Source organism: Argopecten irradians, chromosome 16, assembly GCF_041381155.1.
Source record: "Argopecten irradians isolate NY chromosome 16, Ai_NY, whole genome shotgun sequence".
Classification (NCBI taxonomy): Eukaryota; Metazoa; Mollusca; class Bivalvia; order Pectinida; family Pectinidae; genus Argopecten; species Argopecten irradians.
Window position 1 is genome coordinate 9,458,213 of NC_091149.1, and position 144,179 is coordinate 9,602,391.

The 144,179-nt window shown below is 35.0% G+C and overlaps 7 protein-coding genes across 17 annotated transcripts in view; 4 read left to right on the forward strand and 3 right to left on the reverse strand.

Annotated features, from left to right (window-relative positions):
* Positions 1-3,210: 3,210 nt before the first annotated feature.
* LOC138311122 (uncharacterized) lies at positions 3,211-5,396 on the forward strand. The gene is made up of 2 exons (XM_069252568.1): positions 3,211-3,323; positions 4,347-5,396. The coding sequence occupies exon 2, from the start codon at positions 4,396-4,398 to the stop codon at positions 5,332-5,334; it is 939 nt and encodes a 312-aa protein (XP_069108669.1). The 5' UTR covers positions 3,211-3,323; positions 4,347-4,395; the 3' UTR covers positions 5,335-5,396.
* A 2,179-nt stretch (positions 5,397-7,575) lies between these two features.
* Positions 7,576-14,247, reverse strand: LOC138310949 (uncharacterized). The gene is made up of 2 exons (XM_069252315.1): positions 14,136-14,247; positions 7,576-8,687 (listed from the first exon to the last, which is right to left on the reverse strand). The coding sequence occupies exon 2, from the start codon at positions 8,678-8,680 to the stop codon at positions 7,619-7,621; it is 1,062 nt and encodes a 353-aa protein (XP_069108416.1). The 5' UTR covers positions 8,681-8,687; positions 14,136-14,247; the 3' UTR covers positions 7,576-7,618.
* Positions 14,248-20,860: 6,613 nt separating this feature from the next.
* LOC138310990 (tyrosine-protein phosphatase non-receptor type 23-like) lies at positions 20,861-59,875 on the forward strand. The gene is given in 30 exon segments (XM_069252404.1): positions 20,861-20,979; positions 22,247-22,321; positions 24,029-24,160; positions 25,063-25,185; positions 25,979-26,113; positions 27,016-27,177; positions 27,767-27,925; positions 32,594-32,652; positions 33,523-33,602; positions 34,291-34,405; positions 35,849-35,914; positions 37,435-37,574; positions 39,401-39,492; positions 39,945-40,149; positions 40,728-40,888; positions 42,025-42,176; positions 42,723-42,916; positions 43,713-45,133; positions 45,136-46,689; positions 46,953-47,025; positions 47,587-47,792; positions 48,373-48,870; positions 49,410-49,506; positions 50,147-50,211; positions 51,085-51,222; positions 52,134-52,262; positions 52,660-52,712; positions 53,114-53,218; positions 53,745-53,944; positions 54,498-59,875. Coding segments are annotated over 30 exon segments (7,389 nt in total). The 5' UTR covers positions 20,861-20,892; the 3' UTR covers positions 55,211-59,875.
* A 1,103-nt stretch (positions 59,876-60,978) lies between these two features.
* LOC138311005 (protein CNPPD1-like) lies at positions 60,979-66,640 on the reverse strand. Its single transcript, XM_069252431.1, has 5 exons — positions 66,494-66,640; positions 65,853-65,981; positions 64,422-64,483; positions 63,784-63,901; positions 60,979-63,158 (listed from the first exon to the last, which is right to left on the reverse strand). The coding sequence occupies exons 1-5, from the start codon at positions 66,602-66,604 to the stop codon at positions 62,466-62,468; spliced, it is 1,113 nt and encodes a 370-aa protein (XP_069108532.1). The 5' UTR covers positions 66,605-66,640; the 3' UTR covers positions 60,979-62,465.
* Positions 66,641-73,071: 6,431 nt separating this feature from the next.
* Positions 73,072-138,587, forward strand: LOC138311002 (disco-interacting protein 2 homolog C-like). Of its 11 annotated transcripts, none has more exons than XM_069252416.1 (42): positions 73,072-73,264; positions 92,205-92,288; positions 98,984-99,067; positions 102,625-102,747; positions 106,050-106,277; positions 106,931-107,074; positions 108,345-108,403; positions 108,811-108,868; positions 109,474-109,547; positions 110,163-110,286; positions 110,569-110,660; positions 110,979-111,089; positions 113,581-113,604; positions 116,049-116,172; positions 117,089-117,192; positions 117,617-117,719; positions 118,102-118,166; positions 118,899-118,992; positions 119,495-119,614; positions 120,100-120,214; positions 120,784-120,923; positions 121,383-121,600; positions 123,612-123,739; positions 124,544-124,628; positions 125,351-125,449; positions 125,773-125,905; positions 126,399-126,517; positions 127,012-127,092; positions 127,720-127,743; positions 130,043-130,166; positions 130,473-130,514; positions 130,676-130,815; positions 131,290-131,451; positions 131,753-131,883; positions 132,020-132,111; positions 132,340-132,416; positions 132,557-132,727; positions 132,921-133,040; positions 133,325-133,399; positions 134,087-134,261; positions 134,447-134,570; positions 134,760-138,587. In XM_069252416.1, exons 1-42 carry the CDS (start codon positions 73,180-73,182, stop codon positions 135,010-135,012), a joined length of 4,728 nt encoding a protein of 1,575 aa, XP_069108517.1. In that variant the 5' UTR covers positions 73,072-73,179; the 3' UTR covers positions 135,013-138,587. The 11 variants fall into 11 exon arrangements, with proteins under 11 accessions (XP_069108517.1, XP_069108518.1, XP_069108519.1 ...); XM_069252417.1 differs by lacking the exon at positions 127,720-127,743 and adding an exon at positions 128,502-128,522; XM_069252418.1 differs by having other exon boundaries at positions 126,399-126,511.
* A 2,536-nt stretch (positions 138,588-141,123) lies between these two features.
* Positions 141,124-142,437, reverse strand: LOC138310882 (uncharacterized). The gene has a single exon (XM_069252211.1). The coding sequence runs from the start codon at positions 142,435-142,437 to the stop codon at positions 141,124-141,126; it is 1,314 nt and encodes a 437-aa protein (XP_069108312.1).
* A 1,644-nt stretch (positions 142,438-144,081) lies between these two features.
* The window catches only part of LOC138310274 (equilibrative nucleobase transporter 1-like), an 11,844-nt gene continuing 11,746 nt past the window's right edge, over positions 144,082-144,179 (forward strand). Inside the window, exon 1 of the mRNA XM_069251406.1 lies at positions 144,082-144,179. This exon is cut by the window's right edge and continues 207 nt beyond it. Within this exon, the coding sequence (XP_069107507.1) occupies positions 144,082-144,179 (98 nt within the window).

The following is a 144,179-nucleotide window of genomic DNA, read 5'->3' on the forward strand; positions in this document are numbered from 1 at the left end:
ACAACTTGTTCAAATCTTTCACGTTCTGATAACTTAGGACATTGCAGGCTGCCCAAGTATCAAATTGAAAGTTTATTTCACAATCCTCCACGTTTATCGTTTGAGTCCATTCGGCGACGTCTGCGTGTTCGCGCTTGATCGAGTCTACATATAATTCATCTTCAGAACCGTCTTCTGACTTCTGAACATTAATCATGTTGATTTTTTTCTTCTTTGATGTATTTTTTTAGTGAAGTGATCCTTTAATTTGCATTTTTTTTGCAGGTTTGGCCAATTGCTGGACAGACTTTGTGTTTCTTGCTATATCCACATCTACCACATTCATCATCATTGTCAGTGATAGTTTTTTTCGGCTTCACGCTCACAGCAGATTTCTTCTTAAATTTAGATTTCGCAACCATGTTTACTTCTTCCAAATCAATCTTAGACATATCTCTGGCTTGAGCATGACTGAGTTCATAATTTCTAGCTGTGTCAAGTACCTTGGCTAGGGTCAAATCTGATCCAATATTTATCAGTTTTTCACGTACCTTGGGATTTTTAACTCCAAAGACAAGGCGGTCCCTAACCATCTCGTCGCTGTTGTCATAGTTAAATCTTTCACGAGCACCTGAAGTTCAGTAACAAATTGTTCAAATGTTTCGCCTTCACTTTGTTGTTGTTTACTAAGAAATCGATAGCGATTGTAGATTACGTTGGATCTTGGTTTCACATAGGACTTTCAGGAGCTTACCTTCATCTGCGGTCATCGTCCATGTTGAGTAAATGTTCCTGCCCTTTTCACCGACCAAAGCATGAAACATGAACATTTCATTACTTCATCTGTCTTTTTGAACGGTCCTGAGAACATTAACTCCACGTGTTTGTTTAAAAACTTTTCACGCGGTCACTAGATCGGTTTTACCCCAATCCATCTGAGGTGTATGTCCGGCTAAAATATCCATCGTGACTGCTCGTCGTGTTTAAGGACTATTCACATAGGATGTATAGCTCGATGGCTGCCGATTGCTGCAGAGTGCGTCAAAATTCTGACACCATGTTGTAAAACACGACTCATATCTCAGATCCGGTCCAACTAAAGTCATTTATTCAAGGTCTACTAGGCGCTTGTACATGGTATAAAAACAACATGGGCATATCAATAAACCGTTTCACTGATCTTGATCATGAGGTCATACTAAATAACCACTAGCCTTAGGATAGCTATAAATTAGCAAATACATAACAGACATGATCCCGCCAACTACAGGTGCATTTGAGCAGCACACAAAAAGTGCAACATATCAGGGAGTATGCAACCAAAGCGATCATGGAGTCCTGACAAATAGGGATGGGTCATTGAGGATGGTTGGAAGCCGAAGGACGATGGTACCGGTTTTCACGTAAGGCGTAAGGGTGAGGGTGTTAACTGTAATAAGAACTGAAGTATTATCACGGCGACATATTGTTAACTCGAATTAGGTCTTTTCCTGAATGTGAAATCTGCGAGTGGTCTTCAGAGTAAGTGAAGACTGGTATATTAACATTTAACTTATTATAGACTGACAGAAAATGTTTGCATTGTGGTATTTGGAAGCGTGATTGGTATTCTGCGGTCGTCTCTTCACCTTTCAAATTCCACAATGAATCGCATTTCTGTGACAGGAATGCTTACTCCAATAACAAAGCCAAACGCAAGTCCTTTCACGACTGGGTCGTTTCTCTTTGTGATGTCGAATTAAGTTGAATTAAGCCTTGAATGTGGAATATGCAACTGGTGAAGTCAGCTAAGTTTTTACAGACAGACTGGCAGTAAGTGCTTAAATTATTGTTTTGGATACTTACTTGGTGATCTGCTGTCGTCTTTTCCCCTTCATAAACCACAATGATTCCTTAAAATATTCTCTATGAATTATCTGCTAGAAATCCCTACAACAATCATGCATGTAAAATTATATCTGATATTTTTTCATCAAAAATTGAAACCAGGAGTTTCTTATGTAAAGTCAATGACCCTATCTAAGTGTCTGAGTCCACCCATTGTTTGAACTCGGCCATGATTCATATGGGTCCATTATATTTGACGGATATTCCAATCAAAAGTAAAGATATAATTCTTGTGAATATATTATACAATCGGTCTTTATCAATTCATAACTTGAAATGTAAATATGGTCCTATATTGCGTTTTGCTGACTCAGTATTTTGTTGTTTTGATGACAATAATGCAAATTAATACTTGATAACATATTTTCGGTGTAAACTAATACGTTATTCTACCATTGTTTGGTATTTTTAGTGAAAACGATAATAAAAAGGTTCATATATTTGAAGGAAATTGATAGTGTTTGTAGCAGCCATTTTGAAAAATGGCCGCCATATTTGTCTAAGAATTTTTTTCAAGTGGCTCCTTATCAGAAATCACTCAGAATATGTATCTTGACATACATGCCAATTTGCATGCTTGTAACCATAATGGCACAATTATGTCACCAATACGCCGGGCTAATTAGTCTTCAAAACTGTTAAAACTTAAATTCAAAAAGACGGAATCCACATTAGCGGTTTGGCTTCTGTTCACAATCAGTAGATGTACATATAATTGTAGACCTACATGTATCATCATACGATATTGAAGCTGCTTTATTCTATCATGAGGTAATATGAGGTTCACTATAAGTTGGTAGAAGACATATATAGATAAAATCAAACCAAACCATAGCGGCTATTAAACATTTGGTGGAAAACAAACGTACGTAAAACATATGTTAAACATACGTTTAACGCATGTTTTGTTCAAACGTACGTTTTACGCATGGTGGCCAAAACATACGTAAAACGCATGTTTTAAACATACGTTTTAACGCATGTTTTTTCAAACGTATGTAAAACATGCGTTGCACATTTTGCAGTGTACCACTATAAAAGTCTGACTGAAGCACTGCATAAAATATATCTTCAAACAGATGTACATAGTGTATGTAACCTCTATGTACATTTTTCTATTTCGTGTTAGTAGATAAATTCCATATCAAACAAAACCACTCGTTGTGTAACCTCTATTTCTACTGGAATAGAAAAAAAAATATCTAGTTACACAAATATTCTTTTCTATGACTTGATTTCTTATTCTCGTTTTAAACTGTATGAACTCATTTTTTTTTAATCTAAGCAGTGTCGAACTGATTATTACACATGTCCCTTTCTTATCAGCACTGTAGGGTATAAAACAAAGAAACCTTGATACAGCGCGACATTATTCTGCTCAAGCGGGATATACTTTGCAGCTTACTGGAGGTTCCGTGTCCACTACCATCACATCCTTCCAGCAGAATTTAGATACCGTAAGAATATTCTTCAATTTTCCAGATATCTATATCTAAGGGATATTTTCTAGCTCTACATATTACAGGATTAATGATGACTTTCTTTGGTATCTTTTTATTGATCGACCTTTGATAAATTACTTATTGCAAATGTTTTGTCCTTACAACCATAATAGTTTATTTTAGAAATATTTCATAAACGATTTTAATTATTAAACATCAGAGTTTGATTGTGCATCCGCCAAAATCAAAATACAAATGTAAGTTATTTTGTTGTATGATATTTATTGTATGTATAATTAACACAAAAATAATATAAAATAACTTGTATGCACAATCAGTACTTCATTCCATATGGGGCTTAGTATCACAGACCTTTGTTTGGGACACAATTGATTATTTTAAAGGCCCATTACCTTTCCGGAGCAAAATATAAAGGTTTCTTAAAAAACATTAATAACATCAGAAAATGCATACCGATGACCTAAAATAAGGTTACGACACCAAACGTATGCAAGATTTCATGCGTAAATATATGAAAACAGTGGAGAGTCAATTCGCTGTTTTGCCGTCTGGAGCAGTGATAGTCTTCTACCGCGCGGTATTTAGGACGAAGGCGGGAAACATAATACGACCCGCGTTATGAAAATAAACATTTTATTTATTTTAATCAAATCGTTCAGAAGGTGATGATGAATGTAGTATTAACGGTAAGTTAATAATTCTTAAGACTTTACAAGATTATCGATCTTGTTTTACATTCCCATTTTAAAAATTAAAAGCCGTTTCGGAAAGGTAGTGGGCCTTTAAATAGTTTTATTTTGAATTAGAATAAAAAGCTTTCAATGGTTGTAATGGTGCAAAGTAAGCAACTTTTGTAACTGAAGAGAAATACTAATTCGTCAGCTTCTGATTTTGATAGAGAAAAAAATACCATTCGTTAGCGGTGGAGCAAAATTAATTTATATCCCAACTCTTCCTACACAATAGATTGTCGTATTCAGGTATATGTTTTTATATTTGACCCAAAATTATTCTTAGGACTCGTAGGATTTGCTGACTGCCTGTGGTCTGCTAAGAGCCAGCCAAGATGACCAAGATGGCTGCCGTTAATGTGCTGGTATTTGGCCTCATCATGGCGATAGACTGTTGTTTTGGTGGCAACCCGGACGTCGACCAGAAATTCGAACGACTTGAACGTCTTCTGCTGGAGAAGGACCGTAGAATTGACCAGCTCGAAACTGCGTTCAAGAATTATGTCGCAAGCCATGATGATGAATTGGCGTCGACAAATCTTGCTCTTGCTGAAGTTGAACTGAACGTTAAACGAAAGGAACATATTATACAGGAACTCCGTGACAGGGTTGTAGAATTAGAGACGAAGGTTTCTAGGGAGGCGAAAACCTACTCGAATGACGACATCGCCTTACCGGTTTATGGCAGGGACCCCCACAGTAAGAGCATGGTAGACAATAACGGAAGCGAAGACAATGTGACGGTTTTTAAATCTCATGAAGCCACAAAGGAAATGCTGCCATCGAAGACTTTCAAACAAGATGAGATCCGAAGTGTTAGTCATCCCAATCTAGGACAAATTAGGGTGGGCGACGTAGATCCTTCCACTAACATCGTCTTCCATGCCGAGATGACAGGAACTAATGGAGCATATAAAACTGGGAATATATTGATATTTGACCACGAGATTCTAGACGAAGGAAACGGATACAATCCACTTCACGGCCTCTATCTTGTTCCCGTATCAGGAGTATATATATTTTCATGGACAACCACTACATACAACGCCTACATACAGACGGTTTTGAATGTGAACGGTGTAACCAGGGGTTCATCATTTACAGACTCACGCGGGGTTTCTGAATATCGTCAGTCCACCATGATTGTTCCTCTATTTCTGAATAAGGGTGATACGGTGTCCATACGTGTTGGGACGTTAGGCAATGGTGTTATACATATTACTGCACAAACCAGTCGATCCACGTTTTCAGGTTGGAAACTGGCAGAGTTGTAGACCATCAACACTGTAGTAACAATCGAAATGATAACTTCTCTTGATTTGGAGTTGTAACTGTATTCATGGTAATAAAATATCTATTGATGCTTAAATGTTTGTTTTTCTACGAAAAAGCGTGTTGTCATATTGACTATTATTCTACCTGCTTCTACAGACCTATTGCCAAAAACAAAATAACGCGTTTGGATGTAGGTTTGTTTTAGTTAGTGGCAAGTTAGGTGATGATGATTAAGCCATTAAAAATAACTTCACTCTACTTTTCAGACGTGCAGCAAGTCCAGTAATTCGTAATCTTAAGTTGAATGTTTCAAATCTGTATACTTGTTTGGCCTTCCCCAGTATACTCATCCTCGAAACAGCAGAGATTTCGGATGGTATTCGATCTCTACATCCCTGAACTATCTCATAGTAAAAGTGATCGGAACCTCTGGAGTATCGAAGATGCAATAGACTGTGCCATGTAGTATCATCGGCGAATCCATAAGAACTTGAACAGCAACACTTATTATGCTTGTTTACTGGGGTACTTATTGTGATGCTTATTCCGTGAAATACTTGTGTTTTTGCATCGGTTTACACTATTTAATTCTTCACAGTAGAGTTCTTCAATGAATGTAAATGTATGATAACTCAATGTCTATATCAATGGTAAAAGCGCTTTGGATAAGTTTATTAGAAACTACGTATACCTGAACGTTATTAGGTAGACCTTTTTCAATAATCCTTTCTTCTCACGTCCTAGCAACCAATGAAAGTACAGCGTCAAAATTAACGTAGTGTTGTAAACAGATATCATCGACCCGAAACTCTTTCCAATTTCGAAATCGAGGACCACACGGAAACATAGCTTTACGGCAGGGTACACACCAGCATCTGAAGTTAGTACAATTGTGTCGCCAAAAGCTTTGTAATGGTGAAATTTCTTTTGTTGTATAAACATTAAAAATATAACTAGGTTCCTTGATTGTCAGTCGTTTCTCTTTTACCCAAACTTTACCTCAAATTAAAAATGATCCGTGTTGACAATAAAACAGAAATATTTACTCTTTTAGCTTCTTCCCTCCCAGGTAAACGCGCATCTCCTGCACATCCTAGAATATATAAGTTGGTATCACGTGCCGATCTCGCATGTGTTTTCTCCTACTTTCGAAACTGGATTAATATTGACCCTTTCTGTATTCACCTAGCCTTCTTTCTCCCCCGATCCATGGTGTCTGCAAGATGCTTGAACACCTATTTACCGCCCATGAGTCAGTTCCGCTTCATATGAAGGGGTCATGTGCTTTCTTCTCTCCCTATCCATGGATTCTTCAAAGTGCATGAGCACCTTTTCATTTCTCCATGTACGTACATTGCTCTTGGCCCAGTGCCACGATGATGTGCTCAATGCATCCGGCCTTGTCACACTTCTGACTGTATGATCTCCCACCAGTTCCCATCTATACAGCCAGATTTGTTGGTGTTGTAAGTACACCATAGACTGCTCTCATGATGATCTGAAGCTGCCATGGTGTGTATTTCCAGATCTCTGTCCAGGACAGATTCCTTTCTACTTTTTCCCACCGAGCCCATGCTCCCTGACTCACCATCTCCACAGCTTTTCCTTTACTGACCTCTTCTTCTTGGACCCAGTTTTTCATTACTGACTTCTTCCTGTGCTCAGTTATTCAAAAGCTAATTAGGCTAATAACAGTTTAACGATAATTGTCAAGAGTTTCTGAGTTTAGTGGAGATATGATAACACATTTTGCAGCAAATGAGAAATGAAAATATCAGTAATCATGTGATTAAGCTAATCATGCTTTGAACAAGCAGGCCCCGGTGTCTTCTACAACTCGTTTTCTTCTCTCTCTCTAGTGTTGGCTTCTTTCCATTTAGTCTTTCACAAACTGCCTGATCTACCTTGTCGGTATTGTTGAGAGTCCTTCAAGAAAGTAGAACCCTCGCTTTAATGTTAGAAATACAGCAGGTTTAAAACATATACCTTTTAACATCATCCTCGGGACTCTTATATGTTTTATATCACATCCGAAATGTGATTTTTATTCAAAACGTGACGGAATTCATTTTCGTTAAGTGTTTTATCAAATCAACACTAGATGGTTTGGGTTTTTTTTCAAAATAACTTTATATTGTTCATGTAGTTAAAATCCAACAAACGCAAAAATCTTTTTATTCTTTTAATAAATAAAACATGAATAATTAAATGATAATAATTTAATGATAAGGCTTCAGTGATGTGGCTGAAAATTTCAAAGAAGAATAAATACATTTAAAGATCTCAGTTTGTCTTTCCCTGTAGATTAGCGTTATAGTCCAGTTTAATCCCTTCCCAGGTTTTCCCATCGTCTCTTTGTCGAAATAACAACTGCATCGGGAACAGAAAATTCAGAGCCCAGAAATCGCCAAAAACAGAACGAAAATTCCGATTAATACTGTTAAAATTCCGAACGGGAATAAACTTTGTCAGTTCATAGAGTGTCTTTCCTTTAGATATTATTGCAAGTTGAGAATTGAAATACACAAATCCGATAAAACCGAATATGAACTCTAGGTATACGTGAATTATCATTATGCAAACGTGTAAGGATAGCGCATCGACGGTCCCGAATATCCAACGGTAAAACGCCACGAAGGGAATGAAATCTGTCCATGAAGAGCTGTCTGGGTAATAAAATACTTGTAGATATTTAAACTGAAAGCATCCGCCTGTCAGTCCGATTAATGCCACATAAAAAGTTAGAACCACAAAATATCTCTGGTTTTTAAACCCGATACAATTCCCCACCATGTAGCAATGGTGGTCTCGCTTCAGAATACACACATTGCACATGTTACAATGGTGCGTTCTGGGAGGTTGGTGGATTTTGCAAATTTCACAAAATTTCCATTCAAATCCGGATTCGTCCACCTCATCAGAAAGGTGGATTGGAACAGCACTTCCGTTCTGGTTTAGAAGAGGCACAAAATGGTCGGGTGGATTTTGCCACCGGTCGGTTAGACTGGGCACATCCGGTCGGTCTTTTGTGTTGGTAATGCTTGTATCGTACATAACGGTACACAGGAAGTTCATCACAACCTGGATGGCGGTGTAGGTCACGAGCACTTTCAGATAGTATTGCGTCCAATCGTCGTAATCTTCAAACAGGTACGGGATTATATAGTAGTGGAACATGAAGAGTTGAGTCGGAGTCTGAAAGATCATCAGATATCGGATCCATCTCTGTGAGGAAAGTTTGATCCGCTTGTCCACATCTTTGTCGTTGTAACGCTCACGGAACTTCTCCATCAGTGTCCGGGGTTTCTCGGGCCCGCCGATGTTCACTACTGCCTGGTCGACCATTTTAGCCCTGAAATGAGAAGACAGTAAATATCGTTTATTTTCTATATATATATATATGTTCTGGTTTTGTACTATTCTGCTTGGCTAATACATGGTCACGTTGAGATCAATATACAACATATCAACCCAGTATTTCTATTTTTGGAAATGCAGAGTTACAGTAATAGGAACCGTGTAATACTATTGTAGGGTCACAATCGGGTTGATATCACGCTTGTGAACTACTACATTGTTAGCTGCGATGACGTAGCTCTGAACGACGGACGGAAGATTTCTGACAGATGGTCGTCGGGAACCAGAGTGGAGGCAGGGTATGAGTATTCGTTCTAATACATTGTAAGTAGTACTCGGCAGCCCAAAGGTTGAGTTCATCAGGGTGGTGTCCTATAGCCATCGTTTTTCGTGTAAGTAACATGTAAAACAAATAATCCTTTTGGCTTATTTTAAAGAAGAAAGTTTGAACTCCAATTCTATCACAGGGACCTGGCACGAAAATTTTTAACAAATAAATCATATATATTATGTATTACTATGATATATATATATGTATACTGTTAGTTAAAAAAATCGTGCCAGGTCCCTGTGTATTCTATGATATGGTGTTATATCGCCTTGGTAGATTATAACATAATGATCTTTGACCAATGTTTAATTCCACCAGGACGGTATAACACCATATTAACCTCAAATCACACCATATATTAACCTCAATACAGGTCTATAAATGATAAAGAAGCATGGAACGCCGATGAAAGTTCCTTAACAGGTTCTGAAGACATTATTTTATTTTGTTGTAGATTATTTCAGTTTCCTGGGGCATTAAACAAACTTCTGTAGATCGATACAATTGAATGAATCTGTAACATATTACCGAGCTGTTTAATATCATATGCTAATATCATCAAGATATCAAGACACCACGAACAGAATCCTATAAAGAGAACGTTGCTCAGGAATAAAGGTAATTTGAAAAGCAACACAAAATCTTAAAGTACACATTCGAAACGATATAACAAAATATAAAGGAGAAAAAGAACAGAAACGTGAAGAAGAAGTGAGTCAAAAACAAAAAGGGAAATCTGCATAATTCATTTACAGAGTAAGGGGCCGCTATGAGACAGAAGGATAATCTGTATAGCGAAACGGAAAAAATGGTCACGAAATTATTACACCAAAGATAGCTTAGATAATTAACAACTGCAATATAAATGGTATAACAATTTTTGACGATTTTCAACCCACAGAAAAGTCATTAAATTCATGGATTTGCTGTAAAACGTCTAAAAGTATGTTTTAGCTGATCAAATGGTAAAACAAATGTTTGATGATTTTTAACCAAAAACGTGAATCAACTCTAATAATATACTAGTTAATTATCGATATAGAAGCAACTCTGCCTGCATCCATAATAAACAATAACTTATGCATTTATGATCTCGAAGATTGCTAATGAATTATATACGCTAATGATGGAACATCATGTATACTCCAGGGGTTACTACCACTGACATCATATCCACCCCTGGACTATATCATAGTAAAACTGAAGGCAGTTCAAGAGAGAAAAAAACTGACCAATAAACAGGCATACAAGACGCTTCCTTTGAAAATTACAGAGAAAGCAATGACCGACTTCAAAACAACAAAGACAACCACAGTGTACCGTTACACAATACATTTGATGTATATCAAAGAATCAAATTACCCGTGTCTTCCGATGCCTTCAATTTTACAATGAGATAGTCCAGAGGTGGATATAACGTCAGTGATTGTAACTCTTGGAGTATCGAGGATGATGATGGAAGGGGCGTAACTCTGGTTGACGGATCTAGACTAAGTAGTAACCTTAGATTATATATAAAGTACTGCCGTATTGTCATCCTCGATACTCTTGGGAGGGTTACAATCACTGTCGCTATACCATCCTCGATCTTCCAGGGGTTACAATCACTATTGATATATCCACCTCTGGACCATCCTCGATAATCCAGGGGTTACTATCACTGTCGTTATATCCACCCGTGGACTATCCTCGATACTCCTGGATCGGTTACTATCACTGTAGTTAAATCCACCCCTGGACCACCCTCCATCTTCCATGACTTACTATCTCTGTCGTAATATCCACCCCTAGACAATCCTCGATCTTCCAGGGGTTACTATCACTATATCCACCCTTGGACCATCCTCGATCTTTCAGAAGTTCCTATCACTGTCGTTATATCCACCCTTGGACCATCCTCGATCTTCCTGGGGTTACTATCACTGTCGTTATATCCACCCTTGGACCATCCTCGATATTTCAGGAGTTCCTATCACTGTCGTTATATTCACCCCTGGTCCATCCTCGATAATCCAGGGGTTACTATCACTGTCGTAATATCCACCCCTGGACCATCCTCAATCTTCCAGGGGTTACTATCACTATATATCCATCCCTGGACAATCCTCGGTCTTTCAGGGGTTACTATCACTGTCGTTATATTCACCCCTGGTCCATCCTCGATAATTTCAGGGGTTACTATCACTGTCGTAATATCACACATTGGACCATCCTCGATCTTCAGGGGTTACTATCACTATATCCACCCCTAGACAATCCACGATCTTCCAGGGGTTACTATCACTATATCCACCCCTAGACAATCCAAGATCTTTCAGGGGTTACTATCACTATATCCACCCCTAGACAATCCACGATCGTCCAGGGGTTACTATCACTATATCCACCCCTAGACCAATCCACGATCGTCCAGGGGTTACTATCATTGTCGTTATATCCACCCCTGGACATCCTCGATCTTCCAGGTGTTCCTATCACTGTCGTAATATCCACCCCTGGACTATCCTCGATCTTCCAGGGGTTCCTATCACTGTCGTAATATCCACCCCTGGACTATCCTCGATCTTCCAGGGGTTCCTATCACTGTCATTATATCCACCCCTGGACCATCCTCGATCTTCCAGGGGTTACTATCACTGTCGTAATATCCACCCTTGGACCATCCTCGATCTTCCAGGAGTTCCTATCACTGTCATTATATCCACCCCTGGACCATCATCCATCTTTCAGGGGTTACTATCAATATTGATATATCCAACCATGGACCATCCTTGATCTTCCAGGTGTTACTATCGCTATTGATATATCCACCCCTGGACCATCCTTGATTTTTCAGGAGTTACTATCACTGTCATTATATCCACCCCTAAACCATCCTCGATCTTTCAGGGGTTACTATCACTGTCATTATATCCACCTCTGGACCAACCTCGATATTTCAGGAGTTCCTATCACTGTCGTTATATTCAACCCTGGTCCATCCTCGATAATCCAGGGGTTACTATCACTGTCGTAATATCCACCCCTGGACCATCCTCAATCTTCCAGGGGTTACTATCACTATATCCATCCCTAGACAATCCTCGGTCTCCCAGGGGTTACTATCACTGTCGTTATATTCACCCCTGGTCCATCCTCGATAATCCAGGGGTTACTATCACTGTCGTAATATCCACCATTGGACCATCCTCGATCTTCCAGGGGTTACTATCACTATATCCACCCCTAGACAATCCACGATCTTCCAGGGGTTACTATCACTATATCCACCCCTAGACAATCCACGATCTTCCAGGGGTTACTATCACTATATCCACCCCTAGACAATCCACGATCGTCCAGGGGCTACTATCATTGTCGTTATATCCACCCCTGGACTATCCTCGATCTTCCAGGTGTTCCTATCACTGTCGTTATATCCACCCCTGGACTATCCTCGATCTTCCAGGGGTTCCTATCACTGTCATTATATCCACCCCTGGACCATCCTCGATCTTCCAGGGGTTACTATCACTGTCGTAATATCCACCCTTGGACCATCCTCGATCTTCCAGGAGTTCCTATCACTGTCATTATATCCACCCCTGGACCATCATCCATCTTTCAGGGGTTACTATCAATATTGATATATCCAACCATGGACCATCCTTGATCTTCCAGGTGTTACTATCGCTATTGATATATCCACCCCTGGACCATCCTTGATTTTTCAGGAGTTACTATCACTGTCATTATATCCACCCTAAACCATCCTCGATCTTTCAGGGGTTACTATCACTGTCATTATATCCACCTCTGGACCATCCTCGATATTTCAGGGGTTACTATCACTGTAATTTTCGAAGGATGCTTTTTCTCTCTATTGAAATGCCTTTGGGATTGCTATGACATAGTCCAGGCCCCGATTTTATCGAAACAAACTGAAGTCAAAAACTGACTTAATCAACATTGTTTTACTTAATTAAGTTACTAATGGAGAAAAACTTAAGTCTGCACATTTGTTTCGAGAAATCGGAGCCTGGGGTCGATAAAACGACAGTGAAAGTAACCTAGGGATATTGAGGATAAGTAAACGTCTTTTAACAGATAATTATACTGACTTTATAAAACTCTCTTATAATTTAATATGTTATATATCGACTCTATACATGACTCTACTAATTGCACGTATAATACACATGGACATGTATTGTAAACCATCAGCTCCAGGTCAATGCAATATAATGATCAACTGTAAATTTTGTCCGTCTAATATTCTACAATAAGTTTGTATTTAACGAATTCTGAGAATTAATTCTGAGAATTGAGAAATAATTCTGAGAATTAATTCTGAGAATTAATTACAGTTCAAATATCATTTTGACCATAGACCATTTGTAGATGTGAAAAGTGTTAGATTGAAAATAGATGAAAACATACATGGTGTATAGTCCAAATTACATATGTCATCGTGTAAAGTTTTTTTTTTAATTGTTTAATTTGTATTAGATATTATCCACATGTACAGTGTGAAATCATGAATACATGTACATTGTATTTTGATTTTACTATAATATTAGGAGACGGCTTTTAAATTAAAATGAAATAAAATATGTTTACAGCCATATCAAGGATTTATAAGTCATTGGTCAAATTTAAAAGATATTATTAAACTGCAACTATTTCCCAGATCCCTGTGATTTTAACGTGTATTCAACAGTATAGCGCTGTGTCGTATACATCTACTGTAAGACATTGGCATTATCGCTAGTTGTATACTTGTCTGTAAAACAATCAAGAAATATATGTATAATATACAGACTAATTGGCAATCAAAACATTTACACATACCGACATAATGAATTTTTTTTCTGTTTCTACGAGTAGGTCGCTATATCATTCAAACGTGCAACCAATATCTAAACGCACGGGTACATGTGCTATACAGAATGTATGTACAATGTACGCGCGTACCCGTACATGTACATGTATATACACAATACCATGATCATTTGTGTACAAAATGTATATTCCCTGGCCATAGTTAGTGTTTAGATAAAATATATCTAAAATACAATAAACAGAAAGTTCGTGACATATTATAAAACTATCAATAATATACATATTTCTTACCGTGTGGAAGGGGAAATGGTTAGGCCTTGTTATGGTGTCACCTGGTCACCCGGCCGGCGTGGACACGATCTCGGACATTATAATTATATTACTGTATGTGTCCGGACTGGCCAGCGTCACGGGTCGATGCACTGGTCAGTAGTTCTCACGTTTGTGTTTACACGTCACCCCTGGTAACGAAAACCCGATTTCGCCTTTAAAATAAACAGGACGCATTAAGACAGAGATATCGTTCTCTGTTCTTTCATCCCTTCCTTTCTTTCTATAACCAATGGATTAGTACACTTATTTTTTATTCTTTCTTTCAACGTATTTTTTTAATAAACACCCTATCATTTGCTGAATAGCTAAATGTAAATGATTCGACACCTTTTTTTAAATTAATTATTTTCTTAAAACATATCAATAGGCGACAATGCAAAATATGATAAGCTACGGGAGACACAGACAGGGGAAAAAGAGGTCTACATTATATGCGGTTACATTCAATCGTATTTTCTACGTATAAAACTCATCAGGAGAATATAACGTAAATGATAGGAACATGTAAACAAATGTACATCAAAATCAACGCAAAGAATATCCAAATGGTAGAAACCAAGTCAAGTAGGAACCTCGAAAGGAAAAGAGGGATAGGGAAATTCAGGCAAAACGGTTTGGTGAGTCTTTTATTCTAAACCAATACAAGTGTAACAACAGGGTGCAGGATTTATAAATAAATAAATACATAATAAATGTATCACCTGCCAGGAATCGAACACGGGACCTCTGGATTTCTAGCCTGACGCTCAACCGATCGCACTAAACTGAAGTTCTCTCTAGCCAAGCGGTATATTGCGTATTGCGTACTTCGTAGCGCCCGTGTATGCTTGCATGCTCAAGCATGCAAAAAATTATCTGACTTACATTTTTGAACAGTCAGAAAGAACACAACATTTGAATACGCGTAACGCTGCAGAATATAAATTATGTTTGAATACATATGATATGCCAAACTGTATGCCTAACATAACTTTGTGCACATTTGAAAGACTTGAAGATTGGCCATTCTGGAAATTTATTAGAATAGTCTATATATTTCCGGTTACCAAGTTGTTAAATATGTTTGAATTTTGTCGAAGACAATATTAGACTTAAACTAAAGAAGAAGACTTCTTCACCAAAATCCTTCAAGCAATTAACATACGGAAACTTCCGCACGTTTTGTCAAGAAGTAAAGATGACGTAAGAGAATGTTGAATTTTAACTTTAGAATTTAATAACGATACGTTTGACTTGACGGAGGGCTATTCTGGAATGTCCAGAATGTACCCGATGTGTTCCGTACAAAGTCGGAGACCTAACTGCTTTACAAATAAAATATTTCATGCTTAAATAATGTACATACAATAAAATTACAGAATTATGATTGACAGATATCGCTCATTGGCAGATTAATCATCAGCCGTGGTCAGTGTCCTTTAGGCAATTAGGATGGCCGTGACATTAATCCGGTTACGTAATAGAATAGAACTTAATTGCCAGAGGATATACACAGTTATCACACATAAGGATTTTATCTCAAATGTCACAAACGTAAATATGATCAAGAATATAACGTTAGGAATGTCAAATTACACACAATAGTATTAACTGATAATTGATGTTAAAATTTAGCAACTATTAACGCAAAGCTCAAAGCACTTTAAAATTTATCACAAAATTCTTTGTGATAACTTCCTTCCGCTCCGGGAAAGACGCGTCCCGCGTCTTAATTAAACTGTCCTCTGCTTTGATGGAGTCTATTCGCTCGGTTTTCATAGGAAATGTGTGGTCGCTGGCGTCGTGAATTATTTTGTGGTTGGTTTCGTGGTCCGGGAAAAGTATTCAGTCTGGTAGTATTTGGAGCGCTGTAGTAACTAAGTTGTTTTTGGAGGCTTGTGATTATGTTTTGTTTCTGTTTTAATTCCTCGTCCTTCTCCGAAATTTTGAACTTTAAATTCGCAATCTGTCGTTGTGTCTGTTCTTTTTGTTTCGCGGTTGTTTGTAATGTACTGATTGTTTCGTCTTTGCTTTTCATAATTTTCTTTCTGTTGTCCAATGCTTTTTTCTAGTTCCTTAATTTGAGACACATAATTGGTTATATTCACATTTTTGACGCGCGCACATTCCTCTTCTAGAATTTCGTTTGATCTTTGTAATTTTGCACACTTTTCTGATATTTTGGAGATGGTAATTTTGGTACGAACAAGTTTTGACTGTAATGAAATTATGTGGTTGCTGTAGTTAGAGTCTTTCTGGAAATCGTTTTGAAGTTCACTATTTTCAATGTTACTGAATGGAAAAAATACACAATACCTTTTTGGTTTCTCGGAATTTCCTGAGACGTTCAGAATCTCGCCGCCGTTTGGATGTTGACTTGGCCTTTTTCTTTGGTGCTGTTCGAATCACGGACTTACTGTCCGAAGATTTTTTCGCGACAGGAACAGGATGGATAGGCAGTTTTGGACGCTGACTGGCCCAGGGGAAATATCCTGTTGTACCAACATTTGTTGCACAATATCCGGTTCGAATAAAACACGTCCTCGAAAAATGGCCAATGTTTCCACATCGGAAACAGTAACATCCGTTTGCTGGACAACACATCGGATGGTTTGGGGCGAAGTGGCCCCACATCTATAGCATGATGCCATCCTGAATGGTTACAGTCAAAACGTTACTTTGGTTTATTCCAAAGAATGGCGAACACAGTCTTGGTTGGGATCCAGTCCGTGTGATTCCGAATAGTAGAGTTGGTCCTTCTTTGGGTCACTCGCGGGAAAATACTTGCTTGGCAGTTGAGGTATCGGGAAAGCGTACCCAGCGTAGAAGTGGGTACTACCAGGATTATCTCCACCAATTAACATACGGAAACTTCCGCACGTTTTGTCAAGAAGTAAAGATGACGTAAGAGAATGTTGAATTTTAACTTTAGAATTTAATAACGATACGTTTGACTTGACGGAGGGCTATTCTGGAATGTCCAGAATGTACCCGATGTGTTCCGTACAAAGTCGGAGACCTAACTGCTTTACAAATAAAATATTTCATGCTTAAATAATGTACATACAATAAAAATTACAGAATTATGATTGACAGATATCGCTCATTGGCAGATTAATCAGCCGTGGTCAGTGTCCTTTAGGCAATTAGGATGGCCGTGACATTAATCCGGTTACGTAATAGAATAGAACTTAATTGCCAGAGGATATACACAGTTATCACACATAAGGATTTTATCTCAAATGTCACAAACGTAAATATGATCAAGAATATAACGTTAGGAATGTCAAATTACACACAATAGTATTAACTGATAATTGATGTTAAAATTTAGCAACTATTAACGCAAAGCTCAAAGCACTTTAAAATTTATCACAAAATTCTTTGTGATACAATTGTGGATTTTGAATCGGGAACCACTTACGAATACCAAAATAAACAACATCGCATGAAAAGTTAGAAATATTCTAAAAACAAATAATTATCTTAAAAATGATAGCAAAACACTTAAAGCAATTGCAACATGTTCTTGTCCTTAGTAACGAAAAAGTGAATTGATCAATTTTGGTTCATTTTCCGCCCCGTTAAAACGCGTGTTAATCCGTGATTTCCGGTGTCACGAAATAGTTGACTTTTATTTTTGTCGAATATGAACAGATTTTTGATTTAGAAAAGAATATTTGTTGTTGTAATTGTTAGAAATAGAACAGGATAAGTAGAAAAATAGGTCATTAATACAATATTTATTTTTTCTTATTGAGGTGGTCGAGGACTGGTCCCTTCTTACGCAATTTCCACCATTTTGACAGTGGTTTTTGACTCGCTGTCATAAACAAACCAACACGTAAACTTAATTTTAATTTTGTTAAAAAAAATCTCCATAAGTTTTTCATCAGTTAAAATAACACAAAATTCTCCCATTACTTACTAATTTAATATTTACAGCCAAAATCCGTGTTTTTTGTTCGAGCACTTGTCACGGGAGTCTAGTATGTATACAATGTATATAGTTTTGCATGGTTATCACCTAAATATCGTGACCTCCATTTAACAATTTGTATATACGTTAAAAGTCACCAAAGAAGTAAAATGGTTACTAAATTGTAACAATTTCCCGTCAGCTTCTGGGGGGCTTCGCCCCCCATACCCCCATACACCATATCCTGGACCCTGAGCAAGGAGCTTTCGCCCCCTGCAACCCCAGGCATGCAGGCCTATCCAGACCTAGCTATATTGCGTATTGCGTACTTCGTTTTGTCATAATTCAATTTATGTTACAAGTACATGTATGTTACAAGCATTTACCTCTTGCAACTAATATTAAAACGAACAAGTATTAAGCTTCCCAAAAAGCTAAGTGGGCTACATTTACGCGGAAGCATAACGATTTCGTTGGAAAGAATAAGGAAATTAAACAAAGATATGATAAATATTGCTTAGCAATGTTGAAAATGAAACCACGATCCGCGGAGGATTTTCCCCATTATGATACAAAACACGCGTTCTTTGTAGTACAACGTAGTAAATCAAGTCACGTGCTTATATATACCTCATTCATGCCATTGGCCGAAATATAGAATTGGGGAAATAGTGATCACATGATTGTGTGATTACTTCCAAATAGTATCACATGATTGTGTGATTACTTCCAAATAGTATATATAATTTGGCCTTTTGACAGAGATCTTCTTTCCTTTGTATTGAATTAATCTGTTCTGAAACCTAAAGCAGGTAATTATATATATAAATATAAATTTAGAATTCTACGAATTTAGCCGGGAGTAGCCGATCTTCGATGATCCTAGATTAGACGGTTAGATCGATTGAATTTGTCAATTCGCATGATATCATTTATAGATAAAACGTGGAAATGACAATATTATACCTCATTTCAGTCCATAATCTATAATAAAACAGTATATTTGTGCACGGCAAATGATATGCGTGCAATATATAATAACATTTTGGACTCTAAATATTTTCAAAAAAATCATTTTTTTTCGAAAAATGGCAAGCAAGCTATCACTATATTTGGAAGTAAGCATACATTCACGTGATCACTTGTTACCCATAATACATTTCTATATTTCGGCCAATGGCATGAATGAGGTATAAGCACGTGACTTGTCTTACTACGTTTATACATGTATAGTATGAAATTCAATTAGAATCCCAACTTAACGGTTATATCCACCTCTGGACCATCCCATATTACTGACAGTAAAACTGAAGTCTGTTCAGACGAAAAAAACCCGACCAATCATAGGCCTGTAGAGACTTCTTAATTTGAAGATTACTGTGAGAGAGAGGGAGAGAGAGAGAGAGAGAGAGAGAGAGAGAGAGAGAGAGAGAGAGAGAGAGAGAGAGAGAGAGAGAGATAGAGAGAGAGTCAGCGACGCCCAACTTCAAAGCCAGCCACACGGTCAACCACAGCGTACCATTATTCGATTCTTTTGATATACACTAAAGGATTAATTTCTCTGTGTTTTCTGCTGCTTTCAGTTTCAGTATATGTATGAAATGGTTAATGGATGGATATAACGTCAGTGATAGTAACCACTGGAGTACCGAGAATGTACAGCATAGACTCTGAATATTATGATAGCCATAAAAATCTTAAAAGGTAGGGACTAAATGAGTCCGAGATATTAATTACTCTAGTACAGTATATATATATATTGTATGTATCCAGTCCAGTTATAGTTTCACAGAATCTGAGAATTACTTACTGTGTATATCAATTTGAACCCACCATAGACCGTTTTCAGACGTTTGCGGGTATAGATCAAACATAGGTAAAATCATATTCTACGTATTGTACAAGATAAGAAATGAGGAGAATATGGCCCTTTTACAAGCAGATGTAGATCTATTATAGTATATCATCTTCAAAACTGATTAAACTGAATTTTGAAATTTACATTCAAACAAATACAAATCTAAAGTACAATTGTACATGCATGGTTCTCAATCTTTATATCATGCCCAAAATTTCATAAATAGAGCAAAATAACCAAGCATTTATGTTACTACTGTATGTAGCAGTTAATACATATTTAGAATATCCATGGCATATAAATTTATCTGAACACACACACACACACACACACACACACACACACACACACACAAACACACAATATCTACATAATGGAGAATCTACAAATTAAATCCTAAACAGGGCTGGACCGAGCATGCTTCAAAGTTCTCTAGAAATATGCACTGTTGACAAGTAAACACATATTTTGAAGTTAAAACTGGAGGGATCTTTTTGTGGAATGTCAAGAGAAAATCTGGATTCAAGCCCAAGCTAGAATTTTTTTACAATTATCTTCAAAATGTGTCACGTTATCCATATTCATGAGAGTAAACATTTACATGTAGGTCTGGTATATATTCCCTCTTCCTCGGTGATGGTTATTGCCAAATTTGCTAAAAAAAAACCTATTGAGAAGTTTAAAAGATAATTAAGAAGCGATAATGATTTTGATGTACAGTGTAGCAGAGATTTAGATAGTAATTAAATTATCTATATCTCTGAGCAGAGATTTAAATATAATAAATATAATATAGATACTATTTAAATCTCTGCTCTGAGTGTACATGTAGTTAGTCGATCGAACACCTCGGAATTTCCGGCAATCTCCGAAGATTGCCGGAAATTATGAACACGCCCCTCCATCAAGAGTTACTCCCCTTCGAAGAACTCTCATGAAATAAGAATCAACATTAAAAGATGGAGGCTCTGCCTCGAATGCCGATGTTGTCATTTGAGTTAAAACAAAGTCCAGAATATGTCGATTTTGGTCCAGTTTTAAAACAGGTGAGAGGAAGATAGAGTTTAGATCTGTGCCGACTAAACTTTTGTAATTATTTTCATCAAAATATCTGATTTCGCTAAAAACATCTTCGTCGTTTTGAGTGTTGACATCTTTCCTATTTTTGACAGACGTCAAAAGCTATCATTCAACGTTGTTCTTCAAACTGTAATAATTGGACCATCTTTGCCTTTGGTTGATTGTCAACATATATCTTTACACGGAAAATATTGATAGTTTGACCATTATTTTAGTCTTTTTGCATAACAGTGGCAGCTGTGTTAAATTGAAAATAAATTAAAATCAAATGACAATGACTCATGGTCATTCATAGTTGTTACAAAAGAAATGATGTTTCAGTGTTTTAATGATGTGTTATGGTCTTGTATGGAACACACTCAATGTTGTTATTAAATATTGATGATAAACCTTTAACGTTATCAACAAAAAATGTGTTGTGCTTAGTTGTTTACAGCGCCATGATGAGTATATGCGCACAATCACTTGCTATAAAATAAATGAAACAGTGCGACAATAGTAGTACCCTGCCACCAAGGTTCGAACTCGCAACCCTAAACCTAGTACTGGTCCACGCTCTATCAACTGAACAGTAAGGTAAATCCCTGTAACACGTACATCCGCAACTATACCGACTGAGCTAAAGAGAAATTCCCTCTAGCACATATGCATCCACAGCTCTAGATATAAAGAAATTGAGCTAATAGTAAAATTCTCTCTAATGCATCCACAACTATACCATCTGAGCTAAAGAGAAATTCCTTCTAGCATAAAACATAAAAGTCAACCTGCTATCATGATCACTATTTGTAATTAAAACCTGCTACAAATGCATGCATGTGTAACATATTTGAATGTAGCGATCAGACCGAGGTCTGCATCATCATGTGTATATCCTTGTGACTTTCTATACCAATAAAAATATAAAAAAATACTTTTACAATGATAGCAAAACAAGTTATACAACTTATGTCTGATGCAAATCACTCTTGGTGGCCCGGATGTAAGTGTGCCAGGGTCTTAGTGTGGGAGGAAACCGGAGCGCCGGGGAAAATTCGCGTCACATAATAGGGCAGATGATGACCCCTAACCTTTTCACGTCTGTGCCGGGGATCAAGCTAGGTGAAAGGTGATTGGCATAACCACTACACCAGCTGATCACAACATTTATGAATTATCAATTTTCCACAAACATAGATTAGATAACTAAGAACCAAACATGTCTCTTGATTATATTGAATTGTTTGATTTCAGTATATTCATGATAATTATGGAGAAGACCCAGCGCTCTATAACAAGGCCTGTAATGACTTGGAACAGCTGCGGCAGGTATATATATATTTGTCCTTTTTGTCCATATAAAGTGGAATCTTACATGGGCCTGTCAGGTGGACAGGGATATCTCAACCTGAGTGAAAGATTTTGGCTGGTCAACCCGAGGCTTGCCGAGGGTTGATGGTCTAAATCTTTCATGAGGGTTGAGATATCCCTGTCCACCTGACAGGCACATGTAAGATTCTTTTTCTCCCATACTTTAACGAGAAATGGTGAAAATTCAATTGATATGAACGTCAATGTGCGTAAAAATGGTCGCCGAATGTATGTATGACTGTCTAGCATGTGTGAGCTGTCTTTTCCCTACCCCGGTAAAAGTCAGAGTTATCTTTTCTTTAGCAACCGCGAGATAACCTTGTCAAGCATCTGAGAAGAACCTCATTTTCCCTATGACTGTCCTGTCTATAGCAATATCTAACTCCACCTGTTCAGAAAAGCAGCAAACTGTTCTAGTAATTTCAAGGAACTCACTTAAATTTAAAAGATGTTTTATTTATTCCATGATAACGAATATCGATTTCTATCATCTAAAATAATTTATCAAATGATGCAATGAAGAAGTCTAATTTTAAGAATATAAAGAAATATTTAAAATGATACTATGATGAAATCATATTTTTTGTGCTTCACCTGTGAATTTTTGAAATAGTTTTAATATGTATAACAATGACGAATTTTCAACTCTCTATATCTTTTCATAAGTGTCTTATAAGCCGATATTGGCTGGACATCTTCAAAAAATTGCTTGTACATATATTTTATCAAATATGGTTATAATTTTTTACGATGTGTGACACTAAAATAAAATATTGATTAATTGATTGTTATTTAAAAATCATGATGCTTTCTGACTGGTTTAGCTAACATTATACATGTATCAACAAATACAGCTATATTGAATAATTAGTTTTGGTAGGCCTGTCTGTATGACTACATTGTCTATATAGCTATTATATAATACCGTTTTCAACCCAATAAGCGCCCAGGGCATTTAAAAATTTGAAAAAATGAAAAGATGCTGATGAGACAAAATGATTGGAAATCTATACAGTTTTGTATAGTTTTGGTCGTTATTTATGCCTTGCCAATTGAAAATCAAAAATGACGGTGAGGGGGGGGCAGTATTGCATGTAAATTTATAAGGGACATGGCGCTTACTGGGGTCGATATGGTAGTTAGTACACTATATATTATATCAGTATAATGTTATATACAATATATATGTATATATCTTTTTTAGAAGAAAAATTGTCATTATATTGCACGTTATTTGCGCGGCTGTCGGCTTACATTAGCGCTTTGCACTTTATCGCCTTCAGATGCTCAACATACTGTAAGTTACATGGTAACGTGATTGTAGTGTCCTCATAACTCTACAACAAACAGGAAACAGGTCCATGCAATGACGAAACTTCCGAAAATCCCCACTTCGCTACACCCTCGTTTAAAGGCCTATTTTCTTCTATATTCCCATTTTTACGCAGCTACGAGAACAGACTCTTATTTTTTCTATATTATTACACCGGACAATGTGAAGATTATTTTTTTCTGTATATATTATATATTATGTAACCAGACACAAACCCTTGCTAACCCCTGACCTCCAATCTCTTTCTATTTATGTTTCTGGTTAAAGTACCAGACAACCCACACATATACATGGCCAGACCATCAGGTTTAAACTATGGTTATATATTTCAGAGTGCCGTTCACATTTCACATGATTTCATGGGATGCAGCACTCTAAAGAAGTACTATGCACAGTTACAGTTTTTACAAGGACGATTCCCTATGGGGGAGGCCGGAGAGGCGGCCATACCATTTACATGGCAAGTAGTGTACTCTTCTCTTGAACAGAATTGATATGAATGGGCTGGGATGAGGGGTATAATTTTACTTACCGTAATTTACCTTAATTTAAATTAGGGCCCAGGGCTCTTAAATAATTGTAACAAAGAGAGGGCTTATTAATGAACGAAAATGTAAGTTGTGGACGACCATACATGTTTCTTAAATCTTTCTGTACTCATGACACATTAATCTGTTACAGTAAACATGCATATGCCTTTTATCCTTTGAGATGCATTATTATATTGTGATTCCCATGTAGAAGACTCGCAATTTTATGTAATATGATATACAAATATAGATGCATCACATGTTGTAAAACATTGTTAAATCCTTTATACAACTTCAACCCTTTCTCCAGAAAAGAGGAAGGGCACTTATTGGTGAGGGGGGCTTATTACAGGAATACGGTACATGTATGTCTATTGAGTCAGACCTGATATCACACGGGAGTGAATAAAGTAACATTTGTATGCCTGTGTCACATACAATTCAAGTTTTATGGATTGAATGGATGTCAAATGACATATCTGTTGAACGCTAAAATGTAAAGGATGATGTTGACATCAATGAAGTCATAATCAGGAATGGGAAATAACTCTGCCTTGCCAACCTTCACTGATGGTGAAAAAATTCAATTGTTTTTTAATAAGTGTGACTACTACTTCATACTGTTTTCTAAAAATTATGATAACATCTAATTCAATTGAGTAAATATCTCCGCCATGCATATATAAGTGTGTTTGAGGATGGCGGGGGAGGGGGTTTCACATTTGTATGCTTGTGTCACAGACAATCCTAGTTTTAAGGACTTGGATACCATTTTATTTTGAGGTTCTCTGTCTAATATCCTGTATATGTGTTTTTTATTATATATTTACAGGGAGGATATACACCTTGGCCGAGAGATCACTATCGGTGACGCCAAGTTTGAACAAGCCTGCATCCTGTACAACATTGGAGCTCTCCATTCTATCCTGGGTACAATGGAAACAAGGCAGAGTGCAGATGTACATATCAGATTCATTAGTAGTTAATCAAAAAAATATTCTTGGTTACCATAGAAACCAAACAGAGTGCTGATATACATATAAAATTCATTAGTAATCAATCTTAAAAAAAACAGTGTTGGTTACCATGTTAACAGACAAGAGTGCTGATGTACATATCAAATTCATAAGTAATTAATCTAAAAAAAAACATTGTTGGTTACCATGGAAACCCTAACCCTAACCCTAACCCAGAGTGCTGTACATATCAAATTCATAAGTAGTTTAAAAATCTAATACAAAATACTGCCTTTAAACGTTTATACCACAGTTCCATCTTAATTTTGCTTTTTCATGCATAATAACATTTTAAGGCTATTTCAATTTTGTTGTTTAAGTCATGCTGTCCTACTGCACTTGTGTTTGAAACATTTTCTTGGTAATCGATTTTGGTGATTTCTAATTGCTTACAAAATATGCAACATTTAATTAATCAAACACAAAAGTAGACTTAGTAAAACATATTTGAAGAATTATTTTCTGTATAACATGATATTTTTGTATAGAAATCTTTGTTATGTTCAAGCTTGCTAATGAACCATGATTATTAAAGTAACAAAATTTATACATTGTTCAAAGCACTCTATCAACTACACGTAACTACAGATATTTCTACCCATCGAAAATAAAAGCTCTGAACCCTGAAAGAAAGTACATGTACATGCAAACAATTCATGTTATACAGTAAAAGATTTGGTTTGACTATATTGCTGGAGAAAATTTTTATACATACATACTTCATTTGTATTTCTAGGGAATGAAGGTGTCCTGCACACACTTTCAGTGTGCCTCGTGGGCGTTTGAATACTTACGGGACCACTTTGGCTGCTCTCTGATGAGTGCGGACATGTCACATGACCTGTTGACCTTCCAGATGAACCTTATGTTGGTATGTTGAATCTTTATTAGTGTTTAAATTAATATAAACCCATTTCTCTGCCTAAAATATTACCTCAAACCTACCACCTTTGGGTAACGAGTTTGAATCCCTTGTCATATGCATACTTTTATATGTTATAATATTCATAAATATTTTGAGAACATCAGTTCCATTTTAATGTATGATGGTCCAGATAATTGCAGAACTAACTCGAAAGTCCTGAATCTTGTCTTCACTTTTTTGGACATAACAAATTGCAGTATTGAAAATGCATGAAGTTTGGTAACTGTTAAAAACTTTACTCATTAATTATACCCTTTGTACGATGAACTCCTCCTAAACATGTAAATTCATCTCTTAGGCCAAAAAAAATTAATTGTTAGTTTCTCAGGCCACTTTTTTAAAAAGTCGGTGCGGGCGTCGGGAATAATTTTTATTTTTTATTTCTCTGAAAACAAATGCAACAGATAACATTTTATTTTTTTCTCACTTGAAGGACATGAAAATCAATGAAAACATGTGTAGAAAATGTAAATTCTTACTCAGTCTTTAAGAACAGCTTTTAGATATCTCAATCGTCACTATATCCAAAGAAAACCAGTTGAAAATACATAATCCTGGGAGGAAACATTCCGTTTTGAGCAAATGCTGACATCGGCAGCCATTTTTTACCGGAAATGAAAGGTGCATACTAAAATTGGAGCCAATTTCCGGGGTGCGTTTTCGAATGGAAATTTCGGGCGAGTTCGAATGGAAATTTGGGGTGCGTTCGATGCGGCGGTCTCGATTTTAATTTTTAGTTATGGCGCATAAAAAACGTTGGTGCGGGGGGTAAATGTCGATGCGGCGGGGCCTGAGAAACTAAGAATTAATTTTGTGTGGCCTTATTAAATATGTTTGTATTTCTATAGGCACAAGCTCAAGAGTGTATTCTGGAGAAATCGATGATTGACAGTCGGAAATGTTCCATTACGGCCAAAGTAGCGACACAAATCGTGGAATTCTATCGGACAGCGTACCGCAACCTGGAGGCTTGCTACAGTGATGGACTGATCAGTTCTAGGAAGAATAAGGTAGGATAGGAAAAGACATATTTCAAAATATTCAAAATTTGTTTTTGAACATAGCCAAAATTACTACTTTTACTTTTGAGTTTCAATCCAAAACTATGCTTGTACAGTACAATAAAACATCTTTAGCATGAACAGCAGGTGATCTAGTCAATAGATCAAGGAATATTCGAGTTATCAGAGGTCATCTACAGTCAAAAACCTATAATCTCAAGATATGACAAACAAGCATGTGATTGACATTTGAAGATTGAAAAATCTCAAGGACCAAACATCTGTCGCCGAATAGATGGATTTCACTCAATAGTCATTACTGCATCATAGATGGAAAGAGCAAAAATTTCAACATCACAAGTTATTGCACTTTTTCATATGTGATAACATATATACACAGTAAAACATGTTTATAACACACACACTTACAGTAAATGTTTACTTATAACATATCTATTTCCATTCCCCATCAAAAATAATGTTCCTATAAGTTGTCTGTGTACAACAAACTTATATAGAAGTGATTTGGTTGGTCCCCAAAGATTCGTTAAAAAAAATATGCTTTTCTGTACATATTTTCTCGTTATTCTGTTCACAGGAATGGAAGAAGCGTATGGACATTAAGATCTTGTTCTATCAGTGTATAACCCACTACTATATGGGGAGACAAGCTGAAGAACAGCAGAAGGCAGGAGAAACACTGGCCTACTATACAGCGTCGCGGGATAAACTCAATGAATGCAGCAAACTGGCAAAGGTAGGGATATATAAATGATATAACAGATACTATACTGCCTCGCAGGATAAACTCAACGAATGCAGCAAACTGGCAAAGGTAGAGATATATAAATGATATAATAGATACTATACAGCGTCACGGGATAAACTCAATGAATGTAGTAATCTGGCAAAGGTAGAGATATATAAATGATATAATAGATACTATACAGCGTCGCGGGATAAACTCAACGAATGTAGTAATCTGGCAAAGGTAGGGATATATAAATGATATAATAGATACTATACTGCGTCGCAGGATAAACTCAACGAATGTAGCAAACTGGCAAAGGTAGGGATATATAAATGATATAATAGATACTATACTGGTCGCAGGATAAACTCAACGAATGTCAGCAAACTGGCAAAGGTAGGGATATATAAATGATATAATAGATACTATACTGCGTCGCGGGATAAACTCAACGAATTCAGCAAACTGGCAAAGGTAGGGATATATAAATGATATAATAGATACTATACAGTGTCGCAGGATAAACTCAACGAATGTAGCAAACTGGCAAAGGTAGGGATATATAAATGATATAATAGATACTATACTGCGTCGCGGGATAAACTCAATGAATGTAGCAAACTGGCAAAGGTAGAGATATATAAATGATATAATAGATACTATACTGCCTCACAGGATAAACTCAACGAATTCAGCAAACTGGCAAAGGTAGGGATATATAAATGATATAATAGATACTATACTGCCTCACAGGATAAACTCAACGAATGCAGCAAACTGGCAAAGGTAGAGATATATTATAAGACTCTTTCATATGTGGATATGAAGGATAGGGATATTCTACCCGAGGGTCACAAAATGTAGTAAAACCCGAGGCTTGCCGAGGGTTTTGCAACATTTTGTGATCCCGAGGGTAGAATATCCCTATCCTTCATATCCACATATGAAAGAGTATTTTTCTTTTCATACTTCGACGTTTTATTCCAATTTTACAACTAATATACCCGCCATTTTGAAATAAATTCGAAGAAATCCACGACTGGAAATCAATTTTCCATACATGAAATTTTATGTGATATTTTCAACACAAATTTCATCGTGTGCATCTTTTATAGTAAAAACCAGTCATATTAGTGAAAAATGTGTTTAAATTTTACCGAAGAAAATAGAGATTTTGTTGACGCCGTGACGTCACGAGGCTTTATTGCATGGGTAGACATGCAATACAGCCGCAGGCGACATGAGTGTATTGCCCTGGACCAGCCAGTATTACACCTGTAGGTATGAAAGAAAAATGATATAATAGATACTATACTGCGTCGCAGGATAAACTCAACGAATGCAGCAAACTGGCAAAGGTAGAGATATATAAATGATATAATAGATACTATACTGCCCAGCAGGATAAACTCAATGAATGTAGCAAACTGGCAAAGGTAGAGATATATAAATGATATAATGATACTATACTGCCAGCAGGATAAACTCAATGAATGAGCAAATGGCAAAGGTAGGGATATATAAATGATATAATAGATACTATACTGCCTCGCAGGATAAACTCAACGAATGCAGCAAACTGGCAAAGGTAGGGATATATAAATGATATAATAGATACTATACTGCCTCGCAGGATAAACTCAACGAATGCAGCAAACTGGCAAAGGTAGGGATATATATAAATGATATAATAGATACTATACAGCCTCGCAGGATAAACTCAACGAATGCAGCAAACTGGCAAAGGTAGGGATATATAAATGATATAATAGATACTATACAGCGTCGCGGGATAAACTCAATGAATGCAGCAAACTGGCAAAGGTAGGGATATATAAATGATATAATAGATACTATACTGCCTCGCGGGATAAACTCAATGAATGCAGCAAACTGGCAAAGGTAGGGATATATAAATGATATAATAGATACTATACTGCCTCGCGGGATAAACTCAACGAATGCAGCAAACTGGCAAAGGTAGAGATATATAAATGATATAATAGATACTATACTGCGTCGTGGGATAAACTCAACGAATGCAGCAAACTGGCAAAGGTAGAGATATATAAATGATATAATAGATACTATACTGCCTCGCAGGATAAACTCAATGAATGTAGCAAACTGGCAAAGGTAGAGATATATAAATGATTTATCCTGCAACTGTCCCACATACTGACCGATAAACTACTGCCGGATAAACTTGTGCTTTATCCGTCGATACGATATGCTTTATCCGTCAATACGATCACGTGAATTTGTTCCATATCTGACGGAACTTTTTCTAACTTGACTCAGAACTTGAACCTTCCGGTGAATGAAACGTCATTCAGTCCCGCTAAAACGTGACGTCACAATTCATCGACGAATGACGTCATTTTTACGATATTGAAAATTTCGAAATGGCGGTGTCGTCTTTTTCTTGGCTCATGACAAAGGGTATGTATTGTATAAGGTAATTCTTTAATGGGTATTGGTCGTTATTTGAGTATTTTCATTTCCTTTCAGTGATATATCAACCATGAATAGCATTACGGTTACTGTTTGTGAATGCGCTTATTTATTTTCCACGGCAGTAAAAAAGGAGTACACTCTCATTCGGTTATGTGAATGAATCTTTACCTCCGCATCAAGAAGCGTCTCGCTTCGAGCGAAAAAAGTAAGGAACTGTCAATTTGCTTTTGTTTTGAAAGCCATAATGGTTGCAGGATAAACATAATACACGGTTAGTATCTTTACAATACAAGTTTTATTTTGGTGCTCGACACGGAAAGCCGAGATGACTCGGCAAAGCCTCGTCATCTCGGCTTTCCTAAGTCTCGCACCAAAATAAACCCTGTATTGTAAGATACTAACCGTGTATTCTCTATATAATAGATACTATACTGCGTCACAGGATAAACTCAACGAATGCAGCAAACTGGCAAAGGTAGGGATATATAAATGATATAATAGATACTATACTGCCTCGCAGGATAAACTCAACGAATGCAGCAAACTGGCAAAGGTAGGGATATATAAATGATATAATAGATACTATACTGCCAGCAGGATAAACTCAACGAATGCAGCAAACTGGCAAAGGTAGGGATATATAAATGATATAATAGATACTATACAGCGTCGCGGGATAAACTCAACGAATGCAGCAAACTGGCAAAGGTAGGGATATATAAATGATATAATAGATACTATACTGCGTCGCGGGATAAACTCAATGAATGCAGCAAACTGGCAAAGGTAGAGATATATAAATGATATAATAGATACTATACAGCGTCGCGGGATAAACTCAACGAATGCAGCAAACTGGCAAATTAAGGTAGGGATATATAAATGATATAATAGATACTATACTGCGTCGCGGGATAAACTCAACGAATGCAGCAAACTGGCAAAGGTAGGGATATATAAATGATATAATAGATACTATACAGCGTCGCGGGATAAACTCAACGAATGCAGCAAACTGGCAAAGGTAGGGATATATAAATGATATAATAGATACTATACTGCGTCGCAGGATAAACTCAACGAATGCAGCAAACTGGCAAAGGTAGGGATATATAAATGATATAATAGATACTATACTGCCTCGCAGGATAAACTCAACGAATGTAGCAAACTGGCAAAGGTAGGGATATATAAATGATATAATAGATACTATACTGCCTCGCAGGATAAACTCAACGAATGCAGCAAACTGGCAAAGGTAGAGATATATAAATGATATAATAGATACTATACTGCCTCGCAGGATAAACTCAACGAATGCAGCAAACTGGCAAAGGTAGGGATATATAAATGATATAATAGATACTATACTGCCTCGCAGGATAAACTCAACGAATGCAGCAAACTGGCAAAGGTAGGGATATATAAATGATATAATAGATACTATACTGCGTCGCAGGATAAACTCAATGAATGCAGCAAACTGGCAAAGGTAGGGATATATAAATGATATAATAGATACTATACTGCGTCGCGGGATAAACTCAACGAATGCAGCAAACTGGCAAAGGTAGGGATATATAAATGATGTTATAATAGATAGGCAATTGACCCATTATTGACAATAGTAATTCTAGTGATGAGACCAATGTCTAAATAGTGAATTTATAGATAGTCAATTGGCTGATGAAAGTAGCAAACTGGCAAAAGGAATTCTTGTGATGAAATCAGAGCTTAAGTAATGTTATAAGACTTATAACATTATAAGTCTTATAACCTAATGTTAGTCCATTGTCTGATAATTGCTTTTCTGTTATGAGTACGGGTTGGAGCAACTGCGGAATAGGTTTTTCTCTTACCCTGGACAGGAATATCCGCAATTTTACTAGTGTGGGATTATCTATCTCACCCTAGGGTAAAGACAAGCTACACGAGATTTTTGCACATGCTCACATAGGGTAAGAGAAAAAGAATCATTCACTCTCTTTGGGGTTAGACAGGATATCTTAAGCCTCAGGATAAGATTCTTAGATGTCACACACTCGGCACAGCCTCAGGTTGAGATTCCCCTGTCTCACCGGTGAACGATTCTATCAATCCTGGTGTGAAATATTTATCTTGGCTATTAGGATTTATAGGATCTTAAATGATAGATTTCCAAATTGTAGATTTTCATTTGCTAGTATGAATATCATCCAAACATCTGTTTTGTTTCAGAATGAAGGCCAGGACATCCAAGAGTCTCTGAGGTTTACCAACGACGTTGTCACAGCCAAGTAAGTGATTACGTTTCTATAATTGTAACCCAACTTTCTTTTGTGGCTATAAATAACGTATTTGCCCCAATTAGCGCCCATGTCCCTATAAACGGCCCTCCCCCTTTTTGAGACCTCGATTTCAATTGCCCACGCATAAAGAAAGACCAAATCTACACATAACTGTATAGATTTGCAATAATTAAGTCTTATTAGCACCTTTTCCATTTTTTAAATACCCTGGGCGCTTATTGGGTAGAATACAGTATCTGTGATCGTGTATTTGTGAAAGTCAATCGCAAGTAATTTACAGTTTGCATCCTTCTGTTAGTACAAAAACATTAAATAAAATCTATCAAACAAGGCTTTAAAAATGTGTATTAGTTCAACGCTTACTTTCGTAATTTAGAAAATGAAATCCAAATTGGTGAAAAAAACATAGCAGGGATGTATACCTTCCAAATAGAAAGGTCGAGTCTAAAATGACTGAAATCCTGATCGAACAATGCTGAGAATAATTTTCAACAATATTCTGTCAGAATGTACTCTGATATGTATTCCCTAAAAACCAAATAAATAAAATATGTGGCAGTTCCAGTGCAAAAGAAACAATTTTTTTAGTGTAATGTTCTGGAAAATGCCTTCAGTAGTATATTTCAGTAAGATAACACGATATATACTGTACAGTTTAACAGAAAAAGTTCTGCTCTTTCACAAGGAGAATAAAAGGAATGTTTTTAATTCTTCTAGAAAACACATCCAAGAATGTTTCAAGTTGTTGGCTATATATTGAACATTAAAATCTAAGACAAATAATGTTATTTTATACTGAATTTGTCACATCAATGTGTTTCACTTCAGTACTTTCAATACTTTGATTCTCTGTTGCAGGTTTACCCAGTCTAAAAAAGACAATGACTTTGTTTACCATGAGAAAGTGCCAGCATTGGATACGCTGCCAGAGGTCAAAGGTTAGAACCTTATCCAATCATAAAATGTTATCTTTAAAAAGGTTATCCATCATTACACACCATATAGCCAGTTATTCATGCATGTCAATTTTTTAGGGATTTTATTTTATCAAAAAAAAAGATATTTTAGCAAGTTCAAATATATGATTCAACCATTTCTCCATATTTCGTGAGTAAAATTTCCATCATTTTCCTTGATGTTGCATGAAGTAATTCCAAGATGATTTGAATCAAAGGCTTTGTTTTACTTTGTACAGTGTTTAAAGATGCTCCACCGCTGACAAATGGTATTTGTTCACTATCAAAAACAGAAGCAGACGATTTAGTATTTTTCTTCAGTTACAAAAGTTACTTACTTTACATCATTACCACCATTGAAAAGTTTGAGCTTCTAATTTTACTTCAAGTTGAAAATATGAAAAATAATTAATTGCATCCCGAAAAAATTCCGTGGCACTATATTCTATATGAAATGAAGTACTGATTGCGCATGAACCAAAGGCGAAAGAAATTATTTTATATTATTTTTTGTGTTAATTAGGCATAAATATACACGATTAAACACAAATTATTGTTCGAATGATGAATATGATTTATGCTCTGTCGGCGGTGGAGTGTTTAAATAATTCTTATTAGTAATATTGTTCATGCATCATTCTTATAAAAGATATAATTATTTTTATTACAGGAGCCTCATTAGTGAAAGGAATCCCATTCAATCCTAACGACCCTGAAGTGTCCGGACCGGATATTTTTCAGAAATTGGTTCCTATGAAGGCCCATGAGGCTTCCTCATTATACAGGTATGTATATAAAGCAATGATTGAAAAAAATAATGCTAGTTTGGGACAAAATGTACATGTCTAGACAGTCTTGCTTCTTTCTTTTGGTCTCTTTGTGTTTTATCATTATTGTGTTCTTATAAAAGCCTGCAACCTTTCTGAAACAAAAACTAATAATTTCAATTAATATTCAAATAAATTAACAACAATAATAAAATCAGAAAAAATTACTTCAATGATCTAACATGAGGTTACTACCACAAGCAAATACAATATTCCCTACCTAATATATGTTAACAACGAAGATTGATTTCGTTGGTTTGCAATCTGACGCAGTGATTGTCAACTAATGAATTCAAAACAAAGGACTAGATATGGTAAGGGTCATCTATGGCCCCCAAATCCGCTATTTTTCAAAGTCTGTTATTTTAAGATGTTATTCTTGCATTTCAAATATTAACTACATACCGGATATATTTGATAGTGCTATAAGGTAATATAGCAGTTCTAGTTGCCATGGCAACCATTTTATTATGCATAAATTATGCAAAATGTGAAAATTTCATCAAATTGGCATTTTTTATGCAGTTTTTCATCTAGTTAACATAGAGCGCATTCTAGAACAAACTTTATATTTCTCGAAATGATGTATTTTTCGAGTCTGCTAATTCTCTTAAAATATAAAGTTTGTTCTAGAATGCGCTCTATTGCTTTTAAAAGAAAAACTATCAAAATATATGCCAAAATTGACAAAATTTTCAAATTTGCATAATTTATGCAAAGTTACCATGGTTATATAGCAAAAACATACTTTCTGTCAACAAAAACATCATTAAGTTTTTATCAGGGGTGTATTCAATATTTCAAATGCGGAAACTTAATTTCTAAATACTTAATTTAAAATTTGGTAGATTTAGGGGCCAAAAAGAGCCATTATCATATCTAGTCCTTTGCAAAGATCAACATTTGAAATGAAATTTCTATCAATATAAATGATGAAGATGTTAATTTTCAGATATAAACTTTCATAGATTTACTTCAATTTGCGAAATTTGTAAATTGCATGCGAAAGAAAGTTTGTTTACAGTATATTGTTAGTGAGGGTATATATGTAGATATGTAAATTCGTGTAGGTCACTTTTACACACATTTTTCTATGTTATATAGAATATTGTGAGTAAGGGTACATAGATTTATACAGTGGAACCCACTTAATTGGTTATATTGAAACACTGCTTGATATGAAATGAATTTAATCCCTGATTATACATATTCATTGTCTTTCTTCTTGGTTATATTGAAATTTGGGTAAATTGAAAAGATTTTCCATTTCCTGTGGAATTAACTAAAACCAGGATCCACTGTACATGTATGTGTGTAGGTCTCTTTTGCACATCTTTGTATATGACTTGATTATTATATACATTAATACTGAATAAAACATTCCCGTATCTTGTATTACAGCGAGGAAAAGGCAAGGCTTCTCCGAAAAGTTGGTGTTGACATTGAGGCCAAGAACGAACATCTCATGTAAGATTTACGTTTTCTGATACACAGCTCTCACTATTCAGTCTTTTTATATTACAGAGTTATCTCCCTTGCAGAAAGGTATCAATTGTTTCGTAATTATTTTTTAGCTGAACTCACATCGTTTTCCCTGAAAAATATGACATTTCCGCTTGCAAACGTCGTCACAATCAATACCTATCCACAAAGGCAGATAACTCTTTAATATGCACATACAGAATATATGTCTGTTTGTTTTATGTTTCTCTCTAGTCAAACAGAAACTGAACTCTTAACATGTCAGAAAAATCATTTATGTTTAAGGAGCATTTAATATCCCTTTCTTAAGAATGTAGTCTCATGCTAAGGGAGACAGGTCATGATTTTTTCATACAGACGCTTGAGTTATGACAGTGACCCAAGCTCTTCAAGCATTTGAATGACCGCGATTTGATTAACACCCCCTTTTCTGAAGTTTGAATTTATGAATAAATTATTTTATTAGTTTTAAAAAATAACAACACAAATAATCCTATCAATCTTAAATTGCTATTTTATGGTAAATATGTATTGCTTAAACATTGTTAATTATTTTAAAACTAAAACTATTGACATCTAGGCTATATTGTAGCAGAAAATTCTGCAGTGAATGTATAAAAAGTATATATAATAGGGGAGATAACTCTATTGTGAATCCCGTCTTTTTCAATGAAAAATGAAGGTTTTTTGGTGCTAAAAATGCTCTATCTTGACAAATTGTGGTTCAATTTTCTTGAAAATTGACTGATTAAAAGCAACTTTGTCACTTTTTAGTCTGTTATTTTTCTATAAAAATTGAACTTCACAATTTTGATTTATTTTCATTTTGGTGAGAATGTTTTAGGTAATTTACTTGCGTCTTTTTTACCTAATTTCCTCCAAAAATGATCACTAGAAATTAATTATAATGAGAAGTAAAGCATTTTTTTTTTTAAAAAAAGGATTGATATATATCACGTCAATTAAACAATATATATATTGTAGAACATTTTGTTAATTATTTTCATTTACAGGGCGGATTTAGTACAGACTAATGCTGTTTTTTCATGTGCAGAATCTACTCAAAAATGGCAAATTTGAATATTTATTTAGAAAAAATAGATGGTTCAATTTCTTCGAAACTTTGACAGAAGATGCATAACAACATATTTACTTCATAAATCAAATATGAAAAATATTGAACTACAAGAAAATTTTGGGGAATGTGAGACTACCACCTTAAACTTTCAAAATCACTCTTCTCAATTAAGAAGCTGCCTTACTTGTACATAATTACAATACATTAAATGAATAATTTTTAACCAATATCATATAAATTAAAACGATATTTGATGGAAAAATCATCAAAACTTTATGAAGCATTACACAAAACTCTGACTAAAAATTATTCTTTATTCTGAACTGTTATGTTGTGATGAAATAATGTTATCACTAGAAAAAATAGCTCTTTTAATGAGGGCTGATGTGTTTTCCCAATTAATTTGATGATGATATTTTCTATGCAGTCAGTTCATGTCGTCACTCCAACTAGACCAGGCCCAGTTAACTAATGAACAGGAACGCCTGCCGCAGCAGTTACTAGAGAAGTGTGCAGCCATCAGCGTCCGTACTAACGCCATCAAGGACTTGGTCGACTCCATGGGAGGTAAGGCATAAAGGAAACAACTACAGTCATATCTGTCTATAAAGACCTCCATAGGGACAGAGAAAAACTGGTCTTTGAAGCCAGGTGGTCTTTATACACAGGTTGAATTGCGTTGAAAATAGTCATTAAGGAGGTAGTCTTTATATAGAGGTGGTTATTATACACAGGTTATATTGTGTTGAAATTTAGTCAATAATGGGACCCAAAAGAAATGGTCCTATGAGGCAGGTGATCTTTATATAGAGGTGGTTATTATACACAGGTTATATTGTGTTGATATTTAGTCAATAATGGGACCCAAAGGAAGTGGTCCTATGAGGCAGGTGGTCTTTATACAGAGGTGGTTATTATACATAGGTTATATTGTGTTGATATTTAGTCAATAATGGGATCCAAAAGAAGTGGTCCTATGAGGCAGGTGGTCTTTATACAGAGGTGGTTATTATACATAGGTTATATTGTGTTGATATTTAGTCAATAATGGGACCCAAAAGAAGTGGTCCTATGAGGCAGGTGGTCTTTATATAGAGGTGGTTATTATACACAGGTTATATTGTGTTGATATTTAGTCAATAATGGGACCCAAAGGAAGTGGTCCTATGAGGCAGGTGGTCTTTATATAGAGGTGGTTATTATACACAGGTTATATTGTGTTGATATTTAGTCAATAATGGGACCCAAGGAAGTGGTCCTATGAGGCAGGTGGTCTTTATATAGAGGTGGTTATTATACACAGATTATATTGTGTTGATATTTAGTCAATAATGGGATCCAAAAGAAGTGGTCCTATGAGGCAGGTGGTCTTTATATAGAGGTGGTTATTATACACAGATTATATTGTGTTGATATTTAGTCAATAATGGGACCCAAGGAAGTGGTCCTATTAAGCAGGTGGTCTTTATATAGAGGTGGTCACTAAGGCAGGTTTTACTGTACAGTAAAGCCTGCCTAATGACTGACTCTATGTAAAGGCCACCCAGTTAATAATAGGACCACTTTCTCAGTCCCAAATGGTCAATTTCAACACAATTTGACCTGTGTATAAAAACTACATGGCTATAAAGACCTTTCTTTTGGTCCCATGGGCGGTCTTTATAGACAGGTTTGGCTATATCAAAACACATCAAAAAGCATCCAACAAAGTAGTTAAAATCCTGAAAATTTCTCCCAACTGCAAAAATAACCAAGTACAAAGTGTATATGATACCATATACACGGGTATTTTTACTGGTCATAATTGTAGCAATTTGGAATAATGTGAAAAAGGGTATATATAGATTTTCCATTTCTTAATTCTCTACAGATCCATTTTTGCATCCATAGCAATGTGTAGTGAAATTATCAATCTAATTAAAATAAGATCTCAGGATAACCCGATGACTTGGGTGTGGTTGATTCTCTCGGAAGTATAAACAGCTTCAAACTACCTATTGTATGTCCGCAATGTTACAATTCTGGGCCAGAGGTCATGCTAAGGTGACCCCGATCGGGGCATCGTTAGATCTTGTATTGGAGCGTAATGTAGAGCATTGTAGTGGAGCGGAATTACAAGTCTGATTTCAATTAGATTGTGAAATTATCAACCCCAGGGATAATAACCTATATATGCTTTATATACTTTTGATTGTGATTAAGATGATGGTTTTAGTAATATTTCATGTAAGAAATTGATATACTATTTCACCCAAACTACATCTGCTCTCTTTAGTGGAGGTAAGAAAAGTAATTCTGCTTTTGCATATTACAGAGTTAGCTCCCTTCCCAGTAGGTATCAATTATTTTGTTTTCCGAGCGGTGTCAAATGTTAAGTTGTTGTTTTTTTCCAGCTGTATCTAACGTCGCCACTGAAGTGGATTGTGCCATAAGGGAAATAAACCAACTATTACAGGAGGATACAGAGGCAGAGGAAGAGTTTGAGGTAGGTCAGAGGTCATAGGTAGGGTCAGAGGTTACTTACTACACGTCAGAGGTCATGAAATATATATAATATAAACTTCATTCAGTTTACATTAATTGTGAAACAAGTTATACAATTTATACAAATCACTCTCGATGGCCCACATAAAAAGGATCATTTCTAACAGGTCGAAGGTCATACATTATTAATCATAAGAGATATAGTAAAACTACATAAGATACTGTGAAAGTAAAGTTATTTGTGTTGTGGAAATTTTGGTTAATTTCACTTTTATAAAATCTTTCTGAACTACATCCAAAGTGGGAACATACTACAAAATTTTTTTTTACATCGAAATAACTTTACTGTTGATGCACAACTGTTTACACTACAAAACATAACAAAATGATGCCAGTTGACTTTTTGTTTTTTGTTTCTTGATGTTTTGTTTTTGTTTTTTTTGTTTGTTTTAGAAACAGTTCGGGAAGCGATCACCTAATACAATGTTACCAGGGATTAAAAAGGAATGTGACCTCTATGAGGAAGGTCACAAGAAAGGGAGCCAATCAAACAGTGACTTGCATAGAGCAATGAATGCACATGTGGCTAACCTAAAGTTACTGAGTTCTCCTTTGGAGGAGATCCAAAAAGCTCTCCCCTCATTGGATAAGGAGAAAAGTAAGTATAAACTTTGGAGGAGATCAAGAAAGCTCCCCCCTCATTGGATAAGAAAAAGAGTAAGTATAAACTTTGGAGGAGATCCAGAAAGCTCTCCCCTCATTGGATAAGGAAAAGAGTAAGTATAAACTTTGGAGGAGATACAGAAAGCTCTCCCCTCATTGGATAAGGAAAAGAGTAAGTATAAACTTTGGGGGGGATCCAGAAAGCTCTTCCCTCATTGGATAAGGAGATCCAGAAAGCTCTCCCCTCATTGGATAAGGAAAAGAGTAAGTATAAACTTGAGAAGAGTAAAGTTTATCAATACAACAATGTTTTGTGTAAGCCCTATTAGAATTGCTAGCTGTTCTTCATGTTATTTTTATTATTATTTTTCCATCCGTAATTGTTTTATTTAAATCCATCAAAAGCTTACGGTCTAGCCGGTTATTTTTAGCAGTGATGATATTTTTGCATTTTCGCAAGACATTGTCTTGATCACAAAAATTTGACCTGTGAAATATTGAGACATTATTAAATTGAAATTATTAATCCTGAACTTTAGATCACAAAAATTAAAAGCTTAGTGTCGTTTGTAGATCCAGAGGATGATGCTGTGGTTAAAGAGCTACAGCGTCTACTGAGTAAGGTGGACGAGATGAAGGCCCAGCGTACACATCTGGAAGGGGAGCTCCGTGACCAGATAAAAAACGACGACATCACCAGTGTCATAGTAACACAAGAGGAAACCAATAAAGAGGTACGATTACTGATGTAATGTAAAATTGACGACATTACCAGTGTCATAGTGACACAGGAGGAAACCAGTAAAGAGGTACAATTACTGATGTAATGTAAAAATGACGACATTACCAGTGTCATAGTGACACAGGAGGAAACCAATAAAGAGGTACGATTACTGATGTAATGTAAAATTGACGACATTACCAGTGTCATAGTGACACAGGAGGAAACCAGTAAAGAGGTACAATTACTGATGTAATGTAAAAATGACGACATTACCAGTGTCATAGTGACACAGGAGGAAACCAATAAAGAGGTACGGTTACTGATGTAATGTAAAAATAACGACATTACCAGTGTCATAGTGACACATAAGGAAACCAATAAAGAGGTACGGTTACTGATGTAATGTAAAAATGACGACATTACCAGTGTCATAGTGACACAGGAAACCAATAAAGAGGTACGATTACTGATGTAATGTAAAAGTTAATTTGTCATTAATATAAGCAGTTATCATGTTCAAAGAAACACAGATCTGTGGTAAATACTTTGGAACTGCCCAACATGGGCTTAGAAAGAGTGAACAAGTGATAAAGGGGAATCTACAGTCTAACCCAAACTCAGAAAGTACAAAAAACCTGTTTTATACAAGTGGAATTGAAATCCTCTCCAAATTACATTCAATGTCCTTGTATTTATTACCAGTTAGTATGAATTCCTTTATACGAAAATCTCCATAATACATAATGATATTTGAGTCCTTTGGGCCCTTTTTTGTGTTATTTTAATCGCACATAATGTGAAGTGATAAAACCAGGTAAGTTTTGATAATTGATTACTGTCGTGTGTTAACACATGCACTCAAATTTTGCATTAAGATGAAAGCGATGAAAAATGTTCAATAAAACAATAGTATATCACAGGGCAAAGTCTCATATTGTTTCTTTTTTGGTTTTTGCTGTACAAATGTTAACCCACCTAGGACGAAACCCAAATAATATGAAAAGATTTCAAGGTCCCAAGGAATTAATAATAACCGGGTTGGACTGTATTGGTTTAAAAACCCCAAAATGAAACTGGAGGTCAGGTTACCAAAAGTCTTTGCATAAAACTTATTTGAGATGGTGTATTATTTGTCATGATTTATAGAAACTGTTTGAGGAGCAGCTGAAGAAGCATGAAGAGAAAGTAGCTCTGATCAATCAGAATTTGGCGGCTCAGGACAATATCTTGCGAGCTCTGACCGACTGTAACGCTAAGTATGCCAGTCTGAGGCGAACCACTGTGGACACTGGAGCCAGGTAAAACACTGTATTCAGGAAACCGCCCACCAAGTCTTGAATGTTTAAAGGTCTTTCTTAAATTTGTGGACATGGTAAAAATGATGTTTCCAAACCAGGGAAAAAGAAATCTAAGTGGACAAACTGCAGTTGATACTCATTATTTCCTACATAAATAAGAATGATAAATATGAATGACATTTGTACATTCTTACCTTCATTGACCAACTTTCTTTTTGTGTGAATTAAATTTTATTTTAAAAATTATCTGCAATTCCAAATATGACATGAATTATGACTAAGGACGATAGATTTTCTTTATGCTTAATATGTAATCATTGTCTTATCCAGATACTGTACGTGTAAAATTACATTTTTTTTTAAGAGATCTTGTTTTTCGCTCCAGAAATTGCTCTGCCAATATATATTGTATAGCCATTATAGTGATTATTCGAATTCATCATTGTTCTAACCAGGTCGAGGCTGGTTTTCACTAAACTTTGATTATGCCAAGATAAGTACATATACAGTAGATATTTATAACATAATGATATCCTGTAATTCCAGGCGAGAGGGAAGGATTCGGGATCTGATCAACTCTTACGACGTGTATGAGGACTTGATAGCAAAATCTCAGAAAGGGTTAGAGTTCTATAGGAAGCTGGAAGTAAACGTAACACGACTGGCCGATAGATGTCGAGGGTTGTGTAAAGTTCAACACGAAGAACGCGAACAAATCATGAACAGATACAAACCTAAAGGTAAACTGACTGTCTAAAATTTTATTTGAGAATCAAACCTGATTTCTTATCCCACAGGTTTATTAGATTATGAAAAAAATATACCTCAACTGACTCATCCATAGTGTAGCCACTTTAATATCACGTTAAATCATGCAGCCATCGACAGTAATCTAAGACCGGGGTCTCCGAATCCCATAAATCTTCACAGGTCCTCTGTTTTTGTGTTATAAAGGGCTCACTGGGCCATTAATTTTTTTGCCTGTTTATATAATTTTGTTTGCAAAACCAATATACTGTCATTTGTTTCACTTATCAGTTAAGATAAACTTAATTTGAACAGTGTTCATGAACCTATTATCAGCTATGATTAAGTTGGGTGTTGGTAGTTTGGGGCCCAAGATTTTTGTCATGGCCCTTATGATTTTGGTTTAGGGAGACTGACGGTCTCCATGTCCTATAAACTAAAACTTGGTGTCTAAGCCAGAGACATGCTCTATTTGTTTAACATTGTTTTTTATTTAATAAGTCTACTTACACTCACACCAACTACTGTAAATCGACCATCTTTCACGACTACCAAATTTTACAATTTCTATATCAAAACAAAGTCGCAAAGATTATCATTTCCGTATTAAAAAATTTGATAAAAAAATTCCTGTCAACATAAATGATGTAGGTATTAGTTTTCAAAGATAAACTTTTGAAATTTATTCAGATTGTGAAACTCCTGAAAAATGTATCGCATGCGAAAGAAACTGGCTTTGTAGTATTATGAAGAACATGTTTTGTAAGAAACACATTGTCTGTTTTGTAGTCTCGGCTCCATCCAGACCAATGGCACCCAAGCCAGGAAAGATTGATGGCTCCGGAGCTCTGGACTCTCCTGTTTCAGGCAGAATGCCTAGTCAGATTGGAGCAGTTCCAATGCCCTTGGATAACATTCCTGGACAATCGCCTCTGCCTAGCTCACAACCACCACCCGGCTCGGGTGTGATTACTGGGTTTGAGGGACCTAAACTCAAGGACTTTCTACCATTCATGAAACCAAAGACATTTGGTAAGGATAATCCGAGTGCAAAGAGAAACAGAGCTAAAGACTCAGACACAAGTTCACTTCCAGGAAGTGTTCCAGACTCTCCTGTTCATTTTCCAGGCGGGACTGGAAGTCTCCCTGGCAGTCCTTTCCAGAGCTTGGAGATGCCTGGAGGATACGGTTCTGAGGCGGAAATGAAGGCTGCTTTGATGAGAGGTAGTGGGTCCTATTGCCCAGATCCCAGACAGACTGTGATCCAAAGACAGGACAATAAAGGCTATCCCAGTCCGGTGGGCAGTCCAGGGCTTCAAAGCTTGTCTCCAGCTCACTCGCCCTCGCCACAGCCGAGCTTTAATCCAGCATCGGTTCCCTCTACTGTTGCCGGGGTGAGCCAGCCCCACAGGAACCAACCATCTAACCTTACAGATACACACAAACTGCAACAGATCACACAGCCCCCAGTTAACCAACAGGGACCTCAGAATATCTCGACCCATGGTCACCCAGGAGGCATGCCACAGGGACTGCAGAATGTCCCACCATCCCACCCAGTTGACCCTAATAGACCTCAGAATGTGCCACCCCACCCAGGAAACATTCATGGACCACATAGTGTCCCATCCCACCCTGGAGGCCCCAAAGGTCTACAGAGTGTCCCAACCCAACCACAGGGACTTCAGGGACCACAGAATGTCCCAACCCCTGCAGGAGGCCCCCATGTACCACAAAGTGTCTCTTCCCATTTAAGCGGAATGCAAATGCCATCCCAACCCAGTATGACTAGTCAGTTCACATACGCAAATCCTTCAGGGTATCCGGGGCACATGTCTCAGGTTTCAGACCCTCACCAACAACAGACTGGCACAAATACTGTATCTACGATACATACACCAGTTATCTCCCCTGCCAACTCTTCACCATCAGTGCATCAACATTATAGGGAGCTGCCAGCACAGGCAACAACTTCACAACCTGGTCAGCAGACACCAGGCTTTCCACCACAGATACAACACCACCAGCAACACCAACAACAACACCCTCCAGTATCACAACAACAGATGCAAAACCAGCAACAAACGACACAGCAATCATATTCTGTACCACATTCAGTATCACAACAGTATCAAGTAGCCAAGCAACAACAGATACCACAACAACAATTGTTCCAACACAACAACAACAGCAGTTCCAACAGCAACAACAACAGCAGTTCCCACAGCAACAACAACAGCAGTTACCACAGCAACAGATGACACAGCAGCAGCAACAGTTCCCACACCAGCAACAGTTGACACAGCATCAATTACAACAGCAACAACAACAACAACAACAGTTACCACAACAACAATTACCACAACAGCAGTTACCACAACAACAACAATTGCCACATCAGCAGTTGCCACAACAATTACAGCAGCAACAACTGCCCCAACAACACCAGTTTCCAAACCAATTGCCAAAACATCAACAACCACAAGTTCAACAACATAGATCTACCCCAACTCCTCCACTACAATATCCGTCCCACTCATCAGGACAGAATGTTGTACCTGTATCTACAGGGGGTCAAGCTACTGCTCAGCAGGGGTACCATCAGCATCAGTCAGGGGGTCAGACTGCCCCTCCTCAACTACAGTATCCCTCACACTCTTCGGGACAGAATGTTGTACCTGTATCACAGGGCTACCCCCAGGGCCAGTCAGTTGGTACTTATCCTCAGGCCTCTCAGGCTTCCACGTCTATGGCTAGCAGTCAGATACCACAATCAGGCCAGCAAACATGGCAGCAGTCGCCATACCAACAGACAGGCCGGGGTCATCCAGTACAGCAGGTATCTGGAGCAGCAATGATACCCCAGTCAAGGTCAGGTCAAAGTCAATTCACTCAAGGTCAGCCAACACAACAAGGTCAAATAGCTTCAACACAACAACAGTTATCAGGGCAACAACAGATACCTGGGCAACAACAGCTAAGGCAACCACAAGTGCAGGGGCAACATCAGTTACCAGGGCAACAACAAATTCCAGTGCAACAGCAGTTAGGGCAACAACAGACACAGAGACAACAACATATACCAGGACAACAACAGTTTGGACAACAACAGATGCAGGGACAGCACTTAACAGGGCAACAGCAATTACAAGGGCAACAACAGTTACCAGGACAACAACAATTACCAAGGCAACAACAATTACCAGGGCAACAACAGATACAGGGACAACAACAGTTGCCAAGACAACAACAACATCAGAGTCAACAGCAGTTTCCAGGGCAACAACAGATTCAAGGTCAACAGCAGTTTCCTGGTCAACAACAGATTCAAGGTCAACAACAGTTTCCAGGACAACAACAGAATCAAGGGCAACAACAGTTACCAAGACAACATCAAGGTCATCAGCAGATTCAGGGACAAATGCAAAGACAACCTCAAGGCGGTCAGTATAACACTAGTCCTATGATGGCTGGTCAGAAAGTGGAAGGACAACAAAGTCCAATGGTCAACCAACAGTATGGACAGGTAGGACATCAAGGTCAACCTCAAATGGTGTCAGGCCAAGGTCAAATGATGACAGGACAGCAAGGCCAAGGTCAAATGATGCCAGGAAAGCAAGGTCAAGGATTCACCGGACAGCAAGGTCAAGGTCAACAAAGTTATCTGCAGGGACAGCAGGCTATACCACAACAGAGTATGTTCCCACGACAACCAGTTCCAGCGTCTGTCCAGAGCCAGTATTCCTCATCAATTCCTCCTAGTCAGGTAAAACATCAGTATCTCTAGATCTGTGATTGGTTTTAATGTGATTAAGTGTGCTCTCTATACTCTCTATAAATTTGATCCTAAATTGGTTTTATTGTGAAGAAATATGCTGTACACACAATGTTGGTTCAATCCTAAATCAAGTTTTTAGCATATGATGCTTTTCATTTTCTTTATCAAGAGTAAGTTTTAGGTTTATTTACATTCTGCAGCTCTTGGTGTCATGTGGTAATAGTATAACAACCGTTATTAACTATTTGTAGGCTGGTGGGACTTTCAACCGGCCCCCTAATCCCTATTTAGATAGAGGCCAACCAATGACAACATATGGACATGGTAGGTAGTCTAAGAAATCGATGACACACTACAGTAAACAGTAAAATCACAATGCTTTTTGTGAAATCCTTAATTAAATTAAAAATCTTGATTAATGTTTATACTGCACTAGTAGGTTCAGAATGATTTTGTGAAATGTCTGTCTTGAACACAATTTTCTCAAAATATGAAACAAGATGTTTCCTACTACAAAATTTGAATATAAAAAAAAAAGACTTTTTCTGCCATTTCATGGTTAATATCACAAAACAGGTTTAATAACACTATAATGACTTCAATAATGCTTCATGATGCTTTATAAACAAGATGTCATTGACCTCGGGAAATAGTGCCTGGATTGGCCTCAACATCTTGGGAAAACAGTTTTTGACTGTTGACCATATAATAAGGCATGAAACAACAGTATATTTGATAAACTCGTCATCACACACCAATGCAGACAATTACCTTTTACTGTATGAAAAAGTTTGTAAAAAAATAAGATAAAAATGATGGTGCAAAATTGCTAAGATGATAATATTTGGTGTCTGATATGAATTTTGATATTTTTCCTGTGAACAGGTCCAGTTGTGTCACAGAACCCGCTATCCCCCGATGTGTTACAAGGGTCACTTCCTTCCCCTCTACAGCCTATGGTACCGAGTCAGACCTCTAAACCGGTCAGCGATGGTAAGAGTGACGTTCCTGCTAGTGTCGTACAACTGGCTAAGGATCTGGAGGCAGTCGATCTCTCTCCCAGTCACAAACCCAGTGTTAGCACTCAGCCGGTAAGTCTTCACTAGTCCACCACCAGAAACAGGAAGCAGGAACAATAGATTTTCATTTTGACTGTCCTTCCTTTCGTCTTTCCTTCATTCTTTCTGGCCTTCTTTCCATCTATCTTTCCACCCTTGTCTGGGCTCTATTTCCTCTATTATTAGATATTGCAACTTTATACCAAGTAGTTAGCTTTGGATTCCATCAAGTTAAGATGGTATGTTACTTACCAAAACCAGGTCGCTGTGATCTATATTTCAACATTTGCCTTCAATTTCAAAAAAGGTTTGTACAGGTTTTCTCTTTATATATTAGTTCTTCTAGGCAGGAGGAATACAGTAATACATGTTTTACTGTATTGAACACACTTGCAACAAATTCATGGTTGTATCGTAGTAAAACGAAAAGTTCCCCCTCAAGGTTTCTATAACATGTCTGTGAATAAGTGTAAAACAAACTATGCTAAAAGTATACAAAGCATTTCTCAGGTGACGGTCAAGATGTCTTGAACTTCTTGATGTTTTTGATTTTTTTTTTTTTTTAATACTTAAAATATTTTTCTAAGATTTTTGAGGTGTTTGTGTGTTCCAGGTTGAAAATTCAGCTCCTGCCCATATCAGTAAATTATCTGGACATCTCCCACCTACCCAGCCAGTGCACCCCTCCCCGGGGCCGGTCATACCACCTCAGACATTACCCCCTACCCCCCAGGCCAGTCAACCTCCTACACCAGCCCCCTCGGGCACCGATGTCTCCAGGAGCCAATCAAAAGAAGCCTCTCATCATACACACAAAAGGAATCTCTCAGTATCATCTAACACCTCATTGGATGATATTCTGTCCTCAAGCCCGATTGGACGAGACAATGACGTGATGACCCCGAAGGTATTGACGGCTCAGGAGATCCAACAACAGAAGGAAGAGGCGTTGATGAAGGGCAATGTTTCACGACAAATGTCCAAAGATCCATACTCCGATATCTGTGCCAGAGACAAATTTGTGAGCGAGACGGAAAAATTGGCCAAGTTTGTGGAGGGACTTGATAAAACTACCTGTTCAGGTCCGACTCAGCTCGACATTGCCTGGAAGGTGAGTTAGTCTGATTCCATTAATTTTCCAAGGGATTATTTTCCAAATCAATACGCAATATAATGTTTCTATAGGGACGTCACGATAACTTCGGTTTCTGCGCCATTCTCAGATTTTTATTTTCAATTTCATATTGGTATGAAAAAAATAATCAGCCAATCAGAATGCAGATTTAGTATGAAAACAGAGAAAAAATAATTATTTATAAGTGATGATACAATAATGATATTACACATATGTCTTAATTATTGATGACATGAACGTATGAATTATATTTGTTTATGACACAGGCTTAGCTCCTTTGGTTAAATTTAGTCAGTAGGTGTGTTTTATTTTTTGTAAACTATTTTCATTGTTGAACAGGTTGTTATTTGAGAAATTGCTTTATGATTAATATTTCTCCATTATTTTTTTATTGAAAGGATTGTTGTATGAGAAAATTGCTTTATAATCAACATTTCTCTTATATTTGTTTGCTGAATGACTTGTTATTTGAGAAATTGCTTTATAATTAATCTTTGTTTGTTTGCTTTCTGTAGGAATTGATTGATGAACAGGAAAAGGAAGGCCGGAAACTACCGATGGCCATCGCACGATGTTACACGATGAAGAACAGAGAACTTGATGTGATGCCTTGTAAGTAAACTCAGAGATTCAGGGGGAATAACTACAAGTATATAGATCAAAAGATTCTTTCACTCGTGTTCAAAATCTGTCAAATATTGAAGTTGTCCAATAAAAGGTTTGTAAACTATTTCACAGCTTATTTATATCAATCTTACCCTTTATTTTGATTTAACTCTTGTATTGTCTTTAACTCTATTCACCCTACACTGCAGTTTCCCGATACTGACTGCAGGTTGGTGGTTTTTCTCCAGGTACTCTGACTTTCTTCAACTTTCTCAACCTGACACATCCTTAAGGAACATGACTAGTGCTATTAAATCACTAAACAAACCAAATTTTAGCTCTATCACTGACCTAGCACTTCGGAAATTGTCAGTATTCTTGTCCAGAGAAAAATGTAATAAGAACTGTCATGGGTTTGTTCACAGGATGGGGTCAGCATCAGGCTCGCTTAGTGCTTGTCAGCTAATCTCTTTCCTCTAGTTTATGAAACAAATTTGTGATTCTTGTGAAACCAAAAACATTCCATCTGATTTATACAAGGTTGGAATGGATGTTATAGTTTTGAAGCATGAATATTAATTAACCTATGCTTAAGCCTCGGGTAAAGCCGTCAGGTATATATGAATGTCTTACTGTGATGTTTCAGATGACGAGACGAGGGTGGTGTTGACTTCAACCAAAGATGATTACATCAACGCTAGCTGGATCAATGTAGATATTAACTCATTTACCTCTGTACCTGTTTAAATGTTCTATGATAATGACTCTCGGATGTTAAACCTGATAAACAGCTTAAATTCTGTATTAGACCCAATAAGTGCCCAAATTCTTGTAAGCACTCCTCACTTTTTTGAGGCCTCATTTCAATTGCTTGGGCATACCAACTATCAAAACTGTATAGGGTTAATTGCAATAATTTCATCTTATTAAATACCTTTTCATTTTTTCAATTTTTTAAATGCCCTTGACTTTATATGGTGAAATACTGTAGCAGTTTTTGATGTACACATATACACAATATATTTCACACATGTTTGTATGTCATGTACACATATACACAATATATTTACACACATGTTTGTATGTCATGTACACATATACACATATATTTACACACATGTTTGTATATTTACACATATATTTGTTTGTATGTCATGTACACATATACACATGTCATGACACATATACACATTATATTTACACACATGTTTGTATGTCATGTCATATAACATTATATTTAACACATGTACATATACACATATTTACACACATGTTTGTACATGTACACATATACACATATATTTACACACTTTTTGTATTTACACAATTAAATTTACACACATGTTTGTATGTCATGTACACATATACACATTATATTTACACACATGTTTGTATGTCATGTACACATATACACATTATATTTACACACATGTTTGTATGTCATGTACACATATACACAATATATTTACACACATGTTTGTATGTCATGTACACATATACACATTATATTTACACACATGTTTGTATGTCATGTACACATATACACAATATATTTACACACATGTTTGTATGTCGTGATTACAGGAACTATCACCGTCCTGTCCCAAGTTCATAGCAACACAAGCCCCCCTACCGGGAACGGTTCAGGACTTCTGGCTCATGGTGTATGAACAAGGTGTGGAGGTGATCGTAATGTTATCGAGTGAACTAGAGACAGGCAAGGTAGGACAGAGCTCAAAGCTACCATTTGTTGGTTGTTAAATACTTCTGAATATTTTGTTAACAGATAGGTTGCCATGTAATTGCGTTCTAATTTTTGTTATATGCAAACATTTTCTTTTTTTGTGTGTATTTTTCTTGGTAGTATAGATTGTGAACTTTGTGTTTAAAATACAAAATTTGTTCAGTTAAATAATTATGAATGCATGGATTATTATGTATTTGTTATGGATTTGAAATTATTTCAGCATTGATGTTACTATTTTCAAACTTCATAGGGGTATGAAAGAAATTTTGTTTGCAAACTGTGTGAATCCGCATAACGGATTCTCACAAAAGTTCGCAAACAAAATTAATTTCATAATCCCATAAAGTTAAAAAATAGATACATCAGTGCTTATAATTAATTTTTCAGACTACGTGGTAACAAAAAATATGTTTGAACATACGATTACATTGATTTTCCAATGGATATTTTTTTCTAAATCAATACGCAAGGTCGATGTCTCTATTGTGACGTCATGATTATGGCGGATTTTCGTGCCATTATCAGAATTTTTCTTCATAGTATATGAAGAAAAATAATCTGTCAATCAGAGAGTTGGACTTAGTATGAAAACAAATTAAAATTAATTCTTCTTAAAACTTACACATTGCATTACTTTGTTAATCTTCTGACTTTTACAACCAAGGAAAAATACAAAAAAAAAACGGAAATCTGTTCACAGATTATGAAAAATATGAGGGAATCCATCTTTAACAATTTACATTGTACAGAAAATTTTTGGTCATAAATGAAAACTCTAAAATTGAAATATTTTGTTAACTTGTTAAAGTTGCATTAACATCAGAGGTATTAATTTGTTTTATATATGTGAGTATATATTACATTGACTGGTTTTGTTATGTTGTAGAAATTTCCAGAGTACTGGCCCCTTCAGAAGGGTGATTTAGTTCACCAGGGTGCGCTGACCATTACCTTACAAAGTGTCAAGGACAAACAGCTGTGGACAGAGCGAATTATTTACCTTAACAATCCTGAGGTAGGTCAATATCAACCTCAGCCATTTTAACTGTAAAAAAAATCTTTTTCTCTTGGAAGAATGATCAAGTCTTTGAAAATTCAGTTAAGAGTTTTTGAAAATCTATGAAAGAGTAAAAAGTTTTCTTACTGGTTTCTTAATACATTGGAAAAGTTGTTTTTGTTGGTTCTAATTTTATTATAATTTTATTATATATTTAAGTATTTAACTCAACTTGATGTATTCAGATAAAATTTGAAGTTTTAAACTGACTTTGAGTTCATGAGGTTGTACTGTGATTATACTTTAAGTGCTGTTTATCGGAAGGTTAAAAGTTTAATTTACTATTGAGGTTATACTCAAATAATGTAAATTATAATTTAAAGTTGCTTGCATAATTATCATTTGATATTTTCAGAAACGACAAGGTAGAACTATTGTACAACTACAGTATAAGAACTGGCCAGTCAGGTAAGTTTGTCGATAGAAACCATGATTAGACAAATTTACGTAAGTAAAACATTGTATCAGCATTGTTATTTTTGTCTCGCATGTAAAGAAAAATTGCAATAACAAAACCTTGCTGTTTCTTTTTCTGGCAGCACTATTAAAGTCACCAACATATGCCTTAAAGGTTTTGCAATTGGATTGGTTTCTTAAAAACTATTGTTAATGAGTCTGATTTTTATCAAACCAATATAAAGTTAAAGAACATTATCAGCATACAGCAGACCTGTGTCTTTAAAAAGTTAAAAAAAAAAGCTGGCCTTCCAGTATTTCCCTGTAAGCCATCTGTAGCCGTACATTGTATCTACCCTGAAACAGGATTTCATTAATATTTGATAATACACATTTTATATTCAATCTTTCAGTGGGTTTCCGGAGAAGGTACCACACATTCTACAGTTCATCACCGAGGTTCATAGCTTTTACCGACAGCAGAGGAGCTTGCTGAAGCCTGTCATAGTTCACTGCAGGTAATGTATGAAGAACAGGATCGTATGATGATGTGTTAGCACTCTGACTTTCACCAATACAACCATCATTAGCCTTCCTACTTTCAAGGTCACACATTGCTTGAATGACCTTGACCTATTTTTAAGGTAACAATAGTCAAATATATCAGACAACTTCTACTGGTGAGTTCCTTGTTCCTTGTGTACAATGCTTAATTGTTGCCTAAGAAAAGATAAATATTTTAGCCCATTTCATTCTTTCGCATTGATTTAAAAAAAAAAAAAAAATCCTCTGCAGTATACTTTGATCACATTTTATTGTGCCAGTAGTCAAATAAATGACCATGGACCTCTTGCTTATGTCTTATAACACTATATTTCATTTTATTGAATTTCATGAAAAAACAGTACACATGTTTATGTTAGTGCAGTCAAATATTAGTGCAAATGCGAATTAGCGCTTCAAAAACAGTGCGAAAAGCACTAAAATAAAGCTACCGCTAACATAGTATTTTTACGGTAATTTGAACCCTTTTTCCGTGTTTAGTACTGGTATAGGGAGGACTGGAACCTTTCTAATGATCTACACAAGCAGACAAGAAATTGACCACGGGAGTGGCATCATCAACATACAAGATGTCGCCAAGAAGATGCTCCGCCGTCGCCGACACGCCATCCGGGAAAAATCACAGCTCAAGTTCTGTTACGAGGCGACGTTGTACTACGCTCAAGACATCTTAGCACAACGTAAGCTCTATTTAGTGTTACATAATAAAATATTTTCTAAAATCTGGTTTTTTTTAATCTACAATCAGAAAACTTGTAGATGATGTTACTCAGAAGCACAACTTGATATTTTGTTGTAAGAAAACTAACCTGGTTATAGATGAAATTTTATATGAATGTCTTTCAATGTATTTCTCAGTTCATGTTTGTATTATGAAGTACAAAAGATTTGTAAAAGAACCTGAATTTCAGACATTTTTCCTATAAACTCAATCAAAATTTCTTTATGAACATTTTCAATCAATAGTTTAAAGTACTGATATGTAAATTTTAAACATAGAATCTGTCTCCTCTTTGAGTGCAAGATAATCTGACGGGTAAGAATCTTAAGCTGTCAAGTACCAGGCTTTAGATTCAGCTTGTCTCACTCTCAAGGGAGTGAATGATTATTTATAATAGGATCTACTTTCTACATTGCATAAATGTAACACTACATTGATGTGATGCTTTGGATTATTTCATATTGGTACCAGATATTTTTGTCCTTGACAAGACAACTTTGATTCTATTTCAGGAGGAATCTTAGTACACAAAGCCTCGTTTGGGGACAAGCTGCCACAGCCAGGAGAGAAAACAAATCAATGGACTCCGACGGAAGATGTTGTGTTCGGTAACCTTAGTTTTAAGACACTTCAGAGCAATATGGCCAAGATGGGCATGAGTGTCGACAACGTTGTAGAAGGAATACATGAAAAAGTAGAATTCACCAAAGAGTCAAGCGCCAGTCAAGGAATGGATACAAAACCGTTGTTAAGTAGTCTGCCAGACGTGGTTCAACGCACAGACTCATCACAGTTGATTGAACACGTAGCCGAACTGGACCAACCAGTTCAATTGAAGGATGAAAATGTGATTAAAAGTTCAGGTTTGGATTCACCAGCAAGAAGCATTGTGATGAGCCGATCAAGTTCAGAAATGTCGTTAAAAAGCAATGAAGGTACTGGTACTGTGTTAAGTGATACTGGTGTGGGGTCAGGACAGGGGTCAGGTGTGGCCTCTTTAGGTGGTTCTTCTGAACACCTGACAGGTAAGGAAGGGTCACTTCCTGGCTCCCTCGCAGACCTACAGGACCCAAAGACATTCACACTAGGAGCTGCAACTGGGAAGAAAAAAGTGACAAAAGCTAGTTTTTCTCAGAGTCATTCCTCGTTAATGGATTCGGCGGCGTCTGACCCCTCTGACCCCCTCAGTTCTCTTGATCCTTTATGGACGATCCACAAAAAATAAACAAGGAATATCTGGTTTGTAAATTTGATATCATTTCAGTCATTGTTTGTGTGATGTAGTTTTAATTATGACACTGATCTTCAGAGCGTTTGATGTAAAGTTTGTTATGTTAGGGTTCAGTTGAATTGGAGAATATTATATAGTCATTTATCTTTGCGGATCAAAATTTTGATGATTTGATTTAAAAAAAAGTTTTTTTTTTAATTTAGTGATCTGCGAAATCGCAAAATGCGATCCCCACAAAAAATAATTGACTAGTCTATACAGTATTTGTTATCAGAAGCTTCAATGAGAATTTACTCAAGACATGATACCTGATTATTTGCTGTAAATTTTCTTTTCTTCACTGTAAAGTGACATACAAAAAATGTATTACTTATTTATGAATTATAATCTTTTCACTGACACAGTATCTTTAATATTGTATCTCTAATATATATTTCAATTTTTTTTTCCAATTATGAGTATAGAAGTTTTATGTAAATTTGAATATGTAGCAAAAATATTTGTGCATGTTGCATTTAACAAAATGAGAGAAAAACCATGGATTTGTTGCAATGAAAGGGATACCATCTTTTCATCTGAACGACGACATGCCTGTTATTAAACAAGCTATTATCAGAGTTAGGATGTCCCTATCTCTGAAACAGATCCGTGTTGACTGTTCATGGCTAGATATTCTGAGAGTTTACCTAATGAACACTTGATGAACACAATTTGTTTGATGGACAAGCTTCCTGTGATATGTGTTATACGTTGTACAAATTAATGGTGTTTTGATGTGAGACTTTGTTATTGCTTATCAGTAGACCTTTGGTTCAACACTTTATTTTCACAAGATATGTTTTCACTTAATGTCTTGAAAGTGCTTAAGTGTGAATTTAAATCTTTTACAAACGTATTACGTACTTTCATGAGAGAGCTTGAGTGTGAATTTAAATCTTTTGCAAATATATTTCGCACTTTCATGAGAGAGCTTAAGTTTGAATTCATATGTTTCACAAATAACTCTTGAAAATTAATTACAAAAAAAAAACCCAAAAAAAATCTTAACCTTAGTCATGAATATGTTGAAATCAACTAAGATGCCAACTTTTAATAGTACACGTGGAATAGAATGGTGAAACTCTGTCAGAAAACAGATACTGTATTCTTATTTTTTGCTTTAAGCAAGTATAAGAAATTTTGGTAGGGTTACAGCTTTCAGTATAAAATCTCATTCAACATCTTACAACTATCTTATAAAGTCTCATTCTCCATATCATAATATTGTTATCATTCGTCAGCATAATATATTTTACCATTATCTTATCTCCTTGATTGACTATTTTTAGTTCACCTTTATTAGGTGAGGGGCGAGGCATCCGTCTGTTTGTTGCTAAGTTTTCCATTTAACGATATATATCTTCACGAAAGGTCTAGTGACCTAATATTGGGTTGGTAGCATATACTGGGATGAACGACTACAAAGTTTGTTCAAAAGAATTACCTTGACCTTTATTCAAGGTCACAAGGGTCAAATATATGTGTAAGATATTTCTTTAAATTTTAAACAACTTGTTTATATATATCAAATATTTATAACAAAGAGGTCTTGGGGCAGTAGCATATTTGGATGAAGAGCTGTTAAGATTGCTCAATTATTTAAGTGAGATTGACCTTCATTTAAATCCATCTTGGCTAAATATGATAAAAAAATTTAAACAACTTCATAATATCATTATTATGTATCTTGGCTTTATTATGAATTAGGACAGTCATTTATCAGGTGAACAACTCGGGCCTATTGGACCCTTTCTTCTTTAATATTGATAGTCAGTCCCCATGAGTCAATTATGTTTTCAGGTATTTGAGAATTGTATCACAAGCTCTTTGTTAGAGTAACAAATAAATTCTTGACCTATTTCTTTTAATTCTAAGCCTTTATGATGCAAATGTCATAATTTCGTCAATATATATGGGGATTTGGTCGACATTCTTGTATTTGTATCTACAAATATATTTTTCAAAAAAATGCATGATTTCTTAACACAGGTTAAGACTATACGTTACATTTCTAATCTATACAAAACATGTATCAATACTTACAAGTATTTAGGGGAATGGTGCAATTTTTGTAACTATGCTAAATACAAACTGTATACTGTTTGAGTTTCCGTTAATGTGGTTATGGCGCATTCAAATAATGTTTTAAAACAAGAAACTGTTAATGATGATTTGTCCTGAATTCTCAAGATATTGAGCAGTGCGTAGAAAATAAGTGAGTTAGAAATCATTGAGTCACCTATCAACAATTTCACTATAGCTTGAATGCCAGTGTTTTCATGCATTATTTTCTTGGTTGACTTTAGGGAGTGAGTTGAAACTAGACATTTATCAACAGAAAATGGATGTTTGTTGATTTTTCATCTTCCAAAATCAAGGAAAGAATTGATTTAATACTTAATAATATGTTTCGACTATTTTTTTCTAGGTTGTTAAAATTATGTATGTATATATATATATATATATATATATGGAATTAAATTTGAGGTTATAATTCTTATTTCTTCTCTAGTTCTAATTGTGTTTCTCCAGCTTTAAGAGTTGGTAATAGCATCTTTTGATAGTAAATATCAAAATTATGTGTGCAATGTGGTTATGATGTACACAGTTTGAAGGTGAGAAGATACGGTCACGTTTTTTTTTTTCGCAGTAAAGACTAGATGTTTGTGTGATGTGCCTACACTTAGTGATGAAAGTGCTTTTAAGAGTTCTGATAAATTATAAAGTGCTATTTTGAGTGCTTACCATCTTTGATACTCAAGTAGTTACATGTACTATTACTGTCGCTATATCCATCCCTGGACCATTCTCAACATTCCAGGGGTTACTCTCACTGTCGTTATATCCATCCCTAGACCATCCTCAACATTCCAGGGGTTACAATCACTGTCAATATATGTGCCTCTGGACAATCTCATAGTAAAACTGAAGGTTCTGTGTGGTGATAATAGATGAGACAGGTAGTTTGGTCCTTAATTTGATGTGGATCAAAAGGATTAAATTCTGGTACACTGGTGACTGTTTAGCTGTAAGCCAAGGAGTATTAAGGATGAGCACTTACATACTGTAAACATACTTATTTAAGCACAATCAAGTATTAGCGCAAAGTATCGATGATAAACTTATGTTTATGCAATGATGAATCCCCATAATCACAATTGCAGCTTTATAAACAACATACAGAAGATTCACTAAGCCCAATGATATTTTAGCGTATAATTTTAGGCAAAAGAAAGCGCTGAAATAAGATTACAGCTAATATATGTATATTTACAGTAATTATGAGATATGAATTACATATAACCAGTGTAGCGTACTCTTGAATATAAATTTATATATTGTATACAGCATTATTCTACTTTATTATTTACATGTCTGTATAGAATATTGTATTATGATAAAGCTAACGGGACTCATTCAAGTACAACCTGATACCTGATAACGTTTGTGCGGGACTACTTTCTATTGGTGATGGAATGACATCAAAAGATAACATCCTGCTTAAATTTTCATTTCAGCGGAAAGATTAAAAAGAGTGACGTTCCATGACCACTGGAAATGCTAGTCCCACACAAACGTAATCGGGTATCATATTGTTTTATGAATTAGCCCTATTTATCAGCACCTTGGGTGCTTACAGTTTTGTTACACAAAGGGCATTTTTTAGCACAACAAATTTCTAATATGTTAAAAAATTACAGCTACTGATCCCTAGTCCTTGTTTTATAAATAACATGTGCCTCACGATACTTTACATATCTATTTACTGTCTCCGCTTTATCTGTTTATAATGTAATATAAGTACATGGATGTGGCGCAGTGGTAGAAGGCGCCGGTATGTTTGGCTAGGCGATTGGGTGCCGTAGATTGTGAGTTCGAGGCCCGGATAGGGCACGAGTCAATAAATTGTCATGCTTTGTTAAATTGTGTTTCTTTGATATTTAATGTAAGTACAGTAATATATTGATTCATGGAGGGACACGAAAATGGTTGTAACTGTGGCTAAAACAGCTGACCTTCCATGGCCATATTACTGTTCTTTTGTTTTTATTATAGCAAAAAATTGCTTTTCCATCGTCTACTTCTAAAATTTATCTTCAATCTCTTGATTGGTAGCTCTTTTCCTAGCACTTCTGTCTATAAGCTGGAAGATTTTCCGCGATGACTTATATATGTTGAATGCAAATCAAGTTGGCCAGAATATTTTGGTTCTCAACAATAAATATAATTATCTCCCTTTGTTTGAGAGTTTCTGCCCTTTGTTTTCATTGGGTTGTGAAAGTGGGATTAGGGAACAGTGACCAAGTCAAACTACACATAACCTTTATACAGGTCAAGACTGAAAGTGTAATATTATAATATATAAATTATAATATAGCTGTATATATATTTCACAAAAAATTGATTGAACAAAAACGTGGCATATTTTATCATTCCTAGTTTCTATATATATATAACTGTATTGGAGTCTGATAACTGATCAGGCATATGTTCATGGTTCAATATTGTTTACTTGTACTTCTATCTAAATATGATGTGTTGTATGCATATTATGAAAAACACTGCATTGTGATATAATGATGTAACCTCAAATTAAATAAAATTTATTTAAATCCCAAGTACTATTTGTTACGTTGATGTTGTGTACCATAAACAGCATATATTTATATATATAACTAGAGTTGTATCTCCTGTATTATACTGTAAACTAAATTTCTTTTGCGATCTCAGTAATCGCGTTAAAGTTTATTATTGTGAATTAATATCTACGTCATTTATATTGACCAGAATGTTCAATTAATTTTTAAATCTGTGAATGTTAATCTTCGCAAACTTGTTTTGATATGGAAAACGCAAATTTAGTAGAAAGAAAGTTGGTTTAACGTATCACATATACTGAATAGGATTATCTTGCTATTGCTAGGAAAGAGATATCTCATATGTGCCAGATAATGACATGATGTCATCAATACATGCATGCGCAATGACCATTATTTTTTGACCATTTCATGTAAATTTTATCACTGCCTTGATCAGATCAACAAGGTATTGAACTCGGGAACCTCTGGATAATTAGCCTGACACTTAATTGATTGAGTTTCCGAGGATCACGATTCCTTCGGAACTATTGTTAAGTACTTCATCTATTTCCAAGTTCTTACATAGGTGCCAGAGCCAGAAACTTGGAGATCTCTGGATTATTTATATAGTTTGACACTCAACAGATCAAGGTAAAGATTGTGGCTAGTGTTGACCAGTGTTATCTCCCCTTCCAGGTAATAAGAACACAGGATCTCTGGATTTCTGGTCCAACCCACATCCAAATGAGTTAAAGAGAAGTTCTCATTATCTGAGAGGTATATTATGACTAGGGTTGACCAGTGTTACATTTAGATCTCCCCTTCCAGGATAGAACACAGGATCTCTGGATTAGTGAGCTCAACTTGATTTCTACTCTTCTAAGAGGAGAAGTCTTCTCAGAAGATCTTCCACCTTATTGATGGAAGAGCATCCAGAAACAGAAGAGCTACAAATCAAATGTCCAGAAGTTATATTCTAGAAGCAGAAGAATGAGAGGCAAATTGAGTTAGGCTCTGGTCTGACGCACATTCAATCGAGCCTTAGAGAAGTTCTCTCTAGCCAAGAGGTATATATAATGTCTAGTGTTGACCAGGGATAAATTTCTCTACATTACCAGGTATATATAATGATAACAAGAAAACTTCACGTTGATGCTGAAATAATTTATTTTTATTTATTTATTATGACAATTACTCAATCTTGTTACAAAATGGATTTCATTTAAAAATATTAACTTTAGAATTTAATAGGAAAATTTCTAAATCAGTCAGTCACATCAGAAAAATATATCTCTTTAATTATTATTGCTTAAACTAAAATATATTTAATATGATTTCAATGATATTTAGATATTTGGCTAGTAAAATTATCTCGACCTAAATTACTTTAAATCAAAATTCAATCATGCATACATATAAAACAAATTCAGTAGATAAACAATACAAAGTTTTCCTGGAGTTCAGTCACAAAATATTATTAGCATTTGAGTACAATCACAGGTATGGTTTGATGCATGTATGGACCAATTTTTGGTGACAAGTCCTAAATAGACAGGATTAATTTGACACTTTCATTTTAAGTCACAGTCCTTTTACAAAATCCGCAAATTTTAATCATCACAAACTTGTTTTGAAATGGAAATCGCAAATAAGTAGCTGCGAAAGAAAGCTGGTTTATAATTACTAACAATTAGGGAAATGAATTGATTTGAATATTGACTGAGAATGCAGATGTCCGGTACCGGTTTATCAAGAGTCCACTTTAAATATTTGTGTCATTTAAATATAATTTTCCCTCTACCCTTATGTATATGTACCAAAACGATAAATGTGAAAGTTTGATCATATATATAAACTAATTATAATAAAATAAATACTGTTTATATAATATATCAGTTTAAGAACTCATTAGGATATATGCTGAACTGTCTAGCAAACTGAAATTCAAATGAATAAACTTATTAATTAACTAGCTATACATTTTTGTAACAGCTATTAAAATTACTTCAATGTCTTTTTTCATAAAAAAGTGTTTTTACTTTCCAATATCTGACACAATAACGTTCCTTTCCATTACTTTGATTATTTTCTGCAGTAAAAACTTCTTGAAACAAAAAATAATTCATGTCATTGTTAAACTTATCCACCCCTGAAATTTCATAATGGACTGGTCTATTCTTTTATTTAGAAGAGTCTAAATGTGTCTTCAGGGGTGAAGAGGTTAAAACATAACCAGTTGAGAAATGACTTTTGAAACTTTTCTCCAATTTTGTATTTTAAGATGGAGTGCAATCCTTGTATAAATCATCAAATGTTCTTAATCTTTTAGACATATAGGTAATTATATCAAACATTGTTTGATAATACCTGGTCTTTTTTAATTCTATGATTTTGTTTTTAATTCTTATGGTTTTGTTTTTCAAAGCTTCCAAAACTGGTTGTTTTGTAACTTCATGGGTTTTGATGATTTAAAAGGGAAGCATATAATTGAAAAAAAACATAAGTTTTGCCAAAACGAGATTGTCTCAGCATGTCCCTAATCTGTTTACATATGCATGTATCAATCAAATATATTATCTATAAGTTAAATGGCAGTCCCGTATATTTTCTTGCTGACCCTTTATGAACTATCAAGTTTGTAATAATGCTGGAGATTTAAGGCTGGTCGAGAACCCCAGTGATATGTCTGAAAATCGATCATACAGCATTAGATCCTTGAAGCCTTCGTATACCACCTCGTAATCCACAACACACCGAGCATTGTCCAACACATGATGTAAGTTCCTGTTCTCTTTGTTTCCGTTTGACTTGTCACTTTTTCTACAAGATGCACAACCACTAAGACCAGACTGAATGTCCGAACCTAAAACATTTCCAGAGTTTCCGTAATCGACAGCCACTGTTTTGTTCGGAAGTCCTTTGGTCGAGTATCCGTTGTCAGATGGATGGAAACGGTTTGGCTTGTTCCCGGTACAGTGTTTAACGAAAGTTTCTCTCAGTGAAACCATGGTAAAGAGAGAGAGAAGTCCATCAATTGTATTCTTCAACACAGATAACCCATCACTACTCCACCGATCGGTTGTCTTGGCCATTTCTTCACGTCTGATAGAATCTACGATGACCGTATCTACTGGCATTTCAGCAGTTTTATTACACTGGCCGTGAAGACATCTCGGTACCGATTCTGGAAGACTTGGATGAGGATAGGTCAAGATCGCTGGACCGTGGACCATGACTGCCGTCGACATGGTACTGACTAGGAGGGTCGAGCCAACCATGGTCAGCACACCAGCTAAGTAGGCCACTGAACTGACAAGAACCACCTGTAGGACAAAAATTTAAATTTTAATTATTTTTCTGCCTGCATATTTTGTCAAAACAAACTCAAAAACAAGATTTTTATAGAATGGCTATTGATTAACTGGCATTATTTTTAGGGACAAAACAATATTCATTCAATAAAACTCCTCCTTAATTACAAAGACATTACCTCTACTAAATGTAATTTTTCAGCAAAAACTTCACGTAATGGAATACATTACAAACATTGATAATGTCATTTATCAATTTTGATGCATAATTCCTTGCTTATGAAAGATGTATTGCATTAAAAGTTTTCAAAAAATATTGACATATCTCTCTATCCTTGTGATTCACTTAGCTAGTTCTTTTCACAATTTTGCGGGACATGGTTTTTATCCAAAAAATTTAATCTGCAAATTATTGAGAAATAGCATACAAACAAATATACCCCAAAAGTTAGATTATGGAAATTTTATACCTTTTAAATTAGTATTAAATTATATTTTCTCATTTCAAGTCAAAAATGGCAAACATTTTGATCTGCATGAATAACCAGGTTTACAGCATTTAAATGGATGGAAAGATTCTATACCCAGAGCAAAATCTGTAAAAGATCCTATTATCATTTACAAAGAGGTAGCTTACCTTGGAGATTTCCTGACTGATAAAGTTCACTAGTTTGGCAAATTGTGGATCTTCTGATAGCACCATTAGATCTGTGTATGTAAACCATCCGCGCTGTCTGGCTTGTTGCAGGGCGATTCTGTAACACAAAGGTCATTTAACTTCCAACAATGATCCATCAATTCAAGAGAATTAAATCAATTATATAGGATTTGTTGAGGTCAAGGTCATTGTTATAGATTCTATAATTATAAAACTGAAGCTATATCGGTAAATTTTTATATTAGAAAGAAATTTGGTTTATCACATAACTGGCCTGTCCAGCCATGTGATACTGCCATGTCATGAATATCGTAAAACACAAGTGTGATAACACTATTATGACGTCACATCTAGTTTTGACGTCATAATCTATATATGATTGTCTCAGTAAGAAACATCATTTGATAAATAGAATCTTACACTTGTGACCATGTCATGATATGAAATGTATCAAACTCTTTAAATAATTTGAAGACATGCTACTCGCCTAAAGACTCGTGGCATATCAAGTTATTGAACTTGATAACTTTTATAGTTATTGATTAAATTGCCTATCGCCTAGCCACTCATGTAAGATCCTCTATTTACAGTCAACCTAATTCATTAAAGATACCAACCGTCTTTCCAGGTCATGAAGGATGTCGTAGAATTCTTTTGGTCTGATGAACAGTTGCCAGTCCTGTAATGACCAAAATTTTCTCTTGTTCATTAAATGTTTAAAAAAAAAGAGAGACAAGTTTTAACGTTTTACTGTGAAACATTAAATGTTCCGGATACAAGTTTTAATGTTTTACTGTAAAGCATTAAATGTTTCTGTTACAAGTTTTAATGTCTTACTGTGAAACATTAAATGTTTCTGATACAAGTTTCAATGTTTTACTGTAAAACATTAAATGTTCCGGATACAAGTTTTAACGTTTTACTGTAAAACATTAAATGTTTCCGATACAAGTTTTAATGTTTTACTGTAAAACATTAAATGTTTCGGATACAAGTTTTAATGTTTTACTGTAAAACATTAAATGTTTCGGATACAAGTTTTAATGTTTTACTGTAAAACATTAAATGTTTCGGATACAAGTTTTAATGTTTTACTGTAAAACATTAAATGTTTCGGGTACAAGTTTTAATGTTTTACTGTAAAACATTAAATGTTTCGGATACAAGTTTTAATGTTTTACTGTAAAACATTAAATGTTTCGGATACAAGTTTTAATGTTTTACTGTAAAACATTAAATGTTTCGGATACAAGTTTTAACGTTTTACTGTTTTACTGTTTGTAAGTTTTGTTTTAATGTAAAACATTAAATGTTTTGGATACAAGTTTTAATGTTTAACTGTAAAACATTAAATGTTTCGGATACAAGTTTTAATGTTTTACTGTTAAACATTAAATGTTTCCTCTACAAGTTTTAATGTTTTACTGTAAAACAAGTTTGAAAGTTTAAAGGTGATGACAGGTCCTGAAGAAACGCTTTACACAGGCGAAACCGATCAACAGAAAATAAAACTACAAAAGTCATCACTCTGAAGCTGTTGTGATTGTCATCACCATTTGATTTTTACCTTTCCCCGATCACCCTGCATACCCTCAGGTATCCAGTGGAGGAGTGCAGGATCAATGAATAACCTGCCTCTATCCATCTCTTCCTTCTATGTTTGAAAATTTTGTTGAATCCAAAAATAAGTTTACCATTAATACTACACCTATCATCAATATTAAAACAGGCAAATTTTAAAATAATAATTTTGATATTTGATTTTTCCTGGTGTTGTCCTTATATGGGTTTTTTCGAGATCCTAAAATGATATGGGTATCGTACAATTCATCGTCAATTAGTTCCACCTTTTGGTGATCATGAAATCATGAATGCATGCCAAATGATGACATCATAATCACCTGATGGTTAAACTAATTGATTGTAAATTAATTGTACTTTACCCACATTATTTTAGGATATCAAAACCCTCATTACCTTTGTCAATTGACAAAAGAGATTGAAGCACAACACCATTTCATGTTAAACCTATTTGTTTGCCAACTTACAATCGCGGAGAGGAATTGTCGCTCCATTTCATTTACTTCTTCCGTTTCTAAATCAGCTGAGGCGGCCCACTCGTCATTAAAGACTTCGTCGTCGATCCCCTCATCGTACAAAAACTTAGAAGCCATCATCTACGAACACAAAAGACACACAACATACGGTAAACATCATTAATGGTTGGGTATTAGATACACATCCTATTAACAGCCAGAGTCATATAAGGACAGCACTTGTGAATGCATGTTTTGAAGGAGTGCAGTGTTTTGTGTTGTGGCTCTATGTAATAGTGGAAGTTTTGTCCTTGTTACCAAAATACTGATGATTGATTCCTTTGGCTGTCAGAGGTCACTGTCAAACTGGAGTTTGGCGACCTTTCTCCAATATGGCAAATGATTATAACATAAATTGTGATAATTTTTTTTTCACATCTAAAACAATGCAAAAAAATGGGCAGCATTTAAATAATTAAATTAAAAAATAAAATATGAAGAAATAAAATAGGTTGGGGTTTTAGAAATCTTACACAAGACGGAGCAAACTGAAGATTAATTTTTTTTTTAATTCCAAACATGAAATTTCAACTTTTTGTTTTCATTTTCGGTCAGCTCCTACCTAAGGCAGGAAAATTTACAGGTACGCTTACCACAGATATCAGGAAGAGGTCAGAAGAGGAAATCTGTTGTAGGTAGGCAGGGTTCCGGGTCTTCAAACGTTTGACATACAGCATACTCATCATTACTGAGCATGGTGACATACAAGCTTGTCTGAAACATTGAAAAAAAATAACAATATAAAGTATATTTTTAACGTTGCTTTCTTTGCAGATTGGAGAAAATTATTAATGATTTAGGTATCGATAAATATTTATATACCATGGTGACATCAAGTATGCAGGGGTGTAAAAATCCATTAGCCCGACGCCCGGGGCTACCGAATTTTCAGCTTGGGCTAGTGGAAATTTTAGCCATACTAGCCCGGGGCTAGTGACTTTTTTCAAAGATATTTCAAATCGAAAAACATCAAAATTAAGTCGAAATAACACTTCAAAACATTGCAATTCTATGTAATATTCGTATCTAACTTTAAATCTTAATCTGGAGTCATGTTGTCTAATTTATTGACGACTGTAGACAGGTACAGTAGGCCCTCCCGATCGCCACAGTGAATAGTGATGCAAAGCATTTCATATGAAAGTGACGTAATTGCAACACAGGTTCAAGAAAAACGATGTTAAAGAACTGGAATCTATTCCTCAAAAAGTCGGCAGCAAAGCCATGCCTGCAGTATGTAGCCATATTTTGTTATGGTTATTTTTAATTTGGTTTCAAAGGTCGGGAATCCAGAAATCCGATTCAGGAATAAAAAAAAAAATCTATGAAAATTAGATTGTGCATTTCTAAAAATATCATAGATTAAAGAATTTCTCATGTTAGTGAACGGGTTTGAACAATTTAAAATAAAAACAGTCTTCATGTTTATTTGAATTTGATTTAAATAAAAAAGTAGATGCAAATAATAATAATAAAAAAAATAAAAATATTTGAATTTCTACAGTTATAAAAAATACTGGTATCATAAATTTTCCTTTTTGCTGGGCTAGTAGATATTTAGGCCGGGCTAGTGAAATTTTGGTGTCGACTAGCCCTGGGCTAGTGGTTTGAAATAAATTTTTACATCCCTGGTATGGACTGAAAACGTTTTCAAATTTTAATGTCACATTACTCTAAATGCCACATTTTTGTCTGACAAATAGAACACAATATTAAGAGGATTCCACTGTGCCTTATCTAGTAAAACTTTCAGGTGGTCATGGGTAACACAGTAAATCTTAAAAGGTTTTTTTCAGAGATGACACCTGTCAGACTAATCTGGTCGGAATGATAAAGACAGAAATCCTTAAAATGACTGTGAATCAGTTGGTTTTTCTGGAAATGGGATACAGGGCTAAGTAAACAACCTTTCAGTATATTTTAGTAATTTTTTTTTGTGCCTCGTAAACCTGTGATCAAACAAAGACAATTTCTGCTTTCACATTGTAAATGCAAAGTATATACAGATGTATAGTAATTTATTTATTATTTCATTATCATTTCAGCTGTGAAATTACGAAAAAGTAAAAAGCTTAATTTTCAGTTAAGTATCTGAGGAAAAAATCAGTCTATTAGTAAAATAAAGGAATAATATCAACAAGATTTAGGCTGATCAGCCAAAAATCTTTCAAATGGGTGGAGACTACAATACAAGATATTACTTATAAGTTGACAAGAACATTTCCTATAGCTTTCATTCTACAAACTTTCATGTGGGTTGAGGACTATAAACACAAGGATTCCAACTTAAAAAAGATAAACTAGTGAAATTGAGGCCTTTTAGTGTTTTTAAATCAACAAACCAATTACGTGGGTCGCTTCAGAATATACATCCGTTTTTGAGCCTATGTAAGCCTATTGGACATGCCTCTTGAATGTATACAACCGATAAATTTCTGTAACAACATGGAGTGAGAAAAACAAAATGAAATTTTGAATTATCATACTCAAGTAATTACTTCCAACAAAACAGGTGTAGGTAAAATTAATTCAAAGTTTGTCTATAATTATGTATTACAAATATAAAATTATTGATTGGCCTTTAATTTTCAAACAACCTATTCGGAACATTAGGTACATACTAAACCTTAAAATTCATCATAAATAAACGATAATGGGCAAATCATCCTAAACATAAGTATTTTTACATAACCTTCTGGTAATTGCTTATTTCCTATGAAGAATCTTAAAGTGAATAGTCGTGCAAAGAAAACCAGTCTAAATGCGTTCATTGGCCTTCCAAAAGTTCTCACATATTAATACAACGGTCAAGTTCAGCTTACGTATTCCCAGTTCTGACCATTGAAAATAAAGAAAAGTTAGAAAGCATTGAAAGCGAGGGCTGCGTGGAAATGTAACAACGGACATAGTCAGACCGGGAGGCCCATTTTAGCATTCGTGTTCTTTTTAATTAATTTCTACGTACGCAGACAGATTTTGACGAGAAAGTTTATTTTTTCTATTCCATAAGAAATTATACTGGAGACATTCACACCATTTTTACCGACTTTTTAGCCATCCTTGCCCGACTGTTCACTTTAAGTTACCTTGGTAAGGAGTCCTATAAATTTAAGGATGGTTTGATTAAGATTGGTGGCCGCAAGGAAGACCAACAGATCAAGAATGAATGAATTAGCTGAATCAGATGTATTAACTGGTGGATGATATTCCAGAAGTTCATTGTGTGATACCGATAAATATGGGTAGTTAAATAAAACCAGGTTTCTTTCAGATGCCAAATCTAAACATTGAAAAATGAACATTGGGTTAGTGTCTTCGCATATTAAAGGTTACTTCCCTTTGCATTTAGGTAACCATATGGTGATGTTCAATAACAGTTGGAAGCGAAATACAATGTTGCTGGCTTTACTCTTAAAGTTGCGCTCAGCAACACGAGGATCGTTACATTAAAAACCTAACTGCAAGGATAAAATTCAAATACATGAATACATATTATACTGCTATTAAGTAATGTGTATTTATCTGTGATACTAACCAGGTCAGTGGAAGAGAGGGGCGGTCTGTAGATGGTGTTTTTCCATAATATAATGTTTTCCTCAGGCGTTCTTGCAAATTCTTCCATGATCCTGTAAAAGAAACATATTTCATCAAGATGTCATATCATTGGATAAACTATGGCATTCCTGCCATGGTCGCCCTAAATATGAACCAACCATTATCTCCCACAAACTCAGCTAAATTCACTGGAGTTTTTAATAGAGACTATATTTTAACAAGTATTTACAAATCACATGGACCTTTTGCCTTTTATGAGGCCTGCAGTGGCCGAGAGTCAGTGGTTAAGATTGTGTAAACAGGAGAGGAGAAAATGTAGCGGCCAGACCGGGATTCGAACCTGGGACCCTCCGAACACTAGCCGAAGTGCTCTTCTACCGACTGAGCTACCTGGTCACTGATGATCGAACCAGTCCTTTACAAAAAATCACGAAATAAGCGGAAATAAAAGAATGCATAATGAATATTCAATTACCCTCCAAACATAGTAAAATCACAGAAAATAAACGAACAAAAAGAAAAAACATAAAGGGAATATTCAACTGATATCTTGACCGAGTTAGCTACTGTTGTAGCGAAAAGATATCACCTTCTGACTGACTTTTTATCCGCTACTTGCAATGTCCCACTATAAAGGTGTGGGAAACCAAATCAGGTACGACCGACCATCGATTAAATCTTGTCAAAAAGTATTCCGATCAAACACGGGCTTTTGACACATACCTGGGTGTAAGTAGGGGATGTTATTCTAGCTGAAGACGTCGAGTTTTTAACTTTATCACCATTATTTAATCAGATAGATGCATTTGAATCCAATGTTGACAAATTCTCGGCTAAAATCGAGCGACATTTTGCAAACTACCGCCGCACATGCGCCAGTCTCTCCGAGAACATTACTTGTGAGGCCCATTAGGGGTGATGATATTTCCATTATGTCTTGCAGGCCTACAAATGTTCATACAACACATGCAATGGATAGACAGACAATTTGATAATAGATATATATATAAAAAAACATGATAAAGAGGAAAAGAATTTATTTTATTTCATTCTTTAATTTAAAAAAATGCAAAAAAAAAAAAAAAAAAAAAAAATTTAACAAAATAAATAAAAAAAAAATCGCAGTTTTTTTTGAAAAACTGTTCATTAGCATCTGTGTTTTTTGGAAAGTTTTATTTTTTATTGTTTTTATTTTCAGAATGATTAATTATTATCTTTTATGTCAAAATTATTGTTTGTTTTTTTTATTTGGAAAGTGCATACATGTGTTTCCAATTTTTTTTCAAAACTCAACTGCAGGATTTTTCTGTAGTTTGTTTACATGTAAATGTAAGCCTTACAACATTAAACATAATAAACCAAGCTAATTATAAAGTTTAATCTTGATTTGAATTGTAGGTGATTTTCTTGGATGTCAAATTAAATTCTGATTGATGAAGATGATTGGAAATGGAAGATATTCTTGATGTTTTCTTCATCAACACACATTATCATGGTAAAGTTATTTGGAAATGCAGAATATAATTTATATATAAAATGTGACTTGTGTATCGACGGAAGAAATGTACGTGTATGAAATTTTACTGATATTGATTAAAAGTATTGACTTATTCATTTACTGAATTATAAAAAATATGAGAACAGAGATTATCACGAATAGTTTCTGATGCTAGAATTTATAAGAATATTTCCACAAATTTCCATTCCTAAATGATAATGTCAAAGTAAAAACTGTATTACCCATGCGATCTACAATTTATAAATATACATGTACTGTGTGCATTGTTAAAAAATGCAAAAAAAAAAGTTCAATAAAAAATCATGGAAAATATGTCAAGACATATTGGAATCAGACAAGATAAGAGTCATTTACTTAAGAAATATATCATTAATTATGAAGAGAAATCTGATAAAAATCATTTTTATTGTTTATTTATTTTATATAGGCCTGTATATATTTGTTTGTTAATTTTATATGAATTTCTAACTACCCATTTCATTTCTCAGAATGCTTAAAGAAACTTAAATATTGTGTATTCATTTCAGTGATTTTACTATTTGATTTCATTTTAAAAATGATAGTCCAACTCCTGATCAATGAATACATCGCCAAAATACCCGAATTTTTAGACCTACTCATTTCATATGACTCATATATGCGTGTCCCCCATTTGGCCTCACAAGTAATGTTCTCGGAAACTGGCGCATGCGCGGCGGTAGTTTACAAAATGTCACTCGATTTTAGCCGAGAATTTGTCAACATTGGATTCAAATGCATCTATCTGATTAAATAATGGTGATAAAGTTAAAAACTCGACGTCTACAGCTAGAATAACATCCCCTACTAACACCCAGGTATGTGTCAAAGCCGTGTTTGATCGGAATACTTTTTGACAAGACATAATCGATGGTCGGTCGTACCTGATTTGGTTTCCCACACCTTTATAGAGGGACCTTGCAGTAGCGGAAAAGTCAGTCAGAAGGTGATATCTTTTCCGCTACAACAGTAGCTAGGACCGAGTTTGAACCCCATGTGGGCAGTGCTCTGGGTATTCCAGCTTTCCCCTACCATATAAACTTGGCACACCCTTACGTGATTTAAAGGCCCACTACCGGAGCAAAATATAAAGGTTTCTTAAAAACATTAATTACCTCCGAAAAAAAATATACCGATAGCCTAAGATGAGGTTACAACACCAAACATATGCAAGATTTCCTGCGTAATACATGATAACAATGGAGAGTCATTTCGCTGGTTTACCATCTGCCGCAGTGATAGTCAACTACCGCGTCGTATTTAGGACGACGGGGGAAAAACATAAGACGACTCGCGTTATGAAAATTAACATTTTGTTTATTTTAATTAAATTATTTAGGTGGTGATAATAAGTGTAGTATTAACGTTCAGGTTAATAATTTTTGCCACTCTACAAAATTATTAATCTCGTTTTACATTCCCATTTTAAAAATCAAAAACCGATTCGGAAAGGTAGTGGGCCTTTAATGGTTATGGCGGTAATATAGTCAAAATAACATGTAATTTGATATTTTTGTTACGTTTGATTTTATACTCTCAGAGTTTAAGTATTTAAATCTTCGATATACATAAAACTCTCTTGTCATATGATTTTTACTGTCGTTGGTTAACGAAATGGCCCATATGACAGATAGAATAAAATTCTCTTGTGTAACAAAATCAGGTCACAAAAAAATCAGTAGAGGTCGAAATAACTTACTAGCGTCAAAATGACTACAGTAGGCAACGAAAAACTACAGAACACTTTTCAACAATCTTAGATGTGCATAAACAATAACTCCCAACAGAAATAAAAAAAACAATGATGATGGAAACATGAGTAATATGAGGGGATGAATCGGATGAGACATGTAGGCTAGTTCACATGCCAACAGCCATGTCCTAGTTTACAGTCATTCTTACCTCCTCATCGAATCCATTCAAATTATCATTCCCTTTATAAAAGGGAAGATAGAATGGCTGCATTATAACAGCTAGAAAATCGCAAAAATATCGTCAATATGTTTGTTTTCTATCGCAATGTGATGGATATTGCGCGGCAACTCCCCAACTTCCGTCTTCTGTACGGGAAATCTCGCGAGACTTAGGTGTGGTAAAGTGTTCTAAACAAAATGGCGATCGTTCATTGGCAGGCCAAGTAAAATGGATTGACAACCTATATATTTTGTATGCACACAGTAAAATACCATGGCGGATTTAAACGTGGATGTATCACAGCTCCCCGAAGATGTCAGAAGAAAGCTTGCAGAGCTTAGTTTGGAACTATCGGAGGGTAAGAATGAAATATTAGCTTTCTAATTTTCATGTTTTTCGCCTTTTTTCACAGCAGACCGATTTCATTTCCATTCATGAGTCCAGCTTCCGCTTCTGTTCAATAACGATATCGGCTGAAATGATGGTATTCTCTGCGCGAAATCGAGATTTTCATAACGGAATTTTATCACATGAAAGAATGGAGCATGCTAACACATCGGGTTGGGTTTTGTTTACTTGTCAATACGAAAACAATACCGACATAAATTAATTCATATTTGTGTCTCTGCTTCAGCGGTTGTTTGTTACTTACGGTCACGTTTCAGTGATTATACTGTCAATAGGAATAGTTTATGTGATTATGGTTTAGTCTGATTTAATCCATGACCCTCTTCTGAATGAGATTATCAAGGTTTGATTTGAAATCCGAATTCATGTAATTTACCTTGTCTATGAGTCACAACTCTTAAGTGGCTGAAATCGGTGTCACAGTGGTGATGTTATTGAAGCTTGTTATGAATTTGTGTTACACTATTAAAGTTCGGTTTTGAATTGTATATTGTACCAACAGCAAAATATTGATTCCTATATATCTTTTATTGAATGCGTGTTTCTAGGCCAAGCACATCTAATTTACAGGTAATCATTTGAAGGATAGAATGTCTTGATTTAATTCCAGCTGGGTGCTGTCACTGACATAATGTACTTAGTTGGTGTAATTTTGATAAGGTAGCAAGGTGACATTACAATTCTGCATGGGTCCACTTTCACAAAAATAGCTGAAATTGAAGGAATATTTCCTTATCTCATAATTCTTCATAGAAAAACACAAAGAGAGATTTTAAAGTCCATAAGGCTTCATATATGAGCTCCATATAACTTAAAAAATGATTAACTTTTGTAATGCTTTTCTATGGTTAATTTTAAGTTGTTAAGTTTTTAAGAATTTTTTTTTAAGTTAAAAAATATTCGTGAAACTGGGCCGAGATCATGATCGCTTTTATTGATAATTCTATTATTTTTGAAAGATACATCATATTGTACAAGAGACTCTAGATCTAGATGTGCAAATGCCATCACGATATATACATAACTATTCTGGGATATTGGACCCAAACAGTAGTCCTGACAGAATAGTACGTAGTCGTGATTTAGGAAAAAATTAATTGTTTTCATCTCACGAAACACATTATTTTCACATAAACATACAACACCATCATAAAGTATTCATCAACAGCTTCAGACATTCGGAAATCTTGACGCACAGAAGAACATGCACACAATCACGACTATTGTTCCTTCACAACTACTGGTATAGCTATATAGGATCCCAGTACACTGAATAACTATATATCTATGTATTGCTGTGAATTAAAAGAACACTTTTTGTTCTACAACTTATTTATTAATATTTGACTCTGGTTGGTGAAATTTAAATTGATCGATGGTGCAGAACCACCAAATATGTTTAGCGTAGAATTACTTACCTGTATGCCTGAAAGTTTACAGTTACTGATGTGCAATTCATGCATATTTATTTTTCAATTCAATATTTGTTCTTGATCGCAGGAATAGGATGTATCGATCCAAATTTGTATTGATAATCATGCAGTGTTCAATCTACGATTATTTTTTCGTGGGTCCTTTTCAATGGTTTTTGTGAAAACAATGGCTCCCACAGTATATAGATACCCATTCCCAGAAATTTCATGGGTCCTTTTAAAATTCTATGAGTCCACTAGGACTCGGGATGCGCACGTAGATTTATCACTGATCATGCCGTGTTAACAGACAGATCTAAAAGATATGTTCGTTTTGGGATACTTACAATAATATGTATTTACAGTTTACGCTGACATGGACTCAATAACCATGCTTTCTAGTATTGTCATTATCAGTGCATAATGTTAGCACAACACACAGGGCAATTCTATTGTTATGTGAATAGTCGATGGCGTAGAAACGTGAGGATCATGACCCCACTTTTGGTGGGAACATATGAATGACTCGATTCCAATCAGCTGTTCAATCAAATTTGTTGACGATGACGGGGGAGAAAAAATATGTGTATTTTAATAAAAAGATATGCAACTGCCGCGGGACTTAATAATATTCATTTACTTGAAAAACTGTAAATATAAGGAATATATGTTTATTTTGTTCAGGTTATGAGGGCATAATGATAATGGAGCCCATGTAAATTTTATGTAACCCTGGGTTACATAATTTACATGTGCTCCATTATCATTACACCTCATAACCTCAACAAAATAAACATCTATTCCTTAAATATATGACTCCTAAAATATCAATTAAATGTGATGTTTGGAATATAATTGTCTATAAATTTGTAAGTAAGAGTGAAACTATAAATCTAGGTGCAAGTCCCAGATCATAGACTCATAAAATTCAAAAATGTCCCATAGATATTTCAGAAATATTTCAATTTACATATAGAGGGACCCATTGTTTTGAATAAATCAGCTGAAATTGTCCCATAGTTTTCAAAACGTAGATTTATCACTGAGTTAGCTTATTAGACAAAGCATTTGATTTCAAGCAACAGATTATGTATGATTCAGTTTTCATCATATATATAACACACTGACTTTTTAGGTAAATTTGGGACTGAATAATATATAAAGGCCCCTTTCCCTAGTGAAAATTTGCTCTAAAATATACATGTTTCAAAAAAATTCAATGTCTTGTTTTTGATGCTGTGAAACAGCATTCTTAGGTACGCTCGGCGAGCCTGTGCACATCAAAACAATGAAACCACTCCACGATGAAATTTAAAAGTTGTTTTGTTCATTTCACGTAATACTTGATAGTATGAAAAAATAAAACCCCAATATTCAAAACCACAGACATAGAATTTGTACATACGTATACACCATGAATGGAGTGTTTTTTAAGTATTCAGTTGGGACTCTATGATATTTGTATTACTCCGAGAACACTGGTCTCCCGAAAATCACGAACAACGCCTTCTTCGCTGTCTTCCTCCGCGACAGACTTTCGATGGATTTTGGATTGTGTATGTTTTATTTAAATTTTACGTAATTCATGCTAATGATCGATTATTGTAATCAAATGTAAGGAAGGTAACTGCAAAAGAAAGTTCTTATAACGCTTATAAAGTTTTTTGTGTTGGTTGTATTGACGAACTATATCTGAGATATTATTGCGCAGTAAAAGTTAATAGTTTTTAGTACGTACGTTTTCCTCCCTTGATCTGTCACTGGGAGTTCTGTCTTTTGTTTATCGACAACTGCGGTATATTGAAAGGGGAAAAGTACCAAATCTATCAACATAAAATTACAAAATATAATGATAATATAGATCTATTTATGTACGGGCAACTTAAAGTGACAAATAAACTTATATTGCCGTGTAATGTACTGTTCGCACTGTTCGCACTGTTTTTCCAGTCTTGATGATAGCTTCAAGCTAATATGACTGTCCTTAATAAATGTTCATTACAGTACATTACACGGCAATATAAGTTTATTTGTCACTTTAAGTTGCCCGTACATAAATAGATCTATATTATGTACGGTAGCCTTATGAAGACTTGCTAAAGTCCGATGTATTGCAGGGAGTTTTCATGATGTTAGCGTTCTTATGGATTCAAAAGAAATTTGACTGTTATAAGTAACCGAATAATGTACCCTTTACTTGACACACGATAAATGTTCTGCACGATAATATCTCGCCAACCAGTTACTGTTAGGCTTACGAAGACTTGCTAAAGTCCGATACATTACATGAAGTTTTCTTGATGTTAACGGCTAGCGTTCTTGTGAATTTAAAAAGAAATCTGAGTGATATACGTAATGAAATAGTGTACCTTTTATTTGGCAAAAGTATCTGGCTATGATTTATTAGTCAAAAGTCGTCAAAGCAACCCATGTTAGTTTTCTAAAAAGGAAACCAAAACATATCCGGAAATGGTGATATTTCTAATGTTATATATTTCCGAAAATATTCTTCAATGTTAAGTGGATATCAAGATACGAAAATGTTCACTTATTATTTTTTTGTCTTTGAAGAAACATTGATGAAATTGATAATTTAGTAATTAATAAAGAATTATAAAAAATGATACTCAGATTCTGAACGGTTTTATTAGAAACATATATACATATATGCATTTGTGTTTCTGGTTTCATTGGTGTTGAAATCGTTATTTCAAAAATAATTTAAAATATTACAGTTTTTTCAGGATAATAAGTTATTCGACTTATTGTTCTTGAAAAACTTCATATATCATAAAATAAATAGGGTATATCGTAAATATTTTTTGTTAAATTCCGAAATTCAACACTGCACACTTATGTATAGTTTACTAAATTCTATATTTAAATGAATAACCAATTTCTTTATTAATTCCTTTGTTTGAGTCCTTCATTCACAGCATCTATGAGTGGCCTTGGCACTTTGATTCCAATTGAAAAGGTATACATATATGTACACGACCCTGAAATTATTGAATAAGAAAATCATTGACACAGTTCTACATTCCATATGATATTCGTGAATAATATTTTGAAGTCCTCAGTCCTTTAAACATACCATATTTGTTCCAATAAGCGCCCAGGTTTTTTCTTTTTTTTTATTATTAATTTACAAAATGAAAAGGTGCTTAATGAGACAAAATGATTGCAAACATACAGTATGTCTACAGTTTTGATTGAAATGAGGCCTTAAAAAGGGAAGGGGCGCTTATAGGGACATGGGCACTTATTGAGTCGAATACAGTAGATATGATTTTAAATAGAACAATATATATTGTAAATAATGATTATGTGAGACTCATTGTCAAACAGATTGAATTGGTAAAAATTCTTCTTGAATTGGTAAAAATTCTTCTTGAATTGGTAAAAATTCTTCTTGAATTGGTAAAAATTCTTTTATCAGCTTGTGTCGATATTATGGAAAGCCATTCAGTATCATTACAATATATGCAGCTTCATATTAGATTTGATATGACCATGCGTATATTATACCTAATGCTAATAGCTGTATTGTGACAAAACTGCATCAGGTTCCAACACAACCGCGATACTATTTATAAATAAACCCTGGCTCCAAACGGTTCCAACTGAACAAAGGCCTTTTCTTATTGATTTTTATTTCAAAAAGCCTGCAGCAAGAAAAATGTTAAGGATGCAGAATGTATGTCAGTTTTTTTTGGCAGATCTTATGAGAAGAAATTTACATTGCAAAGATTTTACAAACAAAAAAAAAAAAAGAAAAGGAGCAAATATAGTTAAGATATATCTGCATACACCTGCAAACTGTTTGTATATCTAACAGAGTTATATTTTTACCACTTCAACAGAGTAAAACATATGAATTCCCGCAGTGTGCAATGAGAAAAGCAAAAAAGTATTTGGAGCCCCCCCCCCCCCCCCCCCCCCTCTCCCCCCTCACCCGGCCCCTTCCACCTCTCCCCCTCTCTAGTATTTATCATTATCATTTCCTATTGAAGAAGTGACCAAATCACAATATTTGACAAATATGTAATTTACGAGAGATTTAAGATTGAGAAGGGATTCACTGGTAAAGATTTTCAATTCTTTTAAGTTACAATTTAAAGTATTTACTGACAAAATGGTATTGCATATATATTTTGTTCATAAAATATGGAAACATTTTACCTGCAGTGACAAAAGTGTTTGCTGGTAAAAGGCCATTATGATGTTGTAAATTTAAAGTATAAAAACTTGTATTATTGTACCAGTAGTATATATATGTTAAAAGCTGTTGATACCCAGCTATAGATATATTACAGCTCTATAGATACACAGAGGAGGATGAGTCAGGGTGTTGAATACACAGCTCTACCCTGAGAGGAAGGCAGCCCCATCTATCTGATGTTTGTATCAATAAACGTGTAGACAAAGTAAATAACGGTGTTTGAACTTCCCTGCTCTAATTGCAGACTGATCTCGCCATTCATATCTGGTGTTTTCACATCAGTTTGTGGTCTGGACTCTAACTTTATCAGTAAACCCAAACTTTTGGCCTCAGCACTAAACTATAGGGTTTCAGCACTAATTCGGACCAGACAAAGTGACAAATCTAGTGCTCCCACAATGTATTTCATCTTTTCAATTTTATGGTCCTGAAATTTCAGATTTTCTTTCATAATTGAACAAAAAAATTTAAAACTTTTTAAAAATATTTCTTTGATTTAATCTTATATTGACTATGAATGCACTATTTTTGTCTTGAATTTATATTTTAAAATTACTAATGAGTCGTTTTTAAGTAAGATTTTGTACCCTAAGCTATGTTCGTATTAGGGCAAATCTGATATATGATCACTTAGCGCAATGCTATAGCTCCACTACACATTCCTATTATAGGGTGTTTGTTTTGTTTTCCTGTAGATCCTAGGCCTGTATATGCCATGTTGCTGGAAGTTTTGTTCAAGGTTCCTTCAGTTTGTTCCAGTACAGTTCAAACCTGTTAACGTTCAACATTGATAAAGGATTCAGTTGGGGATATGTTTGCCTGAGCAGATCATGTAATTGTAACAAGACGATGCATGTAAGTCCTTGATGGAAATTGATCAGGTTTTTCCATCATCTCCATGCAAATTTAAAGATCAAGTCAAATTTACAAAGAAAAGAAATTGACACTATTTTTTTTTATCTCAAATATGCATTTAGCAGAAGTGATCATGAGTGATCATGAATTCAACAAGATTTTTGTACAGTACCTGAGTAGCTACCTGAAACTGCACATTTATACATAAATGAATTCAATATTAAAAATATTATCAATATAAAATCATGTTTAATGATAAAGTTGTAGACTGAATAATCTATAAAGTAGAGTTTAAACACACAATTGCAAGGACAATAGAGAACAATTAGCTAATGTAGTAACAGGAAAAAAACAAAACAATTACAGAGTAATGCTTGGCAACAATGAGAGTGCTTCCTTTGATGTGCAGCTAAAAATAGCACAGACAGATCCAGATGAAACAGACAGTAGCGTTTTGTATCTGTTGTATTCGGCTATCAGCCGCAGCTTGATCACGGTCTTTTGGGCTCTTGTCAAAGCATTCTTTGTTGATCATCACATTCTGTTGTGTTGTACACGGCTATTGAACAGAGATTAATCCTCAAGCTAATGTAAAGGAATGTAAAACCAAAGTTATTAACTGTATTTTGATAAAATTGTTTAACATATTAGAAATCTTGGAATTGATGGTAATGCGAATGATTATATAATTAAATGATCCTGTTTATTAATCAGCTGTTCTAGACCGTTATAAATTATCAAAAGACATATATATAGTCTTTTAGATAGTTTTATCAGATATAGAACCATAAAAACTATATCATGAGGGCTCTTATTGATACAATTATTGTATCAATTTCCGATATCTGAATAATTGACAATAATAGCGATGATGATGATGATGATGATCAATAATGATGGTGATGATGATGATGATATGATGTTGATGATGATGATGATGATGATGATGATGATGATAATGGTGATGGTGATGACGATGATGATGATGGTGATGATGATAATGATGATGTGGTGATGATGGTGATGATGGTGATGATGATGGTGATGACGATGGTGATGGTGATGATGATAATGATGATGGTGATGATGATGTTGAAGGTGATCATGATGATGATGACGGCAATGATGATCGATGAAGAATTGAAGATGATAATAATGATAATGATGATCATTAATTAAAGTCTGTGATTGAATTTGTAAGTGCTGATTTGTTATATTGAATTGAAATATTTTCTTTGTGCACGGTTGTGAAGACATCGGTGTCCTATAGCTGTGTATTGGTATTGATTGAGAGAGAATGGTGCCCTATAACTAGTTTAGCTTTCTTTGCCTGGTAATTAACACAGATGCTTCACCAACTGTGCTGCATTTTTGCCTATCCTTAATCAATTCCACTGCAATCTATGATATGTAAACATCGTACTATCATCGTCATGGGATCATTTCTCAGTTGTATAATATATTGGAGTCTGTAGCTGTACTAACTAATCAATCTATATAGGTCATAGTCTGTCTGGGTTTGTTGTAACTGGGACACAGGAATGTGGACATGTAGCAATGGCAGAGCGACTGACAAAATAGAATATAATACTTTGTGTGGTATATAAATATAAATTGTGATGTCTGTCAACACCAGTATAAGCTTAATACTATAACATGACCTGGAATCTTAGATTCTATGAAATACACACAGTAACATATCAAGTAGTCTAAATATAGTAATGTTTTTTAGGACGCGGATAGATATATAAGGAAATAGAGGCACAGGTGCTAGAGAGACATGGGTATGGTACTCAAATATTGGTCTAAAAATGGTAAAATTTAAGCATGACACATGATCATGATAACCAGCATAAAAACTCATCTCTACATCATGTAGGGAGATCGAGGGGTGTACCGTCAAAAGGAAATAGAAAAAATGTCCTTCATAGACAGGTATCCTTTATACAGAGGTAAATTATGGTTAAGATGTCCCAACATAATTACCACAAGCCCTCCACCTCTGAGATGCGGGTTCAAATCTCATGTGATGCAATTACCAGGTAATGACTGCTGGTCAGTGGTTTTTCTCTGGGTACTCCAGTTTTCCTTTACCATCAAACCTGGCACGTCCTTACATGACCTTGGCTGTTAACTAATAAAATCAAATTTATACAGAGGTCATGATCAGTTATGTGAAAAAACGGATGACCGTTATACAGAGATCAATTATATAGTAAATTGCACAAAAGGAGCTCGGTCTTTTATAGACAGGTATCCTTGATGACATAGTGTCCTTTATAAAGAGGTGTCGTTTATAGACAGATATACCTGATAACAAAACAATCTCAGCACCAAATGTTAACAGACCCCATTTAACAGCCTAACTACGGTACACAAACCAGCTGGATCAGGTAGCTGTGGCCCCTGTTGACCTTTTTGATGCCCCTAGGGTGAGGTACAAGATACCACAATCAGTAGGTCACAAAAAAACTATCGTATCCAGGGAGGAAAATAAATTTGCGTGTTCGTGAGGTATTGTTGCCTAAGTATAAGCTCTCGGCAGGAGAGGGTCGATGTCTCGCTACGTAACTAATGGTGGCTATAATGAGAGTTGACATTTATCACCGAGAAGATCTACTGTAATATTTAGTGTGATGGAGTAACCTCCCCTTGATGTAAGTCTTCTGTGTTTATGTATTCCTTATAAAAGATATTCTGTTGGGGGTACAGATGTTTTCTGTCATTTTCCTTCAAATCTGTTGAGTTGATCTTGGATGGTGGTAGATCTAGTTATTAATGGCGTTGCCATGAACTTTTGAGATAATGTCATATTTTTTTTCAAAGTTTTCAACATGAAGTGATTATTATCTATATCTAGAGCACCTCGCGGTTGTGATCAGATGCCACTAAGCACTTTATAATTAATATACATATAGATTTTAACTTGTGTGAGTGTTGTTTCTGTTAAATGAATTCCTTTAAGTAAGGTCATCTTTTTATGCAGGGAATGTTTTCTTTTCTTGTAAATTATGTATTTGATACATTGAACATTTTAGATATATGGGTCAAAGAAGTATCAGCGGTTGTATTTCTGATAACACTGGATTCTTACAAACGTTAATTTATAATATAATACGAGTGGTTAAAAGATGTCCAGACATATTACCACAAGCCCTCAGTTCCATGTGGTATTGCCTTGTATAGGCAGTGGTAGTGGTTTTTAGCTAACTGGCCGGAAGCCCTAGGTATATGAGTTCGAATCCCATGTGGTGCAGTAACAAATTTGCCATGTAAATTTGGCAGCTGGTCGTGGTTTTTCTCTGTGTTCTCCGACTTTCCTCCACTAACAAAACCTAGCACGTACATGGGCGCTATAAATGCCTTACAGGGGAACAGAACCCAGACCTGCAGAAATTTCCAATCTATAAAATATAACATACTTACAAATTTTGGCTCTGACCCCCCCGGGGGGCAGAAGGGTGATGAATAGTAAATCCTATAAATCTACTTTATACTGCTCATTAGGCCACAAAACACCCTTTACACTTATACATAGGGGCGCGGGGCCCAATGAAATAGAGGACTAAATAGTTAGAATGGATACCAAAATCCTTTGAAGGGGGAATACTTGTATAAATTTGTTAATACGCCCCCCGGGGGCAGAAGGGGCGGGGCTTGGAAATAAAGGACTATAAATACTTGTCCCAGATCATTGAATTATAGAACTTATTTTAGGAGGGGCGGGGCCCAATAGGAAAATAAGAGGTAAATATAACCAATTAACTTCAGATTACAAACCAGGTGCAGTGAGCGATAAAGTTGTGTTCTCCGACTTTCCTATCTTAAAAATGTAGATATTGGATAGTTTTCTGTAAATGGTATTTATTAACTGTATTCAAACTCAATAAGCGCCCAGGGCATTTTAAAAAATTTGTAAAAAAATTAAAAGATGCTGATGAGACAAAATGATTGCAAATCTATAAAATTTTGTGTAGTTTTGGTCTTTGTTTATGCCTTGGCAATTGATATTGAGGCTTCAGAAAGGGTGAGGGGCGCTTATAGGGACATGGACGCTTATTGGGTCGAATACATTAATTATAAAGTATTTAATGCAGGACCCTTAATGCATAACATGGAATAGAGCAGGTGCCCCAAGTTTTGTACTATACATATCACAGCTGTCTGATACATGTTGTAGAATTGAATGACCCTCCTTACATACAAACTAGAATGTTATCAGCAGACAGAGGGTATCTTACTCCATATGGTCTACAAAAACATCCACACAAACATGGTCTGTGTTATAAGTATCCTGGTGCTGTGTGTGACCTCTATATAGACAACGGTCCCTGATATTAGCCATGGCCAGCAATCTACATATATTTTGTGGCACTGTGACAAGAAAGTTATTTTCTGGGATGGCTTGACATTATATTATCTGTAGGATATTCCTTGACATCTGCCAAGAATTTGTATTTTTTTCTTAAAAGAGAAAAGATCACTTGATATTTCCTTGATTATTATAAATCTTGATGAAATATCTTTATAGTTTGATATATGAAACCAAAATTATCATAAACATCCAATATTTGAATTGTAAAACTGAAAGTATCTTGATTCTGATTTACATTAAAGGGGAGATAATCTTATGATGAAGAGCAAATTATATTGGTCATTTCAAGAGCAAATTATATTGGTCATTTCAATTACAATGGGCGATATAATCAGGAGACAATTATATATTCATTAAGGATTGGGATGAAAATGGATGGGGGCACATTGTGAAGGTATCTTCCAACATATTAAAGTCATCATTGACACTGTACTCTTCCATAGGGTGTATCAAACTAGAATTGTTAAGTACTGACCATGTTGGTTGCTGGTTATGCTCTGGAGGATGGGTATTCCTAGCATGCTTTCCTCAACCTCCAAACCACAACAGTATGTCCTCAAATAACTGTTAATGGGATGCCATATAAAAACCATAACAAATGGTCACCAAATTGTTGTTGAAAGTGAAGTTGAGGATTGATTTTTATTACATAATCCACCTTCAGATATATCCTGTGACTTGACAATGCAGAATACAACAGTGATGTAATGTCAGGATATGAGGATGTGACAAAATGGCAGCCTCCACTGGATTTTTGCAATCACATTGTGATGTTGGTATTCATCAAAATATAGCATGTTGTAGCAGCTATATGATAAAAATTTTTTTTGAGATTTTATGAAACTTGTCTCAAAGTTTTAATTTTTGCTGGCCAAAACTCAAGAAAATAAAAACTTCTTAAGACTTGTTTCATGAAATCTCATCCAAGTTAATAAGAACACTCATTTATAAATAAGATCCTATCAAATCTCAACTGCCTGTACCACTAATGTTCATATTTACTGGTTTATTAGCAACATTCACCCCTGTAATTTCATAATGAACTATTCCAGCCTTTTATATAAGAAGAGTCGGAAGAGTTCAAATGTGTCTTCAGGGTGAATAGGTTCAACAGTCACTACAAGTACACAGCTTCCTTGTGACTATAGTTAAGTACATGTTCATATGGCAAGTTTCCATCATATAGGAACTTTAATTCCTTCAGGCATTCGGTTACGTAGCATCATTTATAAAATACATATTTTTTGTCGTAGAATCTGGGTCTGGAGGCAACATATTAATTTTGTGGTTACGATTAGAATTCTCTTTTGTAGAACATTAGAAATTTTTTTCTGAAGCTCATGACTTTGAAGTAATTAATAGGTTGCACACAGTATTTCACAGGAGTACTGGAATTAATTACTTGTCCTTAGAGCTGGGCCTCGAGACTGGATGTAGTGGTTGGTTGATGGGGAAATGACAAGCTGTTTGACCTTCAGGGTTTTAAATTTCCAGACATATCTAAAAAAAGAAAAATAAATAAATAAAAAAAGAAAAATAAATAAATATTTACTCATTTAGTTGTCGATGACTACATTATTATTCCCCTCCCCCAACTAAACCTTTAATAGAACCTCTATGGCCATTTGTGCCATAATTATATTAGGGCCCCTCCCCTTTTCTGGATAAGTGTTGAAGTTGTATAAATGCCTCAAATTCCCATGGATTTTTAACAATGTTTTATAAAATGTAATGCCCTAAGCTTTAACATCAGCATTATTGTATCCCATATATTACATGAACTTTCTTGAGTCTTCTATGTGTGAATCACAAAATATTATGTCTGAAAGGATAAAAGGCATGCACGCGACAGATTAATGTATCATGAGTACAGAAAGATTTAAAATAAGGCCAAAGTTTTTTTTTATCCTTAACTTACATGATTTTATTTCATTAATAATTATATGTAAGCGCCCCTTTGTTACAATTATTCAAGCTCCTCAAGCGCTAATTACAGTGAATACAATATTAGATTATTGACTATCCCTAGTTACAAAATTTGGCTAGAATGAGAAATGTTGTAGGTTAAATAATTTTCCAGCAAAATGTTCATTAGTTCAGCATCCCGTAAGGACGTGCCAGGTTTGTTGGTGGAGGAAAGCCAGAATACCAGGAAATAAACCAATAACCAACAGGTCATCAGTACCATGCAACTGCCCCACATGGGATTTGAACTCGAGGCCCTCGTGGGAGCCATGTGATAATTTGTCAGGACATTTTAACCACTTGGCCACCATGGCCCCCAAAATATGAGTGATGATATTGATATTCTAGAGACTGCTGGGATAGTGAGTTTTTGATATAAGTTCTACGCCTCTGAGGTATAAAAACAAAACTCTCTATCAGATAATTTATAACATTTGGATTGCCTCTGTTATAGCTGGGGACACATTATACCTTGTAAAATACTTTTTTTTTTGCAACAGTAATGAAGAATACCAGCTGGCAAGGCCTACATACTCACGCATACAGTCTCTCAATAATAATATCTTCCCAAACCTGACAGATTGTTGCTCATCATACATTTGTGTTGTAAATGTGTTGGCCTGGGCAATTATCCAGCCACTCAAAAGCTACTTCATGGTGAACTCAGACTGATCATAACTCGTTTTTTGATCATTATCAGAAACAAGTGTGTAAACTCTCTTGTGCCTCAGACAGGCCCAAGTAATTTCTATATACACTAAAGGTCTTTTTAGTTTCCACGATATGCACCACATGAATGAAAATCTGTTAATCATCACAACTCAAAGTAAAATCTAGTTAATATAATCTATTGTCCACAGCATTAAATCATATAGGTATAAATCTATTGCCAAACGTGCCTAGAAAAAAAATTTAGGATTTGTAACGTAAGTATAAAAGTTAAGACATATGTAATGTATGCAGCATTGTTTAAATGGCTCAATACAATATATATGGCCTCAACATATGCCTTAGACTGCATGACCATGGCCACCAGACCCTAAAGTTCTTTACTAGATTATCTCCCCCTAGTTTAAAACTTAGGAAGGCATGTAGTAAAAAAGACAAAAATAATCAAGCCAAATTTAAGTGATTTTTTTTAATATTCTAGAGACTGGTGGCCAGTCTACATATGCCTATAAGCCCTTTCATTTGAAAATTTGGAAAAATTTGAAATCCATAAAAGTATGAAAAAGGTATAATTTTTTTGCTTGAATTCAAAATATCACAAATATAAAGCACAGAGAAATGTATTTACTTCATGACTGATCACTCCCCCATTAGAATGAATTAGAGCTAGACCTACTTACGAGTTTAACTGAGTAACCCCTATAGGGTTCTGTAGTATAGTCACTATCAGATGCCTTAGCCTGTGTAACCTGGCCACTTAGGTTGTGATAACAGTAAAACTCAACATCTACAGCTACTTACTAACACCCCCCACCACTCCCCACCCCCCCAAAGGTCAGGGCAACAAGGTCATGTTACTTGACCAGGGCCTTCTATAAATAAGCAGTAGATACAGATGGCTTCAAACTAAATAAGCATGAAATCGGGCCTGATTTCTGACCAAATATCTCATGTTTGACATGTTTCAGTGGTACATTCATCTTGTCTCCCTCAAAAATACCAGGTCAAATTTCCTGCATAATTTTAGAGGAAGCAGGGATTGATACTAGCGGTGGTCCCCTGTGGCCCGAGGCCACAAGAAAAATGGAAGGACCACTAAGTCATTCTTGATCGGACCACCTAAAATATTCATGATATTATTACCTTTTTCAATCGTTTTTCTAATTCACCATTCCGAGTTGATAGTTTTTTTTGTTTTTGTTTTGTTTTTTCTTGGTTTTTTTTCTTGTAATTTCTAATATTGACCGATGCCGTAAATCGTAGTACGGGAACTCTCTAACAGATGGAGAGTAAAAATATGTACTTTATTCCAATAAACGGCCATGAAGACAATGATATTATGTATTTGTGCTTTTTTTATTACATGATGGAATGACCACCTGAAATTCAGAAGGACCACTAGAAAAAAATAGTTGGTGGTCCTGCTGACCACCTCATAAAATAAGTTACTATATAACCCTGGGAAGACACAAGTACTTCTATTGAAGTAAGATCCGATACCATTTCATGGTAAAACAACTTTTAACTTGTTGTTTTTCAATCCTATGTAAAATGATGGAAATTGGTTCGCTGATTGCAGTAAAATCCTCAGAGAACTAAATTATCAGTGATCATAGATAATATTTTTGAGATTTTGCGGGATATTCCTGTTATCGCAAAAATTTCATCTGTGCAAAATATTAAGAAATCATTGAATTACATGTATATACCCTTAAAGACTGATTGTGAAAATTTAAAACTATTAATAAAATTTGTTTTTGCTTGTTTTTAGACCAAATTGCAAAACATTTGACTCGAAAAAAGAAATAGTTTTTGCTGGCAATTTTAATGTGATTCTAGTATCTGTCCTGCACCATAGTGCACTGGGATCAGTGTAAGCCAATACTGTGCCACATGTGGGAGACAAATCCAGAATGTTGTTCACTGTAACACATCCAGCTGGAACTTGTTAGGAATTAAAAGGTTTTCAAAACAATTTTATGTATCATACCGTCCGATTCCCAGCATGTCTACAGATCCATTTCTCTGCTAAAGTGTAATTCAATTAGGGACTTTTCCTCACCACATCTGACACTGGCTAGAGAACTTGGTGAAGGGTGCACATACTGATACCAACCCAGTGTCACAGGGGCCCTGTAGTAGCTATCAGAAAATGCTTGTTTAGTCTGGCCCTATAGAGAAAGTCTCCATCTCTTTTGAGGTTATAGAGACCCCATGTACAGTAGATCTGGTCCTTAGTTGTCTGGGGTCCCCTATGAAAAGTGCATATCTCTAAGTTTCATCAAGAACTTTTGTCGATGAAGGCCATAACTGCCGAACTATTTGTACCAGTGTTTAATTTTCATGAAGTAGTGTTTTAAGCTTCATGTTCATCGCCTTTGCTGAACTTTTTTTTAAAACCTTGTATATTATTTGGTTATTTCTGCTATTTGAGATGTTGGAAGATTTATGAGTTTGGACACTGTATGGATGATTTTTTGTGTGTGATGTTACAAATTCTAAGATGTGGAGTTTCTCCATGCAAAAAAAGGATCACATTATTATATGATTCTGTGATGTGGATACAAGTTCCTTGGGATTGGATCAAAATATTTTTGACTTAGAAATGTTAACCCTGGATCATGTTAGTCTGATGGTGCTGCGATTCCACGGAAGTTTTTCATTTATTGACTCTATACTTGAGTAAAGAAATTGTTCCGATCAACAGCTAATCACGATATTAAAACGGGGATTATAACATGTTGCGAGTATTGACTTTAATTCTGTGATATCATTGTGTAATATTGTGTTTTGACTAGTAGATTACAGATGGTAGCCGGATGCTTCCACCAAAACATCTTGCTGATCGTGATCTGTCTGAAATTTCTTCGTTGTGTCTGGATAACTGTTCACCATGTGTGATAGTGTGGTCAGGCATTGAGTGTTTGAATACACCAGATCTTCGTTACAGAAACATTTGGATTATTTAAAGAAGTTCTTTTCCACTTCAACAAGCATGTTGATATGCTGGTAATGATATCTTATATAACCTGTAGTGATCGTAAATATCGGAAGAACATCATTTGAGCTACGAAGTATTAGCTGTTTTTGAAGGTTATTTAGACCTATATATATAAACAGTACACAATCCGGAATGCAGGCTTTCATGTATGCAGACATTAGTAAGTTGTGTTTTTGTAGAAATTTGATTTAATTTCACTTGCAGACTCTTACATGAATTTTTCAAATGACTGGATACCATTTGCATTATCATATGATTCTGAACATGTACATGACCGTTTTTTGGCTTCAGCTGGTTCTCCTAGACCTCATTTCAATAAATTCATTTCCATTTAATTTTCCATTAATTAGAATACAACTTTATTCATGATCAATAGATTTACAGCTATGAAAGTCAAGCATTAAGTTTAAATGTCAATAATAAAGCAAGGACTTTCATTATATTTCAGGAAAAGACAGAAGATTGACACAATTAAATGCTATATATATATATCTCTTCATAATGATGTAATTTCTAATACAATTTGAGCAAATTCAGATGCCCTGTACCATATGATTATCATGTACAGACAACCTTATTTTGCAAATATTGACACACATTTATAGTGTAGGGTTGTGGGGTGCACGTTACCACAAATACTGTATATGACAAATCAATTTACTGATTAATGATTAATGTCAATTAAGGTGGGATAATATATATTGTATACTGAACTCTAAAGGAAGTTCAGGGATTGTTGATGTAAGATGTTTATAGATAAATCTACTGGTACTATATACATTTACAAACGTCCACATCTGTCTATAGATACAGATAATCTGTGACTCATGAGCATCATGTGTCCAGGAACAGGCTCTCGTTCTCACATCTTTTGAAACCGTAATTCTTCTATTTAGCACCCATAAACATCCAAAACAGTTCCTAGTATACAATGTCTCAATTGCTGGTCAAAGAAGAACATAAGACTCTTTCATTTGTGGATATGAAGGATAGGGATATTCTACCCATGCAAGGGTCACAAACTGTGGCAAGCCATGGGTTTTACAACATTTCGTGATCCCAAGGGTAGAATATAAGACTCTTTCATATGTGGATATGAAGGATAGGGAATTCAACCCGAGGGTTACAAAATGTTGTAAAACCCTTGGCAATCCTGGGGTTTTACAACATTTTGTGATCTCATACGAAGACCATTTCATGTGTGGATATGAAGGATAGGGTTAATCTACTCAAAATTGAAATGTTGTTGTAAAATCCGAGGCTACCTGGTTCATATCAATTTTGTTTTGTCCTTTGTTGACAACTAAAGCTAAAACACAAAACCTCAGGAAAGAAGACAGGAAATAAGTTGTGTATATCATCACTGTGAAGGGAATTGATTTCTGTCATGCTTGGTTTCTCACATGACATCCTGCATCAATCTCCGTAAAGAAAAATTGATTTCTGATATTAAAAATGCAGCTTGATATTAATTTCATCCAATAGAATAAACTATAACGTGTTTGACCAGAGAAAATATCATCATCTCCATATAGGATACCTAGAGTAGATTAAGTGGAGATAACTCTTGTACAGTTCCTATTGTTAAATTTGTACTATCTTGCAATGAGAATGAATCTACTCATTTAGGTTCAATTTCAAACTTTATTCTTCATATACCTTTAACTAACAAATACTTTACGTGACTTTAGAAATATATGTGAAATATTTTTTGAAACATAACCGTATAGATTAAGGCATTTCTTATATTATGGAGTTTTTGCACCACCATACGCACCGCATTTCTTGTATGGCTTTCCATTTTGTGCCTTGTAAGCTTATGTAGAGTAAAGGGAGACAACTCTTGTACAGTTCTCCTAATCAATCTGTCATTCATTGTTAAAACTGATGGAAATATTTCCTTGATATACATATCATATATATATATGATATACTTGTGATTTAATGGGAAACTTACAGCATAACATTTAAATCAAGCAGTAGCAGGAAATTACCTAAAAAATGACAGGGTAATACTATTTTTGTGGCAAACTTGTTGCTTGTGTATGAAGTCATTTACAACAAAAAAAGATGTACTTTGGTATTATGTATAATGTACCCATCTAATACTTGGCTACAGACAGAAGAATGTAAACAATGAAAAGCATGTAATAACTAAATCAGATATTTTAAATAGTATTTAAGTAATAAAAGAATCTTACATTTGACAATTGTTGTGGAGTAACATCAAAATTTAATTAGTTTAAAACTTGCTTGTTGAATAACTCATATTTCATGTATGGCTTTTGTCTTAATTCTGTCATGCACTTTATATATACCCAGATATTTGTAATACTGATTATTTAGATATAAACTGACATGTCAATAAAGAGGTTTTCATTATCATTTCAGGGGACATAACTCAGAAAGGCTATGACAAGAAAAGAAGTAAGCTTCTTGCCCCCTACAACATCCCACAGGCCCCACCGGACACAGGTCAGTATGGACATTAAGGAGCATTTGTTGGTATATTTATATTTGTATTCTCGATTTATTTTTGTTCAGCCGCCTATTTACAGTCAGGGTCATTAATTTAAAAAACTTGTATGGGTTTGGAGGTGGAGGAAAGCCGGAGTACCCGGAGAAAAACCATGCAATGACCTATATAGTCAGTAACTGGTCCGGTAACTGTACCACGTGGATTTTAACTCGGTTCCCAGAGGTATTAGAGGGCTAATGTAGAATGCCAAGAAAACTTAAACACTTCCACCACAACCAAAAGGACATTTTTTAGCACAGCTGTATTCATTGTTTGTTTTCCTTTAACATTTTACTAACAGCTGGGGTCATTAAGGACATGTTAGGCTTCAGTGGTAGAGGAAATCCGGAGTACCCAGAGAAAAACCAATGACCTACAGCCAAATAACTGGCAACTGCCCCACAGTTAGGGTCATTTAAGGACATGCCAGGCTTAGGAGATGGAGGAAAACCAGAGTATCCGTAGATAAACCAACCCAGAGGTATAGGGCAAGTGTCAATACGAGGCAACTGCGTCTCAAGCAGGATTTGAACTCTCAACCCAGAGGTATAGGGCAAGTGATAATATAAACATGTCAGAACACTTAAACCACTCAGCCACAAAGACTCTAGCATTATCCAAGACCAGGATGTACCTGAAGGAAAATGTGGCTAAGGACTCAAGCCCTAGACCTTCAAACTCTGAGGATGAGCACATTAAATCATTGGGTCATGGCTATATGTGTATGTCATCATGATCAGCTGGTTATGTATCATTAATTACTGCACTGCTTAAGTACTTAATGACTGCATTCTCAGCTGGGCAATATGCCATTTTAGCATGACATTTAACTTTTCCTTTGCATTAATTGTGAATTACATTTACAAGAGGCCAAACTGGTCTGCATTCCACATCCAATTTTCAATTAATCATCATTAAAATGTTTAAACATTTTTTTCTGAATTTAAGAAATTTTTTAAATGTTTAAACATTTTTTTCTGAATTAAAAAGAAAACAAGAAAATGTTGCTTTAATCTACCATGTATATAACCAGACTTTGTAAAAAAAAAAAAAAAAAAAAACTTTAATTAGAACTACAGTATCACCAGAATTTCTATATGACTTGTATATAATTTGATTTATATAAATTTGATTTGAATAGTTTTGTTATTATTAAAGACATATAATAATGGGATTTATATAATCTACCATTTTCCTGATTATCTCCCTTTCATAATATTTTAATATGACAGCTGTCTTTGGAAAAATATGTAGTCAACAAAAACAAAAACAACAAAAAAATGTAGTCAATATATCAACACTATAGGTTTGTAGACAGAGCTATTAGTGTCTTATGATCAGTGCTAGAAGTATGCTGGCACTTATTTGAGAATATCTTTCAAGAAAAAAAATCCAAATAATCCGAAAAAAATTACAGTTAAGAGAATTTACATCAATTATAGATGTGTTCACATATAGCTATCAGCGTCTCATGATCAGTGCTGGAAATGTGTGTGATATAATTGACCAGATTTTGTTCCTTGTGGCAATGAGATCATACAACCTGACACAACATCTAATATATATATATATATATATATACACACAACAACACAAGGTATATACATGATGGCTGGAAACCACAGACAGGGCAGAAATGGTTTGAGTCATTCACAATTTCCAGTTTGAGATAGGATTTCCCAGCTCGACCTTGACCTAGGATGGTGTACAACACATACAATTATATATCTTTGTGGTGTCAGGCTATATGGTATGTGTCATTGCATTATTTCGAATTACATTTATAGGATTAAACCTTATGTAAGCCTTGTATTAATTTTGTTTGTCTGAAGCTCAAAGGTTTATTGTTTGAAAAGCCTATAAATGTGTTAAAAAACAAGCTTGATTTCAAATGAAGATTATAAAAAAATTGAAGAATTGTGTAATGAATCATATGTATCCACATCACAGGATTTAATTCATCGACCCCTGAAAAATTAGAATGAACTCTTCCAGTCTTTGAATTAGAATAGTTCATTTGTGTCTTCAGGGATGAATGAGTTTATGTCTCGGTCATTGTGCTCTGAATTTATTGTCTATGATGTCCATAGACGTAAAAAAAAAAAGCTTGAAGATTAGGTGTGAAGTGGTAAGCCACTCAACTCCCACACTAAGACCCCTCGATCAAGCTCTTATACTTAGGCCATCAGAAAGAAGTAATACTGTATTTGCCTTAATTAGCGCCCAGAATACTTAAAAATTGTAACAAAGTGGGAGGGTCCTTATTAGTGAACCAAAATGTAAGTTGGGTAGGAAAAAATCAGCCATATTTGAACTCTTTCCTTATTCATGGTACATTAATCTGTTACAGTAAACATGCATATGCCTTTTATCCTTTGAGACACATTCTTATGTTGTGATTCACATGTAAAAGACTTGTAAGTTCATGCAATTTGGGATACAATGCTGATGTTAGAGGCATCACATGTAAAGCATTGTTAAATCCAAGAGATTGGGGCATTTATAGAACTTCAACTCCTTCTCCAAAAGAAAAAAAATTAAGTCTTCCTCCTAAAAAGAAAAAATTAGTGCCCATCCCCATGAGGGAAGGGGCACTTATTATGGCGAATACGGTATATATAACTTAATTTTGAAATCAGTGTAAAAAAAAAAAGTTATAGATTATTAAAATTCAAAATCAGTCAAAGTTCATGGTTATTGTGTGATGCCTACTAAAGCAGGTGACTTTTAAGAATCACCATGTAAACGCTATAGTGACAACTGCTTCGTCTCTACAGATGTTTCCGTAAGAATAAAAAAAAATATAAACAAATAAATTTATCTTGAACAGGGGAAAGGCCTATGGGGTTTACAAGGAAAGCTGTCCTTGACCCCTGTAATAATTAAAATCTTCAGTGATGACCTTTGTGCATTAACTTGTGATTCCGTCCTTGACCCCTATGATAATTAAAATCATTAGTGTTGACCTTTGTGCATTGTAGTGATTCTGTCCTTGACCCCTGTTATAATTAAAATCATTAGTGTTGACCTTTGTGCATTGTAGTGATTCTGTCCTTGACCCCTGTAATAATTAAAATTGTTACTGATGACCTTTTTGTATTTTAGTGATTCTGTTCTTGACCCTTGTAATAATTAAAATCGTTACTGATGACCTCTGTGCATTGTAGTGATTCCATCCATGACCTCTGTAATAATTAAAATCGTTACTGATGACCTCTGTGCACAGTGATTCCGTCCTCTATTTATGTAGAAGGCGTGTCACCTATATTCTATCTCTCGCCTCCTCCTCGTTTATATAGTTGTTGTTGGCCTAATGCTTTACTGTCTGCTGTGGTAATTAGTGAGTCTACAAGATTTGTTTATCACTTTGTCTCAAATCCCTGTACACTGGCTACACCTAGATCACACCATATAGTCACCGAGTTTCCTTGTCTTCTGGGTGTCCCTGGACAATATTTAAGGACAGCCAGGTCTGTAGGAGTTGTAAGGTTTACAGAAGTTGTAAGGTTTACAGAAAAACATCTGTAGAAGATCACAGTATACAATCCAATAACAATATATTTGAAGCACTTGTTATTAACCTAAACTCAGAAAACAACAACACTCCCTAGAAAAAAATCATTTTACAATATATCAAAATCTCAAAATCATGATACCATAATAGGTTTGGGTTTTATTAGTTTAGCGTCCTATTAACAGCCAGGGTCATGTAAGGACAGGCTAGATTTTTGTATTGGTGGAGGAAAGCCTGAGTACCCGTAGAAAAACCACTGACCAGTGGTCAGTACCTGGCAACTGCCCCACATGGGATTCGAACTCGCTACCCAGAGGTGGAGGGCTTGTGGTAATATGTCGAGACATCCCAACCACTCAGCCACCATGGCCTCTTTCAATATAGCCTGATCTCAACCTCCAAATCATTATAGAATTTGTCCTAATTCCCATGTCCTTAAGATCAGTTCACAATAAAAGCCTTCTTTTCCTTATAAACCCCTTAGGCCTTACCCCTGATGTCATTACCAGTGTACCGTACAATACATTACAACTGTTTTCTCAATATTGCGACCATATTTACATGATAGACACATTTCATATTTGACCTAACTTGAGGTATCCCCCCCTTCCTTTAATTTATTTCTATGTAATTATACACCACATTAGTGGTACCTTATACAGGTAGGTAAGTGTATATGATGTATTTAGAAGCAGCAAGGTCAAAGACACAGGGAACTGCCTCTGGGGCCATGTTAAGTTAAATAAATATATGTACCTGGTGGTGTGGAAAAGCCCTAACTACACATTTACCATCTCTATCCTAACATATATATACATACATTTGAGGACTTGTTTGAGTAATGATTACCTGTTAAGTTATAATTATACATTCATGATGCAACTTTTGTTTGAAGTTTTGGGCACTATTGACACACTATCAAACCTTGGCCTTCCGCCGTCCCTCCCTTCCCTTCCTTATCCTCGAGCTCCCTGGCCAACCTATAGCTATCCCCCATCTCTATCCTGACATATATATGTATCTACATTTGAGGGTTTGTATATATGTCATGAATAAGTCATAATTATAAGTCTATGATGAAAATTTGGTTTGATGTTTTTGACACTATAGACAGACCATTATGCTTGCCTCCTCCCAACCCCTCCCTCCACACCCCCTCTTCCACTCCAAAAGAAAACAGAACAGAAAATAAAAATGTTTCATTTGAAAATGAGATGAAACAGAAACACATAGAGAGCACACTAGCAGGCTTCGGGAATCAATTTGTTATATATCTGTGATGTTCAGACGTTGTTCAATAAAAGCAGGCCATTTCCACACATGTCGTGTTATATAATTAATTTTATAAAAATCTTCACAAGAGGTTGGCTCCACTTGGCTGTGTTTACTAGAACCTCTGTAACAGACACTCGTCACATCCTGGTAGCCACAGGAATCCAATACACATACAGGTCTGATTAGCAGGTATTGGTTCGTACAGGTGTTAGGAGACAGGTAGGGCCTCCGAGGGATGTCCACACGTGTTTTAGGTTAGGGCTCTGTAGTGGTGGTGGCCAGACCAGACGATGTCTGTACGTATAGCCTAACGATCGGTACTGTACACTTACAACTGCATAATATTTCAGGGACCAAAGGTCTATGTGGCTCAGGTTGATGAGATGTAATACACTTGTGAGATGGTGATGACTATTTTAATGCATTGTATCACATATGGCATTATAGGATGGATGAGTTCGATCGGCAGTTTGTGGTAAAGCTGGAGACTTACAGGTGAATGTACCTGAAGGCAGTAATATCAACTCACTGAATATTTTTCGTTAGTGTATAGTTCATTTCTGAGGCGATCTGCTTTTGTTTGGAAACATAAAATATGTTCAAGGATGAATTCATGAGATTCGGAGTTTGATGTAAGTTGACTGTAATACCCACCACCTCCATTTTACCCCATATATTGACGGAGAGAAATGCTAACGCACCCCATTCTACGCCGTTAGATTCATAACAATTAACCACCCTACAAACTTCGTCTCTTTACGTGCTAAATATAACTTCTCATCAAATTTGTCCTACAGTTTATAAAAACCCAGACCTGTGGTAAAAATTAACATTTCTTTTTGCGCAAGTTTGACAATCAAGTGCTGTCAAATATTTGGTAACTAGGTCACTACTACTATAAATAGAATTTGACAGAAGCAAAGTCATCAATAGTCTCTGTACTGTATTTCTGTATGGGTTGCCATGACAATTGACACACATGACCTGAAAAGGGATGGTGTTATTTATTCTTGTGTTATGTCATGATCCTTAAGAGTATCTTGAGTAACCCAAGCAATAATTTTTGACAAACTACTATAGCACCTACTGCTGTTGATTGCATATGAGGAACTAAATGTACTGTATTCAACTCAATAAACGCCCAGGGTACTTAAAATTTAAAAGAGGGTGCTTAATAGAACTAAATTTCATAGAATTAATCAATAAGCAACAAAAATCTACACAGTTTTCAAATTTTCAGTGTGCAATTTATTCACGGTAAGTAAAATTGAAGCCTCAAAAAGGTCACGGTAAGTAAAATTGAAGCCTCAAAAAGGTATCGTATTCGACCCAATAAGCGCCCAGGGCACTTAAAAATTTGAAGCAACTCAGGGAGCGCTTAATAGAAACAAATTTGGACTAGTCTCTCATAAAATTATTCTACAAAGTAAGCCATAAATCAATTTGCAAAAGAAATTGGTAAGAAAAGTTTTCATATTTTCAGTCTGCATTAAATTCAAAGTAAGTGAAATTGAAGCCTAAAAAAGGGGAGGGGCGCTTATAGGGATGTGGGTACTTATTGGGTCGAATACGGTATTTATAATTACCATTATTACAGGAAGAAAAGAAAAAAACTTTTGTGTAAATTATTTAATATCCTGTTGGTATCTGTGACAATACTTTGATGGGATAAACATACTTCCCCTCACTTATATTAATTACTCGTCGTTTTAGGAGCCAGGAAGTGGAAGGGTTTAATGCAATGTTACACAATTTTACTCTAGGTTTTGATTTTTGTTTTCTTGTGGAATTGGAAAGACTGTTCTTCAATATTTCTTATAGACTGCAAAAGAAACATAAAGTTATTTTTCGTGTATTTTTCAGGGCCTAGTGCTCCAAGTCCACAGACTGCTGCCCAGAGGAAGGCTCACCGCAGACTGACAAGAGAGGACAACCGATATCATTCAGGTAAGGTCCCCAAGCCCCATCCTTTTTCCCTTCCATCCTGCCCCTTCCCCCTTCCATTTTGTCCTTCCCCACCTCCAATCCTGCCCCTACCTGACCCCTATCCTGTTCCTTCTCCCCCACTCCCATCCTGCTCCTCCCCCCACTTCTATCATGGCCCTCTTTTCACCCCTATCCTACCCATTCCTCCTTTCCATCCTGCCCCTCCCCATAGCCATCTTACCCCTCCCATGACCCCCATACTTTCTCCCCTCATCCCTTATCTGTTTTTGTTAAGACTTTAATCAATTGGTCCAAACCCAAAAGTAATTATTTTACAAAATGTACATCAGGTGTATGGCAAGGTGATTTTTGAGTCCCTTGCTTTTACTAGTTTCTTTCAAAAAATTTCTAGGAATGACCTGATTAGGTGGTCAAGCTTCATTAAACGGGATACAATAGGGTATACCTGATAACTCTTTAATTGCAGTAGTGGAGAATGTAGAATTATCTCACCATAGCTGGACACTACGCATTCTAAAGGCAGGGGTTTCAATATCAGGAGGTACCCGGTACTTGTTGCCGGTTGAACCTGGCTGTGGTACTGCCTGATTTGGGCTAAATTACTTTAGATAGCATACAGATGGTATAGAAAAGTACCCCCTGAAATTGCAATTGTACCGCCTCTGCTGAAAGATAATGAAACCCCTGTAAAGGCTACCTATATAATCACTCCATAGTATTTCATTGCCTATCAATAGCTTGATAAGAAAAATCCATTCCTTTCAGTTTGTTAATTTTAGAAATTTTTAATTTGTTATAGGTTTTGCCAAATAACTTAATTTTTAGGCTCACAAGTCAAAATATCAATAGCTTGAAAGACTGTGCTGTGACTTTGGAAGCTTAAATAGTTTCCCAATTAAGAGCATTATTTAGGTTTCCCTAATTAGTAGAGATTAATGTTATTATTGATTTATTCTTGTGAATCCATGCAAGTTTAATCCTGATCTGCATGTTCAGTTATGTTTGTTTCAGGTTTCCAGTATTACATGAAATAATGAACGCAGTATTCCAGAAATTTCCTTCTTAATTGTTTTATAACACTATTGGATTTCGATCACAATGCCTTAATTCAAAAAGTGTTATTAATATAGTAATTATTAGTAAATTATATCTTTAGCCCACCATCATCAGATGGTGGGCTATTCAAATCGCCTTTCGTCCATGGTCCGTCGTCCGTCCGTCCTTCCGTCCGTCCGTCCGTCCTTCCGTCCGTCCGTCCGTCCGTTAACAATTCTTGTTACCGCTATTTCTCAGAAAGTACAGAAGGGAGCTTTCTCAAATTTCACATGTAGGTTCCCCTAGGGCCCTAGTTGTGCATATTGCATTTTGGGACCAATCGGTCAACAAGATGGCCGACTGGCGGCCATCTTGGATTTTGATAGTTAAAGTTTGTTACCGCTATTTCTCAGAAAGTTTTGAAGGGATCTTTCTCAAATTTCACATGTAGGTTCCCCTAGGGCCCTAGTTGTGCATATTGCATTTTGGGACCAATCGGTCAACAAGATGGCCGACTGGCGGCCATCTTGGATTTTGATAGTTAAAGTTTGTTACCGCTATTTCTCAGAAAGTACTTAAGGGATCTGTCTCAAATTTCACATGTAGGTTCCCCTAGGGCCCTAGTTGTGCATATTGCATTTTGGGACCAATCGGTCAACAAGATGGCCGACTGGCGGCCATCTTGGATTTTGATAGTTAAAGTTTGTTACCGCTATTTCTCAGAAAGTTTTGAAGGGATCTTTCTCAAATTTCATATGTTGGTTCTCCTAGGGCCCTAGTTGTGCATATTGCATTTTGGGACCAATCGGTCAACAAGATGGCCGACTGGCGGCCATCTTGGATTTTGATAGTTAAAGTTTGTTACCGCTATTTCTCAGAAAGTTATGAAGGGATCTTTCTCAAATTTCATATGTTGGTTCTCCTAGGGCCCTAGTTGTGCATATTGCATTTTGGGACAGATCGGTCAACAAAATGGTCGACTGGCGGCCATCTTGGATTTTGATAGTTAAAGTTTGTAACGCTATTTCTCAGAAAGTTTTGAAGGGATCTTTTTCAAATTTCATATGTTGGTTCTCCTAGGGCCCTAGTTGTGCATATTGCATTTTGGGACAGATCGGTCAACAAGATGGCCGACTGGCGGCCATCTTGGATTTTGATAGTTAAAGTTTGTTACCGCTATTTCTCAGAAAGTACTTAAGGAATCTTTCTCAAATATCATATGTTGGTTCTCCTAGGGCCCTAGTTGTGCATATTGCATTTTGGGACCAATCGGTCAACAATGATGGCCGACCGGCGGCCATCTTGGATTTTGATAGTTAAAGTTTGTTACCGCTATTTCCCAGAAAGTACTGAAGGGATCTTTCTCAAATTTCATATATAGGTTCCCCTAGGGCCCTAGTTGTGCATATTGCATTTTGGGACCAATCGGTCAACAAGATGGCCGACCGACTGACGGCCATCTTGGATTTTGATAGTTAAAGTTTGTTACCGCTATTTCTCAGAAAGTACTGAAGGGATCTCTCTCAAATTTCATATGCATGTTCCCCTTGAACCCTAGTTGTGCATATTGCATTTTGGGAGTGATCGGTCAACAAGATAGCCGACTGGCGGCCATCTTGGATTTTGATAGTTAAAGTTTGTTAACACTATTTCCCAGAAAGTACTGAAGGAATCTTTCTCAAATTTTATATGTAGGTTCCCCTACGACCCTAGTTATGCATATTGCATTTTGGGACAGATCGGTCAGCAAGATGATCGACAGGTAGCCATCTTGAATTTTGATAATTGAAGTTTGTTACTGCTACATATCTCAGAAAGTACTGAAAAGATCTTTCTCAAGGTTCATATATAGTATGTAGTAAAAGTTTGAAAAGCAGGGAAAAGATCCCTCTTTCTGTTGTCAGACATAGATCATTCTTTGGTGGGCGCCAAGATCCCTCTGGGATCTCTATCTTTTAAATGTTGTCATTTAATAATGAAACTTTTTACATGCATTTATCCTTATTTTCGTTTCATGATTAATATTGAAAAAAAAAAGTTAATGCAAGTCGTGAATGAATTTCTAGAATTTCATTTTAAAAATTTGAAAGTACTGTCAGATTTTATTAACTTAGTCTATAGCAAGATTAAGATCCAAAATAAAATTCTGGACAAAGCTTGAATTGGTGCTAAATGAATTTTTGTCTAGGGAAAAATTTGAAAGATGAGAAAACAAAACATTTTAAGTTTATTTGGTTTCCTCAGATACTTGAAAATGTTTAACATGAGGGAAAAACAAAACACTTAAAACTAAACAGGGTCTATAAGTTATATACAAGTTCAACTGTTTATGGAAATAAACAAATTTGTTCCTTCTCACCTGGATTTTGCAATAGTTGTGATTTTGCCGTGGCTTTTGTACAAGCATTTCATGCCTGTAAGTTTGAAAAATACATTTCAGACCTACTTCCCATTCATGTGATTGTTTGAGGCTGCTGTTTGCGCTTGTAGCTTTGTAAATACTTTTGCCTGTGCCTTTACAGAAATCAGAACCGAAGCAGTGATGCAAGCCCTTGCCATGTCCAAGCGCGGCCCAGTGATGCCCCTCCCCTCGAAACGCACGTCCGTTAATTACCAGGGGCAACAGCGACACCGAGACAGACAGGGTACGGATAAAATAGCAATATTTCTTGGTGTATGGTAAATTACGACCCAGCAATATTTTGGGAGCTAAAATATTTACAAAAAAAAGTTATGTTAATCGTCATGTAAAATTTGATGTGCTATGTGTAAACGAATTCATTGTGAAATCTAGTCGAATTCTGATGATGGTAAGTTCATTAGGCTCTGTTGACAATATCAAAAAATTGTGTAATATGATATGTGTATTGTTAACAATGTACTTCCTCGTAAAAATGTAGTTTTCATTTCAGGACAACAAAATAATCCTGACCTAATAATCTGATATTAAAAGCAAACGTCAACATCAATTATATATATGTGTGTCAGAAATATATAACTGTTTATATGTATAGGAGTATTGCTCTAATTTTGTACGAATCACAAATTGATTCTTATCTACTTCAGATCCTTCAATTAAAGGAAATAATATTTTTCTTTCATTCTGTTTCTTTAGTCATTTTGGAAATCTTTATATCCAGTAATTCTTCAATTTTTTTAATCTTTACTTTTCTCCAAATCTCCGTAATCGGATAAATGTTTAAATTCAATTGAATCTTTTTCAGAATCTTTTTTGAAAGAATTCTGTTTTGATTTCTTAATATTATTTAAATCAATCATTAAAACTTAAATAATCTGGTAAAATTTAAGCTTAAATTCTGTTCAGTTTCAATATTTAATTGGTCAGTCAATCAAGATCTTGTTTTGACCAACCAAATCATAATATGACATACAGTTTATTCAAATTTTTGAAGAATTCTCAAATATTCAGTGATTTACTGGACTCACCTAGAGTCTTCGTGGACTAAAGGCTTTTCCTCTAGGAAAAGATTTTTTTCAAGTTTTTGTGCCCTCAATATCTGTAATATTTGTAACAGGACTCTTCAAAATTTTATAATTAGTTTTTTGGACGCGCTGGAAAAAAATCCAATATCATATTTCTTTGCAGAGTCTTATTCTGTTTCATCCTCATATTTTATTCAGTTTAATCCTAATCTAATTCTAATTAATTTGTCTATCTGAAAAATCTCCAAATCTGATGCTGGTCTATATCTATATTTGGGCTCAGTTTTATGAACATTCCTTAACTTTCAGGAATTCCTTAACTTGAATTCACAATAGGAATGCATTACAGAAGTTAAAGAAAAGATCTTAAGTTAAGAAGCTTTCCTTAAAATCTGTAATGCTTTCCTATGGAGAATTGTAAGTCAAGGGATTTCTTATATTAAAGGAATGTTCATGAAGCTTGGCCTAGTAGTATTATAAAATGTATCCCTGAATCTATGGGTTAATGGACATGTGGTAAACAGAAGATTTCTTTAAGTGATGTACTCTGGTGTGGTTGGTTTCAGGAAATCGCAGGAATAGGCTAATAAGCTGTAAGTCGGGTTTCACACGCAGCCTCTACAACCTAAATCTTCCTTATTTTTTTTTTAATTGGTGAAGGGGTTTTTCCCCCTTTATTTCTTGTGGTGATTTTATTTTCTCATTTTCATCAAATTTTATTTGGTTTCACAACCAATTATATTTCCTTTTGTGGTTTCTACCCTAGGAATTTTGTTGGTATTTTTTCATAACTGAAAAATTTGATTTGTATCTCATATATAACCAACATAGAGAATTTTTATTCTATTTTACAAACTGAACTACATTTTGTTGAAATATTTTTTTCTGTTTAAATTGTTGTCGTAGACTAGAACACATATACTAAATAGATGTAGAAGTACTGTTATGCATGGTGTAATATATGACTAAAAATGAAAAATCTACTCTCATTATCACTTATCAAACCATCTTCAATAAATCTAGATTTTAGTATTATTCCTCGAAGGCGCTATCTTTGTCAGAAAAACTTAAATAAATCTGGTTTTAAGGATTATTCTTGAAGGTGAAATCTTATCACATTATCATATGCACTCAGTTACAAGAGGTTACAAGATGATATTTGAAATTATGAAATTACAAATAAACCACTAAAAATAACATAATTTTCTGAACAGATAAACCAAACGTACAAAAAGACAGTTCAGTACATAGAAAATGGTAAATTCTTGCTTTATTAGCAATTTACATAAACATCTTAAATCCTATTGAGACATTTGAATAAACATGTGGATGGATGTTGTTTTGCATCTTGACCCTCACCTTTTGTAGTACATGGTATGGTGTGAGTGGTGATCCTTGTTCCCGGCATCAATTTCTGTTTCTCTATCTAGAGCAATTGTTAAAAGAGAAAATCAGGTTTGAAGGAAGAATATATTTAAAACGGCATCAATTCCTGTTTCTCTATCTAGAGCAATTGTTAAAAGAGAAAATCAGGTTTGAAGGAAGAATATATTTAAAACGGCATCAATTTCTGTTGCTATTTAAAAATCTAGAGAAAATGTATGTTTAAAGAAAAAAAAAGGTTGTAGGAAGAATATATTGAACCAAAGTGACACATAAGTGTTCCCTGTATAGATATTTTGAAAATAAATAGGTTTATAATGATATTGATATTAGGAACTGATCAAGGAAACATATTTGCCAAGTGTATATTTAAAAAAAAAATAGAGCAGGAAGTTTCAGAGGCAGGAAAAGGCATAAAAATAACATGTTTTTGGCACAGTATAGAATGTCAATTAGGCCTGTTATGCTTTTCACAATTTTATGTAGCTAAAACCAAATTATAATGCATGTTGTGACCAAATAACAGGATAGGATTTTTCACAGTTTTTGTCATCCAGATCAGAATCACAACTACTAAGAACCGTCATACTTATAAACTAAATTAACTCTAAAGCAAAACTTTAATCTCAATATGTGGGGCCGTCACTCCAGTACTATAATAAATCAAGAATAAGTTACCGTATTAGTTCAAACAGTATTGAATTTGTAAAAAGTAATGTACAAATTGTTGAGTTATGTTTCTATAATAATTGTATATTAATTATTTGTATATCAATTATAACTCTATCAATAGTTTCAAAAGAAACATTCAACAGCCCTTTGTAAGTCTAAGAAAAACTTTAAGTTTTGATGGTAAACTTTCTACATAAGATTATACTTGATTGTCTTCAGGTATGAAGTTATTGCAAAAGTTATTTTGGTCCATTGATTATCAAGATAAATACCTTTGTTGTCGGTAATACTTGACACCCGACAGGAAAGTTTTCTTTAACCACAGTGTATCTTAGGAAGACTTAGCTTTAATCTGTAAACTCTTTGTTGATGGAATCTTGGTAAATAAAAGTTAGTATTCATTTGATAGTTGTAGATGAAATTTTATAAAAGTTGATATTCATTTCAGATTCTTCCTCGGACGATGACAGTATATTTGGAGAAGATGTCTCCCGAGATTTCAATCGTGGCGGACGTTTCCGTGACAGTGGCGCAAGTTCGTCATCATTTTCTGATGCTGGAGCATCACCACATCATCAAGGAGGTCGAGGGGAACGCCCACACAGCGCCGCTTACGCCATCCCAGGGAACACCTCTCGTCAAGCTTTGGCAGACGTCCTACAGAGCTCAAGACATTGTAAGTTATTTTCCCAATCTCATCAAGGATTGAAAGCAGTTTTGAAATTTAGCTGTAGGAAAGAAGTTATGCAGAATTCATTTTTTTTTTAATCATGAATGCTGAATAATTTTGGATTCAGTTTTCCAGTAAGATATTGATATATAATATGATATAGTTGATACTTATTATTTATTATTAGCTTATAGGTTCTTTGATCTTTGTGAGACTTAATCTGCTAGAAGTGGAAATGATTAAGAAAGAAATTAGTGATATCATCAATTTTGTATCAGTAGACATTGTTAATTCTTTACGACCTCTTGTTTTATTTTACTGTAATTAGAAACATTTAACATCATTTTCATATGTCATACAATATTTCATTAATTACACTGCACAATTTTCAATCTGTTCACAAAGTCACATCATGCAATGTTTACTTTTTTTTTGTAAGTGTTGCTTGCTACATCAGTAGTTTTTGAGTTCCATGAAACTTTTTTTCTCTCACAAACTAATGATGTAACAAAAAATAATGGGTCACAATAGCAGATAACTCTAAAAAAATTGGATTAAGTCATGATCAATTTGACCTTGAACTTCTAGTTTTGTAGTCATAACCTTGACCTTGTGACCTTTGTACTGATCATACTCTCTCGTGTGTTTGTCCTTCCCAGCACAACCAATCCCACAGCAGCCTGATGTCACTAACAATGCCAAGAGTACGCGCCAAGCTGATCGCGTCGGCCATTATGCACCTGCTCATCTCTCTTCAGTGCGCATGACCTCTGCTGGTCATGTTACTGGTCTCCAGGACGATGGTAAATGTTCCTGGTCGACTAAATGCTTAAACAATTTTATCCTGGTTGACTAAATGCTTAAAATTTTCAATCTTGGTCGATTAAATGCTTAATATTGTTTGGCAATTTATCTGAATGTTCAGATCTGCAGATTTACAGGCCTATAAAAATAATTTTTTGACTTTTAACATTATGGTTAACATTAACTACCTAACCAAAATTTGAAACTATTTTAATGTTTTAATGCCATAATGGAATAATTTAATCATTCCTTTGTAGCATAGAATGAGAGAATTCAAATTATTATTATTTGAATAAGCAAAATCCCCCAATTTTAATATGCTTAACCGTTGACAGTGGACTGTTTCAGAATAACATGTTTGTTTTATAACCTAGTAATTTCTAAATAAGATTATCACCAGACATTTAAACAATGTTTGACAACTGAACTTGAAATGGTATCATAAATTTATCAAATCAAAATATGAACTCCAAAAAAATCTTTTTAGCACCAACTCCCCATGTTCCTTTTACCCTTTACCTAATATTTAAATATATATTTCATTGAACACATTAATAATTCTTAAAGTTTACTCATAATCATTCATCATCATTTGCTAGTCATCATGTAAATAGATATTTTAAAATAAAAGGCATGTGTTGGGTTTCTCTTATCACTTTATATCTTATTTCTTATTAATTTAAGTTCACATTAACATTTTAAAATGTATTCAAATCTTTTTTGTAAATATTGGTTCACATTTATGCATTGAAAATATCATTATTTTAAGTTCTTTGCTGATATAAAGTCTCTATCGTGTATTTTTCATGTGGAATTTTTTTTGAAAGATGCTCCACCGCCGACAGAGCATAAATGGTATTCATAATTTGAACAATAATTGGTGTTTAATCGTGTATATATATGTCTAGTTAACACAAAATATAATGTAAAATAATTTATTTCGCCTTTGGTGCATGCATAATCAATACATCATTCCATATAGGATATAGTGCAACGGAATTTTTTCGGGATGCAATTAATTATTTTCGATATTTTAAACTTGAAGTAAAATTAGAAGCTCAAACTTTTCAACGATGGTAATGGTGTAAAGTAAGTAACTTTTGTAACTGAAGAAAAATATTAAATCGTCTGCTGCTGTTTTTGATAGTGAAAAAATACCATTTGTCAGTGGTGGAGCATCTTTAAGAAAAATCTATGTTTTCTAAGTTATATACTTTAAGTGTTATCAGAATGATTATAAATAGAGTTTATTTTTGCACTGTTTTGTAGGTCCACGTCACCAGGGAAAAGTATCTGCGAAGATTCAACAGCTTTTAAACACGTTAAAGGTATGTTACTCTCCTTATATAATCATTGTGATGGATCTAAGGTGGCATGGTATAAATCAGGGCACCCAGTAGACCCCTGAGAGTATATTTTTGACTCTTGAAAATCAGATTTGACTCTTGGGTTTGACGCCTATGTCTATTTCTCATACATATTTCACTTGGATTTCTCAGAAATGGTGGTTTGACTTCTGAAACTGCTGAAAGTCAACTGTCAACTGGATGCCATGATAAACAAGCAGTTTCATAAAGTAAAATATTGTTATCCAAGAAAGTAGAATCCTGTTGTACTAATTCTTTTGAGCAAAGCCAATTTTTCTTTTCATTGGTGAATAAAAAATATTGTCCTTAAAGATCAGGAACAGGAATGAATTTCTAACTACAAATTTTATGTATTTTTTTGTCAACAGAGACCAAAAAGAAAACCATTGAAAGATTATTTTGTGGAAGAGGATGATGCTTTGGAAGGTATTTAGTTGATATTGTACTGAAAATAATACCCTACAGATGTACCATACTTTGATGAAATACATATTCAAATATCCATTCTTGTGTGAAATACGGGGCACTACATAAGTTCCTGAAAAGTATTTATAATTGGAGTATTAGCATATAGGTGGCTGGACTAATAAAACATTTACATTAAATTTTAAACCTTTCTGTTTACTCCTGACAATGAAATGTTTTTGTGATTAATAATTTTCTTGTACCTGTGGTTGAAACTGTTCTTTCTGGCCGAAACAAACACAAAAATTATTGTATTTTCCATATTTTGATTTTGAAATATCAGCATCACAGCCTGTATTAAAATTTTAGTACATTAAGTACTTTGATTTTCAATTTTTATGTTGCAGTACTTTCAGTACTTTGATTTCGAAAAGGCTATTTCTTAGTGTTGTATCTAATTCTATTAATACTTTGGTTTTGAAATCTGTATTTTTTCAGTACTTTCGGTACTTTGATTTACTTTGATTTTGGAGTTCACTGTATTTTTTCAGTACTGTGATTTAGAATCTCTAAAATATATTTCAGTACTTTCGCTACTTTGATTTTGAAATGTCTGAATTTTACAGCACCACAACCTGACCCTAATGCCCCCAAACCAGAGGGCAGCACCCTGACACCTGTACCAGGAGAGCAGCTTGTTGTAAGTATATTGTACTCTCTCGGGTTCATTGCGGTCCCCACATTCACCTATGTCAACAGCTCACGGACTAGACGTCTGTTGACCTCGGGTCACAGAATATTATGTCAAGACTACTGTTTAATACATTACGCTCCCTGTATATATAACGTCACAGTGATTGTTTTTGAAACGGCAGACGTTGTATGGAAATAGTGACTATTTACTTACATGTAAATCTAGTGTTTCCGCAAAATAGTCCATAATTGTTTGGTTTAATGTTGAATTAACAAATTATATTCTGTCAGAACTTGCAGTCATTTAAAGGCAAAAGATACAGTAGGAAAATTAAAATATTCGTAAGAGAATTTATAATGTGTCTGAAACGTTTTTCAAGAATTTTGAAATTGCTTTGGGCTGTTTACAGAGGTGAAATGTGGGGCGGTGATGCATTCTGGGAGAGATTGGATACTGAAACTGAAAAAAAATAGCTGGTGGTCTAATGAGGTTATGTTAACTGCTGATGTGTTTTGTTGAAAAATTGTACCATACCAGATTTGTTTGGAGATGGCCAAAGTAGGCTTTGGCTGATGCCAAATTCTTTTGCAATGAAACAATGACACTTTTGCTTTATCACAGGTGCCGTCTGGCCTTCCCCGAAACCTTGAAGCAGCGTTACAGAGATATGGTTCATCTACATACAAGGCTAACGCTGTTACAGTCCTCGATCAGAACGGGAAACCTTCCATTAATCTCACTTACGGTAAAAACTAAATATATTTCTCGTCCAGAGGAAGAAAATATACTATTTGAATAATACATATGTGTCATCTTTTACATATTTTTTGAGGCCATCCTCAGGCTCATGGAAACAAAAACCAGCTATATAAAAACAATCTTGATGTGATAAAACAAATTCCTACGAATAAGTTACAGACTGTGAATTGTGAAATTTTACACCAGCTGAAATAACAACTGTACAGCAAGACATTATTGTATAATAATCTAAGTCAAAGTTATAGTTACACCTGCTTTTTCATCACAGGGAAGTTACTGAGTCGTACACATAAGATTGCCTACACCATGCTTCATAAAGTGGGTCAGAAAGGCGAGGGAGGAATCAAGCCTGGTGATCGGGTAGGTGTAAAATGGCATGGCAACTCATGTATTGTAGATAAAGTTTAGTTAATAGGCAGAGTAATATTAAAATTTATTATATAAATAGAAACTGCAGATGACAGCCATATTGGCTTCATGGCCATTGTCATTTGAAGACAGATATTTGCAGAATTATGAATATGAAATGAAAGAGATGTGCTTCACAGATATATACTTTGGAATATGTTAGGCTCCGATTTCTTGAATTAAACTGAAGTCAAAATCTGTTTACATATTAGGTTACCTAAGGAGAAAACTGAAGTTTTGACTTGAGATGATACTATTTTTATCCACTAGGTGGCACTGGTGTATCCCAACAACGATCCTATCTCCTTCAGCTGTGGATTTTATGGCTGTCTGTTGGCTGGTGTTGTACCTGTCCCCGTGGAGGTCCCGTCCTCACGTAGGGTAGGTAAAGAGGGACAATGCCCTCTCATAACAGCCCACACAGAGGTCAAATGTCCTCATATAACATACCCCCCACAGAGCAGAACAAATCTCTATAAACACACCCTCTCAAATTACTCACTAAACAAACTCTCTCCTTCTCTGTGTCGGAGGACTACAAGCCCTCATTCAAAAAAAAATTCACTACACAAGCATCAATCCAACTTTACCCCTTCCCCCTGCCCCTCAGTCCTGTGGTCAAAACATAAAACATTATCTCTACATATACATACTCCATACAAATGTTTTACACTATATTCATTATGCCATCCATTCTCTCATTGTCTCATTAAAAAGCAAAATAGATTAAAATTCAGATCATATAAAATATGTTTATTCATTCACCCCTGAATCTTCTAATTATAAGAGTGGAATAGTTCATTATATAATATACAGGGTGTTACAATAGCAATAGTAAACAATAGCATTATTCAACTCCTTAAAAATATGTAGAATATTTCACTCCCTGAATAACTATTTGAACTCTTCTTATTGTAAAAGAGGAATAGTTCATTATATAATATACAGGGTGAAGTAGTAGTATCATTCAACTCCTTTAAAACATGTTGAATCCTTCACCCCCTGAATACCCAGTTAGACTCTTCTAATTGTAATAAAGGAATATTCCATTATATAGTTTAAGGGGTGAATAAGTTAACATATACAGGTATTCTATTGTACATGTGGTAGCATTGGTACTCTATGGTTCTACCTATTGTGGCTAGTCCTTTAAGCTTTAAGGCATCATGGGTTGTGGGTTGTGTTGTTTTGTGAATTTTTTTTTGCCATTTCATACCACTCTTTAATGTATATATCTAGTATTTCCTTTTTTGTCATCTTGAAAATCTGAAATCACTTCTCAATGTGTTTGTGGTTCATGGTTTCATTATTTGTACTGTTTGAAATTCTGTCCCCACCATGAAATGGGCAATGCGACGCTTTTGCGATACCAAAACAATGTAGATAAAGTATGATTTACACTTGATAAGTCCCACCTTCTGATTGTGATGTCTCAAAAATTGCATCAAAATATGATGTGATATCACAATCACCAGAAGGTTTAACTAATCAACTATAAATCATCCTTCGCCCGCGATGTTTTGGTATATAGAAATCAAAGTATTGGCAATGAACTTCATTTGCAAGTTATTTTTATTCAAGTCCAGATATATCATTTCTATCAAAAATCACTTTATACTTTATACTTAATATGTGTATAGCATTTTGTAACAAATGATGCATATTATCAAACATTTGTACATCACATCTTTGTTGTTAGCTATCCTGTATTTGCAATATTACAGAGTTGTCTGCGCTTAATGAGTGTAACATCTGCCCTTAATGCGTGTAACATCATATGTTTGAGAGAAAACGACATATTTTTTGCTCTTGAAATAATGATGTCACAATCAATACATACCTGCAAGGGAGAGAACTCTATAATATCCATAAACAGAATAGTTAATATATATCTAGTCATTATCTTATCACAATTATCACATATGTATATCCTTAAAGGGCCACTACCTTTCCTGAGCAAAATTTAAAGGTTTCTTAAAAACATAAATAACATCAGAAAATACATATCGATGGCTTAAGACGAGGAAACACACCAAACATATGCCAGATTTCCTGTGTAATATATGATAACTATGGAGATTCATTTCGCTGTTTTTCTGTCGCGCGCAGTAATATTCAACTACTGCACAGTATTTAGGACGACGGCGGGAAACATAAGACGACCCACGTTATGAAAATTTACATTTTATTTATTTCAATTAAAATTTTCTGAAGATAATGATGAGTGGAGTATTAACGGTAAGTTAATAACTTTTGCGACTCTACAAAATTATCGAATTCGTTTTGCATTCGCATTTTAAAAATTAAAAGCGGTTTCGGAAAGATAGTGGGCCTTTAAGTAATTTGACACGTTACTCTTTCCTCACAACTCGATTCCCATTTTGAAATCTTGACATAACTAAGAGTTTACACCAATTTTCACAACAAGAGCCATTGGGGTTCTTGTTTTTTTCTGATCCATCTTATTCCTCTGTCTAAGGTAATAATGCCCAGCCATAACATGGGGGGGACTTATATTGTTAACCATATCCCATATTCATACTATTCTGTTCTTCAGCTTTGATAATTATGTGGAGATGTGGGCATTCAAATCTTGCAGCCAAAGACGTTGTTAGATTACTAGAATTAAATTCTGTACAAATCAAAATTTGAACCAGATCACAGAATGGACATATTCATCTGTATAAAAAAAAACGCATGATGATGCTCTGTTCCAACTTTTCTTTTTTCATCATTTTTTTAGTTGCTTTTCACATCAGTTTTGCTTGATAAGTTCAGATATTTTCATTCATAAATCATATCCATTATTTGATTACTATTTGATCATACCCCGATGCATCAATCCTCATCACCCAAGCTTCCCTTCTTTCAGACGGTTGTTGTCGATGAGAGCAAGGTAAGTTAAAAAAATATGACAGTATTTCACCCTCAAAAATTTCACTTTCAAAAATATGTGTGTGTTCAAATTCTGATGTTGTGTGTTTCATCGGCTTGAGATGAGAAAATATTTAATGCCTTGACAAATCTTTGTATGTGACGTTTGTTGTAATTTATGTAGTAAACCAAGAAAATATTTAATGCCTTGACAAATCTTTGTATGTGACGTTTGTTGTAATTTATATATTAAACCAAGAAAATATATAATGCCTTGACAAATTTGTATGCAACTTTGTTGTATCGTACACATTAGGCCTTGCTTAGTGTATGTGAAATAATTTGATTTTGAAATTTTAAAAAAAATTAAGTTTTCTGTGACATAAGAACATGAATGACATTTTGAAATTGCACTCTTAATTACAACATATAGATTACCATATTAACAAAATACTACTGACCACACTGGCATGGAATCAATTAAATGATTAGTATTGCTTGACAGTAGTCTTTGGTTGAAAAATTGGATAGCTTTATTTTTGCTTACCTAGAACAACATAGATTTTGAATGAATATTTGCGTGCATGGATGAAACATTTCTGCTTGAATGGCCTCTTGGAATGTCGTAGAAAAAATGAATTAATTTAATAAATTTATAAAGGATTTATTTGATGAATAAACCAATACCGTATTTGACCCAATAAGTACCCAGAATGGATTAAAAAAAAAGTAAAAAATGAAGGGATGCTTAATAAGAACAATTTCAGGCTAACATTTCACAAAATTGTTGCGCAGAGTACGCCATTAATCAATTAACAAAAGAAATCAAATTGAGAGAAACCTACATTGTTTTCAAAATTTCAGTCTGTATTTAAGTCAAAGGTATAGATATATAGGCCTCAAAAATGGTAAGGGGCACCTACAGGGATGAGGGCGCTTATTGGGTCAAATACAGTATATATTTGCATCCTTAAAATGTCTTGTTTGCAAAATAAATTATCAAAATGATGTATAGAATTCAACTAAATTATATCCATGTCGGTGAAAGTTACTCACATCTGACCAACCAGGTAGTGTGGTGTTATGATTATTTATTTACAAACAGGATATTTTTTCTTTTTTTTTCTGAAGTCAAGAATTCATTTATAAAGAAAGATGTGAAAGATATATATATTGCTATGTTGTAACTAGTATTTGCTGAAAATACTGTTAACAATTTGAAATTATGCTTTTTCTGAGAAGAATGGGGCATGGGTTAGGGGGGAATAATGGACTGCTGGAGGGGTACATAAATTTAATTTGGTAATTGAAGTTTGTTACTGCTATTTCTCAGAAAGTACTGGAGGGATCTGTCTCAAATTTCATATGCAGGTTCACCTATAGCCCTAGTTGTGCATATTGCATTTTGGGACTGATCGATGAACAAGATGGTCGACAGGTTGCCATCTTGGAATTTGATAATTGAATTTGTTACTAAATTTCTAATATTTTATGCGTAGTATGTTTGAAAAAGTTTGAAAAGCAGAGAAAAGATCCCTCTTTCCATTGTCAAATGTAGATTATTCCTTGGTGGGCGCCAAAATCCCTCTGGGATCTCTTGCTTATCTACTTCTCTATGTAGAATCTAACATAAAATTCTTATGGATATGCTTTTTGTTGTGTAGTGAGACGATAGTGTTTGTCTTCCTAATATTGTACTAATATCTGTAGTCATGTTGTGTGTATATATCATATGTAATTACATTTCAGTTGTATTATCTGTTAGAAAGCATGATTGAGAACAAACAAAATAATTTATTTATTATTTTTGGAGAAAAATAAAAATTCCATGATTAACATAATTTTCATCTTGTATAAATTTCAAATTTCATGATAGACATGAAAAATCCGGAAATTTTCCCCTTGCATACATTTTCAAGTTTATGACACTCATTTCTGCAGTAGATAATATTAAAAAGACTTGTATTGATTATGTGTATACACTAAAAACAGGTTGCGTTTCAGCAGTAGGCAGTTAAAAAACATGAAAATATTTGTAATGTGTATACTGTAAAACACGATTATAACATACCTCTGAAGACCAATAAAATAACCTTGTCATAAACATAATTCGTTATACACATATCACAAATATCTGCGAGGAACCTTGACGGGGAATGAAAACTGCTGTAATGAGTGATATATTCGCGAGTGTTTATTTTCGTGACGAACATGTAAAAACATTTTGTTGTTATTTTCACAATAAACACTGATTGATCAATTTAGTTCATACCTGTACAAGCTATTATGTGCCGTGAAAATTTTTGCGATTAAGCGTCTTTGCATAATTAACGAAAAAAATTTCCCCTCACATAAATATCCACATTAGCAGTACTACATTATAATCATAAATTCGTTGTTTGCTTGTTCGTTATAAACATGTTTTACTCTATGTTTGTTAAACATGAAATGATTTAATTTTCCCAGGATGCCGGTGGGCAGGGGATAGGGTTCCTCCTCGGAAGCCTGAACGTCCAGTGGGCACTGACATCAGAGGCGTGCCACAAAGGGATGAGTAAATCGTCTAACGGCGATGTGGCCAACTTTAAAGGTTAGGTCACTATTCTGATGCCCATGACTTGTACTTTAACAGCCGGACTAGTGCCAATTGTAATGAACTAGTCCGATTGGACTAGTGGCTCCCCATTCGATTAATATTGTTGAATGCTACATTTACAAGAGCAGTGGTCAATTGCATTTTTCAACACATTTTGAGTGCATTTTTTATGCGATTATTTCAGTCCAGATGTATGATTTTGTGAGAATTTGTGTTCATGAAAGCATCCAGACTGCAATTTAGGTAAAACATTATAAACTGATCATGACTGAAGTGCTGAAGCAAAACAGCTGTATATTTAATTTGGACTAGTGATTAAATGATCAGACTAGTAAAATTTTGGGGTTTACTCATCCAAATGACTAGCAGCGGGGAAAAATTGCGTCACAGACTGCTAAAATATATACAATTGATATTTTCAGATGTTGATCATCATGCTAAGTTCATATAGAAAGATATATATAATATTGAAGATAGATCATGGAAAAAATGTAGCAAATATCTTCGTTGAATCGGCACACACGCTTTAATTTTGAAATAAAGCTAATCAAGATATACACAGCATAAATGCATCTGTACTATTGTGATAACAATGCAAAGTTAATGCAGGTTTCAGGATAACAGATTGTATTTGGTTTCATCTCTGTTAACATCTAAGATACCATTTAGTCAGTTATTTTTGCTGATCAGAATTTTCGCAATTTTATAACCCAAAACTAGCAAATTAGATTTTAGCGAATCAAAATTTGACAATTTGGCTTGAAGTATATATATATATAATTCATCCAATTCTTAATATGTTTACTGATCAATATTTCATGACCAATACGATGGCCAGAGAAGTTGCGAAAATATCAACCCAATGAAAATAACTGGTTATACGGTATACTGAATGTGTTTATTTGTACAGGATGGCCAAAGCTTAGTTGGTTTATCACTGACCACCTCAGTAAGCCTCCCAAGGACTGGCACCCTCCCCCAAAACAGTCAGAGGATTGTCCAGCCTACGTAGAGGTATGTACGCCACAAATGTTGTCTTCTGTCAAATATTTTTAAACTATCTACACAGTAAAAATGACAGCAGTGACAATGAAGAGGGCAGAAATTGAGGGGTGAAGGCCAATAGGTTAAAGGTTACATGGCGTAAAGATCACTGACATATATATCTACACAATAAAAATGACAGCTGTGACAACAAAGAGGGCAAAAATATAGGAGGGAAGGTCACAAGGTTAAAGGTCACATGGGGTAACATACACTGTCAATAAATAGACTCATAACTACATAGTAAAAAAGTCAGAAATTGAAAGGTGAATGCCACAAGGTCAAAGGTCACATATGTCTTTGTCTCTGATATAACATTTACTCAGAGCAGGGAGGGCAATTAGAATAAATTAAAGGTCACTAGAGGTAAAGAATACATTTGTGTCTTTTACAGTATACACAGAGTAAAGAAGGAAGTACAGTAGGGGTCAAGGTCACAAGGAGCGCGATGTTGTGTCACTGTCAGACGTTAACGGTTGCATCTAACTACACAGAAGGTAAGTCAGTGAAAAGCTTGATGTTTGGGGGAATCTTACATGTTTGTGGTAAGAAGGTAAGTCAGTGAAAAGCTTGATGTTTGGGGAAATCGTAATCTGTTTTTTTGAGATGGTAAGTCAGTAAAAAGCTTGATGTTTGGGGGAATCTTAAATGTTTGTGGTAAGAAGGTAAGTCAGTGAAAAGCTTGATGTTTGGGGGAATTTACATGAAAATCTGTATGATACTCCTGAATATTGTCAAATGTTTGTATTTAAAGAGATAATAAATTAATTCTGATACTGTAGGTGAGATTAAGAGTCATCAACGCTTCTTGAGCATTGAGAAAGTTGAACTCTCAAATTTTTATTAAATCAATGTATTTTCAAATGTTTTCTTGCACAGGTGAGGTGATGGTATGTGTACTAGACTTCAAAAGAGATGTTGGTCTATGGCACGGAATTTTATGTGTAAGTTTCTTTTACATTTTCTTTTTTTCTTTTTTTTTTTTTTTTTTGACAAAAATGTTAATTACTGTTAAAAAAAAACCAAGCAAACAAAAACTCAATTATGTCTAGGGGGGGAGGAATTGAGTGCAAAATGGCATGATTTTTACTTGTTTCATATTTGGACAAATTAAGTTGTCTGCTCTCAATTATGATTCTTAATTATGATTGGCCGATTATATACTAATAGGTTTTGTGGATTGAGAAAATAATGCTAATAATCACCTATTGCTGAATGTTGTCTGAGCCATAAAGTCATTATGTAACATATCAGGTTACTCAAAAATTAAACTATGACATAATATCATATGTGTAAGATATGTTTCATTTCAACAAATTTTGATTAAAAAAAAATTGAAATAGATTGAACAACAGGCAAGACCATTTGATATATCAGTTTTCTCCTTAGAAAAGTGTAAAAGAAATTTTATTGAACATTATTTAAAATATGAGTTCATTTATATGTTAATTTGTCTTTAAATTAAGAGACTTGAAATCGAATTTAAAATATGAGTTCATTTATGTGTTTTTTTGTCTTTGAATGAAGGGACTTGAAATTAAGCTAATGACTTGTACAATAAAACTCAGTAGAAAATGAAATGGATTTCTTTTCATTTAAGTTTTGACACAGATTCATAATCAACGCCTATTACATTGTTCATTATGTAATCAATGCTATATTTTATTGTTTTACAGAGTGTATTTAATGGCATGCATGTGATATTTATACCTTATTCCCTGATGAAGATTGACCCAGCTTCCTGGATGAAAATGATCACAAAATATAAAGGTTAGTTCGCATGGCATCAGACAAAACATACCTAAGTCAAAAATATTCAAACAAGTTATAGACACAGATCACTTTTGACTAAGTCAGTGCTTTTTATTTTGAGAAATTGGGATCATATTAAAGTCAGTGCTTTTTATTTTGAGAAATTGGGATCATATTAAAAATAAACTTTATTTACTTTCACATCGATTGGGAAACAAGTTAAACAACTTATGCAAATCACTCTCGATGGCCCGGATGTAAATGCGACGGGTCTTAATGTGGGAGGAGACCGGAGAACCCAGAGAAAGCTCACGTGATAGGGCAGGTGACCCCTAACCTTTTCACGTCTGTGCTGGGTTCGAACCCCGGCTGACTAGGTGAAAGGCGAGTTGCTTAACCACTACATCACCCGATCACCCATATTCCAGGGGTTACTATCACTGAAGTTATAATGCCTCACCATGATGAAATAGATTTAGTATCCCAGTTACAATTTTGATATTCTTTCGTTATTTTTCAGCTTCTGTTGGCATTGTTAAATCTCGAGACATGCATTGGGGGCTGTTGGCACAGAAGGATCACAAAGATGTTAACTTTAGTTCACTAAGATTACTGCTGGTAGCTGATGGGGCCAATCCATGTAAGTCTGCTAAAACTAAAATTTAAAAAAAATCAAATGCATAGAGACATAATCTCTTAAGAAACTGTGAACCCACTTTCTCTCTTGGCCATTAAACGCAATTTCCATTTTAAAACAAGTTTGGGAAGATTAATATTCACAGATTTAACAATTGAATGATAGTTCCTATCAATATAGATGATGTAGATATTAATTTGAAGAGAAAAAATTCCGAGAATTTACTTGGATCGTGAAATTCATGAAAGTAAATCACACGCGAATTAAAGTTGGTTCACAGTATGCAAAGCAGGGAGTAATATTCTTCATCATGTAACCACAGGTTCAGTATCCCCCATATTATTCAGATATTGATTTAGGCCTTGTAAAGCTTTGTTAAAGAATGAAAATAATAATAGGTTCACCAGTATTTCTCTAAAACAAAAAAAAAGCAAAGGAAAACCAAACCGTATTTTGGTAGATGATATAAATATTTTTCTTGTTGACAGGGTCTCTGACATCTTGTGATGCCTTCCTCAATGCGTTCCAGAGTAAAGGTCTTAAGTCAGAGGCAATTTGCCCATACGCCAGTTCCTCTGAGGCTCTCACTGTCTCCATTCGAAGGTGAGATAACAGTCCATCGTTGTAAGAGATTCTACATATCATAGAAAGGCACCATGATTTTGATAACTTTACTTATCTTAATGCATACAATTAACTTATTTAGCTCAAACATTTTAACTATTAAACAGTTTAACTTGAAGTATTCTTTTTGACACCTATATACCATCTTACTACTTAGATAATTGTCTTCAATATAATGATGCCTAACATTTTATCCTGAATTTGACAAAGTCTTCTACTTTAAAATATTTTTACTGTAGAATTTCAAATTCTTGATAGGATTTTAAAGGATAAAAGGATGAAAGAATGTGTTGTAAATGTATAAAGCATAAGTTTTACAGTATCTATGATATCCCTATTTACCCTGATTTGTTTGACCTATATTTGATTTGTCTGACCTATATTTGATTTTATTTGATTTGTTTGACCTATATTTGATTTTATTTGATTTGTTTAGCCTATATTTGATTTTATTTTATTTCTTTAGCCTATATTTGATTTGTCTGACCTATAGTTAATTTTATTTGATCTTTGGCCAATATTTGATTTTGTTTGTCCTATATTTGTAGGCCAGGTAAGACGAGCGCCAGTAAGACTGGACGCGGCATCTTATCCATGCAGGGTCTTAGTCATGGTGTGGTGCGCGTCGACAGTGAGAACAGCCTAACATCACTGACACTTCAGGACTGTGGTCAGGTCATGCCTGGAGGTAAGCAGAGGTCCAGGGGACGACAAAAGACTATTAGAGTCAACTGAAGTCGGTAGGGGTCACAGGGGGTTATTAAGGGTCATGGACGTCAACAGAAGTCATGGAATTTGTAGTGATCACAGTGGTTTAGTAACAGTCTTTAAGGACATTAAGGTTTAGGAAGGTTCAACAGAGGTCAGGGGAGGTCATGGAGGTCAGTAGTGGTCACAGGGTTAGTCAGGTCAGTAGGGATCATAAATGCCAATAAGATGAATGTCATGGAGGCTAGCAGTAGGGTTAGTAAGGTCATGGAGGTCATTAAAAGTAAAGGATTTTTTAAAGTTCATTATTTATCCATTTGCATTTACTATTTAAAAGTATTTGATATTCTCTTGTATTTGTGTATTTCCCCATTAATACTGAACTTTATATAAAATATTCCTACATAATTATGTTAACCCTGTCCGAATTCTTTTGTAGCTGTGATGGTAGTTATAAAGATAGATGGGCCACCCATTCTGTGTAAGACGGATGAAGTGGGCGAACTGTGCGTGTGTTCAGGGTACGCAGGCACAGGCTACTGGGGTCTACAGGGTATAACCAGCAACACTTTCCAGGTTCAGCCATTCCATGGCGACGGTCGATCTGCTGGCGACAAGATGTATGTTAGGACTGGACTTTTAGGATTCCTTGGTCCCGTAAGTCTTGATTTTAATATGAAATCTGTGTTTCTTTGTTTCCTCAATTTCAAAGACTTGATTGGCTGTTTTTATGCAAATTTTGCCATTGTATCCCACATGAAAACTGTAAACCACTTAATTTTCACGATCAATTATTAGCAGAACATTTGAATTCCCTTTCAAACTCTGACAAAAATTTGTGTCACATGAGAATCAAGTGGTTTAAAGTACAAATGAGCAGGATATGTGGATTTTGATTATCAATCAACAGCCAGGATGTTCAGGAAGAACAGGAAAGCTGCAGAAAAGGAACATTTATATCTAACATATTTATCCCCCGCCCAACGAGGTTGGCGGAAGATATACAAATGGGTTCCGTCCATCCGTCCGTCTGTCCGTTCGTCCATACGAATGGTTTCCAGAGCATAACTCTAAAACTAGTAGAGATATTTCCACGAAACTTCATACACACATTGGTCTTATGCTCTAGTAGTGCCTTTTGCTATTTTTAGGTTTTCATTTTTTGCATTTTTTCCGTAACCATGGAAACATTGCTGAAATTATCGTATTTTTGTATCAGGTTCGTTTCCGGAGCATAACTTTAAAACCAGAAGAGATATTTCCACGAAACTTCATAGACACATTCTTTTTATGGTCTAGTAGTACCTTTTGCTATTTTTAGGTTTTCATTTTTTGCACTTTTTCCGTTACCATGGAAACATTGCTGAAAATATCATGGTAAATGGTAAATGTTACTTTGCAAAAACCACCCATCTTTGTGTATATAGTCTAATATAAATGTCAAGGCTGTATACCTGATTCAACAATTGCAGCCCCGCTCTACTTGAATTATACTCCATCTTTCTTTAGCTCAACTTCCTTTTTCCTGTTTTTTAGCCCACCATCATCAGATGGTGGGCTATTCAAATCGCCTTTCGTCCGTGGTCGGTGGTCCGTCTGTCCATCCGTTAACAATTCTTGTTACCGCTATACTGACAGGCCGCCATCTTGGATTTTGTTAGTTAAAGTTTTTACCGCTATTTCTAAAAAAGTGCTGAAGGTATCTTTCTCAAATTTCATATATAGGTTCCCCTAGGGCCACTTGTTGTGCATGTTGCATTTTGGGACCAATCGGTCAACAAGATAGCTGACAGGTGGCCATCTTGGATTTTGATAGTTAAAGTTTATTACCGCTATTTCTCAAAAGTACTGAAGGGATCTTTCTCAAATTTCATATGTAGGTTCCCCTAGGACCCTAGTTGTGCATATTGTATTTTGGGACCGATCGGTAAACAAGATGACCGACCGACAGCCATCTTGGATTTTGATAGTTAAAGTTTGTTATCGCTATTTCTCAGAAAGTACTGAAGGGATCTTTCTTAAATTCCATGCATAGTTTCCCCTTGTACCCTAGTTGTGTATAGTACCTTTAAGGACTGATCCATAATGCCTTTTGGGACTGATGGGTAAACAAGATGGCCAACCGGTCGCCATCTTAGATTTCATTGTTGAAGTTTGTTACCACTATTTCTTAGAAAGTACTATAGCGATCTGTCTCAAATTTTATATGTAGTGTGTTTGAAAAAGTTTGAAAAGCAGGGAAAAGATCCCTCTTTCCATTGTCAAACATAGATCATTCTTTGGTGGGCGCCAAGATCCCTCTGGTTTTCATACACATAAGTCTCCACAATCAAACTTACTTCAGCTTTGATGTCTCCATTGGCGGGGGATCTGAATGACTATTTCCTTGTTTTTTCTTATTTATATTGGTTCTATTTACTAAAATGCATTTCTGCCTCAAATTCAGTTTTGGAATTGGTTGCATTACAAAGAAGTAGAAAGCATATGAATCTGTAAGACTTGATTGTCTTCTGATAATTTTGTGTTATCACTATTGTAAGTTGTTATATAAAAAAACTGTTAAAAAGGCATAAGCCAGAACAATTTAGGATATTGTTATAAATTTTTATTTTCTTTCAGCTATGCTTTGCCCTTCAGTACTTTCAGTACTTTGATAATTTTCTTTCAGGGAGGTTTAGTGTTTGTATGTGGCAGTAAGGAAGGCTTGATGAGCGTGTCTGGTCGCCGACACAACACAGATGATATCATTGCCACAGTGCTAGCGGTGGAACCAATGAAATTCATATACAGAGGAAGGTTTGTTACATAGTGAATAGAATCTCAAAACATGCAGTATGTCCACTCAACCCTGTGAAATTTTCTGTACCATCCTTTTGTGTTCTGAATTGTCTCGTTGCAAGTGTAAACTTCCGATTCCATATTAAGCAGGAACAATCACATCACAGGGAGAGGGCTTATATAGGCATAGCCTGCTGCTCAATCCCTATTAAATCTAATGATTTAATACAATTTGATTTATACAAATATTTTGAAATAAATTGAAATGAAATGAAACAATATGTCTTGTTTCTTGAAATTTTATGAAACAAATCTTTATAGTTTTGAGAATCTTTTATCAGCATAGGTTTAAGTTCAGAAATGTCACACAAAATGGATGTATTAAAATTCAAAATTATCCCAATTTTCCTTCTTAGTTACAATAATTACAGTAAAACATGTTTATAATGAACACATTTTCAATGAACACATGAGTTATAACAGAGTAATTTCTATACCCCATTAAGGTTCCTATATCACATCTGTACAATGAATATAATAAATTATGCTTATAACGAAGTGATTTTGATGGTCCCCAGATGTTCGTTATAACCATGTTTTACTTTTAAACCTGTATTATATGGAAACCTGACTATATGTGTCCCAATGATATCTGGTTTATACAAGTGTCACTGTGGAGGTTATACAGATTGCTGTCTCAAATTAAATTTTGATTTTTGAATGATATTGAAAAGTTATCTTCACCATCTCAAAGATGAAAGCTATTTGTTTCAAGTTTATTAAGGTTTAAGAATAAATGCTGATCATTTTTCATATTTGTAGAATTGCTGTATTTTCCATACCAGTGCTAAAAGATGAGAGAATTGTGATTATCGCAGAACAAAGACCTGATTGTACTGAAGAAGAGGTAGGAGACAGGCTGACATGTTTATATTAACATATGGCTTACAAAATATCAAATTACTGTGTGCACTGTTAAGTTTTATGGTGAATAAAATATAAAAGGAATGATAACACTGTATGGCCACCGAAAATCAGATTACTGAAAATGCTGATATTGTCAATATGGCCTATAAGATATCAAATTACTGAAAATACTGGAAGGTCTTAATGGTGAATAAAATATAAAAAATAAGGACATTGGGATTTAAATCAAATTACTGAGAGTACTGAATGTCAATAGGGCCTATAAAATATTAAATTACTGAGTGCACTGTAAAGTTTTATGGTGAATGAAATATAGAAGGGATGATAACACTGTATGGCCAACAAAGCTCAGATTACTGAAAGTTCTGATATTGTCTATATGGTCTGTCAGTTATCAAATTTCTGAAATTACTTCTTAATTTCCTTATGGCATATGAAATATAAAATTCTGAATGCATTGTAAAGTCTTTATGACGAAAAAATTCAAAAGAAATTATAACACTGTATGGCCAATTAAGATAAACTTTCTGAGAGTACTGTATTAGAATATGGCCTTTAAAATCAAATTACTGAAAGTACTGGTTTGCCCAAAGTCAAATAGAATATCAAATAACTTAATGTACTGTAACATCTGTTATTTGAATGTGTCAGTTTATATGGGTATATGCGTATATAATTAAATGGTTGTGAAACATTTTTCAGAGTTTCCAGTGGATGAGTCGAGTTCTGCAGGCAGTAGATAGCATACATCAAGTTGGAGTATATTGTCTAGCCCTAGTCCCTCCAAACTATCTCCCAAAAGTAAGTAAAGTCTAGATCTATTCTGCTTTTCGATCCTTGATGTAGCATTGATAAATGTAAAGTAATTGGATAATGCACCTTCTTAGAAAGAAAGTGGACTTTTTTTTATGTTACACTGTATTTTAGAAATTTGATTTAAGTATCTTATTCATACTTGATTTGGGTTTTGTGCTTCATTTATAGCTAAAAGTGTAAAAATAATTTTTAAGACGACCATCTTGTCATAACAAATAATCATCTCAATTTTCAATGATGATTAATTAATTCCAGCAAAGCAGCTTAGTACAGATCGGTCCATTAAATTGTGTGTTATGTGTTTGTAGACTCCACTTGGGGGAATCCATCTCCATGAGACAAAGAAAAAATTCCTTGATGGATCGTTACACCCAGCTAATGTGTTGATGTGTCCTCATACATGTGTTACCAACCTTCCAAAACCTCGCGAACATAGACCAGGTATAAATATATAATTCTGATTGCAAAACATCGACAAATCTGGTACATTATATAACGTGATTATTACCTATTATTTAAAGTTTCATAATTTGTAGATACAATAAAACAATACCAGTAGCTAATAGTTTTTAACTGATGTCATATGATAATTAATGTTAAAAAAATAATTTCAACAAATTTTATTGCAGTAAAGCAAATGGATTTTGTACAGGAAACCCCATCTAAGTCATCTATCAATTATCATCACTTTCAATATGGATATTTCGAGATCCCAGAACAACATTGTAAAATACAGTTAATGTTGATAAGCCCACCTTGACATCACGTCAAGTGATGATGTTATAATCACCAGATGGTGGGACTAATCATCCTTAAATTGTACTTTACCCACGTCGTATTGATATATTAAAACCCTTGTATTGAAATGAATACTTAATTTATTACATTCGCCCTTAAATCAATACATTGAGAATGATTCTAATGCGATTTCCAGATGTCACTCCCTCAGCTGTTCATGTGGGAAACATCGTACAGGGGGCTCGTATGGCGTGGGCGCAGGGGAGAGAACTCAGCATATCCGATGAAGATTCAGATTCCGCAAGAAAGGTACCGGTACGGCAAATATCATTTTCATCCTCATTATCATCTTTATCATTGTCATCATTTTCAATTGAATGATATTTCTGATACTTATATCCTTCTCTGTATTTTATAGGAGTAAAATGTTAGAAGAGTGAAAAGACTGTAAAATTAATAACCTATGAAATGCTAATTCATGTACAGCGATAAACATTGTTATATAGTATTTTCGTTATTGTAGTACCAAATTAAGCTAATTTATATCTGTGCTAATGATAATTCATGATTAACAGCTTTCAAATTTGCACGAAAATTTGACATATTAAAATGGCTTTGTTTTTCAATAATACTTAAATTGGAATCAATAGGACGGATGTTTTGATTATTTCTTCATTTGTTTTCATGATACACCTTCATCAAAATTCATATCACACAATACAATTTTCGTTCACCCTTAAAATGATAATTGGATCAAATTCCACACCATGTGAGATATGTATGTCTTTATGTTGTTGCCTTTGTTACAGCACCAGTTCCTGACAGAGATCCTTCGATGGCGGTCACAGACCACACCTGATCATAATCTATACACACTGCTCAATTCAAAGGTAGGTCTCTCCAAATGTGATACAATCAGCTTCAATATATCAATGCAATTCCTTTGTTTAAAATTTCCTTTGTTTTGGTGTGTTTCTGTTTTCTATTTTTAAATGTTTTGTTTAAAAGTTTTCCTGCTGAATTCCTAATTAGTTCAAAATTATATTTTACTAATGTGAACGAGTGATGTTTTTAATGGAAATTTGGTGATTTGTGCATTGTTGTTTGTGAATTTAGATACCCCTATTATTTCTTATATTATTATATTTTCTCTTGTTCTTATTCAACATTTAAATAAGAAATATATTAAGATACAAATATTTTAGCAATTATTTTTTTAATGTTTTATGAAATAATTACAATCAAATGAAATATGTTTTCTCTACAAAATGAATATGTTAATCTTTAAAATTCAGGTAAAATCAGGCTGAGAACCAAAATTCAGTTATACTGTTGAAATTAATTTTGATATAAACTTGAAAAATGAGCTTCATTCCAAAGAAAACTCTTGGATAGTTTGACAAAGCTCTTGGAAATTGCATGCCTTTATCACGCATAGGTCACCTTGAATTACATTGTATAATATTTGATATTCTGAAGATGAATACTTTGTAAGATCTATCTCTGCCATTTAATAGATTCAAGGGAAATGGCCCTACCAGGTAACCCTTGACATTCCTGACTTCTTCAGCCTGTATTTATATTTGTATACATATCTGTCTCGTGCTACCAACATAGACTGTTTACAAGTGTACTTTACCCTAACAAATAACAAGAAATACTTAGTACAAATTAAATGGTTGTCTTGTATTCTGCTGTATGTTCACAAATCAGATAATTGTCTTGTATTCTACAGTATAGTCTTCAATGTCACTTTTTCCAATTTTTCTCTTCTGCCTGATTTGTATTTTGATTCTAGTTCAGATGTTTCTGGTGTAGCTTCTTAAAACAAATTATTTTCTATCCATTCATTTTCTTATCCAACTTTCCTATATAAAAAGACTGAATAGTCGGTTTTCAAAACCAAGTCACATTTTATGGTCTGAAATATTTTTCAGGTCTATCAAAGGAAACAGGTTAAATGGATCGTTTAAATATTTCCAATCAATTTATTAAAAAATTTAGTGGTTTTTTTTCTTTTTTAAATATTTGCATTATTGGTTTTTTTTTGCCGTTTAGTCATTCCTTTATTCCTGGAGTGGATCCATCATATAAACATTACCATTTAGTTGTTAAATAAATCTACCAAATTGTCTCTTATGATAGCTCAGCTCATACTTGAAAAGGGTGCTTTTAATTTCTGCTTGGGAGTTGGGCATGATTCATAGCTTTCCGTAGGGAGAAGTGATTTCTGGAAGTTTACTAATTTCAGTGATTACTGTAGCAATATCAACATTGTCATTTCATTTTTTTGCTTCAGTACCATTCAAAACAATGGCAGGTAAAGAATTGTCATAAAACAAAGTTTTTCAAACTAAAAATGATTAATTTGTGTGTTTTACTGTGATTTAATTATAGTGTAAATTTAGGTGATAATTAGTAAATTAATTGTGTGGTGTGTTCTAACACCTTCTCACCCCTACATCTTCATAATGGAATCTTAACTATGATGTTAAGCAAGAGATACCACTGAAGGTGTAGGGGTGGAAGGCTTGGTGCATTTTTAAGAAATTAAAGAAAAAAATGTTGTTACCATCACACTAGTACTGTTGAAGAACATAAAAATAAATGTAAAAAAGTTGGAGGCTATGTTATATTTCAGAGGAAATTATAGTTGTATTAGGAATGATATCAAATATTCTGTATGCATGATCTTTAAATTATATGGCAATCAATTTATTTGCTGCAAAATCAGTATAACCTCATCTTACATTTAATTGTATTGTCATTTAATTTTTATAGCTTATTTGTATTTCAGTTCTAATACATTTTTCTTACAAACTTTTAATTATCAATATAACAAAATAACATATGTAGATTGTTAATGATTTAATAATTTGGCTAGTGTCAATCAAGATTACATGTTAAAAGGAGGCGTTATTGCCAGAGTTTTGTTATATTATGTCTAGTATTATCCGGTACCTTATTGAGCTTAGTAAATTACAATATATACTGGTTAATTAATGAAATAGAATTGTCTTCTAATCATTATACTTTGTCTATTATATGTCCCTAGATGTTTACATAAATACTGACAATTTGGCAAATGATGTTCTTGCATATATGTAGCGTTCGGCACAATTTATTAACTATTATAGCACACAATGATTGATACTTTCACTGCAATGTAACTTACAAAGAAATGTTTGTAGCTATGTTTTAAACTTGTGAGGACTTTATCAAGAATTCAACAGCTAACTCACCCAAAAGCATTCTCAATGCATTTAAAGTTCAAGTATGAAGGATTAATATAATACTGCACTTATTTAAGATCATGAATCAATGAAATGCCAAACCTAGGTATTTTTAAATAGTCACACATTGGTATTTGCATGTATGTGTCATAATAAATATATTAAAAAAAAAAAAAAAAAAAAAAAGAACCGTATAGAATATATCAAATAGGCATTTCTGTATTAACATCTCATTTGACCCTTGGTATGGCTATGTCAAATATCTTCATTTTCTTCGAATCTGTCCTGGTTTTTAACCCAATGAAATTGCTGTGCAGATATTTTTAATTGTGATATTTGATGATTATAGGATAAAAGTATTTTGAACAAATTTCCACTTTAAAATCTAAGCCACTTTGTCAACAAGCTATTAGAATGAAGAAATCACAAAAACTGAAGAACTACAAAAAAGATATGTCTTATAATGATGTACTACTTTCAATGTTGAAAACAAAAATTCAAAAAATCAATCTATTGTATTTGTTACAAATTAACCATTATGCTTTAAGCAATGTCAAAAATTGATACTGAGCTGCTGGTTTGAGAGTTTCTAATTTCAATATCACAGGTTCAAGCACAGTTAACCATGACATGTTCCCAACTACACAAGCGAGCAGAGAGAATCGGCTCGATGCTGGTGGAAAAAGGCAAGCTCAACACAGGAGACCATGTGGCTTTAATATACCACCCAGGTAATCCATAGAATATTTTTTATCAATTGATCATATTGTTATAAGAAAAATATAGGGAAAAACATCGAGGTACTGAATATTAATGTATAAAACTAGGGAAAGGCATCAAAGTACTGAATGTACTGAAAGCACGTAACACAAATAAAAAATACCGAAAGTACTGAAATATGCTGGTCTCCTCTATACTACATACAGTAACAAATACGCAACATATCCAAAGCTGCCTATGTAAACAAAAACTTGCAGTAGAAATGATTGATTATTTTTTAACTTTGTTAAAGTAATTAATATTTTGATGATTTTCAGGTATAGAGCTGGTAGCAGCATTTTATGGCTGTCTATATGTCGGTAAGTGTATCCAAGAAAACATTTAATATTTATTATTGTTAATAATTCTTTGCTGACTTGCACAATTTAAAGAAAGAGAAATTGAAAATTGTACAAGTTTTTTTCTCATTATATGATTGGAGAATTGTCTCAGATATTCAATGTATGCTTTGGTCTTGCAGGCTGTGTTCCAGTCACCATCCGACCGCCCCATCCACAAAACATTTCCACAACTCTTCCCACAGTTAAAATGATTGTTGATGTCAGCAAAGCTTCAGCGATCCTTACCAGTAGTATTGTTCTTAAGCTGTTGAGACTAAAGGTAAGAACTTTCTCATCAGCTATCTTTACCAGTAGTATTGTTCTTAAACTACTGAGACTCAAGGTAAGAATTTTCACAGGAAATGAATATCAAAATACTTCACAAGTAATTGAATTTATATACATGTATATAAACATGGATTAAAAAGTCATGTATCGAAATTATTTAGCTTACATTGATGAATTATAAATTAAATAAATCCACCTGCTGTGTTTTGTAAAAGAAAAAAAAAGACAAAGAAAATAAATACACATAAGGTTAAAAAATAACATCAATATAAGGATTATTTCGAAAAGAATACTTTTAAAATTGTTTTGAATCAAATAAAAGCTATGAATTTAAGACAAAATAAACTTAGGATGTACATTTTTTTCTCAATCCTATTTTTCCAGAAGCTTTAAATTATGTAAACCAAATAAAAAAAAAATATGAGAAACTGTTGGTTAATTCTCCAGTATATATGGGTTTTTCCAGGAATCAACAGGGATCGTTGAGCCAAAAGCCTGGCCAACCATACTTGACACAGATGATCTTCCCAAGAAGAAGTTGGCTGCTATTTATCGAGCCCCTACCCCAGAAATGATCTGTTACCTCGACTTCAGTGTATCCACCACAGGGATGTTGGCTGGGGTTAAGGTTAGTCTTTATCATCATCTTTGAGAAGTGTACTCCAACAGAATTGATTGGTACAGATGATCGCAAATCATAAATACAAGATAGATGTATACTGAGCCTCAAGCATAGAATCAAATGATATTTTCTAAAAAAAAATAGTAAACACTAATGATATGGTTATCCAGTTTTTGAGCCTCGTGGAGATTTTGAGATGAAGTAAATGTCTTTCTTGAGATGAAGTAAATGTCTTTCTTGGATTTTCTGTACAATATTCACAAAATAATTTAAATCTATAAATTTGAATTCATATTTTGTGTTTTAGATGTCCCATGCGGCTGCCACAGCTTTGTGTCGGTCTATCAAACTCCAGTGTGAGTTCTATCCCTCGAGAGATGTAGCCCTGTGCCTCGACCCTTACTGTGGATTAGGCTTTGGACTATGGTGTTTAACAAGGTAGGTTTATATTGTAACTTAGGGTGTCATCAACCTATCACCAAAAGAATTACTTCAGTAAATCTGAAAATTATGCTCTGTTCTGTCTAATGCTCATGTATAACGTTCATGTACAACTTCCATGTTTGTGTTGCAGTATATATTCTGGTCATCATTCCATACTTATTGCCCCCTCCGAGGTGGAGACAAATCCTGCTGTCTGGCACACAGCTGTCAGCAACTATAAAGGTGAGTTAGCTGCCCTTGTCTCATTCAAAGCAATAACAAAAACTAAGTAATATTTTGTAGATAATCGAACTTTTACACAATCATAGTGTGGAATAAAAATTGCTATTTGAAATATTATCTGATACCAAATAGAGAGAGAGAAATAATACTAATGAGTAGATATTTTGAGAAAACGTTTTTTTTGTTAGATTCAGTTTTCAATTTGTAACTTTATGATATGTGTTTCAGTTCGAGATACATTTTGCTCCTATGGAGTTATGGAACTGTGTACAAGAGGTCTAGGGACATCCACAACTACTCTGAAGGTAGGTCAAGTTTTCAACCAAATGAATGTTGGAATGAGATGTATAATTATTGCTTAAATGTTGGTTGAACGTTTTTAATCTGTTGGTATTTGCATCTAAACCCCTGTACAGACCAAAAACTAAATGTCATCGTGTTGCAGGCTCGAGGTGTAAACTTAAGCTGTGTACGGACGTGTTGTGTGATAGCAGAAGAACGTCCAAGAATCCATTTGACTACGTCTTTCACCAAACTGTTTGCCAATCTTGGTCTTTCTCCTCGAGCAGTCAGCACCAGTTTTGGCTGTCGTGTGAACCTTGGCATGTGTTTACAGGTGAGCATATATAATGTCTACAGTTAAGAGAAACGCAAGTTACGCTTTATATCATATCATTTTTACTGATAGATCACCATGCGGCAAATTTGAACACTAACCATGATAACATAATACATAGACAAAAGTTGTAATACTCAGTGAATAACTATGAAGTTTTTATATCAGCTAATAAGATGTACTTCTGCAACAGGGTGCGTCATGTCCAGACCCCACAACGGTATATGTAGACTTGCGTGCACTAAGGAATGACCGTGTTACCCTTGTAGAGAAGGGGAGCCCACATAGTCTGTGTGTCATGGAGTCGGGCAAAGTAGGTGGACGAAGTAACTCAAATAACTGTTAATTTGTGAATTGATTATTTAAAGTGATTAACTAAAGGATTTTTTGAAGCTAATGCTAATAACGAAGTTATCAACATGAATTAAAGTGGAAATTTTCTAAAATCTTTAATGGATTAAAGTGAAAATTTTCCAAACTATAATGATAAACCAGAATGTCACAGATATCAAAGTACTGAAAGTACTGCATTTAGATAATAAAAACTTGAATTTATTACAACTGGCGGCTGTCTACATGTATTGTGTTTATTTCTAGCTCCTACCTGGTGTTAAAGTGGTTATAGCTAATCCAGATACTAAAGGCCAGTGTGCAGACTCACATCTGGGTGAGGTAAGTACTTCTTTAGTATGTTATTTCATTTACTCAGCAAGATATTTTCAAACTGGGCTTATAGCATGTTGTTTTAACGAGGATTTGTTCTTTTCTCAAAAGTTCTGCCGTCTTGCTACAAGTGCATACTAGAATTTACCCTTTTTGTGTTGGCATCAACATCCAGGAAACGGTTTCCGTGCGATAACTTAAGTATTTATTGTCCGTTTCAACCGTTAGTAAATAACTTTATATCATTGATATCTCGGATGAGTTCGATAATGGTAAAAAGCCGTCAATATTTGCAAGAGTTACGGGACTTGAAAATCGTCAAAACAGATAAATCCATCGTTTCCGCTCGATAATTTTAGTATTTATTTTCCAATTTCAACATAATTTGGTATATTGATTTATATCACTGAGATCTTAAATGGGTTCGATTCTTCTCAAAATCCATTATTATTTACAAGAGTTACGTGACTTGATTTCTTCACCTTATTATTAACAATATTTTCAACTGTAAATAACTTTTTTTTTGATGCTGTGCAGGCGACACATCCACTTCCGTGGAATTCTTGTGATAATATTGAATTCGTGATCATGTTAATGGCTCGATAACTCCTGAGAATATCATGCCAGCGAAAATAAACGGCTTGGTGGTATATCATTCAACGTCCACAGTGATTTAGTTTGCATCTCATCCTCCAGATCTGGGTCCATAGTCCTCACAATGCCACTGGCTACTACACAATTTATGGAGACGAGTCACTTCACGCTGACCACTTTGACTCTCACTTGGCCACTGGTGACGCACGTCTTTCCTATGCCAGAACAGGTTTCTTAGGCTTTGTAAGGCGTACAGAGCTCACTCAGAGTGATGGAGGTTAGTAGATTAAGTTCAAATCTTTTGTGGAAATTATTGGTGACATACATAAATACAGATATAGCATCCATTTTGATAAACGAAATGGCATGCAGTTTTAATTATCTTATGGGCTGGCAAAAAAGTCTATAATGTTGCGCGGTTTGATATAATAGCATCTACAGAATCCAATAAATTTTTTGCAGAACGCCACGATGCCATATTTGTGGTAGGAGCCTTGGACGAGACCGTGATGCTGCGGGGTATGAGATATCACCCCATTGATATAGAGAACACTGTTTCCCGCTCCCATAGAAAGATCTGTGAATGGTGAGTAGCTACACAAAGTATGTGCCAAAATGGCTGCATCATGCAAGAGACGGTATTACTTCATATTTCGAGATAGCGTCTTCATAACCGAACCTTTACATCAGTATCTCTGTGTTCCGATTATAACTTAAGTTAGTACACCATGTTATTTTGCCTTATTGTCATTGATATTCCTTCATCCATTTTCAGTGCTGTATTTACCTGGACTAATCTGCTGGTAGTTGTCGTCGAATTAGAAGGAAATGAAAATGAGGCTCTAGATCTGGTTCCCTTGGTGACAAATGTGGTTCTGGAGGACCACTACCTCATTGTTGGGGTCGTGGTGGTGGTCGACCCTGGAATCATTCCTATCAACTCCCGAGGAGAGAAACAACGCATGCATCTGCGCGACGGATTTCTGGCTGATCAACTTGACCCTATATATGTGGCTTACAACATGTAGTGTCAGGAGTGTTACTGAACATCTTTAAGATGTCTTCCAGTGTGAAGAAACGCTAAATCTGAAATGAACTTGCTATTTATGAAACCTATTTGCTTGCAAGTCACAATTTGATTCATTATTGCTTACAGACTTCTTCACCAACAATACAAAACGTGATCCCAAAAGACAGTGAATTATTAGAAAGATTCTGTCAAATGGACAAAGTTCAAAATAAAATAAATATTTTTGCAATGGCCATTTGATCATCAGATAAAGATTGGTTCATTTTTCGTGCTTAAAACACCAAATCTCTTAAATATTTTACTGCTGGGGACAAATCCTTGCCAAATATCAAAGGAGTTTTCCTCCAAAACAATGTCAACATAACCGGGATTTGATACATGAATCGGGATGTATTTGTAGGCTGCCATGCTTTTTAGATGAAAACTATGGCATTGCTGAGATGGGATATCAAAGATGACATTCTGGGATGAAAAGCTTGTTGTCAACAACTCATCCACTCTTCATTTGAAAAACAATATTGACATAATTTGTGCAAAGTCGGTGTTTAAATATATTTCAACTGTCTCGCAGAGTGTGTGCGTGTGTATGTGTGTTTGTTTGCCCTATTTTGAAATGGAAAAAAATAAATAGCAGATTTCGTCAGGTATTTGGTCGCCAAATTCTAAAGAGGCCTAAAGTAAATGGGGTGTTACATGTACTAGTTGATCCCAAAAAGACAAAGATGATATGTTATTGCTTAAATTGTCAAAGTAAGCAAATGACCCAATCATGCCATTAACATAATTTCTTATAATATTTTGGAAGTAGAATTTGTTTACATGTGTTTCAAATGTGTATTGATCCAATTCTGATACCATTAAAAGCTTGTTTTCAGATTCATGATTATCAAGAATTAACATTTTCTACACGAGCTGATCCACCTTTCCATCTTGTGTGTATGTTTGGTAAACAGCAAAATATTTTGATGAATGTCATTTCGCATTATTGACATGATTTCAAGTTAAAGTCTATGCTGTAAAGATAATGAAAATGATTACAACTGCGTTGTATCTGCATTGTTGTTTCGAAGCAATGAAGAAAATAATGTATTTCTATACTTTTAGAATGCTAATAATCAGCGATTCACCGAAGTTCAGGAATGAAATGACTGATATGAATTTTAAGTGTTACTTGAAAGTCTATTTGATAGAAATGAAACCTGATCTAACTTGAGTATATCTAACATTATCCTTACCTTATAGTTGCTATACTCGAGAGTAAATATCCTGTATATAATGTATTCATAGTCATTGAGCTTTAGTGTGATAACGTAGCCACTTTCCCATTACGATATGTGCAATATTTACCTAAATTAACGAAAAATGTTTGTTACCACTGGGGAAAATGAAAGCTAAGTGATTGTTATTTTTCACGATGGTGTTGATGAGAGCTTGGTTTCTGTATAATTGATATTGTAGCGTTGTAATTAAACCAACCAGATGTACTCATCTCTGAAAAAATGTACAGATATATTATGGTGCAATTATGTGTTCACGTGCTTTCCTCTATCGCGTTATATCGGTTATTATATTTTACATAGCGTGTATGTCCACTGTATCCATTGTTTTGTTCTTTGTTTTTGTGGTGAAATATCTTATCGCAAGCTTCTGAAAGAATGACCCACCAATATCTAACCATATTATCAAAACTATTTCCATAATCGTGAGGTAGTTATTCGATGTGGTTGCAACGTAATTAACATTTTGTATTTTTACCTTGAAAATAGTGTTGTCGAATACAAAACCATCGCTTTCTAACTTATCTATACACATGCTTATTTAAAGGGCGTTTCGTATTTTGAACTCACAACAACATGCGAACATTTCATTACATGTTCTGTTATTGTCTCTCCAATGCGAGTAAAAGTTCTTTGAAAATAATTAATGAATTTTAATTCATAGTTTATCTAGAGCAAGTTACCTTTGTGAGATATTCATTAATCATGAATTGAATGAATACAAATATAAGTCAACCCTTTGTTAGATCTTGTTGACGAAACATCGGGAGATGCAAAAATATTTTTTTCATTAAATTGAATGTTTTCTTAAGTGAAACGTTCAAAAACAAAATTGCAATTTGTGTATACATATCAGAACTCAGATGAGCAGTAAGATCAACGTGTTTTTTCTTTTTTGTTTAAAACTTTAAAAAAATATTTGCTCTTTTTCTTATCTATTTCAAAGTTTTGATATACATTATGAAATGATAGTGCTTGTCGAATTCGTATTTCTGTGACTTTCATCATTGTAGTGCTTTTAACTGAACTCAACGTATTTTCTATGTGTCATTCATTACATTTTTCTACTGTTAGTTGATGGTCATAGATGTACAATTACTTTGACTTGTAGACTTCTTCAAGTAGAAGTCGGTTCCAACGGTAAATCCGAAAACAGAAATGATATCAGTATTTCAGGATATTGGAGTTTTGCTGTACCCAAGTCAGTATAATCTTGACAAAGAATCTTATGAGAGTACGTTTCCATTATGTAATACTGAATAGAACTTTATTTTTGCAGGGTTATGTTTTCACGATTTCGTGGGACATTACTATGACCTCGAAAAATAGATCCTCGAAATGTTTAAATAACAATATAGAACCGCTTATATCAAATTTTCTTGGTTTAAGATAAAATCACGGTAGTTTTGACCCTTGTATATCACCGGCTGTACAGCAATCTTGGTATTTCTGTATTTTTCCCCGGTTATACATTATGACCTAGATGGTGGGTAAAATATCTGGTAATGTATTGGTATTTCACGACGCCAACCTATTTATTTATTATTTGGTTTGTATTTATTGCCTCTGTTATATATAACAGTTTATATTACAACGGCTGACATCTTATTATGTGCATACAGTTCGATTGATTGAGTAAGGAGTTTTTTTAATATACATTTATAATTAGATTTTATGTGGTATAAAATACTAGATTATTTTTAACTGAAACGTTTTGTTGAAATGAATATCAATCAATTCAGTTTACTGACCAGTCCGGGCAGAATAACAAAGACGTACCAGGATTTCCTCTTATCTTTTACATATTAACGTAAATCATGATTTCATTCATAGCTCTAATCAACTCATAGTTTTCAAAACTGCCTTTGTGTGATTTGTAATATTTACACGCGGCTCGTAAACGCATAAACAGATACAACCAATACTGCAAATACGTGACAAGATTCATATGGTTTTTGGAGACGTCTTTGTTGTCTACTTCTTAAAGTAGAGTTTATAATCAGATACGTATCATCAAATAAAATATCGACTCCTTGCTACCCCTGAAACAGTATTGGTATAAACCACTGGATCTGTACATGTAAGCTGAAGTGAGCGAGTCTATTCTGTCAAAGGTGTTCATGTGTCGTGATTTCGTTTAGTATTCCGTCATTATAGTGAGGTGTGTATGTTATTTATCGCTAGGCCAAGTTTTTGTACCATTTTTAGCATATTTCTTTTGTACATGCATTTTGTGAGAAGGAGATATCCTATGAAGACATGATGTCATAGCTGAAATAAAGCTCTTAAACTATCACGAACTCGTTAGCTTGTTTTATCTCTCCATCAGACTCCTGAATAACCCAACAGTCACTGAGGGCTGATATTGAATATTTATACTCGAATGAAGACATAGTGTAAACCGACTTTCTTTCGCAATTTTCGCGAACTTGTTTTGAAATGGAAGTCGCAAAATTTGTTAGCCGCGAAAGAAAGTTGATTTACAGTTTACCGGCAAAAGTTCATAACATGTTAATTATGCGCGCCAATTTTATACTACTTTGACACGAATTGTGCGTAAATTATGATGTTCCATACACGATTTTCGCGTGAAAACGTTTATATCATATACACGTGCTTATCAAGAAACACGCACAACATTTGTATCGCATATAAAAAACACATTATATACTAGTAAACATAATGAAAATTTTCACGTCAGAATTACTGTGAAATCATTTATTTTCATTGGGCTCAATTTTCGTGGATTATGAAATTTTACAATTTCGTTGGCACTTTTTGTGAAGAATGCAAAAGTCACCAGAAATTTGTATATATTTGGTTAGGTTCTTAATAAGAGAAAATAATGATTTCACAGCATTTGGTTTTTGTCCACTTTGTTCTCCTTAAAGTGAACAGTCGGGCAAGGATGGCTAAAGTCAGTAACAATGGTGTGAATGTATCCAGTATAATTTCTTATGAAATGGAAAAATAAAATCTCTCGTCAAAATCTGTCTGCGTACGAAGAAATTGATTTAAAGTTTGGGAATTCTAAAACGTCCTCCCGGCTCACTACGTCCGTAGTTACATTTCCACGCAGCCTCGCTTTCAATGCTTTCAACTTTTCTTTACTTTAATGGTCAGAATTGGGAAACTAAGCAGAACTTGACCGTCGTATTAATATGCGACAACTTTTGGAAGGCCAATGAACGCATTTAGACTGGTTTTCTTTGCCCGACTATTCACTTTAAATTGGATATTTACTACTCTTCGGTCAAATTTCAATTCTTGTGCATGTGTTGTATTATAAGACACTTTCATATGTGGATATGGAGGATAGGGATAGTCTACCCGAGGGTCACAAAGTGTTGTAAAGCCCGAGGCTTGCCGAGGGTTTTTGTAACATTTTGTGATCCCGAGGGTAGAATTTCCCTATCCTTTCTATCAACGTATGAAAGAGTATTTTTCTCTCATCTCGACGCTTTATTGCAAATTTTACTACTATGATTTTCCGCCATTTTGAAATAAATTCGAAAAAAAACGCGACTGCAAGTCAATCCTCCATACATGAAAATTGCATAATATTTTCCACCCAATTTCTGTTGTTTGTATATTTTAAATAAATCCAGTCTAATTTCTGAAAAAAAGGTTAAAATTGTACCTAGAAAATAATAATTTTGTTGACTCTGTGACGTCTTGAGGCTTTATTGCATGGGTAGCCATGCAATACAGCCTCAGGCGACATTAGTATATTGCCCTGGACCAGCCAGTATTACACGTGTAGTTATGAGAGAAACTTTGTTTCCCCAGTTAAGTTCTTAATATGAGAATTTATTTCAAAGACTAATATAGGACAGTACGAAAAGGCTTATCATGCATATATTTCGGTTTCCTTGGCAACATATACACTTTCTTAAAAAATACATGCATTTGTTCGGGCAATAATTTCAAAACGTGAAAACCGAGTTCACCAAGTCCACGAAAATATTGGGGATTCATGTAAATTATAACCACAGAGCCTTGCTGTTATTGTAACAGGGTTGACACCAAAAATTAGACCAGCCTTCCAAAACCCCAATCAGTGCAATACCATCTACATGCTTTATTCTATGTGTAGTAACGCATCAATTTTCTTTTAACATTTTGATTGCCATGAAACCCAAAATTTAATATGTCAATAAGTCGTTCTCGTGTGGATCATCATTCTGATTTTTTATCCATTTTCTAGAACTTGTATTTTTTACATGAAATTTTAATTAGCAAGATCAATTTCACTGAGGCAATTAATCTCTATTTTGCAACTCACCACCTTCCTGGCGACGTGAACTCAGCCTGACTATTCGAGTCAGAAGCCTAGATGAATCTGTTGTAGTTTTCATTTTGAGACCCATTCATGGACTCATTTGGCTGTGATTAAATTCCCACCTATTTAATGAGGAAATTCATTTTTATACGTCACATTATACGGGCGACGTGTTTTGTCTTACATCCATTTCCTAGGCTTACATAGAAACAAATCTTTTTCTGGATAGCAATGATATGCATTCAGGCTGTTGCCTTATAACTATCGCCAGATGAAAAAAGTGTTCTCATGTGAGCCAAATACGCTTCTGAAGAATAATCCCCAAAGGAAATATTTCAAAAAGAAAAAAAAATCTTCGGATCGGAAAGATGAATTATGTGATGATATTATTACACAACCGATGGATATTTCATATATGGACGTTTCGTGACTAGTGCGATGTGGAGGTCGATGACTTGGACGATGTTGGGGTCGATGACATATACGATGTGAGTGTCGATGACTAGTGTGATGTGGTTGTCGATGACTAGTACGATATAGGGATCGATGACTAGTACGATGTGGGTGTGGATATGATGTGGATGTCGATGACTAGTACGACGTGGATGTCGATGACTTGTACGGCGTGGATGTCGATGACTAGTACGACGTGGGTGTCGATGACTAGTACGACGTGGGTGTAGATGACTAGTGCGATGTGGGGGTCGACGACTAGTGCGATGTGGGGGTCGATGACCAGTACGATGTGGGGGTCGATGACTAGTACTATGTGGGTGTCGATGACTAGTACGATGTTGAAGTCGATTTCTAGTACGATATGGGGGGGTCGATGACTAGTACGATGTGGGTGTCGATGATTAGTGCGATGTGGGGGTCGATGACTAGTACTATGTGGGGGTCGATGACTAGTACGATGTGGGTGTCGATGACTAGTACGATGTGGGTGTCGATGACTAGTACGATGTTGAAGTCGATTTCTAGTACGATATGGGGGGTCGATGACTAGTACGATGTAAGTGTCGATAAATAGTACGATGTAAATGTCGATGACTAGTACGACGTGGGTGTCGATGAATAGTACGATGTAAGTGTCGATGACTAGTACGATGTAAGTGTCGATGACTAGTACGATATGGGGGTCGATGACTAGTGCGATGTGGGTGTCGATGACTAGTGCGATGTGGGTGTCGATGACGGGTACGATGTGGGTGTCAATGACTAGTACGATGTGGAGGTCAATGACTAGTACGATGTAAGGGTCGATAACTAGTACGATGTAAGGGTCGATAACTAGTACGATGTAAGGGTCGATAACTAGTACGATGTAAGTATCGATGACTAGTACGATGTGGGTGTCGATGACTAGTACGATGTTGAAGTCGAAGACTAGTACAATATGGGTGTCGATGACTAGTACGATGTGGGTGTCGATGACTAGTACGATGTAAGTGTCGATGAATAGTACAATGTGGGTGTCGATGACTAGTACGATGTAAGTTTCGATGACTAGTACGATGTGGGTGTCGATGACTAGTACGATGTAAGTGTCGATGACTAGCACGATTTGGGGGTCGATGACTAGTACGATGTAAGTTTCGATGACTAGTACGATGTGGGTGTCGATGACTAGTACGATGTAAGTGTCGATGACTAGCACGATTTGGGGGTCGATGACTACTACGATGTGGGGGTCGATTACTAGTACGATGTGGGGGTCGATGAATAGTACGATGTGGATGTCGATGACCAGTACGATGTTTTGGTCGATGACTAGTACGATGTGGAGGTCGATGACTAGTGCGATGTGGGTGTCGATGACTAGTACGATGTGGGTGTCGATGACTAGTACGATGTGAGGGTCCATGACTAGTACGATGTGGAGGTCGATGTCTAGTATGATGTGGTTGCCGATGACAACTACGACGTGAGGGTCGATAACTAGTGCAATGTGGGTGTCGATGACTAGTACGATGTGGGTGTCGATGACTACTACGATGTGGGGTCGGTCACTAGTACGATGTGAGGGTCCATGACTAGTTCGATGCGGAGGTCGGTGTGTACATTTTACTATTCATCGAAACGTCACGCATGAAATATTCATTGGTTACAATGCTATTACATAATCTTAAGCAAATGTAGATGTCTTGCAGTACAGCAATGACGATCGTTTAAATGGTAATAAGCAAGCTAATCGCCTGTATACATGACGTTATCATTTTAATTTCACTTTAGTTGAAAGTTTGCCACAGCCACAGGGCGGCATCAAAATTCTTCCTCAAAGGGATGAACTGCTTATTTGACACTTTAGAACAAAAGTATGTCAGTGACGACAGTATATCCATGATCATGGGAAAACATATATAATAAATACTAAATATAGTAATTTCCAAGAGAAAAACTTTGTTAGGTCCCTATCCCACTAAGACTAGAATATACTGAAATAGACATATTGTCACAACTGGCTAGCGAACAAATATGAAAATAAGGAAATGTTAACTTTAATTTCTACTTAGCCAAGATTAACTAATCACATAGAAGAAAGCAAGTAGAGCAAAACAACTATTTAAGAAGAAAAAAAGACAAAATTGAAATTTAGTTATTTTCTCTAGCCAACATTACTATTCGCCGCCTAGAATGTAGAAAACAGAGAGAGAAAAAATATATTAAAGTAAGAAAAAGATCACATTTGGAATATAATTATTTTTCCCCTAACCAAGGGTTACTTCCGTCTAGATAACATTAGACAGTTCTCACAACCGCCTAGCGAAAATGTTACTCGGATTACTGTACTTGCGAGACAATATTAAAGCACTTAGCATGGCGATGGTGACGTAGATACTAATATGTATGATGGCATATTTCTTCCGTCGTATTATTCCAGGCCATGTTACGTTAGCTCGACTTTGTCGAGATATTTGTCAACCAGTCTAAATGAAACACAACTTGTTGAATAATGTTAATGTCGGTAAGTCGAACTAAAACACACGATTTTTCGACATGATTTATGGTGACATATTTCTGATATCAAGTCAACATGAAATGTAGTTGGGAAATATCATATTATTGCGGCTGACATCGATGCATAAAAGCTAAGTTGATTTTTCATAACACAACTTGACTTTCGCGAGATACAAATTTGCGCGTTGTTTCCGGAAAAAGCTCGAATGCAAATTATTATTTAAAGCGTTACATGAATGCATGATTCTCAGAAAAAAAACCTTTTATAGTGAATTTATGTATTTGCGATTATCTTGAAAATAACGCGAAATATTATGTATGCGAAAATTAAGTTTGCAGTATGTCGATTTGCTGACATGAATATCTCGACAAGTTTTTTTATGACCAACTTGTCGACATAACTACTAGTACTTCCACAAAGTCAAGCATACCATAACGCGACCTAAAACACGATGGCAGACATATCCACCATAGAAATCAATCGGACCGTGACGATAACAGATGTATCATCCATTCGACTGTGAGGCACTTTACTAATGAAGATACTAAAATGAAAAACACAAGACGTGCTGCTCTAGTTTTAATCAGCCTTCTAGAGATATTTCTCTTCGGGGGGATTCAGTTCGGATGGTTTGCTCTTGTTTTCAT

Coding starts and splice junctions, on each gene's coding strand:
- LOC138311122 (XM_069252568.1), top strand. CDS start 4,396: ATGACCAAGATGGCTGCCGTTAATGTGCTGGTATTTGGCCTCATCATG.
- LOC138310949 (XM_069252315.1), bottom strand. CDS start 8,680: ATGGTCGACCAGGCAGTAGTGAACATCGGCGGGCCCGAGAAACCCCGG.
- LOC138311005 (XM_069252431.1), bottom strand. CDS start 66,604: ATGTCACCATGCTCAGTAATGATGAGTATGCTGTATGTCAAACGTTTG. Junction 64,484..65,852: donor GACAATTCCTCTCCGCGATT/GTAAGTTGGCAA, acceptor TGGTCATTACAG/GACTGGCAACTGTTCATCAG. Junction 63,159..63,783: donor TCAGTCAGGAAATCTCCAAG/GTAAGCTACCTC, acceptor TTTGTCCTACAG/GTGGTTCTTGTCAGTTCAGT.
- LOC138311002 (XM_069252416.1), top strand. CDS start 73,180: ATGGCGGATTTAAACGTGGATGTATCACAGCTCCCCGAAGATGTCAGA. Junction 109,548..110,162: donor TACCAGGAGAGCAGCTTGTT/GTAAGTATATTG, acceptor GCTTTATCACAG/GTGCCGTCTGGCCTTCCCCG. Junction 131,452..131,752: donor GGATGTTGGCTGGGGTTAAG/GTTAGTCTTTAT, acceptor TTTGTGTTTTAG/ATGTCCCATGCGGCTGCCAC.
- LOC138310882 (XM_069252211.1), bottom strand. CDS start 142,437: ATGGACCCTCACATCGTACTAGTCATCGACACCCACATCGTACTAGTC.